This window comes from Dendrobates tinctorius, unplaced genomic scaffold, assembly GCF_039654945.1.
Source record: "Dendrobates tinctorius isolate UK_male_01 unplaced genomic scaffold, ASM3965494v1 ptg000396l, whole genome shotgun sequence".
NCBI lineage: Eukaryota > Metazoa > Chordata > Amphibia > Anura > Dendrobatidae > Dendrobates > Dendrobates tinctorius.
In genome coordinates, this window is record NW_027362062.1 from 4,156,608 (window position 1) to 4,284,049 (window position 127,442).

The following is a 127,442-nucleotide window of genomic DNA, read 5'->3' on the forward strand; positions in this document are numbered from 1 at the left end:
CACGCCCTTTTATAACCCCTGTGACGCCCACCAAAGCAAGCCAATCACTTGCATGCCCTTCTGAAAGATGGTGGTGACCCCTGCCTATGTCATCACGTTGCCCACAGTGTCCGTGGATCCTGATTGGCTGAAAAAGAGCGCTAAACAAACTTTTGAAACGCGACTTTGGCGCGTAAGTCGCCGACCTCATGGCCGACCTCATCCTAGGGTCGGGTTTCGTTTCATGAAACCCGACTTTGCCAAAAGTCGGCGACTTTTGAAATTGTTCGACCCGTTTCGCTCAACTCTACTGCTCACTATTAGGCCTCTTTCACACATCAGTATTTTTGATCAGTATTTCATCAGTATTTGTATGCCAAAACCAGGAGTGTCTCCAAAACAGAGAACAGACATCAGTCTTTCAATGATATTTTTTTCTTGGTAAGTTCCATTCCTGGCTTTGGCATACAAACACTGATGCAAAATACTGACCAAATACTGACGTGTGAATGAGCCTTTACATAGCACCAACAGGATATTATCTAGATTTTTCCAAAAAAACAACCAGGCCAATTAAATGGAATGTATTATTATTTGCCATACATCAATGAGATCATCATAACCAGACATGACTAGATCAGATCTGACATGAGCTTTATGTAAATGAGCTATTAGAAGAGTATTACTAATAAAATAATACATAATTCCTCAATGTAGATTTCCATGCTGCTCATTCAAATTAGAGGGGATGTCCACCTTTGAATTTATTTTTTTTGTATTGGTACTAATGGGTAAAAAAATTACAGGATATTCACTTATTCTTCCAGGTTGATGGGCACGTGACCACTGCAAGCAATCACTGGCTGCTCGGGGGACCTGGTGTGTTTAAGTCTTATTAGGGAATATATAAAGTTACTTATAGATCTGCTGGATAGCTATGAACGAAACACTTGCAATCTGGAAGAAATGCTCCAACTAGTATGGTAGACATGTATGGGCTGCGCCTGCAGCTAATGGATGGAAAGGAATAAAAATAGTTGTGTTTATTGTGATGTCACTTTTCCCGTCTGTAACATTTCTTGGCAGGCGTTGTTCTTGGGCTGGAAGTGGCAGAAGCGGCATTCTGTTCTACTCACTTGTGAGATCAGGATGCCGGGTGACCACTTACTTTTTCCAAGCCAAATAACAGAAATATCAGTCATGAACAAATGTGGTAAACGCTTCAAAAATTGAAGCGTTAAAGGGAACCTGCCATTAGATTTTGGGCAACTAAACCACATGCAAGTTGTTATGCCGCTGGGGATTAGTGACCCAAACATGCCCATATGATCAGTGGGTATTTAGCCCTTTAAAGGGGTAGTCTAAGACAATTTATTTTTTACTATGTGCTTAATAACTAACAGGCAGGTAGCTGCTAACAGAGACAACTAGCTGCCAGTTCTATGTGGTGGCGCTCCTGCCGGCGATTCAGCTGCTCCACGTCAATAGATAAGCTCTTCCTCTACCAGGCTGCTCTGTTGATGGGGCGTGACTACCGATGTCATGCTGATTGACAGCTGGCTCCCCGCAATTATGCTGCATGGAGCCGGCTGCCAATCAGCATGACGTCGACAGTGACTCCCCATCAACAGATCAGAAAGTCGCTGATCTGTTGACATGATGTCGGCAGAAGCTGCTGAATCACTGGCAGGAGCGGTGTGTGACCGCTCTGTGCCAGCAGAGATCGGCTCTGTGCACAACAGGCAGGTAGCAGGCAGTTAGCATCTGACTGTTAGTTCTTAGGCCCATAGTAAAAAAAAAAAAAATAGTCCCAGATAAATCCTTTAAGGAAGCAGACATTTTTATTTTTTGCGCTTTCATTTTTTCCTTCCCTTTTTCCAAAAGAGATCATTTTTTTTTGCCTGTTTAAGTAGGCACAAGGACTTTTTTTGCAGGTTATGTGCTTCTGAATGATGAAAAAAAAATTCAAAGTGGGGTTAAATTTTTTATTTTTTTTCAAAAAGAGAATAAGAGCCATAGGTATTGGGGTTTTGATTTTACCATATTCTGCGTGCAATAAACATGACCTGGTAACTTGATTCTGTTAGCCAGTCCAATTAAGGTGATACCAAACTTAAGGGTATGTGCAGACGATCAGTAAACGCTGCAGGTTGCATGCTGCGTACTTGTGCAGCGTTCAGATGTTACAGCACAGAGGATGGGAGTTCAAGAAGTCCCATGCCCACTATGCGCCCAGAGACGCCCGCGGCGACGCACATGCGGTGCGTCTTTCCAGACCGCAACATGTCTATTTCTCTTGCGGTGATGCAAGCCTCTGCAAGATAAGTTTCACCCGTACAATGTATTGGACGTGGTGATTCCGCACTGTTCAGTGATTACATGCGGAATCACCTGCATTCATTAACCGGCAGCGCTTTGGCCGCAGCGGACATGCACTACGTCCAAAGCGCTGCCAATTCCTGATCGTGTTCACATACCCAAACTGTTTTTTAATTATTATTTATTTTGCTATTTTTAAAAACTTTTTAAAACCCAGAAATGTTCCAGTTTTTCATCAATGGAGCTGTGTGAGGTCTTGTTTTTTGCGTTGTGAGCTGAAGTTTTTATTGATACCATTTCAAGGTATGTACAATGTTTTGATCGTTTTTTGTTGCATTTTAGGTGGGAAGAGCAGTGATAAAAAAAAATTGCAATTCTGGTGTTTTTTATTTATTAACAGCAGTTTCGGTATGGATTAATTAAATTTATATTATGACAGATCATATGGCTTTTTCGGATGCATCCACACTAGATGTGCTTCTTTATTTTGGATTTGGAAAAGGAAAGTGATTCAAACCTGTCATTAGATTCATGCTGCCTGGACCCCAGGCAGCTTGAATCGGAGGCTGGCTGCATGATTGCTATGTATACACATGGGAGAGACCTGTCAATCAACTGGAGCGGAGCGAAGAGAAGCTATGTTGACCTATCAGCACCCCACATTGGCATTGGGGGAAGGGGAGACACAATTAGCACCCAGAATCTTGTACTTTTTTCAAACCATTTAAATGCCGCTGTCACAGATGAACATTGGCATCTACATCGCTGCTATTAGAGGCAGGTGCTGGCTGTATTACACAGGTGGCATCTGCTGTGCATAGAGCATGCTCGGCTCCTGAGCCTGCTGATGGGTTGATGGGTTAATCATTAAGGAGTAATAGAGTTTATAAGTTACTAAAGGTGAGTCTCAGACTCATTCATTTATTTGCAAGTGACACTTTTCTAAAGATTCACAAACAATCTCAGCTTAGTACTTACAGTAAAACTCCCTAATAGGGTCTATAGACACATACATGGACAATCCCTTTAAGTATAAGAAACTAAGCTCCATATACTCAGGCCATGCATCCTGAGACAAGAGATTCTCAAAATGTGATTATAGATTAACCAGGATAGTTTCCTGTCTTTAATTCAGTGATGCCATAAAGGGGTTGACTGGAGCCGCACAGTGGGAGGCAAGGCGTGCCGATGACGCCGTGTCTCCACAACCCGGCAGGTATCACACAACGGTCGTATTCTAATGAAAGTCCTGCATGACGGGCGCAAAATCTGAATTGAGCCCATTCGATTCAACGGAGCCCTTCTGCTTCAGTTTTCCAGTTTTCATTCTACTATGGAACAGAGACGTACAACTGAAAATGCAGGTGTGAACAAAGCCTTAACTGCTGCTGGACAGTTCCCTCCCAAGAACAAAAGTATATGGGACAGTTTAGGTTCAAACACCTGATCTGTTTCTCCCATCTGTCGGTGGCAACAAACTGGCTGAAAAAATGCCGTCGCTAAAGCGTAATGCAATTTTGAAAAATTCAGCAATTTATATTTTATTTAGTTTACGATGACAGTTGACGGAAATACTAAACATAGAAAGTCGAAAAAAAGGGAGATGACTATGATCAGACACGTTGTAATATTCCTCCTGATCACAAGAGGGCAACAGACACATAAAATGAAGCCCAACATATGGTTAATAGTATACAGTTCTATATTCCAGATTGGGGGACACATTTTGACATCTGACAATTCCCAAGTTGAGAAATGACACTTGGCAAAGTTTTCCTAAGGCCTCTTTCACACATCAGGTTTTCGCCGTCAGGCGCGATCCGGCGCTTTTGACAGAAACCGGATCCGGCGAAATGCAATGCCGGATCCGGTTTCCCCCCCATTGACTTGCATTTGCGCCGGATCGCGCCGGATGGCCATGCGTTTCATCCGGTTTTCGCCGGATCCGGCAATGTGTCGCGATCCGGCGTCTGGAAAAAACGGCTACTGTAACGTTTTTTGTCTCCAGCGCGTCCGGCTTTTTCACACAATGAAAGCCTATGAGCGCCGCAATGCGCCGGATCCGGTTTTTTGGTCTGAGCATGCTCAGTAGCTCTGCCCACAGGAGATATATAAAAGCAAGACAATGGGACCCTCAGCCACACCCAACATGCCACCCAAGCCAAGAACCAGGAGCAGGAGAAGGCAGCAGACATCTGCAGCAGCAGCACCATCAGCACCACCCCAAATGGAGCAGCAAATGGAACATGCTGAGGAGGGGAGTCCAGCAGCAGATGAGAGACGGTAATTATCAAATCCCCCATTCCTCCAAACTAGGGCTATGGAATATCAAGATATTCATTGGCCCTTTGTTTCTCTTTATTCAACAGCCGCCAAAGAGATGCAGCAGCAGCAGCAGAAATGGCATCACTGGCAGCAGCAACAGCAGCAGCAATACCCACAGCCATGGAGTCTGGCCATCAACAGGACAGCACATCTTCTTCTGGGAGCCCTCCCTCGCATCGTCAGCGTTTGACGGTAAGTTTTTATTTCCAAAATCCATCATCTCTGTAATATATGTCTATTCATTGCCTTTTATTTCAAAACAGGAATCACAAGATGAAGAGGAGCTCCCAGAAGAAGAAGGAAGGGGTGGACAGACACCTGGAGTGGGCTCACAATTGGTAAGTTTTTTGCATCAAACGCAGAAACACAACATCACACTACACACAACACATAGAAAACAATGTTCTGCAGACCACACACAGCAAACAAATGCCTACATCCAAAGACATAACATTTTTTGTTTTCTTCTCTAGTCTTTCCAATCTGGTGCTCGGCCAAGAGGTCCTCGCAGTGCCTCCCAGGGTCGTCGGCGACAGCAACGCGGCGGTCACCAGCGTGTAAGTATAAATATTTTTGCTTTGTTTTTTTGCACTTTTTATTTCATTTCTTTTGTGGAGGCTAATGTTATTTTTGTCTTTTTCTTTAACAGCCTTCACAGCGTGCTCCCGACTCTGACGGTGAGGATGGAGGACTCGATGTGGACCACCTCATCGATCTCGTCAGACAAAGGGAGCCGCTCTGGAATATGGCTGACCGCCGCCATGCTGACCTTATCGTTACCCGACGACTCTGGGAGGAAATCTGTTCGCTCCTTGTGGGCCGCTCGGAGGACCTCGATGTTCGGGCCCAGATTAAAGAGCGTAAGTATATACAGTACCGGTTGCTTGATGTAAACCAGTGTTTCCCGAACTCCAGTCCTCGTGGTCCCCACGGATCATGTGTTCAGGATTTCTATTTACTATGGAAATCCTGAAAACATGACCCCTGGGGACCATGAGGACTGGAGTTTGTGAAACACTGATGTTGTATACTAACCACTCCTTTCTCGTTTCAGGGAACAGAATTGTGAATCGGTGGCGGTCTGTGAGGGATCGTTTCAAGAAGGAGTTCAATAAAGAGATGCGGGCCCCGAGTGGATCTGGAGGACGCAGGAGCAAGTACAAGTACGCACAAGCCCTGTCGTTCCTCCGGGAAACAATGCTCACCAGAAGGTAAATATTACACACCACATGTGAAAAAAAATGTTAGATGTAACTTTTTTTTTCAGCCAGGGCCATACCATGTCAGTATTTTAATTGTTTTTTTTTCTCTTTATTCCACAGCACGGTGAGCAGCACTCGGGAGCCTGCACGATTGGACCCTTCTGAGGCGATCCCTGAGGAGACCGGCACCGAGGGACACTTCGACCGCCCCGGTACATCTGCACCTTCCCAGCCTTCCCACACATTCGACCCATCTGTCCCATCCACCAGCACAGGAGCATCGTGGCCGCCTACATTACATGAAGCTGCTGGTGAGGAGATCGCTTTCCCTTTACCCCACCCTTCTGCCCCTGCCACCTCTAGTACACCTGCGGGTACTGGGCGGCAGCGGCAGGGGGTCAGGAAAAGAGTTATGCGCAAGAGTTCTTGCATCTGAATGCATCTTTCCAGAACTGTCTAAAAGTCTTGTCAGAGCAAATCTCCGCAGGCTTTCAGCAGATCAACTCCAGCATTCTGGAGGTGAAGACACTTCTGCAAACCATGCATTCAGAAGCAAGATCTTCGCCAAACCACACCTTTTTCAGGTCTGTTGTGGAGCGCATGGCAACACTATCTCCTACCCAGCAGATGCATGTAATGCATTCATGCCACGGCGCTCTACAGCAGGTTACCTCCCAACCTCCACCTCCCACCACTGTAGTTCCTCCACCTGCACCCCCTCCTGCCACTTTCCATCCTCCCCCTCCTATTACATCTGCACCCCCTCCAGCCACTTTCCATCCTCCCCCTCCTATTACATCTGCACCCCCTCCAGCCACTTTCCATCCTCCCCCTCCTATTACATCTGCACCCCCTCCAGCCACTTTCCATCCTCCCCCTCCTATTACATCTGCACCCCCTCCAGCCACTTTCCATCCTCCCCCTCCTATTACATACCAGCAACCTCACCAGTACCAGCAACCTCCCCAGTACCAGACATCTCCCCACTTCCAGCAACCTGCCCCATACCAAACTCCTTCCCCGTACCAAACTCCTTCCCCGTACCAAACTCCTTCCCCATACAACTTTCCATCAACATCATCTGCTCCTACAGTCCCTGCCCAACCCTCCACTCCACCGCCCACCACCTCTTCTGCCTCCATGTCCACCCATTCTGTAGCTTTTTCCACACCTTCACCTCTAACTGTTCCTTCCCCACCACGATCCCAGTCCTCTCTCCACGCACACAGTGTCGAAGTGTCCCGCAGCCCCTCCAGCAGTATTTCCACCCCACACTACACAGATTTGTAATGTGTGTTTTTTAATAAAAATGCCCATTGGGTTTAAAACCTTTATTAAAAAAGTTTTTTGCACTTTAAAAACATTTTACAAAAAAAAAAAAATTTTAAAGAAAAGTTAAATTATCGTTTCACAATGGTTGTCTGTCTTTTCTTTCTGCGGCGAACTATGTTTAAAAAAAAGGTTAAATACAGGGTATTTCAAAGGTAAAAAGGTATTCAAAACCAGGTATATAACTGTGGGTAAATTTTAGCTTTTTGCCACAGTTGTGTTCCTGGTTGTGTTTGAAGCAAAGTATTTCACCTAAAAAGTTGTGTTTATTGTTGGTGATTTCCTAACAATGTACACAACTTTTGTTAAAAGGTGAAATACTTTGCATAAAACACAACCAGGTACACACCTGTGGCCTAAAGCTAAAAATAGTAAGACCATGACAAGATAGCCAACTTTGGTTGGCAAAGGTATATACTGTTGGTCCAGAAGGTACACAAGTTTGGTTAGGGCACAAATCTTTCACACTCTGTCATCCTGCCAGTGTACTCTGCCTTGAGGGGCCACAAGGGTCAATTTTAAAAACCGGATCCGGTGTAATCCGTCGAAAAACGGATAGAAAAACGGATGAACCGGATGAGACGGATCCGGTTTTGTCTGTCAAGAACAAGACGGATCCGGCAGAAAACCGGATCCGGCACATCAGGTTTTACAAAACATTTGCCGGATCCGGCATTCCGGCACGACGCCGGATCGCGCCTGACGCCAAAAACCTGATGTGTGAAAGTAGCCTTAATTCCTGCTAAAACAGATGCTTTTGTAAAAGCACATGGCTCAGAACATTTGTGGCAACTTAGTGCCACCTTGTAGTGAGGACACCCCTTTGCAACAGATAACTTTTATTTTTGCCACTTTTCTTTTCCGTCTCCAAACATTTTTAGCTTTCAGTGTTTGTCATTAAATATCTGCAATTATATGAACATTGCACCGTGAAGCAAAATAAGTTGAATTTGCTATATAAAGGTGACTTATGGGTTATTCTCAAGTTCTTCGATGGATAAAATGTCAAAGTGCTTGTAAACATAAACATCGCAATTTATGTCTTATTAACAATACTCAAAAAAATGATTATTAATTCTATTATTTACTGCTCGTTGCCTAGGTCTCCAGATATCGCTGTAGTCAATTACAATATATAAACTGCATACATGATAAAACAGATGCCTTGGACCTGACGAGGCTGGTGTTCTTACCCAATTACCAACCACATAGCCTGGTTGACAGTTTCTCAGTGTGCCGCCTCCCTGCTGCTAAGATCTCACACTGCTCAGTACAATCTGTAGCTGTCAGGCTGGATGAGCAGAGACTAAATACTCTTGGACTCATGAGCTCTCTCTCTCGATATCAGGATTATATAGCCATTCTCATATGGATTTTCAAAGTCAATACACCAGTGTCATCAGGACTAAGATCTATTTCATAATGTATACAATTTGTATTATGAAATATGGTGACATTATTTGTAATTATGTATCTTCCTTTTTTCTATTGAGAAGACAAACAGCATTGCCAAGTGGAGGGGGACTATGGCTGGCACTGTATATGAAAGGACTTGAGGTGGACACTGTATATAGGGGAAATTTGGCTTTGACGTATTGTATATATCTACAGCTCAATATACTATACCAACATATCTGCAGCATTTATTATGAACGGTAAAACCATGATATAAGTACAATTGTCCACATCAGCTCCTCCAGATCATTCTTTTCTTACACTGCCGGAGTCCCCTATTTTTAGAGCCTATCTAGAAATGTATGGCATGGACTGTTTTTAACCTTGTGACTGTCCTAATGTAAGAACCTTTTCCTGACCACAGATCCCCCTTGAACAACAAATGACCTATCCTTAAAGGGGCTGTCCAGGCTTGGGGTACAAATCTGCAGTCACTCTGCAGCCTTGTGAATCCTCCTAGTGTGCACAGTGCGCGCTGTCAGGATTCTCCGGGAGCTGAAGGTCATGTGATGGCAAGTATCTAATGTGCATACTTCCAGCTACATCCCGACTAGATGTATTGAGTGAGGCTGAGCACGTCTAGTAGGCACATGACCGCATGTAGGCAAATCGCATGCATGCTTGCGGGCGCCGGAGAATCCTGACAGCGCGCAGTGTGCGGATTCACATCACATAGAGTGACTGCAGACTGGTATCCCAAGCCTGGACAACCCCTTTAAGCCTAAATAAAAGATTTATGAGTAATAGACAAAAAAATTGCATTAAACTTGTACAGGATGTCAGTGCTTCCAAATCCTAAACTAGATTCTGTCATGAGACTAGTGAACAACAATACCACGATTCATCCTCTCTTATGGTTACATAGTACGAGCGGAAAAGTTCAACTGAGGGATGGAAAAGGATAAAAAAGGAGGGTTATTACCACATCTGGAATGAATGACCCTATCTGCACTAAAAAAACACACAATCTAGATTCCCGATCAGAGAAACCAGAGAACCAGGAGAAAACCCATACAAACTCCTTGAAGATGTTGTCCTTGGTGGGATTGGAACTCAGGACTCCAGTGCTGCAAAGCAACGGTGCTAACCACTGAGCCACCATATAGTGCTAATCACTGAGCTTTGTATAGTGGCTGTATTATGTCCCCCGTCCATGGTTAACAATATCCTGCTGGCCTTACAAGTCTCTAATTCACGTTCAATGCTGTTCTACAAGAACACCCAGATCCTTCTCTACAAGTGACTTCTAGTTTTACTCCCCTGAGAACATGATGCCCCCATTTTATTAGTGTCCACCACCCTACATCTTCTCCCTTGTTTCAGTATACCACCCTACCCGCACCCTCCATTCTGCTGATGACCTGAGGTTAGCATCCTCAATAATCAGAACCTCCCACTCCCGTCTCCAAGACTATACACGTGCTGCGCCAATTCTTTGGAATGCACTTCCCAGGTCAATACGATTAGTCCCCAATCCCCACAATTTTAAGCGTGCCCTGAAAACGCATTTATTCAGACTGGTCTATCGCCTCAACACATTAACCTAATCTATCCCTATGTGGCACAGCCAAAAGTTTTTTTTACCATAACCAGGTTCCCCGCATCATGTTCCCACATGCTTTCTGCATCCATTAGCCCTCTGTGTCTGTACTGTTACACACTTAACATTATGCCTGGTCCATACAATCAGGGCAACTGTTACCACCCACCTTCGTGTCTACCGCTTTCCTCATAGACTGTAAGCTTGCGAGCAGGGCCCTCACTCCTCTTGGTATTTGTTATAATCTATGTGATTATTGTTATGCTGTAATGTCTATTGTCTGTACAAATCCCCTCTGAAATGTAAAGTGCTACGGAATATGTTGGCGCTATAGAAATAAAATGTATTATTATTATTAGTGTCCAGGTGCATAAAATTACGCTTATCAACATTGCCAAGATGATGCCCAAATAGTCATTATGTCCAAGTAAGCCTGTACTTTATAAACATCCTCTATGGATTGCACTAAAACATAGTTTATTGTCATCTGAAAGAACACAAACAGCACTATTAATCCCGTCTTCTAGATCATTAATAAATAAGTTGAAGAACAACGAACCCAGCCCTGAGCCTTGGGGTTCCCCACTTCTAACCGAAGACCATTCAGAGGAGCAGTCATTCACCCAACTCTCTGGGTGGGATTGTTCTTTGAGACAGTTTTTGACGGTATTACAAATCTATCTAAGACCACGTTCACACTCTCAGTATTTTACATGTGTTTGTAAGCCAAAACCAGAACTGGGCGATAAATACAGAAGTGATGCAAGCGTTTGTATCAAACTTTTCCTCTGATTGTTCCACTCCTGATTTTGGTTTACAAAGACCGATGTAAAATACTGAACGTGTGAATGTGGCCTAAGCCTGTAGACCTTAATTTACCCATTTACACGTTCTAGACTATAGTCTGCTCTCTGCAGCAGATCATGACACAGGAGACTCTAGTCTAGAACGTGTCATGTTTGGCTGGTTTCTAATTTAGAATGTGTAATGTTCAGCTGAACAGATTCTAATCTAGAACGTGTCAAGTTCAGATGCATAAAGAGGATTATTGTCTAGAACATGTCATCTTTGGCTGCGCAGAGCTGATTATAATCTAGAACGTGTAATGTATGGCTGACTGGAGCAGATCCTAGTCTAAAATGTGTCTTGTTCTGATCTAGAATGTGTCATGTTCAACTGAACAGGTCTGATCCTAGTCTAGAACATGCCATGTGTTATTGCTCAGTCTAGAATGTGTATTTTTTTCTATTGCATGCTGTACGGTTGCACAGAGCAGATCCTAGTCTAGAACATGTCACGTTCAGCTACACAGAATGGATCCCAGTCTAGAACATGTCGGCTGCACAGAACGGGTCCTAATCTAGAATGTTTTCTATGTGGCTGCGCAGAGCTGATTCAACTCTTTAACGTGTTGTGTGCGGCTGCATGGAGCAGAAGTCACCGTCTAGAACGTGATTTTCTGGGTGTCCATCTCCAGTAGGCGCACACTCCGGAAAATGATGCACGACAGAATTCATGGCACTATTATAGACTATGGCTCTGTCAGCACATACGCCCGAATCCTGTTTTGTGGGGGGCTCAGATGTAAGTCCCTCCGGACCAAACGGATGCTGGAACGCAGAGTGAAGCACCCTAAGGCCTCTTTCACACTTCAGTTGTTTGACATCAGTCAAAATCCACCTGGTTTATAAAAAAAAATGGATCCACCTTTTTCTTGGCGGATCCGTTTTTTTCCCATAGACTTGCATTAGCGGCAGATTATGACTGATGGTCGTCCGTTGCATCTGTTTTTTGACGAATCAGTTTGAATTTTAGCGTCCGCCGTCTGGAATAGACGGACAAGGGAACGTTTTTTCCAGCGGCGGACCGCTTTTTTAAACTGCGCATGCCCAGAACATTCTTCCTTTCATGCATTTTAACCCTAAGCGCCGTTCTGGTAGAGGCGAAAATTCTCTCTCTCTCGAGTTCTGTTCCTTTAAATTTCAGCCACTTCGCTTCTGCGGCGGATACGTCCAAAAAACGGATCCGGTGCATCTGTTTTTGGCAAAGCAGAAACGGATCCGCTTTTTCACACTTTGATGGTTTGCAACCGACGTCAAACAACTGAAGTGTGAAACAGGCCTAAGGCTGTGTGCACACGCTGCGGATTTTGCTGCGGTTCCGCAGCGGTTTTGGCTGCTGCGGACCCGCAGCAGTTTCTGCTGCGGTGTACAGTACCATGATTCCCTATGGGAATCAAAAACCGCAGTGCAGACGGTGCGGAATTTTCCGCGCGGATTATCTGCGGTTTTCAATCCGCAGAAAGAATTGACATGTCAATTCTTTCTGCGGATTCCGCTGCGGTTTGCCATCTCCTCCATTGAGGAGATGAAAAACCGCAGGACAAAACCGCAGAGCAATCCGCAGGTAAAACCGCAGGTCTTTTGACCTGCGGTTTCACCTGCGGATTTTACAAAATCCGGGCGGATGAATCCGCACCTAATCCGCAGCGTGCACACAGCCTAAGGGTGTGTGCACACGATGCAGATTCTGCTGTGGTGTACAGTACCATTATAACCTATGTATATCAAAAACCGCAGTGCCCACGGTGCGGATTGTTCCTCGCGGATTTGCTGCAGTTTTAAATCCGCAGCATGTCACTTCTTTGTGCAGATTCCGCAGCAGTTTGGCACCTGTTCAATGACAGGAGTCAAACCGCAGGCAAATCCGCAGATAAACCGCAGATTTGGACAAATCCCCATGGAAAAATCCGCAGCAGATTCCGCAACGTGTGCACACAGCCTTATAACGCGTCCTCTGTGACCAGACGGAGCGGATTCTGACCTAGAACGTGTGATAACGCATGTTACACGGCCGCACACAGCAGTCCAGGTGTGGACGGTGCCATCTCCTAGAACGCGTCCTCTGTGACTGCACGGAGCGGATTCTGATCTCCGCCGGTGCAGCAGCCGTCCAGGGCTGCGGGTGATGGAGGTGGGGATGACACGGGGGGGGAGTGGGCAGATGTCGCTCAGGAGAGGAGGGGGTGAGTCTGGACTGGGGGAGGGGAGGGATCGCGGAGGATTCTGGGCGCAGGAAGAAGAGCTGAGCAGCCGGAAGGACACGATGCTCCCCGCTCTCCGCCAGGCGAGCCCCCCGCGGGCAGCTCGAAATGCCCGGGACACGGACAGCTGAGACCCATCGCCGGTGAGTGCTGCTCTCGCGCCTGGGACCTAGTGTGAGGACCAATGGCGGCTGGCGCCGTCGCTCTCTGGGAGGAGGTTGTGCTATTCTCAGCTCCCCGGGGGGAGGTGGGGGATGGCTTCGATTACAGCTGCTGCTGGGCGACAACGGCTAGGCCGCAGGCTTTCCCGGGGGTCTCCTGCCCGCGGCGGCGGAGGAGGCCCGGAGCTGTGTGACTCGACACCTGCCCCGCCCAGACCGCGCGGCTATTTACTAATATGGATTACAACCGCGACGGATAAGGGAAGCTGCAGTTACCCATAGCAACCAATCAGACGGCCGCTTTCACTTTGCTTCTTTAAGAGCTGCGTTCTGATTGGTTGCTTTCACTTTGCATCAATAAGAGCTGCGTTCTGACTGGTTGCTACGTACAACTGCTCCTTTCTTTTGTTGTTTGCTGCTGTTATCTGATGGGCCCCGTGTGGGGCGGCCGGGCTCCCGCTGTGTGTGTGGGGGCCTCCTGCTGTGCGCGGTGCTGGGGACCGGCCCGGGAGCTCGCCAGGGTGTGCCCGTGCGAAGGCTGAGTAGTGGGGGGGCTGAACGTCACGTGACTGAGGAGTCTAACATCTTGCCACATTGTATCAGTGGTTGTTATGGTTACAACAGCCATTGTCATTTCACACTGATTTATTTGTTTTTTTGTTTTTTTTTTGTAATTTTTCTAATGTTTCATTCAGTAAAAGAAATAAATATATAAAATGACTTGACAGAACGTGTGTGTGACCGCTGCAGCCAATCACTGGTCATGTGATAAGTCAACAGCGATCATGTGGACGGACGTGACATCATTGTAACTGAAAAATACACCAAGGTGGTCAGAGGCCGCTGGGGAATCGCACACCGCTGTCATTACCGTGTCCCGCACAATGATCACCTCTGGGGACATTTGTTTTAGTTGAATGCCTGTATTTGTAGCTTTAAAAAGTAACTTACAATTGGGTTTCATTAAAAAAAAATTGTGTCGGTTTGTTTTGTTTTTTTTCTGTACATTCAACTTATAATCTGTGATCAATAAATCAGCTGAGAGGAGCTCAGAACCAGACGGATAAAGTCACAAGCGCTCCTCCCGTTATAGCTCACTGACAGATCCTCAGTTTACTCATTCTGCTGCCAGCAAACGAAAGTGCAACATTTTCAATGAAAGCAAATTGCAAAAAATGTCTTTGAGCCCAAAATACATGGATTAAAGTAAGAAAGGGGAAAAAAAAAAAAAAAGGGGAGAGGGGCCAACCTCATTAACATGCCAGACAAAACGGGCAGATTAGGGAGATCCTTTGTGTACGGTAGTCTGTGGTCTGCCAGTTATAGCATAATTTCCAAATGATCGACTGAAATGGTCAGAATTGTTAGTTTTTTTTTTATTACTTGTAGTTTAAAAAAAAAATAGTTGGCGGTCTCCGCTCATGTGATGAGATTTGCGCCCTCCGCCTGGCTTCGGTGGGTGAGGACCTTCACATTACCGTGGAACTCCGGCTGTGTCACTTGCTCCTTGTGACATCAGTTGCTTAGCAACAGACACCTTTTCTGGTCACTGCGCTGGTGGGAAGCGATTCACTAGAGGTTCTGAATGACTTCCTAACTAATAGCGTCAAGAGATCACATGTGTCTTGTACGGCTGCGCTCATGTGCGGCAGGTTCATTGATGATCTTGTCCGAATTTGAGTGGAAAAATCCACAGTAGCCGCAAGCGGATGAAAATTTCCTATATCTCATCCACATGCTACAGAAGCCAACACGCGCCGCAGATGTTAAATCCGCAATGTGTCCGTTTATGTTGTAGATTACTCACGGATCAGCAAAAAATATATCTATAGAATATAGTGTTAAAACAAATAAATGAAATTTAAAAATAAAAAAAAAAAATATATATATATATATATATACCGGTAAATCTACACTCAAATTGGCACAATTTGCTGTGGCTATTTCTCCAGTTTCAGATGAAATTGCAGCAGTTTCTCCCCTGATCAACATATCCTAGGGCAATGTTCACATGTACCCTTTTTTTTTTTTTTTGCCCCCCCCCCCACACACCAAAATTCACAGTTGCTGTCTGCTGTAATTATTGCCTGTTGTGATACATTTGCATTTTCTGTAGCACTATTTTGTAGATCTATTCTGATGCCTTTTCACCTTTTCTCATGCGTTTTTTGTTCGCCGCCTTAGGGTGAATGCGCATTTTTCACTCGGATTTGCGTGCCGATAATTTTCAGCGTTAATAAAAGTACCAGCTCCATTAATGAGATTGTAATAATCCCGTTTACATGTTGCCGAAATTTTCCTCCCGTAAATTTGTGGCTTGTAAATTCTTGGTGCAGAATTCACTGCAGTCTTCACCCTTGCAGCACGCAGGCTAAAATTCTCAAAATCCGCACGCAGCGTAAGGGTATGTTTCCACGTTACGTATTGACGGCGCTGTCAACGCAGCAGATCCCCCGCTCCGTTCAGATCGCTGCCGGCTTTTGTACGTGTGGTGATTCCACATGTGTTCATTGAATCACCGCTTCCTATACGTAGGACGGTGCTATTTATCTTGCAGAGTCGGAGGGTCTCCACAAGATAAGTAGACATGCTGCGGTCTATAAAGACGCGCCGCATGTGTGTAAATACAGGTCTGCCACCTGCCTGTTTGCACGCATAGTGGAGATGGGATTTCATAAAATCCCATTCACTATGCTGTAACATCTGGACGCTGCGGCTGTACACCGCATCCAATCTGCAGCAAATTCTGAACGTGGAAACATACCGTAAGAAGGCTTAGGGTACGTGCACACATTGCGGATTTGGCCCTGCGGATCCGCAGCAGTTTTCCATGCGGTGTACAGTATCATGTAAACCTATGGAAAACAAAAACCGCTGTACACATGCTGCAGAAAATTCAGCACAGAAACGCAGCGGTTTATTTTCCGCGGCATGTCAATTCTTTGTGCGGAATCCGCAACGTTTTTACACCCATTCCATTATAGGAATCCGCGAGGGTAAAAACGCAGGCAAAACCCACCGGTCATTTTACCTGCGGATTCTGCAGAACCCACGCGGAAAAATACGCAATGGAATCCGTAACGTGTGCACATGCCCTTACAATACGCCCGGGCATCTGTTTTGAGCATTTTGGCGTGACTTTACATTGGTTTCTTCATAATTGATTAGTTAATATAAAAAAAAAACAACACTCTAAGGGTGGTTTCACATTAGCGTTTCAGGCCGCAGTGTTGGCCTGCACACGGCCGCCACTAAGCCCCGCCCCTGCCGCGCCTCCGGTAGCTCCGCCTACGGGCGCATGACGCTGCATGCGTCCCCTATCTTTAGCACTGGGGACGCAGGCCGAGCACAGGTATGTGTTTGGCGGCGCATGCGTCCTTTTGACGGTGTGCCGACCGCACCAACTTGCAACAGGTTGCGTTTGGTGCTGGTCGGCGCAGCGTCAAAAGGACGCATGCGCCACCAAACGCATACCTGCGCTCGGCCTGCGTCCCCAGTGCTAAAGATAGGGGACGCATGCAGCGTCATGCGCCCATAGGCGGAGCTACCGGAGGAGGCGGGGCTTAGCGGTGGCCGTGCGCAGGCCGTCGCTGCGGCTTTAAACGCAAATGTGAAACTACCCTAAGTCACCCTAAGGCTGTGTTCCCACATAAGCGTTTTTTAACCGGTAAAACCGCTTCAAAAACGCATACAATAAGCATCCCATTCTTTTTACTGAATTCCGCAATTTTTGTGCACATGCTGCGGTTTTTTTTGCGCATCGCGGGAAAAAACGCAGCTTGTTCATTAATTTTGCGGAAAAATCTGCATTTCTAACTATATTCTATGAGCAGGAGGATGCTCCTGTAAAAAACACACAAAAAATCGTGCAAAAAAAAAAAAAGCATAAACCGTGCGTTTTTCTTGGGAAGGATTCCGTTTTTTTCTGCATACGTGGGTACATAGCCCAAGAGTATGTGCACACGTTGCAGATTTGGCTGCGGATTTTATTAGGCTGAATCCGCAGGTAAAATTACCTGCATTTTACCTGCGGATTTGGCCTGCGTTTTTACACCTGCGGATTCCAATAATGGAAGAGGTGTAAAAACGCTGCGGATTCCGCACAAAGAATTGACATGCTGCGGAAAATAAGCCGCAGGAAATCTGCACGGAATTTTCCGCATCATGTGCACAGTGGATTTGGTTTTCCATAGGTTTACATGGTACTGTACACTGCATGGAAACCTGCTGCGGATCCGCAGGGCCAAATCCGCAACATGTGCACATACCCTAAAACACTAGATAAAATGCCGAAAAAGCGTTCAGGAAACGACTAAAGAAACTCTAGAAAAGAAACTTTCAGGGGGAAAAAAATTGAGATGACAGAATTCTTTCTATTGTTCCTGTGATACTGGTGCACTGTAGTAACGGTTGGGGGATGGGGGTGCAGCTACACAGATCGCCGCTCTGGGTCTGTTTGCACTTTGGTTTCATAGGTAACAGAATTGCACAGCCGGCCATGTTGCTGAATGTTGACTCTTTGCTTTGGTTGGCGGATGTTTACCTGCCCCCACCCCGTGATCAGTAGGGTTGAGCAAAAAGATTTTCAGGACCATGAGTAGTGTGTGGCCACCATGCCAGAGCCCTGTGAACCTCCTCCTACCTGCCACCATCCCTGGCCCGTCTTTTGATTAGTGGACCCGATGCGGCGCCATCATTGGGGAGTGATGCCCACGTGACGTCGGATCAGGCTTACTAGTCACTCTCTGCAAAGGCCCAGGGTGCCTGTGTTTTTTAAGAAAACCCCATTCCCCTCCCTCCTAGAAATACTTTATTTGCTAAACCTCACTAAACGTTATCAACCTGCACAAGAGACAAACGTAAAAAGCGAAGCAAAAACCTGCTTTTCGTGAGCAGCTTAAATTTTGCATAAAAATAAAAGCTGCAAAAACGCAACGTGAACATAACCTAAACATCCTGGAAATAACCCATGAACATTAGCCTCAGTGCTTAGACCCTGACCCTATGTTTTGCATTGAAGCATCTAATTGGCGCGTGCAAAGGTCATTGTCACACAGACGCTGCTACATTATATGGTATAGAAGCATAAAATAAATAAATAAAATGGTGTCGAAGTGCGTGAGCTAGTATAGCAGATTGGAGGAAGTGGGTGCACAACTGCAGTGAGGAGGAGCGGTGGGGTGCTGTATTAACATCTATGGGATGGGATCCACAACAACATCCAGGCATCGGCCTCCTTGACAGTGAATGATGTGGCAGAGCGCACAGAACTATAAATTTGGTGCAATTTATTAGGCATATTGGAGAATTTTCAAATTTTTTTGTACCCCTCTCACGGCTTCCAGTATGACAATGTTTGGGCAGTGTGTGTGTATATATATATATATATATATATCGCCCTCCCACCTCCCTTTTCACAATTCAAGATAAAGAATTGACTAAAAATAAACAAACCGTATATACCCGTGTATAAGCCGACCCGTGTATAAGCCGACCCCCCTAATTTTGCCACAAAAAACTGGGAAAACTTATTGACTCACTTATAAGCCTAGGGAGGGAAATACAGCAGCTACTGGTAAATTTCAAAAATAAAAATAGATACCAATAAGGCTGTGTTCACACACAGCGTTTTTTTAGCGGTTTTTACCGCGGTTTTCACTATAAAACCGCTAAAAATAAGCTGCACAGTCATTTCTATGCATTTTGCACTTTTTGTGCACATTGATGCGTTTTTTACCGCGAAAAAAACGCATCGCAGTAAAAAACGCAGCATGCTCATTAATTTTGCGGATTTTTCCGCGGTTTTGGCTTCTCCCATGCGTTTAGAAACCGCTGTGGTAAAAAATGCATCAAAACCGCGCAAAAACCACCGCGGAAAAATAGGTGCGGTTTCTGGGAAGGGATTCAGGTTTTTGTGCAGAAATTTTCTGCAACGTGTGCACTTAGGCTGAAAGTAAAATTAATTGAGACATCAGTAGGTTAAATGTTTTTGAATATCCATATTGAATCAGGAGCCCCATATAATGCTCCATACAGTTCATGATGCTCCATACAAAATACACCTCATATTATGCTGCACAAAGTTAATAATGGCTCCATAAAATGCTCCATAGAATAATATGCCCCATATGCTGCTGCTGCAAATAAAAAAAAAAAAAAAATGACATACTAACCTCTCGTCGCTGGTGGCCAGGTGCTGGTATCCTAATCAGGCGGGGACACTGGCTCGCTATGGGGGCCAGGTGCTGGTGTCACGGCTGGCTCAGGACCCCGGCACCTGCGATATTCACCTATCCCCGGTCCATTGCTGTGTGCCGCTTCCGGTTCACTCTCAGTGACTGTTCAGGCAGAGGGCGCACACTGACTACGTCATCGCACCCTCTGACCTGAATATCACAGCCAGAGGACGCGGAGGACAGAGCGTCCGCAATGGTGGACCCCTCCCCCCCTCCTGGCGCAGTCTCTGCAGCCCCTGTGTTCACCGGCAGCTGTTCCTTCCTTCAGCGGTCACGTGGTACCGCTCATTAAAGTAATGAATATGTGCATATTCATGACTTTAATGAGCGGTACCACGTGACCGCTGAAGGAGGGTGCCTTAGACCATGGGAGAAGCGGGGGGGCTGCAGAGACCGCACCAGGGGGGGTCAGTATGATCTGACACCGCTGCTCCCCCTCCCCGCCGACCCCCGGTATATGACTCGCGTATAAGCCGAGAAAAGGGGGGGGGGGGAGACACACACACGGACTTTCAGCCCCCCAAAAATGGGCTGAAAATCTCGGCTTATATGTGAGTATATATGATAATTGGGTTTTGTTTTGTCCCAAAATGTCCAATCTATCAAAGAATTACATTTACCTGGTTTATTAATGGGGTTTTCTGGGACTATTACATTGATGGCCTATTCTTGGGGTTCGTGCATACAACCGTATTATCATTTTGAATGCGATCCTACAAATCATCAGATTGCACTCAGGCTGTGCACACATCTGATTTCTTTTTTTTCCCCTTGGATCAAGTCTGTCCAAGGAAAAAAAAAAAATGGCACCATGACCGATTTGCATCCTAAAATCAGATCGCATTTGACCAAGTCATTGAGTCTGTTGAAAACATCGGGCTGCACTCGGATGACATCGATATCAGATTGGTGGGTGTGTGATATCCTCACCGATCAGCTGTTCACGATGCCAGCGTTGGTCAGAACCGCTCAGTTGCTCTGCTGCAGCGCCATCAGCTATATAGTGGTTGCAGCCAGTACTGCACCTCCACCACCATTCGAGTGAACGAGTTTGATGTGCAGTACCCGACCGCAGCCACTAGACTGTTGGCGGAGCTGTGCTGTGCAGCAGCGCAACTGAGCCCTTTCGTCCGGCGCCGATAACAGCTGATCGGCGGAGGTGTTGCGCCCCCACCAATCTGATATTCATGCTGTATCCCATGAAAGACCAAAAAATGTGAAAGTCCCAGAGAAACCAAAAGAAAAATATTGAATCTTCGGAACGGCTTTTTATCCATAAAGCCGACATATAGCTAAATTGACCGAAAAAGATAAAACGTATGGGGCTTATATTCAGGATTTGCATAAAAGTGGCGCTGAGATCTGCACGTGCTCCCTGCCACAGTGATTGGCTCTCCCAGATTACGCCGGTGCCTTAGGTGGGATTCCCGTCTATCGGCCACATTCTTGGTGTGCAGTAAATGTCTGATCTGGGAACACCCCCTATAATCGTCAGAAAATAACCGAGCGGATCACCCGGGTTAGAAGAGAAAACGGCGAGTGTGAAATTTACCAAAAACGTAGATTTTTTTTTTTTTTTTCCTTATCTTGATACAGTAACGGAGCGCGGGTTGTCGTGGAAACGCCGCTTCATCTGTGGATTTTACACTGGCGTGCTGCGTGACTTGGGGGGAAATTCAGCTTCATGTCGTCCTCTGCCTGTTTTGTTGGTGATGATTTCCGTTCTGTGCTGAGTCATGACAGGTTGCTGTGATGATGGTAGTGACGTGCCTGCGACCTAACGGCCATTATGCCAGAAAACTTTGGAAAGGAAAGCAGCCTCTTCTTTTGGTGGGGATCGGGGGGATGAGGGTGTATCCCAGCTTGTGGTCGAGAGCGAGAAGTCATTTCTGGAGCCATCGGGTAAAGTTTTGGTGCATCCACAAATGCCAGGTTGGAGGGAAATAATAAAAAAATATATACCGTATTCATTCAGCATCACTTTACAATTCAGCAGGTGTAAGAAAAAAATACAATTATATAATATAGAAGGGACCAGGATCTGCTAAAATAATGTAGAAGAGGGGGAAAAAAGGTTAGATCAGTGGACATGAAACACTTGGCTAAAAAAAAGAGTTTTTAGGGCAAAATTAAAGCTATGTTGGAAATATATCTGTCTGGGGTAGAGCATTCCAGAGAACTGGTGCAGCACAAGAAAAGGCTCGGGAGTGGGAGGACGTTGTTGTAAAGTGGGCTGATCACTCTCACTCCTGATATCAGTCGGCAGCCTCTGTGTGGTCTGCCATCTCTTCACCCAACAGCTAATTATGCAAATTTTCTCTTCAGAGAGGAAGAGGACTAGAACTCTAGCGCCACCTATTAGAAGTAGCAATCCTAATGTCAACCCTTTAACGAGCCTTGTTACATGACTTAGGATAAAGCCAAGCAAGAATCTCAATTTGCAGACACTGTGTTTCGGGGTTTTGCTCCTCGTCAGTGCAAAGTGTGAGATCTGGTTTGGCTGTATGAAAGGTGTCTGACCGATATCCAAGAAGTATAATTTCTTCTTGCGGAGAATGACACGCTAAGCATGTCGAGATGAGGAGACTTAAAGCCGCAATGCTCCTTTGGGAAATATGCTAGTTATGCAAATTGTCTCTTCAGAGAGGAAGAGGACTAGAACTCTAGTGCCACCTATTGGAGGTAGCATTCCTAAAAGTCAATGTCGACCCTTTAACGAGCCTTGTTACATGACTTAGGATAAAAGCCCAGCAAGACGTAGGGGGGCATAAGGGTAGGGCAGTTTGAATTTTAATACCTGACCCCTTTTGTTATTTAGGGAATGAGTCGCTACCAGACGGCAGCAGCTTTCTCCTCTCTTCCTTTTTAAAAACACCAAGTTTTCATATGTATGGGGGATGGGGTAACTGTATAAGGGGGGGAGGCAGACGGAGGCCACAGCAATGATGGTGGAGAGCTATGTAGGTGAGAGCGATTGGGTTATAATGCGGCCTTGCCAGCCTGTTTGCAAATGATTTTTGTTAGGTAGGTTAGGATTTTGTTAGTTAAAACCTGAATAAAACATTTTTAATTTAATAAATGAATAGTACACATAAAGAAACATTGTAATATATCTTATCATAGAAATCTGTTTGTTTGTTTGCCAGGACTGATCATTAATTTTCAAAATTGTCATTTCATAGGTAAAATCTGTATTCAGTGAAGACAGATTTTCCCATATTTGAGCTAGGAGATGGCAATTGGTGCACATAAGAGTCTATGCCGAAGGCAGGAGCTCAGCCTCTAGTGCCCTCTCATCTATATAGAATCTTCCCAGATGACAGTTGGTACTGATACATTTCTAAGTAGAGAGGGGAGGAGCTAGATGCAGAGCTCCTCCTTTCTACATAGAATCTTATGAGCACCAACTGTCATCTATCTCCGTAATGGAAAAATCTTAACTTGAATGAATGATCAGTCTAGGAGGAGAAAGACGCAGATTTCTCTGATAAGATACATTACAAAAGTTTTTAATGTCATGTATAGTATTGAGGGGGGAGGGAAGCCTCTGCACTCTAAAGGCCCCGTTACACATAACGATGTCCCAGTGATCCCACCAACGATCCGACATGGATGGGATCGCTGGGACATCGTTAGGCTGATCGCTGGTGAGCTGTCACATAGACAACCCCTCCAGCGATCAGGACCAGCGAGCAAGCTGGTTTCCAATGTAAACAGCGGGTATCTAAGAGCCACGCGGCTCTTGGATACCCGATGTTTACCTTGGAAACCAGCGTTGCTGATCGCTGGTCTCTCGCTGCCACACGCAGCGATGCGCGCTGGCCAGCGGGAGACCAATGATCAAAAAATGGCCCAGGACGATCGAGCGCGATCAGCGATACCCGGCGGGGGGGGCCGGTCACTGATCCCCGTCACACACAGCGATCTCGCTGTGGTGTCACAAAATCAGCGAGATCGCTGTGTGTGACAGGGCCTTTAGTGCATACAAATGACAATTCATGATCGCCCAGTGGGTTAGCGCTCCTAGATAATGAATTTCCTTGGCCTAAATAGGAATTGCATGTCTTCAGGTGCATAGAGGGTCACTCCCAGGTCTCGAGCTGATGCCGATGACACTTTCACTGGCTTATCCAGAAATCTCTGCGCATGTCATTCCCTGCCATACTTGGCCATATGGAAAAAGGTTGTCAAGATGAGACCCAGCAAACCCCTTCAAGACTCCTCACTCTGGTTTTCCAGCACTTGTTTCAATATTTTTTCTACTTTTATTTTTTTTTTATCCATTCCGTACCCTATGTAAAAATAGCCAATGATTTTCAGTATTCTATGTCCAATTTTTTATTTTGTTTTTCGGACTTTTTTTTTTCTCCCCTTGAGGCTATGTGCCCACGTTGCAGTTTTGAAGCAGAATATTCCTGAGCAGAAACCCACACACTTTGCCGGAAAAACGCATGCGGTTTTTGATGCGGTTTTGTAAGCGATTTTGTTATGCGTTTTTGCAATACAAGTGTATGTATGCGGAATTGCACGCGATTCCGCAAAATTAATGAACGTGCTGCGTTTTTTTTACCGCGAAGCGATTCCGCACCGGCAAGAAACGCACCATTAGCACAACATGTGCGAAATCAATTAGGATTGCATGAAATGCTTTTTTTTAAGCGTTTCCGCGGCGAAATTGCGCATTTAAAATCGCCACGGAAACGCTAAAAAAAAAAAGCTATGTGTGCACACAGCCTAAACCTATTCTGCAACCTATAGGGGAAAAAAAAGTTTTACCTGGGTTTTTTTTTTCCCCCAATGTTTCTGCGATCCAGTAGTAGCCGCGCGATAATGCAATGTGTTCGGTGTACATTTGCTGCTTTTTTTTTTTTTTTTCTCCGCCTTTCTTGTCGCTGATGTTGTTATTTTAGGAAATAAATTAGTCACTTGAAGTCTAATTAGCGAATCTCCAGCGTACCATGGGAGAGGCAGGAGAATGAATGAGTAAAGGCAGGGTTTATATAGAGTACAGGAATAACCTGACCGGTCACCGATGGATCACGGCGGCCTCCCTGTGCGGCGGTTTATGGGCTGAGTGACGCTCGGATCACCTGTAGTCACCGGGGGGCGGCGTTCTCCCCAAATTTATATGGCATGGCTCACACTAAATGGCGCTAATGGTTATTCTGCCGCTGTAAAGCTCCGTCTTAAATAGGGTGATTTACACAAATTTTCATAGCCCAGTAGTGACTGCGACGAGTCACGCAAGGTCGTCACGTTATAGCCGCGCTCGTCATGTCGGCCGCTCCGCAGACATAAGCGTTCAGTCTAAACTATTCTTTTATGGCATTAAGGGCCCCGTCACACATAGCGACTCACCAGCGATCCCGACAACGATATCAACGTGTCAGGATCGCTGGTGAGCTGCCAAACAGACAGCTTCACCAGCGATCAGCACCAGCAACGCCGAGCGGGCGCGTCGCTGTGCACTGATACAGGGAGCTGGTAACTAAGGTACACATCAGGTTTCTAAGGGGCGTGCGTCTCTTAGAAACCCGATGTGTACCTTAGTTACCAGCTGATCGCTGGTCTCCCGCCTGTCACACGCAGCGATGCATGCTGGCCAGCGGGAGACCAGCGACCAAAAAAATGTCCAGGGCTTTCCTACAGCGATACCGGCAGGGGGGCGGTCGCTGATAGGTGTCACACACAGCGATCTCGCTGGTGAGATCCCTGTTATGTCACAAAACTTGATCGCTATGTGTGACGGGGCCCTAATAGGATTTGTCGAGGACTGGATACTTTCTGAATATTTTATGAATTCATTCATTCATTTATTTTACATGTTAGCAAACAAATGACCACAGCAGAAAGAAATAATAAAATTAAAAAATGTATAAAATTGCACCAATCTACATATAATCCACATATAATGAATAAATTAACTTGTGCAAATATTCATACAGCTCCAATCAACCAGCCTTCCTGATATGTCACAAAATTTGAATGGAGACCATTCAATTCTATGGTAAAACAAGCCACTATGTATGGACAATTCAATAAAACAATAGGACACAATATATCTAAAATTCTATATAATCTTTAATAAATCGGATTTAGGCAATTATAAACTTGTGCAAACAAGTGCCAAGGACATACAAAATATTGATCTAAAATCATAACATATATATATGAAACAATAATAATAATAAAAAAATAAAAAAGAGGCCTGTCAAAAGATTGTAGTAGATTAATGATCTATCACAGCATCACACACATATTGATATAACAAGTGTACATAACTGTAAACAGTGATATATTTAAACAAAAAATATATATATAACACAAAAGTGATTATACCCACAATTGGGTTATAAAACTAATATAATTCCACATCAATAATATGCCATTGTGGTAGACTCACATCCCAAAGTGATAACCCATAACATAACACTCAATAATGTGTGAGCCGATTAAAGATGTTACATACCCGTGATATAATGACAGCCTCTAAAGTAATGCCCGGCACTCCCCTACATAGTGGCTTGTTTTACCATTTATTTTACATGGTGGATTTTGGATGACGATTGCCCCTTTATGGCATCCTGTATGTTGGCTCTTTATGGCGGCCCATCGTTACGGCTGATGTCGCTTATCCCATAGGCCGTAGTGGCAGGCACAGAAGAAAGGTGGTGTAAGGTTGGCTAACTCGCCGCCGCCTACAGGGAAATGACTGGTCTGTCAGGGGCCATGGGGAGCAAACAGTGGGGCCAGTCTGGCACAAAATGAATGGGAAAGCTGGGTGGCTGGTACATTTTCTGCAAGTCTGTCACCCAGCTTTCCCAACTTCATCAGACTTCAATTCACCTTAGAAAGGTGGGCTATGATCCATGCTGGGCTCTGCATTTGGTTTTACCCAGCTTTCCCAAAGTCCTGAATGACAAATCTGCTCAGTTACATCCCGTCCTTTACTTCCCCTTCACCTGTATCTCAATATATAGGTAGCGCTATTCTCTTGTGTTGTCACCCAGCTTTTCCAGTAACAGATACATCTTGAATAGCAGTAGATTTTTATTCCCCCCCCCCCCCCCGGCACTGACTGCAATCCCCCCATCTCTACGATGGGAGTGAATTTCCATGAAGAATAGCATGGCCACTGATGGAGGATATCAAGGCCTATAGTATTCGTGCCATAGAGCTTGTAGTGATAGGGTACTCGCTCTGTCGTACAGGGGAGACTGTCAATAACAGAATAGCCCCGCCCACTGGACTCCTAAGCATAAAAAGCAGGCATTTAAGTGAATCCGTTTTGAGGGCCCAGAGATAATGATGAATCGCTGAAAAAACACTTCTCTGAAGCGCACTGCCCAGCTTCTTTGTTGGGATTATTAGGAAACAAACTTTATTTTATTTTTTTTAACTCTATTTCATGTAATTGGGGCTAAAAAAAAAAATCAATTTTGCAATTCGGTTTAATAAAAAAAAAAAATTTGCACCGTTTGGGCTTTTACGGGCTCATTTATTATTTTCTCTGCACATTCACCTCTGAGTTGGTCTGCGGCCATAAATTAGCTGATAGTAATGAAATCTAAAAAAAAAAATAAAAAATAATGAGTTAGAAACTTTCCTATTGGATCATAAGAATGTGCTCGCTGATGGGTTCTTAGAGAGCTCGTTCTGCAGCCTTCAATGGGCGGTGCAGCACAGAGGCTACAGAAGGCAAACGGTGCAAAATGTTTCATGGAACCCAATTAATAAATTTTTTTTTTTAGCCCAAACTACATACAAAAACAAATTATAATCACCTCCCCCCGTATATATACATTATTGCTGTGGACGTCTGATCTTCTTGATCCTATGAATAAGGGTATGTGCAGATTCTGCTGCGGATCCGCAGCAGTTTTTGCTGCGGTGTACAGTACCATAATATCCTATGGATATTAAAAACCGCTGTGCAGACGGTGCGGATTTTTCTGCGCGGTTTTCCTGCGGTTTCAAAACCGCAGAAGGAATTGACATGTCAATTCTTTCTGCGGATTCCGCTGCGGTTTGCCATCTCCTCCATTGTGAAGATGAAAAACCGCAGGGCAAAACCGCATGTAAAACTGCAGCGTGTGCACATACCCTTAAGGACTGCAGCGCTGACTCATCAGTCTCCTTTACTTTTTCGGGGGGTTTTGCGCCTGGGAACAGACCCTTTTTAAGTGAACGGGTCCGGCTGCCGTTTACCTGCACAGACAAGTGTCCGCGAGCTCCCCAGCACAGGGAAAAAATAATGCAAATCAGCCCCTTTAATGCTCCGGATTGGTGGCGGTACCAGAGATCACCCCCCCTCTTTTACAGGATGGCATTACCCTTTCATCCGTGGTCCTGGAGGCTTGGACGGCGCCTTTGCACGGCTTATGTCCCGCTCGCGTCCGGTTGCACGAGTCTCCTGCATTATGTATCTATCCATTGTGGTTTTCACAATGATGGCAGGACAAAAAAAAATAATAATAAGACCTAAATATGCAACAAGCGATGTCAAGGGGGCGGGAAAAAAAAACGGGAAGAGAAACTACGCCGCTGTGTATTGCCATAATTAATAGGAATGACATTTCCTGAATACACCGGTCCCCGTCCTACCGGTGCCCCCACGCCAACACCTCTCTTCTCCCAGTCCTGCCAGCCTGTGTGCCCATTTCTAGGTTTCACCTGAAAACTTTAATTTCCCTCTCCCACCCCCTCCTCTTTTTTTCAATGTAAATGAACCAGTATTTCTGCTCACCACTTCCTCTTTTCTTCTTGAAAAGAAGCGCTGCCCCTTTAAGGAGGGCGTTGCAATTAACTTGCAGGAATGAGGAAGCCAGGCTGAGCAGGCAGCAACTTTATTACACACTGAGGTGCTCTCAGCCCAAGAAAAGGGCCGGTCCGGACCCCTCCGGGGACTTGTGGCAGCTTGATGGAGGGCCGGATGGCTGGTGAGTGACGCTGCGCCCGGTGGCATTGGCTCCCGTGCACACTGTGGGCAGCTTGTTGCTATTGTGCAGCGCTGGGTGTGGGATATTGTGTAACCTCTGACAGGAAGAGCCGGGTTTTTTTCTTTTTTTTTGTTGTTGTTGCTGCATTGTATAAGGATTGAGCCCATTGCTGTAGCGACAGCACTTTGCCCCCATTTATTTGGCTGCCATCGTTGTGTGGTGCGTCTGCCCAGGCTGCCAGCATCGGGTCCGGAGCACAAGCCGAGCTCTGTCTTGGTTGCAGCTCCTGTGTTGTGTGCATGACAGCTTTCTACTCCTACATGCTTTATATGAATCGCTGCATTGTGAGCTCATATTGTGCTCCGTAAAGACTTCTCAGAATCGCTCTGCTGTATGGGGTCCTTGTCCCCAGTTCACACAGAGTTTGGAAATCGCCTGCATTTTTATATTAGATTTTAACAAGCGCCTGCAAGTATTGCATAGAAAGCGAGCGCTGGAAAATATTACATAAAAAGCGAGGGTGCGCAGTTGCCACCCGGAGAGCGAGGGTGCGCAGTTGCCACCCGGAGAGCGAGGGTGCGCAGTTGCCACCCGGAGAGCGAGGGTGCGCAGTTGCCACCCGGAGTGCGAGCGAGCGGCCGCAAATGCGACATAAAGACTGAGTGCTGGCAAATATTACACGAGAGCGAGTTGCCACCCGGAGAGCGAGCGGCCGCAGTTGCTACATGTGGGCGCAGAGAATTGTAATGTTTTCTTCCTGGCAGCTCTTCTGACTTTGGGAGATATTTATTCTGGATGGCCTTCCTTTTCTAATAGTCCTGATTGTTTTGTGTGATTTTCTGGGACCACCACCGCTGAAAACATTGACATGTTGACGAAATTGCTGCGTAAGGAGCGAGCGGGTGCCGTAGCTGCGCAAGGCCTGTTTCACACATCCGTTTTTACCCATCAGTCAAAATCCGCCGTTTTGCAAAAAAAGGATCCGTCATTTTTCTTGGCGGATCCGTTTTTTCCCCATTGACTTGTATTAACAGCGGATCTTGACGGATGGTCATCTGTTCGATCCGTTTTTTTATGGATCCGCCAGGATTTTGCCGTCCGCTGAGCGGACAGGACGGACAATGAAACTTCTTTTTCCCCGGCCGGATCCGCATTTTCTATTGCGCATGCGCGGGAGAAATTCTCTCCCTCTCCCACCGTTCCTTTAAAACTCTTCCTTCGCCGGATCCGTTAAAACAACTGTCCGGTGCCAAACGTTGTGGTCAGTACAGGAACGGATCCGTTGTCCGCCATTTTAGCGGATTTTAACTGACAAAAAAAAACTGATATGTGAAACAGGCCTAAGGAGCGAGAGGGCGTGGTTGCTACATGGAGGGTGCCTATAATTGTTTGCTTTTTCCTGGAGGCTCTGACATCTGACTTTGGGAGATATTTATCCTGGAGGGGCCTCCTTTTCTAATATGCAAAACACAAGCCGCGGAGACACCATCACATGTTTCTCGACGCAAGCAATGACCAGCCAGGTCTTTCCCCGGGAAGGAACAACCACGGGAAGGGCAGTCTCCAATGAAGGAAACCACCTATGCCAAAACATGGTATCCATCCACAGACAGCTGTTTCGGGGTATTGCCCCTCATCAGTGTGGAGTAGGAAACTAGCCAGTAGGAGCAATGCCTAGTAGAAGACTGTGAAAAATGAGGATGGGGGCATTGCTCTAGAATCACTGCGTTGGGAAACATGTGGTGGTGTCTCCACTGTGTTGGATGTTGATCTCCATGAGTTCATTCATCCTCATTTTTCACAGTCTTCTACTAGGCATTGCTCCTACTGGCCAGATTCCTACTCCACACTGATGAGGGGCAATACCCCAAAACAGCTGTCTGTGGATGGATACCATGTTTTGGCATAGGTGGTTTCCTTCATTGGAGACTGCCCTTCCCGTGGTTGTTCCTTCCCGGGGAAAGACCTGGCTAGTCATTGCTTGCGTTGAGAAACATGTGATGGTGTCTCCGCGGCTTGTGTTTTACATATTTTACATATTTCCCATAAGGGATGGGGGCATTGCCCTAGAATCACTGCGTTGAGAAATATGTGATGGTGTCTCCGCGGCTTGTGTTTTGCATGTTTTTGCATATTTCCCATAAGGGATGGGGGCATTGCTCTAGAGTCACTGCGTTGGGAAACGTGATGGTGTCTCCACAGTGTTGGATGTTGATCTCCATGAGTTCATTCATCCTCATTTTTCACAGTCCTTTTCTAATAGACCTTATTGTTTTTTCTGGGACCGCCGCTGAAAACATTGACATTTCATATTTGCAATTAGTTTCCCAATGAGTTACTAACTCCCCCGATTATTTGGGTCACTTGCCTTATGTACGCGTCTCGTGGCTCTTATTGGGCCGCTCATTGTTGTGTGTAAATGGGCCGGAACGGAAAATCTTTAAAATACAATGAGTACGGAAAGTATTCAGACCCCTTTAAATTTTTCACTCTGTTTCATTGCACTCGTTTGGTAAATTGAAACATGCTCATTTTTTTTTCTCATTAATGTACACTCTGCACCCCATCTTGACTGAAAAAAAAACAAATGTAGAAATTTTTGCAAATTTATTAAAAAGAAAAACTGAAATCTCACATGGTCATAAGTATTCAGACCCTTTGCTCAGTATTGAGTAGAAGCACCTTTTGAGCTAGTACAGCCGTGAGTCTTCTTGGGAATGATGCCACAAGGTTTTTTTACCCCTGGATTTGGGGATCCTCTGCCATTCTTCCTTGCAGATCCTCTCCAGTTCCGTCAGGTTGGATGGTGAACGTTGGTGGACAGCCGTTTTCAGGTCCCTCCAGAGATGCTCAGATGGGTTTAGGTCAGGGCTCTGGCTTGGCCAGTCAAGAATGGTCCCAGAGTTGTTCTGACGCCACTCCTTTGTTAGGCTGGTTTCACATTCGCGCTTTTTAAGCGCACGCACGGCCGGGGGTAGCTCCGCCCCCGAGCCGGCTCTCTGCCCGGCGTGCCCGCCCCTTGCTTGTAGCGCCGCCTCCTAGCGGACAGCGGCGCCTGCGATCGGCGCACCCTATCTTTAGCATAGGGTGCGCAGATCGTGCGCTAGTTGCGCTTTGACCTGCGCTGCGCACTTTTGACGGTGCGCCGTGCGCGCCAAAATCGAACTTTTCGGATTTTGGCGCGCACGGCGCACCGTCAAAAGTGCGCAGCGCAGGTCAAAGCGCAACTAGCGCACGGCCTGCGCACGATCTGCGCACCCTATGCTAAAGATAGGGTGCGCCGATCGCAGGCGCCGCTGTCCGCTAGGAGGCGGCGCTACAAGGAAGGGGCGGGCACGCCGGGCAGAGAGCCGGCTCGGGGGCGGAGCTACCCCCGGCCGTGCGTGCGCTTAAAAAGCGCGAATGTGAAACCAGCCTTATTTTAGCTGTGTGCTTATGATCATTGTCTGGTTGGAAGGTGAACCAAGTCTGAGATCCAGAGCACTCTGGAAGAGGTTTTCAACCAGGATATCTATGTGCTTGGCCGCATTCATGTTTCCTTCAATTGCAACCAGTCATCCTGTCCCTGCAGCTGAAAAACACCCCCATAGCATGATGCTGCCACCACCATGTTTCACTGTTGGGATTGTATTGGGCAGGTGATGAGCAGTGCCTGGTTTTCTCCACACATACCGCTTAGAATTATCACCAAAAAGTTCTGTGTTTGTCTTGTCAGACCAGAGAATCTTATTTCTCATAGTCTGGGACTATGCGGGCTTTCATATGTCTGGCACTGAGGAGAAGCTTCCGTCGGGCTACTCAGCCATAAAGGCCTGACTGGTGGAGGGCTGCAGTGATAGTTGACTTTGTGGAACTTTCTCCCATCTCCCTACTGCATCTGGAGCTCAGCCACAGTGATCTTGGGGTTCTTTATCTCTCACCAAGGCTCTTCTCACACGATTACTCAGTTTGGCTGGACATCCAGGTCTAGGAAGACTTCTGGTGGTCACAAACTTCTTCCATTTAAGGATTATGGAGGCCACTGTGCTCTTAGGAGCCTTGAGTCCTGCAGAAATTCTTTTGTATCCTTGGCCAGATGTGTGCCTTGCCACAATTCTGTCTCTGAGCTCCTTGGCCAGTTCCTTTGACCTCATGATTCTCATTTTGTCTGACATGCACTGTGAGGTCTTATATAGACAGGTGTGCGCCTTTACAGATCAAGTAATTACACACAGCTGGACTCCAATGAAGGAGTAGAACCATCTCAAGGAGGATCACAAGGAAATGGACAGCATGTGACTTAAATATAAGTGTCTGAGCAAAGGGTCTGAATACTTATGACCATGTGATATTTCAGTTTTTTTTAATAAATTTGCAAAAATTTCTACACTACTTTTTTTTTCAGTCAATTGGTGTGCAGTGTACATTAATGAGAAAAAAATGAACTTTTTTGAATTTACCAAATGGCTGCAATGAAACAAAGAGTGAAAAATATAAAGGGGTCTGAATGCTTTCCGTACCCACTGTTTATAACAATTAAAACAGGGAAGTTATTTGATGATTTCAAATTATTAAAGGTTATTTCCATAGATGCCTCCATTCAGAAAGGGTTAATCAGCTTGTACGGACCGTGGTGTCCAGACCGGCCACGCTTCTCAGCCTTGTATATGCCCCCTACCCATACATGGCGGTCCGTGCCCAGACCCTAGAAGATGATTTTCTCCACCCGTTGTGAAGCCACAGAGATGCCCAGTATAAGAGTATAATTGCGGGGGTTGAGGGCAGAATGTGTGCTTTAATAAGGCTACTGCTCAACAAAGTTTTATCAGAAAGCACAAACTCTTGTTCACACACGGTTTCTGCCAGCGGAAAAGACGCAGCATTTTACACTACCAGCAAAATGAATGAGATTTTTGCAACCTCATGGCACACACTGCTTTTTTGTTTCCTTGTAGATTTGAGCCAGCAAAGCGGTTTTGTCAATTCATGCAGCGTTTTTTTTTTTTTTTCTTTTTAATATAGAGTTTTTCACTTATTCAAATAAATGTGGGGGGGGGGAAACAAAAGTAGAAATGCATTTAAAACGTCCTAATTTCATGCATCGTTTTCCCTACCAACACTCTGCTTTTTGCTGCAGAAAAATCTGCTGAAAAATTCTCACTGCGTGCATATCCCCGAAGACTGTTCACACATTAATTTTTTTTTTTTGCTGCAGCTAAAACTTTCTCTGTTGGCAGTAAAAAAAAAAAAAAATGCTTACCAAAAAATATACTGCTTACAAAAATCAGGTTTTGCTGTTTTTTTTTGGTGCAGAGTACATGTGTCATATGTGTACAGTACATGTTTAATTTCAGTCCTGATTGCTTTTTTGCTGCGGTTTTACACTTTTTCATTGCTTTCTATGTTGGAAAAGACCTTGCAATAATGATGAAAGAAGTGACACACTGCAGTTTAAAATGTTTTTTTTTAAAAAGGCAGCAATTTTCCAATTCAGTCTAAAAAAACCCAAACAAACAATGGGATATTAGTAGTAATAATATCGGGGTAATGCTCGCCTTACCAACTCCTTTCCTCTCCCATTCTGGTTCTTGCTGAACCCCATGCTTGTCTCCTACTCCATCTGGGTAGGCATGTGACCGCTGCAGCCAATCAATAGCCACAGCATATGCAAATTCCCATTGGTCTCTGTACGTCCTGCTCCAGTGGACAGGAGCCAGTAATTGGCCATCGCGGCAGCATGTATAGAGACCGGTGGGAGACCCTGGGAATGGGAGGGATAGGGACGGTTCTCGTCTTATTACATTATCAGAACTTATTACATCACGCACGTTTGCACTAACTGCATGAGCCCCGAGCTTGTGATTCCTGCACCCTGCACTCCCAAGTGAATGGCGGTGACTTCCCCGGCTTCCAGAATCGCAGGCCATTCCCAAGAAGTGCCGCAGCTGCCTGCTGGCCACAGAAGGGGGGGGGGGGGCAGTCATTTATATGATCAGCACTGATTACGTGGGGAGCTCTGCTCTCCTCCTGGGTCGCTATAGATGACAGTTCATGGGTGTGGGCTGCGAATTCCACACTGGATTTGTACAAGTTGATGCATCATGTCCTCCGCATGTGACTCTCCGCCACTTGCCCACCTCAGGCTATTTCTCACATATCTTCCTTGTGTAGTCGTCCAAAAGTTTTAATAAAATAAACTATCTCCTGAAAATGTGATAAGCTCAGGCGCTGCACAATTAATTTAAAAGGGGTTGTCCACTACTTTTTATAACATGGTGGTCTTATTCATAACTTTCCTAACCCCCATCTACTGGTTCCCTTGTTCCCGGCCAGGTCTCTCTGCTTCCTTACTGGTGGTTAATGAGAGGTTACCTCTGTAGCCACCGATTAGCTGCAGCGGTCACATGCCATCTGAGCTGGAACTTACACAGCACTTGACCCAGTGGTGCAAAACTTCATTGATTGTCTACAGTGGTCACTTGACCACCAGAAGAGTAAGCAAGGAGTCCTTCAGAAGGCAATGACGGCAGTACTGAGGAACTGTGAGGGTCCGGTAGGGTTTTTGTTGTCTTAAAGACCACCATGGACAACCCCTTTAATCCTTGCTGCTCTAGCACTTGTGATACAGTGGTCTCCAGTAGTCTTTTATTTTTCTGGAATGACTATGTGCCACGCCAGCATATGAATGCTACTGCCATCCACTGTTTTCCGTGGTCACGTGCTGTACCGGCGCACGTCACGTGAATGACACATAATGTTTCTATAACTTACAGTAGAGAGGAGTTTATTGTATATTAGGACGCCGCCCCGGATAGACACGTTGCCCCCAGTTATATCCCCAAAATATGTTTGTTTGTTTTTTCATCCAGAACCAAATTGACTTCCTATTTCACCATGCTCCTTTTCGAGGGATTTTCAGGATTAAAAAAACATGGCCGCTTTTAGCCAGAAATAGATCTTTGCCTTTCCACGGATTGTGTCTGGGACCTTCGTCCACTGTCCAACACTGATGATTTTTGATCATAAGTCACACACAACTTTGCTTCCATAAACTTCAGTGTTGTTTGTATGAGACAGATTTTCCATGCAGCCAAATCTGTGATCTGTAGCCAAAAAAAAACAAATAGTCTTGGATTTTTTTTTTTTTTTTTAGACAGACATGTTGTGGTTGCGGGTCACAATGCAAAACCATGGACAGTCCGTAGAGGCAATAACGCAGTAACCTTCTTGTCGCACAATACTTGTCACCTGTCAATGACTTGGGTTTTGCAACAATTTTAGAATCGAAACTCCATTGACACTCGTCAGTTGTGAAGTGACATCGCAATTTTTTCATATCTTGCATGTTTTTGGATCTCAGCCTGAGCTGCAGTTCCAGATGCAACCTATTCACTGGTGTGGCACTTTTTTTTTTTAAAGTGTCCAGTTTTTCCTCATATTTTATTCCCGCGTTGTTCCCCTGAGCATTACGTTTTTTGTAATTTTTAAATCCACCATACGGTTCTAGAGATACGGGCCTTTTTATCCGGTGTTAATTTTTATGGTCTTTGCCAAGGGCGGCATGGCTCGCAGTGTAATTCTAAAAAAAAAAACAAAAAAAAAAACACGCCCCCGAGGATCCTGTGAGCCACGCCCCTTTAGTAAAGATTAGTAAAGATTTTAAGTTTATGCTTAGAACATACAACACTGCCCTTCACCTCTCCAAACAAGCCTATTTCAACACCCTCATCACCTCACTGTCCAATAACCCGAAACGTCTCTTTGACACTTTTCATTCTCTACTCAATCGTAGAGTACAGGCCCCAACCACGGAGCTCCGAGCTGACTATCTGGCCAATTACTTCAAAGAAAAAATTGACCAGATTCGACAGGAAATTATCTCCCAATCACCGCATACCATGCACTGTCCTCCCTCCCCCACTGCATCTAGCTCAGTCTCTGATTTTGAACCAGTCACAGAAGAAGTAAGCAGGCTCCTTGCATCTTCTCGCCCAACCACTTGCACCAGTGACCCATTTCCGTCACATCTCCTCCAGTCCCTTTCCCCTGCTGTGTCCCCTCACCTAACTAAAATATTTAACCTCTCTCTCTCTCTTCTGGTATCTTTCCCTCCTCATTTAAGCATGCCATCATACATCCACTACTTAAAAAACCATCCCTCGACCAAAACTGTGCCGCTAACTATAGACCTGTCTCTAATCTTCCCTTCATCTCTAAACTCCTGGAACGCCTGGTCCACTCCCGTCTTATCCGCTATCTCTCAGAAAACTCTGTTCTCGACCCTCTCCAATCCGGTTTCCGCTCTTTACACTCCACTGAAACTGCCCTCACTAAAGTCTCTAATGATCTGCTAACAGCTAAATCAAATGGTCATTACTCCATGCTAATTCTCTTGGATCTCTCTGCAGCATTCGACACTGTGGATCATCAGCTCCTCCTCACTATGCTCCGTTCCATTGGCCTCAAGGACACCGTTCTCTCATGGTTCTCCTCCTATCTCTCCGACCGCTCCTTTACTGTATCTTTTGCCGGTTCCTCCTCCTCTTACCTTCCCCTTACTGTTGAGGTCCCTCAAGGATCAGTCCTAGGCCCCCTCCTCTTCTCCTTGTACACTGCCCCTATTGGTCAAGCAATCAGTAGATTTGGTTTCCAGTACCATCTCTATGCTGATGACACCCAATTATACGCTTCTTCTGACATCACGCCAGCCTTTCTAGAAAGCACCGGCGATTGTCTAAACGCTGTGTCTAATATCATGTCCTCACTATATCTGAAACTGAACCTGTCAAAGACTGAACTCCTGGTGTTTCCTCCCTCTACTAATGTACCTATACCCGACATTGCTATTTCTGTGTGTGGTTCCACTATTACTCCCCAGCAACAGGCCCGCTGTCTTGGGGTCATACTTGATTCCGAGCTTTCCTTTGCCCCCCACATTCGATCACTGGCTCGCTCTTGTCATCTGCACCTCAAAAACATTTCTAGAATTCGACCTTTTCTTACATTTGACTCTGCAAAAACTCTTACTGTTTCTCTTATTCATTCTCGTCTCGACTATTGTAACTCTCTTCTAATCGGTCTCCCTCTTACCAAACTCTCCCCCCTCCAATCTGTCTTGAATGCTGCAGCCAGGATCATATTCCTCACCAATCGTTACACCGATGCCTCTACCTTGTGCCAGTCATTACACTGGCTACCCATCCACTCCAGAATTCAGTATAAACTTATTACCCTCACCCACAAAGCCCTCCATGGCTCAGCACCACCCTACATCTCCTCCCTTGTTTCAGTCTACCATCCTACCCGCGCCCTCCGTTCTGCTGATGACCTGAGGTTAGCATCCTCAGTAGTCAGAACCTCCCACTCCCGTCTCCAAGACTTTACACGTGCCGCGCCAATTCTTTGGAATGCACTTCCCAGGTCAATACGATTAGTCCCTAATCCCTACAATTTTAAGCGTGCCCTGAAAACGCATTTATTCAGACTGGCCTACCGCCTCAACACATTAACCTAACCTATCCCTGTGTGGCAGAGCCAAAAGTTTTACCATAACCAGGTTCCCCGCATCATGTTCCCACATGCTTTATGCATCCATTATCCCTCTGTGTCTGTACTGTTACACACTTAACATTATGGCTGGTCCAAACAATCAGGGCAACTGTTACCACCCACCTTTCGTGTCTACCTCTTTCCTCAGACTGTAAGCTTGCGAGCAGGGCCCTCACTCCTCTTGGTATTTGTTATAATCTATGTGATTATTGTTATGCTGTAATGTCTATTGTCTGTACAAATCTCCTCTGAAATGTAAAGTGCTGCGGAATATGTCGGCGCTATAGAAATAAAATGTATTATTATGTTATTATAAACATAAAGTGTCCCATTTCTCAGATTTAGAGAAAAAAAAGAATACTCAGGGGAGCGGTGGGAATAAAATCAGAGAAAAAACTGCCCACTCTTGACCTGGTGACAGGTCCTCTGGAAAGATGGCAATCGTGGCCACAGGAATTACATAGGATTCTGATTTGGTAAACTCCGTCTAGCATTCTTGTTAGCGGGCCGAACTTCTGGCCGGTTAATAGCTGGTGATATCTGGTTGGGTCGTGTGTTTAGTTCCTTCCTTCCGACTTCTATATTTGTCTCTCCCTCGTGTGCCCGGTGTCACAGGCACGCTATTCTTAACCGTTTGTAAGGCGACCTTTATCGCCCACGGGGGTCACAAGATAGAAGTGCCTTTTCTGTCTGGAGACCTATAAGCTTCCTTCTATGAGTCACTCTGATAACGTGACCCCTTTTCATTTTTGTTTGTAAAATTTTTTTTTTTTTTTTTTTCTGTCACATCTTCCTCCTTTTGATGATTCATATCACCTCCCGGTGTGAACCGCCAAGGATTGAGGGGTTAATGAGGCAGGGTGAGGCGTGCCGCCTCCTTTTAAAGTAGCATGAAACCAGAGCAATTGGACCTGTGCACTAAATGTGTGTAACTCCTGAGTCACCCGGCTGAGTGAGCTTGGCCGGTAGCCGCTCGCATGTCTCTGTGGTTATGGAGAAGGGGTTTCCTTTCATCTGTGGAGGAGACGTCATCTTGTAAGTTTTATTTGGCGTTATATGAATATGACTGGATTACCGTGACATAATGACTTGTGAGTCCTCATCCGTAATAGGACTCCACGCACTCGGGCTTCTGGATGACCTATAGTGGGTTAATACTTCTATCTGCCAAAATGGGGTTCATCTAAGCCTCTTTATAGGTTTCCTATAATCAGTATAATCACGAAGACGAGGATTTGCTGTGTGAACAGGAGCCAAAATGTCAATGTGCTCCATTTACTGTCGGGACAGACGGAGAAACCCAGCACTGCTATGTCTGTCGGTCCCGTAGACCAATTGGTGGTCCCGCCACTGCTCCATTGGCACAGGGGATTCGGGGACCTCCATTCTTGTGAATGGTTAATGAGTTTTGATGATGGGGGGGAAAAATCCTTTAATTTTCTACGTCGCAACCTATGGTGATACTGGAGAACGTTTCCTACCTTTTGTTGGCAGAACTATTTTGCATTGCCCTTAAGAGTCCATGCTAGCTGGATCGGCATTTTTGCTAGCTGTAACTGAAAATAAACTGAACAACCCCTTATTAATGGGCCCAGGATGCTCGATAAAAAAATAAAAATCCATTATTCCCTCCCAGAGCAACACTTGTGTCCCCCACCGATCTCCTGGCATAAAAGATGCTGCATGATTGGCTGTAGTCTTCCGTCCGGGTGGACATAATTGTGAATGCTGCAGCCAATCACTGGTGGCAAATCTATCACTTTTTCGTCAGACCAGTGGGGGGCACAGGGCTGAGAGCTGAGGAAGGGTGCCTGGCTTTATGGTGGTCTTTCAGATTATATCAGTGTCATGCATGTTGTCATAGCTGAAATTCCCCCTCCAAAACAGTAGAGGGCCATAATCCTCCCCCCCCCCCACCATACTGTGCACTACTACCATCAGAAACCTCCTGGGGAGGCGATCCCTGTCCATGTTAGAGGTGGGGTTGTTGGATAAGACGATGCTGGATTTTCACGTTACCCCTGAATCAATGGCCATGTATGTATAGTGTATGTATAGTGCTGCCCATGTCCACTGTATGTGGCAGCCACAGATTGAAGATGGCCCAATACTAAAGATGGCCCAATACTAACTATTCGTTGATATGGATGGCATCATGGGGTCACCCTTACGCCGTCAGATGTGGCCCATCGATGCATTACATGATTGGGAATTTATAGTCACTTTTAGGGAAATGAATGGCCAGATGTGATGAACCATGATGGCACCAAAGTAATATTTCATGGCGCTCACATTGTCCGGCGCCATGTTGCTCTACGTCGGTGTCCTTTCCATGATTTAATCTTTTTTTTTTTTTTCTTTTTCCTCCCCTCTAGGTCACATACTCCACTATGTGCTGACTGTCTGTATTTACAGAAGATATATAAGAAAGACAAACTTTATTTTGGAAAGGTTTTTTGATTCCAGTGGAATCTGTGCTTAGCTCCCTTACCCCCTTTTTTTGCTTTTGCAAGCTCCTATTTTAAAGTGGGACAACATGCCTGTACAAGCTCCACAATGGACCGACTTCCTGTCCTGCCCCATTTGCACGCAGACCTTCGACGAAACCATCCGGAAACCCATCAGCCTGGGCTGCGGGCACACAGTTTGCAAGATGTGCCTGAACAAGCTTCACCGCAAGGCTTGTCCGTTCGACCAGACCACCATAAACACAGACATTGAGTTGCTGCCCGTCAACTCTGCCTTGCTGCAGCTGGTAGGAGCTCAGGTGAGTGATGCCCTTGTGGCTTTTTGGTCTGACCACAGTGATGTCTTCCTCCTGTGTAGCTGCTTGCTCTCCGCAGGCCTTTCTTCATTGGTTTCTGATGGAATGCTCTTAAAGGGGTTTTCTCATCTCATTAAATGTATGAAATTGCAAAGTGCTTGAAAAAACCAACCACCTCTGCAGTCTATCGGTGATTGCCGGGTTCCTGGGTAAGGAACATGTTCTTGTAAGCTCCTTGCTTTAGATCTTGCAAGTGCTGCACCTAAATTGGCAGATCTGGCCAACTTCATTGTCATTGTCTTCCTTTGATGCTGCGTAGTAAAATCTGCCTCTGCTTGTGGAATAGGAGAGCTCACATTCTGCACCTGCAGTGCTACCATTCCGCCTGTCCAAACTGTTAAGCCCCCGTCACACATAGCGATCTCGGTAGCAAGATCGCTGCTGAGTCATAAGTTTTGTGACGCAACAGCGATCACACCAGTGAGATCGCTGTGTGTGATACTGACCAGCCACCGGCCCCCCTGCCGGTTATCGCTGATCGTCCTGGAATGGCCAGGACATTTTTTTGATCGCTGGTCTCCCGCTGGCCAGCACGCATCGCTGCGTGTGACAGGCGGGAGACCAGCGATCAGCGCGCTGGTAGCTAAGGTAAACGTCGGGTTTCTAAGCGGCGCGCAGCTGCTTAGAAACCCGATGTTTACCTTGGTTACCAACTTCCTGCACCAGCGCGCTGGTAACTAAGGTACACAGTGGGTAACTAAGGGACGTGCATCGCTTGTTACCCTCCTGGTTCTGATCGCTGGTGAAACTGCCTGTTTGGCAGCTCACCAGCAATCATGAAGCGACTCACCAGCAATCCTGACAAGGTCATATCGTTGTCGGGATCGCTGGTGCGTCGCTATGTGTGACGGGGCCCTTAGTCTTCAGGGACTCAATGCCCCCTGGCTAGCAGGAAGTCGGGAGGCAAGGGAGTGCTTTGCTCCTGAAGAAAGAAGGGGGAAAGAATGTATCTGGTGTATTCTTCACCACCTCCCCAAAAATAGTGATGCGTCTTATAGCCCGAATGTAGCTTGCCAAGGGGACCCCCAATTCCTCGCAGCCCAGGGCGCGCAACATTGCCCACTCCTGCTGCCGTCTTCAGTCCTCAGCCTATCCCTCTCCTCCAAGGTAAATTCGGGCTATAAGACGGATCAGATTTTTTTTCATTAAAAATAATTTATTTTTTTTTTTACTATATTCCACCTCTAAGTTTGGGGGGTGTCTTATAGTCTGAAAAATATGGTACATTTTGGGGATGGAGGAAGAGATCTGTGTTTTGGTGGCTACAGAGTAGACAGAACGTGCCATTGTCCACTTTTTCCTCTCTCGCCCCCTTCCCCGGAGTAGGATGAGGACTAGTGGTGAGCGAATAGCATTGATGCTCGGGTTTTCCTGAGCATGCTCGAGTGGTCTACGAGTATTTTGGCGTGCTCGGAGTCCGCCAACAAGGCAGATCACAGCTGATCACGTGTGTTAATAATAATCTTTATTTTTATATAGCGCTAACATATTCCGCAGCGCTTTACAGTTTTGCACACATTATCATCGCTGTCCCCGATGGGGCCCACAATCTAAATTCCCTATCAGTATGTCTTTGGAATGTGGGAGGAAACCGGAGAACCCGGAGGAAACCCACGCAAACACACGCAAACACGGGGAGAACATACAAACTCCTGGCAGATGTTGTCCTTGGTGGGATTCGAACCCAGGACTCCAGTGCTGCAAGGCTGCAGTGCTATCCACTGAGCCACCTTGCTGCCCGTGTTGCCAGGTGTCAGATTGATCTTACGTTGACGTCACTCCTCAATATTGAAATTGCGACACCAAGAAGGAAAAGTCATGGAATTATAGCAGTCACGGCATAGATAGACGGGTTACAGATCTGCAAATGATAAAAAAAAAAAAATCCATATAAAGTACGAGCGCCACGTGCAGAGATCCCCTGCACTTACACCCGTGTCTGCTATCATTGAGGTTATTAGTGGTCATCTGAGGAATGTTCTGCTGCACTAAATGCACTTGGGCCCATCAACAAGATCCGCTGCTGGCAGCTCTTTTTGCAGTCGCCGAAGAATGACGTTCCAGATGTGCTCGATGAGAGGCAATGGTTAGTCACAGTAATACAAGCAACTGTACTTTGTCACCCCTACACCATAATCCCAAGATTAGGACCTGTGCCCACGTTGTCTCCACATGGAGAAATGTAGGTCTATCCTCTTCAGCGATGAGTGCCACTTTTGTCTTGGATCCTATGATGGCTGGAGATCAGTCTGGAGATCATGAAGAGGCCTTCACGAGGGAACACCAGTCCTAGTCCCGCTGTTATTGTGTGAGGTTGCGTAACGTACAGTAGCTACATTCGATGAACGCTAAGGGTATGCGCACACATTGCGGATTCTTCTGCGGATTTTTCCACGTGGATTTTGCTAAATCTGCAGGTAAAATGACCTGCGTTTTACCTTTGGATTTAGTGCAGATTTTGTTCGGATTTCCCCTGCGTTTTTACACCTGCGGATTTCTATAATGTAGCAGGTGTAAAAACGCTGAGGATGCCGCACAAAGAATTGACATGCTGCGGATTCAAATCCGCAGCAAATCTGCGCTGAAAAATTCGCAGCATGTGCACAGGGTTTTTAGTTTTACATAGATTAGAATGGTATTGTAGACCGCAGGAGGATCTGCTGCGGAACCGCAGGGCCAAATCCGCAGCGTGTGCACATACCGTAAAAGCTCGCCATTAAAGGGAATCTGTCACCCCATTTTTGGCCTGTGATCTGCGGCCACCGTCATCAGGGGCTTATCTACAGTATTCTGTAATACTGTAGATAAACCCCCGATTTAACCTGTAAGATAAGAAAAACAAGTTAGATTATACTCACCGGGTCCGATGGGTGTCGCGGTCTGGCGCCTCCCATCTTCTAGCCTCCTCCTCCTCCTCCTTACTTCTGCCGTGGCTCCTATGCAGTCGTGCGTTCTCTGTCCTGTTGAGGACAGAGTAAAGTACTGCAGTGCGCAGGCGCCTGACCTCTCTGACCTTTCCCGGCACCTACACACTGCAGTACTTTACTCTGCCCTATGGTGTAATGACCACTGTGTCCACTAGGGGGCGCTGTGTGGATGTCCCAAGAGAGAGGATGAGTGGCAGAATACTGAGTGGCCGTTGTGTATCTCAAAGTGGGTGGCTTTGAGATGAAGGCTTGGTTATGTGCTGATCTGCAGAGCTGATCTTTCGTGCCTATGTGTTAGGGAGAAGCCTTCAGGCAGCTGGAGAGATGGGCGGGTTCTAGCTGCCTACAAATCCACCCAGGGGTGTGTCTGATAACACCTATAGTAAAAGGCTATGTGAGTATGTGAAGGACCTGTGATGAGGTCATAGCCATGTGACCCGGTGGGCGTGGCCACAGACCATATATGGTGGCCAGGGTAGGTCACATGGGTGAATGCTGGGACCTGACTGGTCCAGTTTGGAAGGTCCCGTGAGAAGGATCTCCTCACTAACAGCCTGTGGAGCGGCTGTGTGTGTAATGGCGGCCAGCGTCTGAGAGTCCCTGAGGAGTGAGTGGATTTCTGCAGCCTGGAGAAACAGCCATGTGGGAACCCTGACGTGGGTGAGATAAGGATGAGGCTGAATAGCCTGTATAATGGACGCTATGCTGTAATGCTGTTTATATTGCTGTGGTTTATGATGACAAATGAACCTCATGGACTATGTTTGGCTTATGAAAACCCGAGCTGGATCTGATTGTGTGGCTGCCAAGCGAGTGTCCCCCAACCTTGAATGACAGCGCTACCTCACAGCCCTCAACAGGGCAGATAAAGTACGCCTGCGCAGGAGCCGCGGCAGACGTAAGGAGGAGGACGTCATCGCTAGAAGATGGGAGGCACCGGACCGCGACACCCACCGCCCCCGCCCCCCGGTGAGTATAATATAACTCGTTTTTCTTATCGTTCAGGTTACATCGGGGGCTTATCCAACAGCATTACAGAATACTGTAGATAAGCCCCTGATGGCGGTGGCCGCAGCTTATAGGCCAAAAATGGGGGGACAGATTCCCTTTAAATTGATCATGGAACCAATGATGCGGTCACATTCCGGGAGCCATTTTTCAACATGACAACACCAATCCGCATGTTACTGGTGCAATTATGAGCTTCCTGTGTGACCTAAATGTGCCGCCATGGCCTGAAGCATCTCCTTACTGGTCTCTTATTGAGCATATGTGGGACAACTTTTGGTGACCGTTACAAAGGAGCTGCCAGCAGCGGATCTTGATGATTTGACAGTCCATTCAGCGCAGCAAAACGTTCCTAATACGACCATTAGTAACCTCATCGATGGCAGCCGAGGATGTAAGTAACGGGGATCTCCGCACGTGATGCTCATACTCCATACTGAATAAATCAAGATGTTTTGAATATTTTGTTTCCATTTTTCCTTCACTTTCAGGTCAGTAATGCATCTATCCATCCTGTGACTTCCGTAACTTCGTGACTTTTTCCTTCTTGGTGATGCAGCTTTAGTATTTAGAATTGTTGTTCATCAGTAAAAAAAAAAAAAAAAAGTGGACAGCCCCTTTAAGAAGTTGTTACTCTTCATGTATTAGAAGTTTGCAGAATTTTTTATTACACAGTGATCGTGCTTAATTTGGTAAAGTTGGAATATGCCTTAAAGTGAATTTTAATTCTGTTTTATTATCAGAGGTAAATCTTTTCCGCAGGACCGGAGTGCCCTCTGTGAAACGTGGCATTGTCACCGCTCTCGGTGGCTGTGTTCGGTGCCAGGCGTCTCAGATAATTTGTCTTGCGCTCCTCCCGGGAGTTTTCCTCTTGTCTTACTCAGCTGTGCTAAACCGTAGGCGCCGGGGACGATCCCCCGAAGTTGTTTCTGGTGTAATCGTCCTTGAAACTGCTTAATGAAATTGTATTTTGTCCCCTGCCGTCATCCGCAGCACAGGGATGAGGGCGTGTGAGGACGCCACAGTGTATCCCGGAGCGCGCCGCGGTGCAGGGATAACACCGCATTGAATCTGCTGCCACTTTGCTGCGTCCTGAGCAATGCCAAAGACCTGCACCGATCATAGGGCCGGTCTAGAAATGGGCAGTGGCCGCTAGCTTGTTATATTCAAGGTGGAGGGGACTAATAGTTGAGTTAAGCCCAAACTACACCCCGAAAGTCCAGTTCTTTTTGGGAAAAGTTGACATTAATATTTAAAGGGACAGTGTGTTTTTTTAATAGTAATTAAAGGGCTTGCTTCATGATACTGGTGTGGGGGGCACATCTTAATTGCCACCATGTAACAGTTAATTTCCCTACGTGCCTCCATCTTGTTGTGTCTTCTCTGGAGCACAATCACTACCCAGCTTACAGACGGCCTATATGCCTTAAAAGTCCCCTCTAAATTTTACCATGGCCCTCACGCACAAAAATAAATGGTTCCTTCTGGCACTGGGTGTTCTACTGACTTGTCACACTATACCGCGGTAATGCAGCAAGGAACGTCCATTCACAGCGCCTTTCTCCATGGAGAATGTGTGATGGGCCAATCAGACGCGCCAGGGGCGGGGAAAGCAGCCTGAGCCAATGAGGAGACGGAGGTGTGTCTCAGACTACCGCAACCTCCTGCAGACACTGTATATTAGGTGTAGTCACAGATATAGGGATGGTCTGTGATGAGAAAAAGGACGTACTCTCCTCCAGCTCTGCTTTTTTCTTCCTCTGTGGGTTGTATTTGCATTTCACAGCTTGGTTGTATTCATATGAACATGATGAGCTGCAATACCAAGCATGGCCTGTAGATAAATGTGGCAGTGTTTCTAGAATTTTTTTTTAATATAAATCCTATTTCGACTCCTGTAAACCCCTGCATCCGATGGCCAGCCTATCCCCACTCCTGTCCTTTACATGTGTGCTTGTCCCGCAGGTCCCTGAGCAGCAGCCGGTCACTCTGTTTAGTGGGGCAGAAGATACCAAGCACTATGATGAGGCCCGAAAGTGTGTGGAAGAGCTGGCTCTGTACCTGAAGCCCCTGAGCACGGCCAGAGGTAAGAGAAGAGGCCCAAAGTAATGTAGCCGTGCACCGCCGGGGACACGGAGATAGACGGCCACCTGTCCTAGAGGTGATAACTGCTGCCGTCTGACCGCTGGGACCCCCACTGACCACGAGAACAGGGGGTCCCAAAGTCCCCTGTGTGAATGAAACCGTAGTGACCACCGCTTCATTCATTGTCTATAAGAGCAGTAATATGTATGAGAGATCACCGCCCCAGTCACCCCTATGGGATTGTGGCAGTGAGAGTGGCTGACCACAGCGTCATTCACTGTACATGGATGCGGTGGTCACCGCTCCTATAGAAGTGAGTGGAGCGGGGGATCACACATGCTCACTACCAATCACATAGTCCTATAGAGGAGGGTGGAGCAGGATTCACACATGCTCCCTACCACTCACGTAGCCCTATAGAAGTGAGTGGATCTGGGGTCACACATGCTCACTACTAATCGCATAGCCCTATAGAGGTGAGTGAAGCGGAGGTCACTCATGCTCACTACCAATCACATAGCCCTATAGAGGTGAGTGAAGCGGAGGTCACGCATGCTCACTACCAATCACATAGCCCTATAGAGGTGAGTGAAGCGGAGGTCACGCATGCTCACTACCAATCACATAGCCCTATAGAAGTGAATAAAACTGGGGGGTCACATATTATCACTACTACTCACATACCCTGCAGAAGTGAATACAGCCGGGGGGGGGGGGGGTTACACATGTTCACTACCAATCACATAGCCTTTAGAGGTGAGTGGAGCATGGGGCCACACGTGCTCACTACCAATCACATAGCCCGATAGAGGTGAGTAGGTGAGTGGGGTGGGGGTCACACATGCTCATTACCAATCACATAGCCCGATAGAGGTGAGTGGAGCGGGGGATCACACATGCTCACTACCGATCACATAGTCCTATAGAAGTGAGTGGATCTGGGGTCACACATGCTTCCTACCACTCACGTAGCCCTATAGAAGTGAGTGGAGCGGGGGGTCACACATGCTCACTACCAATCACATAGTCCTATAGAGGAGGGTGGAGCAGGATTCACACATGCTCACTACCACTCAAGTAGCCCTATAGAAGTGAGTGGATCTGGGGTCACATGCTCACTACTAATCACATAGCCCTATAGAGGTGAGTGAAGCGGAGGTCACGCATGCTCACTACCAATCACTTAGCCCTGTAGAGGTGAGTGAAGCGGAGGTCACGCATGCTCACTACCAGTCACATAGCCCTATAGAAGTGAATAAAACTGGGGGGGTCACATATTATCACTACTACTCACATACCCTATAGAAGTGAATACAGCCGGGGGGGGTTACACATGCTCACTACCAATCACATAGCCTATAGAGGTGAGTGGAGCATGGGGCCACACATGCTCACTACTAGTCACATAGCACTATAGAGGCGAGTGTAGCGGGGGTCACACATGCTCACTACCAATCACATAGCCCGATAGAGGTGAGTGTAGCGGCGGTCACACATCTCACATGCTTACTACCAGTCACATAGCCCAATAGAGGTGAGTGGAGCGGAGGAGTCACACATGCTCACTACCAATCACATAGCCCGATAGAGTTGAGTGTAGTGGCAGTCACACATCGCACATGTTCACGATCACTCCATGCATGCTGGGACTTTGCTTCTCGGCAATCATACAGTTATAGGCACAAGTGAAAGGTCCGGATGTTTTTTGAGGTTCTTGAAAAGTTGATTAGTTTCACAGGATAACCTTGCAGTGTAGGAGCCGTGTGCGGGGGGGGCGTCACTCCCGGGGAGGCCCCTGATACTTTTCTCCGTCTCTTGTATTAGTAAATGTAGTGCTATACTGGTGTGAGCAATGCTCAGTCCTGACTGCGGAATGATGACGGGACAGGACGCGTCCGGACCCCGCTCTCTCTGTGCCGTGGTGCATTATGCAGAGCATGGGGTTGTGACCCTGTACACTACATGGAGGCACGTTGTAGGCAGCCGAGAGCTGCCCGGTAGCCACACTTTCACCAAATAGTTAATGTTGGTTGGCAGTGTGATATTTACTTGATTTCTGTGGTGGAAAAGGGGAAGAAATCAAGAAATCTTCACACTTCCCCATAATCTGCGGAGACGTGACAATTACATAACTATTGTACAGAAATAGAAAGCGGACTCGTTCTTGTGAGAACTTTCACATTTAGCTCAAAGGTTTTTTTTTTCCATCTCATATATTGATGATATTTCTTGAGGTCAAATTATCTCTTTATGATCAGTCAAGTCCCCAATAATCTGACCTATAATATAAATAGGATAATAGGATTAGTAGAGAGGCAAATCAGATCCCCCACTTGACTGCAAAAAAAATTCTGAAAGATTTAGCAGACTCTGGAGTTGTGGTATGTTGTTCTACTGTTCAATGACACCTGCACAATTATGGTCTTCATGGAAAGTCATCAGAAGAAAACCTCTCCTGCATCCTCACCATAAAATTCAGTATTAGAAGTTTGCAACAGAACATCTAAATAAGCCTGATGGATTTTGTGTACAAGTCCTGTAGACCAGTGAGTTTAAAATAGAACTCTGGCCACAATGATCAAAGGTATGTGTGGAGTAAAAAGGGCACAGAATTTCAGGAAAAGAACATCTCACCAACCATTAAGCATGGGAGTAGATCAATCATGCTTTGGGGTTGTGTTGCAACCAATGGCACAGGGGACATTTCACAGGTAGAGAGAAGAAAGGAATCAATGAAATTTCAACAAATTGTTGATAAAAATATAACACCATCTGCAAAAAGGTGAAGTTGATAAAAGGATGACTTCTACAAATGGATAATGATCCTAAACACACATCAAAATCCACAATAGATGACCTCAAAAGGCACAAGTTGAATGTTTTCTAATGGCCCTCACAGTCCCCTGTTCTGAACATCGTTGAAAATCTGTGGCTAGACCACAAAATAGCAGAGGAAGTAAGACGGCCCAGGAATCTCTCAGAACTGGAAGAATTTTCTAAGGAAGAATGGATGAAAATCCCTCAAACAAGAATTGAAAGACTCTCGTCTGGCTACAGAAAGAGTTTACAAGGTGTGATGATTTCAAAAGGGGATGCTACCAAGTACTAACCATGTAGGGTGCCAAACTTTTGCATCAACCCATTTTCCTTGTCATAATTTTTCAGAGGTGCCCAAACTTTTGCAGGCCATGGTATACTGTGCCAAAGAAAATGTAAAATAAAAAAAGAATACTCTGCCCTCTGGATACATGATGAAATATACACTTTGCCCCTTAGAATAAAACAGAAACCCACTCATAGGCCACTGTGCAGCCCAATATTCTGCCGCCGCCTGCCGGCGGCTCTGCTTTACTCCATTGTACCAACACTGGGCAGATGTGGAATAAATTGGCGGCACTACGCTCCCTCCTCCATTTCTAACCGCAGTGTGGCGGCATCTCCAGAGTGTTTCATTGAACAGGTACCCAGCACAGAAATATGGTGGCTGTTAAGATGAGAAATCCATCTTTGCGATATGGAGTATATCAGAATAGGAGAGAGACTGAAAGAAGTTGGTCCCAGATTCTTCGGTGTACAGATGCCTTAAGTCAATCCTCCCCCCCCCCCCCCCCCTTTAAAGTAATTTAATAAACATTAATTGTTGTAATTTTCCCCTCCCAGGTGTTGGTCTAAACAGCACCACACAAAGTGTGCTAAGCCGCCCCATGCAGCGAAAACTGGTGACGCTTGTTCATTGCCAACTGGTGGAAGAGGAAGGACGGATCCGAGCAATGAGAGCGGCGCGATCGCTGGGAGAGAGAACGGTGACCGAGTTGATCCTACAACACCAGAACCCGCAGCAGCTCTCCTCCAACCTGTGGGCAGCTGTCCGTGCCCGCGGCTGCCAGTTCCTGGGACCAGGTATCGTTTTTCTTTTACGCGGCGTATGATTTATTTCGTACCCTCGGCTGTAATGACAATGTGACCGTGTATAACTGGTACATCCTGACTGATCGGTTGTCATCTTCTCCATTTCAGCCATGCAGGAAGAAGCCTTGAAGCTTGTCCTCCTGGCTCTGGAAGATGGATCTGCGCTCTCACGGAAGGTCCTTGTTTTGTTTGTGGTGCAAAGACTGGAACCTCGCTTTCCTCAAGCCTCGAAAACTAGCATTGGGCATGTTGTCCAGCTGTTGTATAGAGCCTCTTGCTTTAAGGTAAAAAAAAAAAAAAAAGTGATTTTCTTACTTGTTGGGCCGTCCCTGTGTGATGCACAGTCTGTAATAGTAACCTCTGCGGAGAAATGGTGCATGTCTCATTACTCGCCTGTGGATATGAGAGTCGTCCATTTATAAACACCCTTTAGTTATCCAAACACGGCCCCCCTACTCTGTCATTACATGATGGAAATATATGGCTAGATGGGGCTTCCTTCCGCGACAAAAGCTGTTGGCTGTGGAGGTGACGAGCAGGAACCAAAACGTTGAAATGATCATAGCTCTGCCATTGTTGGATTCAAGGGACGGGCCTTTTATTGGGGCTGTTTTCTTAAAGGGAAATCTGTCAGTAGGATCATCCCTCCTAAACATTCTGTATGGGCATGTAGGTCATAGAAAGTCAAACAAAATGACACATTGAGATCTGCAATCTTAGGTTTTACTCCTGAGAAATCAACATTTTTCGTAATATGTAAATGAGCTGTTAAGATTTATTGACCGGATGTAGATCTCCCCAACAATATGCCTCCAGAGCTTATTTTATATGAATGGGGGCGTTACCAGTGTAGTCATGTAATGACTGATAGTCTGCTCTCCTATTCCACGTGTCTCAAACTGGTAAGGCTCCCTGCATATAAAATAATCTCTGGAGGCGGATTCTCGGGGAGATCTATGTCTGGCCCATAGATCTTATCAGCTCATTTACATATTAAGAAAAACCCGGATTTCTCTGGAATAAGACCTCAGATCATAGATATAAAGGTATCATTTTATTCAAGAAGTCTAAAAAGGAAACTGTGATAAATATTAAGGGGCTGATCCGCTCCGCTCGCTTCTGCACCAGGAGGTGAGGTGGGACCGGTGACGCCGTGGCTATGGATATTTTGTGGCTTGTGTGCATGAGCAGCAGGTATCAGGCACCTATCCCGTCAGAGAAGTAGGACAGATGGGTGATACCTGCCGATCACATACTCAACATGACAGATATGTGTATACGCGATGTCACCGCCCCCCGCACCATAGGAGATGTATACCCATTTAAATGCAAGGCTGTGATAATTGGCATGTACTTTTTTTTTTTCACCTGCACAATTAAAGACTTTAATTTCAGGTCACAAAGCGTGATGAGGATTCCTCCTTGATGCAGCTGAAGGAGGAGTTCCGCACTTACGAAGCGCTGCGCAGAGAGCACGATTCTCAAATTGTGCAGATAGCAATGGAGGCCGGCCTGCGCATCGCCCCCGATCAGTGGTCCTCTCTTCTGTATGGGGATCAGTCTCATAAATCCCATATGCAGTCCATTATTGACAAGGTAACCGCTTCATTTCTGCTCTTTTAAAATTAGCTTGTCCAAAATTTAGTTTTTGTTTTTTTTTTTAATTTTTAGTTTGTTGTCCCTTTTTTTGTCGACTTTCACATTTTGCCCTGAACCTTCTGGTCGGGTTCGATAACGCATGAATTCCTAACTTTTGTATTTTATGTTTTTAGATTAACTTAGATACCAGTTAATTTATTACAAGAAAGTTTTTGTTAAGTTGCAGACCCCGGCCTCGTTTGCTCAGAGTGTCCAGGAACTGACCATTGCTCTGCAGAGGACTGGAGACCCCGCTAATCTCAACAGATTACGACCTCACCTAGAGCTGCTGGCGAATATAGATCCAAGTCCCGGTGAGTTACCAGCATCTTATGTATTTAGTAACATTGGGGGGGTGGGGGATTGGCCGTAATGTCCCCTAGAATGCAGCCCACCGGTATTGCTTATTTGTGGAAACTGTGAGTGCAAAAAGACTTAACGGTGGCCGTAAACCTTAAGGGGAACTGGTCAGCAGGTTTTTAGACCCCAGAGTAACATCAAAACAGTGAAGTACCGGTAATGATACTTGCTTCCATACCTTTATATTACAAATCTGTGTCTCCTTCATCTGCGAATGAGCTTTAGACTTCAGCTCTCCGGCCTCTTTCTCCTCCCGATGCCGGCCTCCTGCCAGTGATTGACAGGTCTCTTTTCAGTGACCTCCTTCCATGGTCGACATCTTTTTGTGACCTGCTTCCCTGGCCGACATCCCTCACAGGTGCCATTGTTTTGGGGGATTCGCATGCACAGTGACGTCCTGATGATGTGGCAAGAGCCCAAATATCCACCTGTGCATGTACCGCCCCGCGGAATGATGGCGCCTGCCGTCAACTGCCTAACAGCCCCTTTTGAATGACCGCATTGTTCTTGGACCAGTGCCACTCCTAGCGCTCTGTACTCTGGCCATGTCGTGGCATTTTTTATGTGCAGTCCTGTCGGTGGCTGCTGATGGACTGCAGCCTTGACGGTGCTGCAGCCCATCACACGCCTTATACCTAATCCGTACCTGTAAATCTTCTTCATCCTAGATGCTCCACCTCCAACATGGGAGCAGCTGGAGAACGGTCTTGTGGCGGTGAAGACTGTTGTGCATGGGCTGGTTGATTACATCCAGAACCACAGCAAGAAGGGGACTGACCAGCAGCAGGTGAGCGAGGCTCGGAGCTACCACATGATCCAGGTACCACACCATAATCTACAAGTGTCTCCAAGAAACTTTTTTTTTTTGGGGGGGGGGGGAAGGGGGGGAACCAAGTATTACGTTGCAGCAGGATTGACGCTCATTTCTTTCAGGAGGAGTATTAATAATGACGATAAACACAATTCTCTCATTAATGTAGACAGCAGAAATTGAAAATTACAGCTGCAGTTTTCTATTCTCTTCGGAAACCTTTTTTGGTTTAATACAGCAGCAATAATGACTTTTGAGGAGGTTTCACAGGATCCTGGGCCGATCAGTGCTGACGTGCCCGGATGAATGATCGGAGGATCTCCAGGGTGGTCCTGGTGGACTTTACACTTGTAATGACTTTTGTAGTGCTTCTTCCGTATTAGGGAATTGCATTCTTATTCCCCCATGGGTGCTGTGGTTCTGTAGATGTTTGCCGCTCTCGCCGGACTGTATACTGTATAGAGCGCAGAGCTGATACCACATGGGAATGTAACGTACAATTACTGGTAATGCAGGTCTATAATGTAAGACGGCTCCCTTTAAACCGCAGGTCTACCGCGGGGTCAGGACTTCAATTTATAAGTTTGATTATTTCTCTTTTACTATGTGATTGACTTTTTTTTCCCTCCTTTTGAAGCTTATGACTGATATTTGGAGGGTGAAATAGTATGAAAATGTATTACCTATTAAATTTGCATTATGTAATTGGATTCTCCTCTACTTGACAACCATTTCTTAATTACTTAAAGCAGGGGTGGGGAATCTTTTTTTCTGCCAAGGGCCATTTGGATATTTATACCATCCTTCGGGGGCCGTACAAACTCCGCCCACAAAATACATCCTGACTCTGGCACTGGTGTCAGGACGTAATCTTTCATTGCATGCCCTTCAGTGTTCAGTAGTGGACACTGCATGTGTGTGCTCACTGAGGAAGAAGAAATTAATGAGCTGGTGGCAATCAAAATATAACTCCCTGCCAAAGTACTGTGGTCCCTGAGAATCTGCCCGGGGGCCGGATAAAAGGTCATCGAGGGCCGTAAATGGCCCTGGGGCCTGAGGTTCCCCACCTCTGACTTAAAGGGTTGTATGGACTTAGGGACTGCAGAGTTGTAACCTATGTGACTGCAGACATGTGAATCCTCATTCACACGGCACTGTGTGATGATTCTCTTGGATCGACATGCATATGACCGACCACATTCCGACTAGACATGTCCGGCTTTGCTCCATACACTTAGAATCATAGAATCTTATAGAATCATAGAGTTGGAAGGGACCTCCTGGGCCATCTGGTCCAATCCCCTGCTCAAAGCAGGATTCGCTAAATCATCCCAGACAGATGTCTGTCCAGCCTCTGTTTGAAGACTTCTATTGAAGGAGAACTCGCCACCTCTCGTGGCAGCCTGTTCCACTCATTGATCACTATGTCAAAAAGTTGCATTGAGCGAGACTGTGCACGTCTAGTCGGCATATGATCGCACCAGAGAATCCTTGCAGTGCATGCAAAGTGAGGATTCTGAAGTCTGCAGCCACCTAGAATGACTGTAGACTTGTAGCTTAAGGCTAGACAATTCCTTTAAGTGACCCACATAAAGTAAAATGTGTATGTTTGTATATACTTGCCTTCCAGACCGGAGATGTTGGCGCCGTGATTCCCACAATGTCATGTACTTTACCGCAGATCGTCTGCAGCCTTCACTATTCCTTCATATCAGACGTTGTGGGAATCACAGCTCTAATATTGCAGAAGCAACGCTGTTCCAGGAGGGTGATGTTTTTTTATTTTGGGCAGGCTAAATAAGTAGCCCACTCCTGGACAACCCCTCTAACATGAGCATCTATGGGCATTGTATGGCTTTGCAGTGGCATATCTCACAGGCTGCCTTTGGTAGTATACAGTGGGAAATCTTGAAGGTGCGAATATCCCCTTGCATCGCATCTGGTTTCTAATGATTGAAGTAGAGCGAGTAATTTATGGTCCGGAGCTGCAATCCTAGTTCTGCTGATTGTTACTGGGCACAGAAAACAGCTTAGCTGAATTCCTATAACATGGCGGGGCTGTTAGGGTGTGATCAGACCCACTGCGGATTTAACCTTTTTGCCTTTCTATCAGCTACGTGGTGAAATCTGTGGGAGTTGGAATGCAGAATATTAAAGTATATCTGTTATTTCACCATAAACTAAAGCATGGTCTTGCTGTAATCATAACTGACAAGTTAAAACAGCTTTTTTTTTTTTTTTTTTTGCATCTAATATATCCAGGAACAGTCCTGATTTTCCTGCTCGAATATTTGCCCGCGCTCTTTTAGATTGGCTGTTTCTTCAGCATTCTGCCAGCACTATGGGAGCTGGAACTTCTTACTTCCCAGCATGCATTACATTTGCCGTCGGCCAATGGCTTGTCTGCCCTAAGCTGAAAGCCTGCCCTCACTTCCCGTAACTGGTCTCCACTCCGTCCTGCCGGAGAAGGATTAAACCTGACAACAGGCAGTGGTCAGAGAGTCACTCTTGAAGGGAGACGCATTGTCGAGTTGTCAGCATTTTTTAGAGATTTGTAGCCTGGAAAATGGTGTCTATAAATCTTGTATAAATACTGTTCATCTTAGTCACTGTGTCATATACGAGGAACTCATGTATTTATTTTCCTTTGATGTCTTACAATTTTAGGACAGATTTCTGCAATGTTTTATAAAATTTCACAAAAGATAATGGTTGTTCAGAACAATAACCTTGTGCAATAAATCTCAGCATTGTGCCGTAAATCTGCTCCTGATGAGCGATTACTGGTATATGCCTTTTAATTACGGTAGATCTAGAGAAATGTGTGAACTTGACCATCACCACTGATGTTTTCTGCAGGGTGCAAAAAAACAAAGGTGTTAAAATTGTGCCATGGCTGCAGCAAGAAACTTTCAATCATATAGCGGATGGACTTTGTTGACCTTTTTTTGACTTGGAAGGATTTCCTGCGTCCACCTGTAATAACCTTCTCTGTCTTCTTTTTGGCACAGCCTCCGCAGCACAGCAAGTACAAGACTTACATGTGCAGGGACATGAAGCAGCGGGGAGGATGCCCCCGTGGGGCCAGCTGCACCTTCGCTCACTCTCAAGAAGAGTTGGAAAAGTAAGCTATTTTTTTTGTTTTTTTTTAATGGGTCAGTCATTGGTAAAACAGTGACTTTTAGGGTCAGGGCATCTGATCTGCCACAGATTCTAACTTTTGCTTGAAATATTTGAAAATAATAGTGTCCTTTACTCTGTCGCCTAATTGGGGGACACAGAACCTTGGGTGTTATGCTGCTGTCCACTAGGAGGCGACACTATGCATAATCTGAAAAAAGATTAACTTTGGCTCCTCCTCTGCAGTATACACCCCTGGACGGCGTCAGCCTTCTCCAGTTTTTGCTTAGTGTCGCAAGGAGGCACACCTTTTTTCTTCCGTTTTTTTCCTTTTTTCACGGAAATACAGATGAAGAAAAGTGGGTCTCCAGCGAGACTCCCGGCATGGCTCCCTCCTCGGTCCCCTATTAGGGGTACCCGGTTGAGGTGGTTTTTTTCCCCATGTCGCTCCCTCCCCAGTCCCTCGGGTCCTGGTTCGAGGTCGAGACCCCCCTCCTTCCCCAACACCCTTAAGGGGTCTGGGTTGAGGTCGAGGCGAGGATGAAGACCCCCTGACGGTGACAGACGCACCCTCCCTAATCCCCCGCAGGGGGTATTAGGTTGAGACGCCTCAGGTAGGGTCGGAGATCAGGCAGCATTCCGCAGCTTCCAGGGACCCCAGGCCGGCTGAGGGATCCTGTGGGGGCCGGGGGAGGGTGCGGACTGGATGGCACAGCAGAAACAGGGCTTTTACTGCGTCCCTGTCTCTGCAGCAGCAGCGGCTCCATAGCCCTTCAGGGGCCCCCCATACAAAAACCGCTACCCCTGCTACCCCCACCGCTATCCAGTCGACCGTTCTGGGGGGGTCTGGTACAAATCAGCCCCCCCCGGACTACCGCGCCGCTCTGGAGCCCTCCTGGGCATCAGGCTTCAAATTTAGACCGCGGCTTCGGCCTAGCTGAAGCCGCCGCCTTTTCCCCGCCCCCCCGGCCCGCCCCCCTGATGACCAAAATGACACACTGGAGTGTCATAGAAGGGGCGGATTGAGGCAGAAAGGGCGCGTTTTTACACAGCCCAGCGCGCCCTTTTCAGCTCTCCGCCCCCTCCTCCCTCTCCTCAGAGCCCCGGTGGCCATTTTTTCTGGATGAGATCCAGGAGAGAAGCATCACAGCGGTCTCCGGGGGGCACAGAACTTGGATCTGTCGGCGCTGGACCTAGGGGCACACCGGTGGGGTAAGCTCACAGCTGGGTTCTCATTACTCAGCTGTGAATCTATACTTCCTATAAGGCTTTCTGTGGGTTCCCTCTGCGTAGCCACCCCTGTACGATCCCTTATAGCCAGCCTCTGTGCACTATGCCGGGCTCAAGGAAGAGAACCAGGCAGGAATGTTTCTATGCATTCTGCACAGCCTGCAAAGCCACGCTCCCTAGTGGCAGCACGTATCCGCACTGCCGGGACTGCATCCAGAACTCTGGGTCAGAACCCCAGGGAGTCCCTACTGACGCTTCAGTGTCACAGGCCACGCCGGAATGGGCAACTCAGATGTCTCAGTCTATGTCACAGTCCATAGACAACCTAACTGCTACATTGCTGCAAGCTCTGCAGAGTCGGACCCCGGCTATGGACGGTACACAGCAAACGGACAGCTTGTCTCAGGAACATGCTGCTTCCGACTCTCACAGACGTAAGCGGACTCACAGGTCTCGATCACCTGAGTCGCACTATAGCACAAGGTCGTTCCCCTCTAGGGAGAGACAGCGTCATTCCAGGTCTCCTGGGCAGTCCCCTGCCACAGACAGACAGTGCAATTTACCACAGGGATCCCCCACCACAGAAGACCCCCGCCCCAGGTCGCCCTCCAGGGATCACCTTAGTGAGGCACAGGATTCGGAGGGCATCTGTGACTCCGACTCAGATAATGAAACGGTCAGGTCCGTGGTACCTTCTCCCCCTAGCAATACAGCGCTAGTTGAGGACATAATTTCTTCTATTCATCGGGTGCTAAAAATTCCAGAGTCGCCCCCGGAAGTCCCAAAACATAGGATTTGCTTCGAAAGTGTTCAAAAACCACCTAAGGTCTTCCCTAATCACGATGAGTTTGAGAAAATACTTACCAAACAGTTTGCGCAGCCTGACAAAAAATTCGCTAATCGCAAATATCTGGAAGCGAAGTACCCCTTCCCACAGGAAGACACCAAACAATGGGCAGATCCACCTGAAGTGGACCCTCCGGTTTCTAGGCTAGCAGCGCAGACTTTACTCTCTCTGCCGGATAGCTCAACCCTCAGGGACGCAGCAGACCGGCAAGTAGAACGAATGGCTCGTTCTATTTTCGAAGCGGCAGGCGCCTCTCTGGGCCCTGCGTTTGCTTCAGTTTGGGCAGCCAAGGCCATCCTAGCTTGGGCCAAAAGACTACAGGAGGGTCTTCAGGCTTCAAATCCTGAACTCTCGGACCAAGCGGTCCAGATGGCAGTGGTAGCAGACTACATGATTCATGCAGCCCTGGATTCCGCCAGAGGTGTAGCGGGAATAGCATCAAACGCCATCACGATCCGACGCATCCTCTGGCTGCGAGAATGGAAAGCGGATGCGGCCTCAAAGAAGTCCCTCACGCGACTTCCGTATTCTACTGGTAGACTTTTCGGCGAAAAGTTGGACACCATGATAGCCAATGCCACCGGGGGTAAGAGTACCTCTCTCCCTCAACAAAAACCGAAACGCACGTTCAAACGAAGAAACCAGACGCGATTCCGATCCTTTCGGAATTCCTCGGGCTGGTCCGTTTCGCGCCCAGTGCAAAACCGCAACCGTTCTCCACGCAGAGACAACCCACGGACGCAGCAGCGACCGGACAGGGCTTGGCAGTCGAAAGCAGGCCAAGCGAAACCCAAGGGAGGAAAACCTCAGAACTTCACTTCATCATGACTCGAGACCTCCGGAAGACACCCCACCAGTAGGCGGCCGACTTTTACTCTTTCAGCAAGTCTGGCTGCCTATTACAGAAGACAGGTGGGTCAGGGAAATAGTGTCTTCCGGATACAAGATAGAGTTCACTTCCGTTCCACCGAACCGGTTCTTCCTTTCTGTTCCTCCAACACCACCAGAAAAGGCTCGTGTCTTCCACCAAGCGGTTTCCTCTCTCCTTCAATCAGCAGTTGTGGTGCCGGTTCCCGCGAACGAGAGATTCCGAGGATTCTACTCAAATTTGTTCGTAGTCCCCAAGAAAGGAGGCGGCGTCCGACCCATACTGGACCTAAAACAGCTCAACAATTACGTACGGGTCCGTCATTTCCGCATGGAGTCCCTCCGGTCCATCGTTGCATCCATGGAGCAGGGAGAATTCCTCGCCTCCATAGACATACAGGATGCGTATCTCCACATACCAATTGCTCCCGCCCACCAAAGGTTTCTCAGGTTCGCGGTCAACCAAAACCACTACCAGTTTGTCGCCCTTCTGTTCGGACTCGCCACGGCTCCAAGAACGTTCACCAAAGTCATGGCGGCCACCATGGACGTCCTGCACTCAAGAGGCATTCTAGTCGTCCCGTACCTGGACGACCTCCTCGTCAAGTCTCCCACTTTCAAAGACTGCGAGGTCAGTGTCTCAATCACTCTAGACACTCTGAGTCGCCTGGGATGGCTAGTCAACCTACAGAAATCGTCGACCATCCCAACTCGGACTCTAACATTCCTGGGAATGGTATTCGACACCACCAGGGGCCTGGTGCTCCTTCCCAAGGACAAGACACTGGCCATCCGTCTGGGAGTTCGCACACTCCTTCGCAGTCCTCCTCGATCTCTCCGGTTTGCCATGAGAATCCTCGGCAGGATGGCAGCAGCAATAGAGGCAGTGCCATTTGCCCAGTTTCACCTCAGGGTCCTTCAACTAGCCATGCTCAGATCTTGGGACAGGAACCCCTTCTCCCTCGACAGGGAGTTCAGGTTGACGTCATCAACCAGGAGGTCCCTGCACTGGTGGCTCAAACCAACCTCGCTTACACGAGGGAAGCCATTCCTCTCAGGACAATGGAAGATCCTGACTACCGATGCAAGCCTGACAGGCTGGGGGGCGGTACACCTACATCACAGGGCAAGTGGTCACCGAGGGAAGTGACATTGCCCATCAATGTTCTGGAAATCAGGGCCATTCTCTTGGCACTGAGAGCCTTTCATCACTTGCTTGCAGCCTCGCACATACGGATACAGTCGGACAATGCCACGGCTGTGGCATACGTGAATCACCAAGGCGGGACCCGCAGCGCCCAGGCAATGAGAGAAGTGGCTCATATCCTCCGCTGGGCGGAAGACACAAGGTCGGTTCTTTCTGCGGTACACATTCCGGGTGTAGAAAACTGGGAAGCCGACTTCCTCAGCAGGCAAGGAATGGACTCGGGGGAGTGGTCTCTCCATCCCGAGATTTTTTACCAGATCTGTCAACGATGGGGAACCCCGGATGTGGACCTAATGGCATCCCATCTCAATGCCAAGGTTCCCAATTTCATGGCCAGGACACACGACCCGCGGTCGCTCGGAGCGGATGCCCTGGTCCAGGACTGGTCCCAGTTCCGACTCCTGTACATTTTTCCACCCCTCCCCCTAATAGCCAGGGTCGTGAGGAAGGTCAAGCAAGAGGGAGTTCCGACCATCCTCATCGCGCCAGACTGGCCCAGACGTACTTGGTACGCCGACATCGTCCAACTTACGGCAGACGCCCCCTGGCGTCTACCCGACCGCCACGACCTTCTGTCTCAAGGTCCGTTCTTCCACCAGAATTCAGGGGCCCTCAATTTGACGGCATGGCCCTTGAAACCTGGATTCTAACCCAGGCAGGTTTTTCACCGGCAGTCATTGCAACTATGATCAGGGCAAGGAAGCCTGCCTCTGCCAAGCTCTATTATCGTACCTGGAGAGCCTTCTTTTCTTGGTGCGAATCTCATGGACAAGTCCCACTCCCTTATTACCTCCCGAAGGTACTAGGTTTTCTTCAATCGGGCCTAGATGCCAAGCTATCCTTAAGTTCGCTTAAGAGTCAGGTGTCGGCGCTTTCAGTCCTTTTTCAAAAGCGCATTGCTATTAAACCGCAAGTAAGGACTTTCATCCAGGGAGTTTCCCGATTGGTTCCTCCCTACAAACGTCCGATGGATACGTGGGACCTCAATCTGGTCCTGACAGCATTGCAAGCTCCACCCTTCGAACCTCTTAGAGAAGTTCCACTCTCCATTCTGTCTCAGAAAGTGGTTTTTCTAGTGGCTATCACCTCGTTACGCAGAGTGTCGGAATTGTCAGCACTTTCCTGCAGACGACCTTTCCTAGCCTTTCACCAGGACAAGGTGGTTCTCCGCACGGTACCATCCTTCCTTCCGAAGGTTGTGTCCAACTTTCACCTTAACGAAGAGATTTCACTGCCTTCCCTTTGCCCGGTTCCGTTACATAGAGTGGAGAAGGCTCTGCATACGCTTGACCTAGTCAGGGCATTGCGGATTTACGTGTCCAGGACTGCACCTTTCCGGAAATCTGATTCCCTCTTCATTCTTCCGGAAGGTAGTCGCAAGGGGTTGCCGGCTTCCAAGGCTACCCTTGCCAGGTGGATCAGGTCCACCATACATGAGGCCTACCGACTTAACAGTTCCCCTCTTCCGGCCGGTATCACGGCACACTCTACACGGGCAGTAGGGGCCTCCTGGGCCATTCGGCATCAGGCTTCGGCACAACAAGTGTGCAAGGCGGCCACTTGGACTAGCCTACACACGTTTACGAAACACTACAGTGTTCATACCCAGTCCTCAGTGGATGCGAGCCTGGGTAGACTGGTTCTGCAGGCGGCAGTACCCCAAGTCTAGGGGACTGTCAGCACAATATTCGTCCACTGCTTCCCACCCAGGGACTGCTTTGGGACGTCCCAAGGTTCTGTGTCCCCCAATTAGGCGACAGAGTAAAGGAGATTTTTGTGTACTCACCGTAAAATCTCTTTCTCTTAGCCTTTAATTGGGGGACACAGCTCCCACCCTGTTGCCCTTACGGGCCGTTGTTTCCTGTTGAGTTCTCATATTGTTCTTGAGCTCGTACATAGTAGCCTTCTTACAGGCATGGTTATGTTATTTGGTTACGTTCCTCCTTATGCTTTGGCACAAAACTGGAGAAGGCTGACGCCGTCCAGGGGTGTATACTGCAGAGGAGGAGCCAAAGTTAATCTTTTTTCAGATTATGCATAGTGTCGCCTCCTAGTGGACAGCAGCATAACACCCAAGGTTCTGTGTCCCCCAATTAAAGGCTAAGAGAAAGAGATTTTACGGTGAGTACACAAAAATCTCCTTTTTACTTATGGGAAAAGCTAATAAGGGGGGGTGTCTTGTTAAACCAATAAAAATGCAAAATGCTTAAAAAAAAAATATTTTGCAACTTGCAAATCTTTTCAGTCCACAAGAACGGAGGAATTCTTTATTCTACAGCGCTTTACAGTTTGCACACATTGTCATCACTGTCCCCGATGGGGCCCACAATCTAGATTCCCTATCAGTATGTCTTTGGAATGTGGGAGGAACCCGGAGGAAACCCACGCAAACACGGGGAGAACATACAAACTCCTTGCAGATGTTGTCCTTGGTGGGATTCGATCCCGGGACCTCAGTTCTGCAAGGCTGCAGTGCTATGCACTGAGCCACCGTGCTGCCCCACCTCTGCGGTTTTGGCAGCAGTGGCCGGTTTCTTGCACAAGAAGCACACCTATGCAAGCTCTCTGCTCTATAGCTTGTAAGTGCCGCTCTGAAACTATCCGGATCGCTCCGTCTGGCTTGTGTCCATGCACCTGCGCTCTTCCAGTGCCTCATATTCACAGTTTGGGCCAGCGTGGCACTATGCCACTGGCTCGGACTGTAAGTTTTTAGGAGCATACTGTCCCCAAGAAGCCGGGAGGCAGGAGGAGCACATCGTCCCCAAGAAGCCGGGAGGTAGATTAGCAGTGCACTCCTGAAGATAAAAGATAAAACAAACCATTAAGGGACTGTGCACAGACTGACATGCTGCAGATTTTCGCATCAAAGTCAGCTGAGAAAATTGCACCAAATTGTGTGTTGCATTACTGATCTATATGATTCATCCCTATGAAATGTGGATCTTGACTAATGTAACTGTGCACTAAAATACTACATACAAAGCTACAAGTATAGTTACTCTGTCGCCTCATTGGGGGACACAGAACCATGGGTGTTATGTTGCTGTCCACTAGGAGGCGACACTATGCATAATCTGAAAAAGATTAACTATGGCTCCTCCTCTGCAGTATACACCCCTGGACGGCGTCAGCCTTCACCAGTTTTTGCTTAGTGTCGCAAGGAGGCACACCTAAAAAATTTTTTTCCTTTTTCATCCGGATTACAGATGAAGAAAAGAGGGTCTCCTGTGAGACTCCCGGCATGGCTCCTTCCTCGGTCCCCTATCATGGGGTGTCCGGTTGAAGTTGAGATGGCTGTTCCCCATGTCGCTCCTTCCCCTGTCCTGCGGGTGCTGGTTTGAAGTAGAGACCCCCTCCTTCCCCAATTCCTTTTGGTCTTGGGTTGAGGTCGAGGCGAGGATGAAGCCCCCTGATGGTGACAGCAGCACCCTCCCTAATCCCCCTCTGGGGGAGGTTGAGACGCCTCAGGTAGGGGTAGGGTTTGTACCACGGCACTCTGCAGCTTAGAGTAACCAGGGACCCCAGCCCAGCTGCGGGCTCCTGTCGGGGCCAGGGAGGGGAGTGCAGGCAGGCATGGAACAATGAAGACAGGGGACCCCTGTGCCTGCGGCAGCACCAGATCTATGGTGCCTCAGAGGGGCTTCTCACAGCCCCCCTCCCGATTATAGCCCCACCGCTATCCTGCCTTTTCAATCCGGGGGGGGGGGGGGGTCCGGTTCAGTTTCGACCCCCTCCCGGACTTCCGCACCGGCCTGGAGCCCTTTCTGGGCATCGGCATCTAATTCAGGCCGCGGCTTCGGCCTAGCTGAAGTCGCCGCCTCTTCTCCGCCCCCGGATGACAAATATGACCCTCTACAGTGTCTTAGAAAGGGCGGATCGAGACACAAAGGGCACGTTTTTATACAGCTCTGCGCACCCTTTTCAGCTCTCCGCCCCTTCTTCGTTTTTTTTCGGCGGCCATTTCTGCTACAGGCACTGCATTCAGCAGCATCACGCCAGCCAGTCTCCGGGGGGGCACAGGACTGTGGGTCTGCGGCGCTGGACCTAGGAGCACACTGGTGGGGTAAGATCACAGCTGGGTTTTTTACTCGGCTGTGATTCCATATGCCCTGTAAGGCTCTCCTATAGGTTTCCTCTATATAGCCACCCCTGTAGGGCCCTTTGCATAGCCAGCCCTTCTGCACTCTGTGCACTATGCCGGGCTCAAGGAAGAGAACCAGGCAGGACTGTTTTTATGCATTCTGCACAGCCTGCAAAACCACTCTCCCCAGTGGCATTACATACCCGTACTTCCGGGATTGTATCCAAAATACTGGGTCAGAACCCCAAGAGCCTCCTACCAATGTTTCAGCGTCTGCTACCACGCCGGAATGGGCTACCCAGATGTCGCAGTGTATGGCGCAGTCCATAGATAACCTAACCTCCACATTGCTACAGGCTCTGCAGGGTCATGTCTCGGCTATGAGCGTTACCCAGCAAAGGGACAGCTCCACTCAGGGACAGCTCCACTCAGGGACATGCCGTTTCCGGCACTCCCAGACGTAAGCGGACCCACAGGTCGCGTTCATCTGCGTCATCCCATAGCACACGGTCATCCCCCACTAGGGAGAGACACCGTAGTTCCAGGTCACCTAGACCGTCCCCTAACAGAGACAGGCAACGCAGATCTCCACAGCGATCCCCGACCACAGAAGACCTCCGCCCCAGTTCGCCCACCAGGGAACACCTTAGCGATACGCAGGATTCGGAAGGCATCTGTGACTCAGACAACGAAGCGGAGAGGTCTCCGGTCCCTGGTTCTCCTAGCAATATAGCGCTAGTTGAGGACGTAATCTCTTCCATCCATCGGGTGCTAGACATTTCTGATCCACCCCCGGAAGCCTCAGAACACAAGATTTGCTTTGAAAGTGTTCTGAAACCACCTAAGGTCTTCTCTAATCACCCAGAATTTCAGACGATCCTTACTAAGCAGTTTTCGCAGCCTGAGAAGAAATTCGCTAACCGCAAATATTTGGAGGCAAGGTACCCCTTCCCACAGAAGGACACCAAGGAGTGGACAGATCCACCCGAAGTGGACACCCCAGTCTCTAGACTAGCAGCACAAACCCTCCTTTCACTGCCAGATAGCTCAACCCTCAGGGACGCAGCAGACCGGCAGGTAGAACGCGTGGCTTGTTCAATTTTTTGAAGCGGCCTTTCTGGCTCCTGCGTTCGCTTCAGTCTGGGCGGACAAGGCCATTCTGGCTTGGGCCAGAAAATTGCAGACTGGCCTCCAAGCTTCAAATCCTGAGCTGTCGGACCAAGCGGTCCAAATAGCAGTGGTAGCAGATTACATGCTTCATGCAGCTCTAGATTCCGCAAGAGGTATAGCGAGGTTAGCATCAAACGCCATCACAATCCGGCCTGTCCTCTGGCTGCGGGATTGGAAAGCGGACGCTGCCTCAAAGAAGTCCCTCACGCATCTCCCGTACCTCAGTGGGCGGCTTTTCGGTGAAAAGTTGGACACAATGATTTCCAACGCCACTGGGGGGTAAGAGTACTTCTCTCCCTCAACTAAAGCCTAAACGCACGTTCAGAAGGCGTAACCAAACACGATTCCGATCCTTTCGGAATGCTTCAGGCTGGTCCGTCTCGCGTCCAGCACAAAATCGTAACCGCTCTCCACGTAGGTACAACCCATGGGCGGCGCAGAGGCCGGACAGGACCTGGCAGTCAAAAGCAGGCCAGGCAAAGCACAAAGGAGGAAAACCTCAAACTTTCTCCTCATCATGACTCACGAACTCCGGAAGACACCCCACCTGTAGGCGGACGACTTCTACTCTTTCAGCAAGTCTGGCTGCCTATTACAGAAGACAGATGGCTCAAGGAAATAGTGTCTTCCGGATAAAAGATAGAGTTCACTTCCAGCCCACCGAACCGGTTCTTCCTCTCTGTCCCCCCAAAACCGCCAGACAAGGCTCGTGCCTTCCACCAGGAGTCATAGTACCGGTTCCCGTGGCCGAGCGCTTTCGAGGGTTCTACTCCAATCTGTTCGTAGTCCCCAAGAAAGGAGGCAGCGTCCGGCCTGTACTGGACCTAAAACAACTCAAGTATGTACAGGTTCGTCATTTTCGCATGGAGTCCCTTCGGTCCATCATTGCGTCCATGGACCAGGGAGAATATCTCGCCTCCATAGACATACAAGACGCATACCTGCATATACCGATTGCTCCCGCCCATCAGAGATTTCTCAGGTTTGCATACAACCAGGACCACTACCAGTTCGTTGCTCTCCCATTCGGACTCGCCATGGCTCCCAGAACGTTTACCAAGATCCTGGCTGCCACCATGGACGTTCTGCACTCCAGAGGCATAGTAGTCGTTCCATACCTGGACGACCTTCTCATCAAGGCTTCCACCTTCAAGGACTGCGAGGTCAGCGTCTCAATCGTAATCGACACTCTGAGTCACCTGGGCTGTTTAGTCAACCTACAAAAGTCATCGACTGCCCCTAGTAAGTCTCTGACCTTCGTGGGGATGCTATTCGACACCTCCAGGGGTCTGGTGCTCCTTCCCAGGGACAAGGCACTGGCTCTCCGTCTAGGAGTTCGCCTAATCCTCCGCAATTCCCCCGATCTCTCCGGTTTGCCATTAGAGTCCTTGGCAGGATGGCAGCGGCAATGGAGGCGGTACTATTTGCCCAGTTTCACCTCAGGCCTCTTCAACTAGCCATCCTCAAGTCCTGGGACAGGAATCCTTTCTCCCTCGACAGGGAGTTCCGGCTAACATCGGCAACCAGGAGGTCCCTGCACTGGTGGCTCAAGCCAACCTCACTGGCAACGGGAAAATCCTTTCTCTCAGGTCAATGGAAGGTTCTGACCACCGACGCGAGCCTGACAGGTTGGGGTGCGGTGCACCTACATCACAGAGCACAGGGAAAGTGGTCACCAGTGGAAGCGAACATGCCCATCAACATCCTGGAAATTTGGGCCATCTTCCTGGCATTGAGAGCCTTTCGTCACTTACTGTCAGCCTCTCATATCAGAGTACAGTCGGACAATGCCACGGCGGTGGCATATGTGAACCACCAAGGCGGGACCCGCAGTACCCAGGCGATGAGAGAAGTGGCACATATCCTCCACTGGTCGGAAGACACGAGGTCGGTACTCTCTGCGGTCCACATTCCGGGTGTGGACAACTGGGAAGCCGACTTCCTCAGCAGACAAGGAATGGACTCAGGGGAGTGGTCTCTCCATCCCGAAATTTTCCGCCAGATCTGCCATCGCTGGGGGACCCCAGACGTGGACCTAATGGCATCCCATCTCAATACCAAGGTCTCCAATTTCATGGCCAGGACACGTGACCCGCGGTCGCTCGGAGCAGATGCACTGGTTCAGGACTGGACTCAGTTCCAGCTTCTGTACATTTTTCCACCTCTCCCCCTGATATCCAGAGTCGTGAGGAAGATCAAACAAGAGGGAGTTCCAACCATCCTAATCGCACCAGACTGGCCCAAACGTACATGGTACGCCGACATCGTACAATTTACAGCAGACGTCCCCTGGCGTCTCCCCGACCGTCCCGATCTTCTGTCACAAGGCCCATTCTACCACCAGAACTCAGGGGCTCTCAATTTGACGGCGTGGCCCTTGAGACCTGGGTTCTAACCCAGGCAGGGCTCTCATCGGACGTCATTACAACCATGATCAGGGCACGGAAGCCAGCCTTCGCCAAGATTTATTGCGGTACCTGGAAAGCTTTCTTTACCTGGTGCGAATATCGCGGCCAGATCCCGCTCCCTTATTCCCTCCCAAAAGTACTTGGCTTTCTCCAATAGGGTCTGGACGCTAGGCTATCCCTGGGCTCGCTTAAGAGCCAGATGTCAGCGCTCTCAGTACTTTTTCAGAGACTTATTGCTAACAAGCCGCAAGTAAGGACTTTTCTCCAGGCGGTTTCCCGATTGCTTCCTCCCTACAGACGTCCACTGGAAACGTGGGACCTCAACCTGGTCCTGACAGCATTGCAGGCACCACCTTTCGAACCTCTTAAGGAAGTCCCACTCCGCCTTCTATCACAGAAGGTGGTCTTTCTGGTGGCAATCACCTCACTACGCAGGGTGTCTGTCAGCACTCTCCTGCAGACGGCCCTTCCTGGCTTTTCACCAGGACAAAGTGGTTCTCCGTACAGTCCCATCCTTCCTTCCAAAGGTTGTGTCCAACTTCCACCTCAATGAGGAAATTTCACTGCCATCTCTTTGCCCGGTTCCGGTTCATAGAGTGGAGAAGGCTCTGCATACGCTTGGCCTCGTCAGGGCATTGCGTATATACGTGTCTAGGACTGCACCCTTCTGGAAGTCTGATTCCCTTTTCCTTCTTCCGGAAGGCATTCGCAAGGGTCTGCCAGCTTCCAAAGCTACCCTTGCCAGGTGGATCAAGTCCACCATACAGGAGGCTTACCGCCTTAACAATTCACCTCTTCCGGCCGGTATCACGGCACACTCTACGCGGGCGGTAGGGGCCTCCTGGGCTATTCGGCACCAGGCTTCGGCACAACAAGTGTGTAAGGCGGCCACTTGGACTAGCCTTCACACGTTTACAAAACACTACAGAGTCCATACCCAGTCCTCAGCGGACGCGAGTCTGGGCAGACGGGTTCTGCAGGCGGCAGTGCCCCAAGTTTAGGGACCTGTCGGCACAATATTCGTCCATTGCTTCCCACCCAGGGACTGCTTTGGGACGTCCCATGGTTCTGTGTCCCTCAATGAGGCAACAGAGTAAAGGAGATTTTTGCGTACTCGCCGTAAAATCTCTTTCTCTTAGCCTCTAATTGGGGGACACAGCTCCCACCCTGTTGCTCTTATGGGCTGTTGTTACGGTTGAGTTCTCATATTGTTCTTTGAGCTCGTACATAGTAGCCTTCTTACAGGCATGGTTTTGTTGTTTATGTTATGTTCCTCCTAATGCTTTTGCACAAAACTGGTGAAGGCTGACGCCGTCCAGGGGTGTATACTGCAGAGGAGGAGCCATAGTTAATCTTTTTCAGATTATACATAGTGTCGCCTCCTAGTGGACAGCAGCATAACACCCATGGTTCTGTGTCCCCCAATTAGAGGCTAAGAGAAAGAGATTTTACGGTGGGTACACAAAAATCTCCTTTTTTTTCTCCATTGTCTGAAGGCAACATTTTCTTTTCTAGGTTTAGAAAGATGAACAAACGTTTGGTTCCTAGGCGGCCATTGAGTGCCTCGCTCGGTCAACTGAACGAAGTAGGGTTACCCACTGGGGCAATACACCCAGACGACGGGCCCATGGTTAAACAAGGTGCCCTTCCCAATGGCATTGTGACGGGGAGCTCTATGACCCAACTGATTCCCCGGAGTACGGACTCTGGCTATGAGTCTGTCATGAAGCCCGTGAAGTTGGATCATCTGAGTAACAGTGCCCCAGGCTCTCCCCCGGAGTTGTACGTATACCTTATGTACATTTTGCAACACCTACATCTGTTTTAGGCAATTTGTGATTTTTTTTTTTTTTTTCATACTTAGGCTTGACTCCATCCCCAAGAACTCCATGCCTGCCTTACCAGTCAGTTCTCACCCTCCTCCTCAGCGCGTGTCCAGTGAACTCCCTCCTCTGCCGGTGTCTAAGCAGATACAGATGGTGCCACGGGGCTCCCAAATCTATTCTCCCCCTCAGACTGATATCTTTTACCCTGACCCTAGGGGAGGGGGCCCTCCATTCGAACCTGTATCCTATCCACCAAGTAAGTGGTTTAAATGTTTGCGTTACATCCTCGCATGTCTTTGAGTCTTTGATTCATGGTATGTTTGCTTTATCCTTTCTAGGTGTTTATTACCAACAGCCTCGCTTCGTCAGACCTCAGCCATCGGCCCCCGAGTCGTCCCCTACCTACCTCGATCACTATCCTTCCTATTTACAAGACAGGATGGTTGGCACACAGTACACAACCCCCACTCAGCAGTACTCACCCATCAGCCAACCTATGTACCCCCCACACTACGATGGCCGACGTGTATACCCTTCTGCTCCACAATCCTACCAGAGGGAAGAGCTACTGGACATGGCACCTGCCGCCGGGTCACCCTACGTGCCGGAAGCTCGAGAGAGGTACCAACAAGTAGAAGGCTATTACCCAGTGGCTGCCCACCCGGGGCAGATAAGACCACCGTATAACAGGGTAGGTTTCTCCTTGAAAAACCTAAACTTCCATTCCGATTCTGTTTGTGACCGCTGCACATTATGGTTATGTGTGTTTTTAACTTGTAATGTTTTGCTTTAATTATTAAATGGGGTATTTCCAAAATCGTGCCATGTACAGTCACTTAAAGGGGTTTCTCCGGCAGCGCTCCATTCTGCATTGGAAGGTGAGCAGCTCTGATGACGTGCGCCGACGAGGAGCCATGCTGGTATTGTGCATGCATCCTATAGGACAGGACTACGATACATGCTGGTATTGCTCGAGTCTCCTAATGCAACTGTATCGGCACTGCTCACCTCCTGATGCAGAAGTAGGGTCCTAACCTGTGGGACCCCCAATAATCCGTAATAACAAAGGTGCAGCAACACTGCTTTTGCACCAGTTTTCCTTCTGGACGCTCGGCTGTGCAGGGTTCTGCTGCTGGTCCGTCAGGGTGAGGGGTGTCTGTGCAAAGGAAAAACTGAGAAGGGGATGTAGTTGTGCAGCCCCTCCATTCTTGGGTTCAGTGCCAATCGGTCAGATCGTTACGTGATCGTATATCCCATCACTTACTACGCTGGGAAGCCTTTTTTTAATAGCAACGCCGGTGAACCTCCATTTTTATCAGGTTCACTTGTATTTTAATACATTCAATCCTCATCATTTATATAGGAGTCTTACAGCCGCCTGCCACCTCAGCATCCATCACAACCCCATCCCAGCCTGGATGATCTTCACCGTCGACGTAAAGAGATCATGGCCCAGCTAGAGGAGAGGAAAGTGATCTCGCCGCCTCCTTTCGCTCCTTCACCGACTCTGACTCAAACCTTCCATCCAGAAGAGGTAACGCGGTCGGCTCTAGTGCACGTCTGATTGCAATCGCGGTGTGTCACCCCGGTTGGGGTGTCACTAAATAATTGTCTCCTTCTGTTCTTGTAGTATCTTGATGAGGAACTGAAAGTATCTGGGAAGTACAAAGGGAATGACTACAGCCAGTACTCCCCCTGGTCCTGTGACACTATCGGTTCCTATATTGGAACCAAAGACGCCAAACCCAAAGACGTTTCTGCCGGTGGCTGCGTGGAAGTAGCAGTAAGTAGAAATTCTTTTTCTTTTATGCAACTTTTAACAGATCTGAGGAGCCCGGGGATTGACTGCAGATTTGCATCGCTTACCTGCAACCAGTTGCACCGTGGTACATGGGGTGGTCTTTTGGAAATGCCATCGGAAGCAGAAAAATTCAAATGATGCAGACATGGACATATTTGTCCACTCTTAAAGAAAACCTGTCATCAGGATTTAGCACTGTAAACTAAAGGTGTGGCCATAAAGGCGCAATTACACTGATCAAATCGATACCTTTGGTGAAGGAATCTGGTCAGTGGTTCTTGTTTAATTATGGTTTTAAGTTTTCTTCTGTCATTTTGGAGGGGGGAGGGGTGCGTCTTCTATTCTGACCCCTCCTCCTATGTTCTTGCAGGTCACTGATTCTTTAGTGACCCGCCTTCGTTAGGAAAATTTCGTATCAGCGTGGTCGGTGCATGAGCATTGTGATTCCGCATATAGTCTTCTGGTCTTCAATAAAATGGCGCTGGAGATTTAGTAGTCAGTTAGATCTCATTACTGGAATAATAACACAAGGCCACTGTGATTTAATGCATATTATGTTTTGCTTTATTTGTATTCAACTGGTATTTACATTTTGCTCTACATTTTAATGTAGTGTGAAATATATGTGTATTTTATATTATGCTTAACATTATATACCAGTATGTATGCAGTACACTTGTTTATGGTTCAATAAACAAATTAAAAAAAAAAAATGGCGCTGGAGGCAGCGCATGCACAAATGAGAGGTGTCAGCTCATTGACTACGTCATTGAGCTGAGATCTCGATCTGCGCTTGCGCCGCTTCCGGTGCCATTTTATTAAAGACCAGAAAACCGTCCATGAAATCGAATTGCGCTCACGCCAATAACCGCGGAAGCAGGTCACTGAAGAATCAGTGACCTGTAGGAACATAGGAGGCAGAGGGGCTGGAGCAGAAGAAGACTCAACCCCACCAGGCCCACCTTGATGCACGAAAGACGTCAGCAGAAGAAAACTTAAAGCCATGATTAAACAAGAACCACTGATCAGATTCCTTCACCAAAGGTATCGATTTGATCAGTGTAGTAGCGCCGTTATGGCCATACCTTTAGTTTACAGTGCTAAATGCTGATGCCAGGTTCTCTTTTAATATTTTTTTATGTCTGTCCCCAGTGGAATTGCACAAAACAAGCCAGCAAATAGTAGTTAGAGCCGTAGGCTGAAAACTACAGATCCCATGATGTCTTGCGCTGCATGCAAATTGTGCGGTCCGATGCTTTAAATCCGGATAGTTCTCAGCTCTGCCTACGTTACTTAAAATGTCACCTCTTCTAACTTAAAAGAAGTGGATGACAGGTTCCCTTTAAAGAAGTAAATTTGCATAGAGAAGCCCCCCGTGATGAGTGTACGCGACGTCACCATCACCGCAGTAAGGGAGTGCGTTTTTGATCATACAAGTGCAAATCTAAGGAGGGCAAAGTAAATTGAACCAAATGTCTTTATTGGGCATCAGAATTAAATGGTTAAAAAAATTAACAAAATTTTTCATCTTCTTTTTTTTTTTTTTTTCTGTTCTTCCATTGCAGAATGTTGACAGCAAGACCCTAAGGGATCAGCGCCTTGAACTTCAGCGGAGAGCCCCAGAGGCGGGAGAGGATGATCTCATCCCGTTTGGCGACCGGCCCACAGTTTCCCGTTTTGGTGCCATCTCCCGCACCTCCAAGAACTTGTACCAGCCATCTGGTCTTATGCAGCCGGCAATGGGAGGCCAAGGTGCGCCAACCAAACCAAGCGTTACTGGTGCGTTCAAGCTGCAGCTTGTGTCGCGATAATATATTTGCTTTTTTTTTTTTTTTTTTTTTTTATATTGCTGACTATCTTATTTAAAAAAAAAAAAGTCATTCAAATACTTGATTACATTAGTTGCACAAAATTAAAAATAGTAGATGCTTGCGTGATTTATATGCAAGGTAATCAAATGGGATTTAAAGAGAATCTATGTTTTTGCTATTTAAACTGAGAGCAGCATAATGTAGGGGCAGATGACCTGATTCCAGGTTTGTGTCACTTCCTCAGCAGCTTGCTGTAGTTACAAAACCGTCAATGTTTTATCAGCAGGATATTATTACTAGAGGCAGTCCAGGTAATCTGTAACCCCGCCCCCACCACTGATTGGCAACTTGCTGACACTGTACACAGTAAACTGCCCATCGAGGGAGGGGGGTATACAGGGCTCAGCATTTTTAACACTGCTACAGAGAAAACAGTGATTTTATCAAAACAGCAGCAAGCAGCTCAGTAAGTGACACATCGCTGGAATTGCGGTCTCTGCCCCTGCAATATGCTGTGCTCATATTCCATAGCAAAAATCTGCTGACCTATTCCCTTTAATGGTTGCTGATGGACTTTAATTTGATGGCTAAGCATCCACTTCTTTGTCATACCATTAAAAGAGTTGTTCCTGTACACAATCACTTTTACTCTGTCGCCTAATTGGGGGACACAGAACCTTGGGTGTTATGCTGCTGTCCACTAGGAGGCGACACTATGCATAATCTGAAAAAGATTAACTTTGGCTCCTCCTCTGCAGTATACACCCCTGGATGGCGTCAGCCTTCTCCAGTTTTTGCTTAGTGTCGCAAGGAGGCACACCTTTTTTCTTCCGTTTTTTTCCTTTTTTTCACAGAAATACAGATGAAGAAAAGTGGGTCTCCAGCGAGACTCCCGGCATGGCTCCCTCCTCGGTCCCCTATTAGGGGTACCCGGTTGAGGTCGAGGTGGTTTTTTCCCCATGTCGCTCCCTCCCCAGTCCCTCGGGTCCTGGTTCGAGGTCGAGACCCCCCTCCTTCCCCAACCCCTTTAAGGGGTCTGGGTTGAGGTTGAGGCGAGGATGAAGACCCCCTGACGGTGACAGACGCACCCTCCCTAATCCCCCGCAGGGGGTATTAGGTTGAGACGCCTCAGGTAGGGTCGGAGATCAGGCGGCATTTCGCAGCTTCCAGGGACCCCAGGCTGGCTGAGGGATCCTGTTGGGGCCGGGGGAGGGTGCGGACTGGATGGCACAGCAGAGACGGTTTTTCTGCGTCCCTGTCTCTGCAACAGCAGCGGCTCCATAGCGCTTCAGGGGCACCCCATACAAAAACCGCTACCCCCACTGCTATCCAGTCGACCATTCTGGGGGGGTCTGGTACAAATCCGCCCCCCCCCCCCCCCGGACTACCGCGCCGCTCTGGAGCCCTCCTGGGCATCAGGCTTCTAATTTAGGCCGCGGCTTCGGCCTAGCCGAAGCCGCCGCCTTTTCCCCGGCCCGCCCCCCGGATGACCAAAATGACACGCTGGAGTGTCATAGAAGGGGTGGATTGAGGCAGAAAGGGCGCGTTTTTACACAGCCCAGCACGCCCTTTTCAGCTCTCCGCCCCCTCCTCCCTCTCCTCAGAGCCCCGGTGGCCATTTTTTCTGGATGAGATCCAGGAGAGGAGCATCACAGCGGTCTCCGGGGGGCACAGAACTGGGATCTGTCGGCGCTGGACCTAGGGGCACACCGGTGGGGTAAGCTCACAGCTGGGTTCTCATTACTCAGCTGTGAATCCATACTTCCTATAAGGCTTTCTGTGGGTTCCCTCTGCGTAGCCACCCCTGTACGATCCCTTATAGCCAGCCTCTGTGCACTATGCCGGGCTCAAGGAAGAGAACCAGGCAGGAATGTTTCTATGCATTCTGCACAGCCTGCAAAGCCACGCTCCCAAGTGGCAGCACGTATCCGCACTGCCGGGACTGCATCCAGAACTCTGGGTCAGAACCCCAGGGAGTCCATACTGACGCTTCAGTGTCACAGGCCACGCCGGAATGGGCAACTCAGATGTCTGTCTATGTCACAGTCCATAGACAACCTAACTGCTACATTACTGCAAGCTCTGCAGAGTCGGGCCCCGGCTATGGACGGTACACAGCAAACGGACAGCTTGTCTCAGGAACATGCTGCTTCCGACTCTCACAGACGTAAGCGGACCCACAGGTCTCGATCACCTAAGTCGCACTATAGCACAAGGTCGTCCCCCTCTAGGGAGAGACAGCGTCATTCCAGGTCTCCTGGGCAGTCCCCTGCCACAGACAGACAGTGCAATTTACCACAGGGATCCCCCATCACAGAAGACCCCCGCCCCAGGTCGCCCTCCAGGGATCACCTTAGCGAGGCACAGGATTCGGAGGGCATTTGTGACTCCGACTCAGATAATGAAACGGTCAGGTCCGTGGTACCTTCTCCCCCTAGCAATACAGCGCTAGTTGAGGACATAATTTCTGCCATTCATCGGGTGCTAAAAATTCCAGAGTCGCCCCCGGAAGTCCCAGAACATAGGATTTGCTTCGAAAGTGTTCAAAAACCACCTAAGGTCTTCCCTAATCACGATGAGTTTGAGAAAATACTTACCAAACAGTTTGCGCAGCCTGACAAAAAATTCGCTAATCGCAAATATTTGGAAGCGAAGTACCCCTTCCCACAGAAAGACACCAAACAATGGACAGATCCACCTGAAGTGGACCCTCCGGTTTCTAGGCTAGCAGCGCAGACTTTACTCTCTCTGCCGGATAGCTCAACCCTCAGGGACGCAGCAGACCGGCAAGTAGAACGCATGGCTCGTTCTATTTTCGAAGCGGCAGGCGCCTCTCTGGGCCCTGCATTTGCTTCAGTTTGGGCATCCAAGGCCATCCTGGCTTGGGCCAAAAAACTACAGGAGGGTCTTCAGGCTTCAAATCCTGAACTCTCGGACCAAGCGGTCCAGATGGCAGTGGTAGCAGACTACATGATTCATGCAGCCCTGGATTCCGCCAGAGGTGTAGCGGGAATAGCATCAAACGCCATCACGATCCGACGCATCCTCTGGCTGCGAGAATGGAAAGCGGATGCGGCCTCAAAGAAGTCCCTCACGCGACTTCCGTATTTTACTGGAAGACTTTTCGGCGAAAAGTTGGACACCATGATAGCCAATGCCACTGGGGGTAAGAGTACCTCTCTCCCTCAACTAAAACCAAAACGCACGTTTAAACGAAGAAACCAGACGCGATTCCGATCCTTTCGGAATTCCTCAGGCTGGTCCGTTTCGCGCCCAGTGCAAAACCGCAACCGTTCTCCACGCAGAGACAACCCACGGACTCAGCAGCGACCGGACAGGGCTTGGCAGTCGAAAGCAGGCCAAGCGAAACCCAAGGGAGGAAAACCTCAGAACTTCACTTCATCATGACTCGAGACCTCCGGAAGACACCCCACCAGTAGGCGGCCGACTTTTACTCTTTCAGCAAGTCTGGCTGCCTATTACAGAAGACAGGTGGGTCAGGGAAATAGTGTCTTCCGGATACAAGATAGAGTTCACTTCCGTTCCACCGAACCGGTTCTTCCTTTCTGTTCCTCCAACACCACCAGAAAAGGCTCGTGTTTTCCACCAAGCGGTTTCCTCTCTCCTTCAATCAGGAGTTGTGGTGCCGGTTCCCGCGAACGAGAGATTCCGAGGATTCTACTCAAATTTGTTCGTAGTCCCCAAGAAAGGAGGCGGCGTCCGACCCATACTGGACCTAAAACAGCTCAACAATTACGTACGGGTCCGTCATTTCCGCATGGAGTCCCTCCGGTCCATCATTGCATCCATGGAGCAGGGAGAATACCTCGCCTCCATAGACATACAGGATGCGTATCTCCACATACCAATTGCTCCCGCCCACCAAAGGTTTCTCAGGTTCGCGGTCAACCAAAACCACTACCAGTTTGTCGCCCTTCCGTTCGGACTCGCCACGGCTCCAAGAACGTTCACCAAAGTCATGGCGGCCACCATGGACGTCCTGCACTCAAGAGGCATTCTAGTCGTCCCGTACCTGGACGACCTCCTCGTCAAGTCTCCCACTTTCAAAGACTGCGAGGTCAGTGTCTCAATCACTCTAGACACTCTGAGTCGCCTGGGATGGCTAGTCAACCTACAGAAATCGTCGACCATCCCAACTCGGACTCTAACATTCCTGGGAATGGTATTCGACACCGCCAGGGGCCTGGTGCTCCTTCCCAAGGACAAGACACTGGCCATCCGTCTGGGAGTTCGCTCACTCCTTCGCAGTCCTCCTCGATCTCTCCGGTTTGCCATGAGAGTCCTCGGCCGGATGGCAGCAGCAATAGAGGCAGTGCCATTTGCCCAGTTTCACCTCAGGGTCCTTCAACTAGCCATGCTCAGATCTTGGGACAGGAACCCCTTCTCCCTCGACAGGGAGTTCAGGTTGACGTCATCAACCAGGAGGTCCCTGCATTGGTGGCTCAAACCAACCTCGCTTACACGAGGGAAGCCATTCCTCTCAGGACAATGGAAGATCCTGACTACCGATGCAAGCCTGACAGGCTGGGGGGCGGTGCACCTACATCACAGGGCACAGGGCAAGTGGTCACCGAGGGAAGTGACATTGCCCATCAATGTTCTGGAAATCAGGGCCATTCTCTTGGCACTGAGAGCCTTTCATCACTTGCTTGCAGCCTCGCACATACGGATACAGTCGGACAATGCCACGGCTGTGGCATACGTGAACCACCAAGGCGGGACCCGCAGCGCCCAAGCGATGAGAGAAGTGGCTCATATCCTCCGCTGGGCGGAAGACACAAGGTCGGTACTTTCTGCGGTACACATTCCGGGTGTAGAAAACTGGGAAGCCGACTTCCTCAGCAGGCAAGGAATGGACTCGGGGGAGTGGTCTCTCCATCCCGAGATTTTTTACCAGATCTGTCAACGCTGGGGAACCTCGGATGTGGACCTAATGGCATCCCATCTCAATACCAAGGTTCCCAATTTCATGGCCAGGACACACGACCCGCGGTCGCTCGGAGCGGATGCCCTGGTACAGGACTGGTCCCAGTTCCGACTCCTGTACATTTTTCCACTCCTCCCCCTAATCGCCAGGGTCGTGAGGAAGATCAAGCAAGAGGGAGTTCCAACCATCCTCATCGTGCCAGACTGGCCCAGACGTACTTGGTACGCCGACATCGTCCAACTTACGGCAGACGCCCCCTGGCGTCTACCCGACCGTCACGACCTTCTGACTCAAGGTCCTTTCTTCCACCAGAATTCAGGGGCTCTCAATTTGACGGCATGGCCCTTGAAACCTGGATTCTAACCCAGGCAGGTTTTTCACCGGCAGTCATTACAACTATGATCAGAGCAAGGAAGCCTGCCTCCGCCAAGCTCTATTATCGTACCTGGAGAGCTTTCTTTTCTTGGTGCGAATCTCATGGACAAGTCCCACTCCCTTATTCCCTCCCGAAGGTACTAGGTTTTCTTCAATCGGGCCTAGATGCCAAGCTATCCTTAAGTTCGCTTAAGAGTCAGGTGTCGGCGCTTTCAGTCCTTTTTCAAAAGCGCATTGCTATTAAACCGCAAGTAAGGACTTTCATCCAGGGAGTTTCCCGATTGGTTCCTCCCTACAAACGTCCGCTGGATACGTGGGACCTCAATCTGGTCCTGACAGCATTGCAAGCTCCACCCTTCGAACCTCTTAGAGGAGTTCCACTCTCCATTCTGTCTCAGAAAGTGGTTTTTCTAGTGGCGATCACCTCGTTACGCAGAGTGTCGGAATTGTCAGCACTTTCCTGCAGACGGCCTTTCCTAGCCTTTCACCAGGACAAGGTGGTTCTCCGCACGGTACCATCCTTCCTTCCGAAGGTTGTGTCCAACTTTCACCTTAATGAAGAGATTTCACTGCCTTCCCTTTGCCCGGTTCCGGCTCATAGAGTGGAGAAGGCTCTGCATACGCTTGACCTCGTCAGAGCATTGCGAATTTACGTGTCCAGGACTGCACCTTTCCGGAAATCTGATTCCCTCTTCATTCTTCCGGAAGGTAGTCGCAAGGGGTTGCCAGCTTCCAAGGCTACCCTTGCCAGGTGGATCAGGTCCACCATACATGAGGCCTACCGACTTAACAGTTCCCCTCTTCCGGCCGGTATCACGGCACACTCTACACGGGCAGTAGGGGCCTCCTGGGCCATTCGGCATCAGGCTTCGGCACAACAAGTGTGCAAGGCGGCCACTTGGACTAGCCTACACACGTTTACGAAACACTACAGTGTTCATACCCAGTCCTCAGTGGATGCGAGCCTGGGTAGACTGGTTCTGCAGGCGGCAGTACCCCAAGTCTAGGGGACTGTCAGCACAATATTCGTCCACTGCTTCCCACCCAGGGACTGCTTTGGGACGTCCCAAGGTTCTGTGTCCCCCAATTAGGCGACAGAGTAAAGGAGATTTTTGTGTACTCACCGTAAAATCTCTTTCTCTTAGCCTTTAATTGGGGGACACAGCTCCCACCCTGTTGCCCTTACGGGCTGTTGTTTCCTGTTGAGTTCTCATATTGTTCTTTGAGCTCGTACATACCGTAGTAGCCTTCTTACAGGCATGGTTATGTTATTTGGTTACGTTCCTCCTTATGCTTTGGCACAAAACTGGAGAAGGCTGACGCCATCCAGGGGTGTATACTGCAGAGGAGGAGCCAAAGTTAATCTTTTTCAGATTATGCATAGTGTCGCCTCCTAGAGGACAGCAGCATAACACCCAAGGTTCTGTGTCCCCCAATTAAAGGCTAAGAGAAAGAGATTTTACGGTGAGTACACAAAAATCTCCTTTTTATAAGAAAGATCCCTTAACAATAAGTTGATCACAAGATTATTTCGGTGGGTACTACACAGTACGCTCCCCAAAAGCAGGACGCTTACTGTGTAGTACCCACCGAAATCATTTGGTTTCCCATGTAATGCACATACGTGTTCCTCCAGAGAGGGCGCTCTGCTTCAACTTACTTTTTTTTTTACTGTTTATTGATTTCTATTATTTAATTTTTCTACAAATTTTTCTATTTTCTTATATTAGCAGATTACAGCCTGTACAGTAGTCACGGTGGCCTAGTAGCGCCTCCATATTCTCCCCATCAGAACCTTCCTTCTCAGGGACATTTGAGTGACAGGTAATAATCACTAACTGTTCTTTATATTCGCTCCTATTTACTACAGACAGCCCAAAGGTCATTGACTACTTTTGGTCGGAAGTGCGCTCACTTTTATTAATTGTTGCCTTGTTTCATTAAGATTTTTTTTCTGGTAAAATTGCCAGTTCAACAAGATAAACATAGGCTTAGGGCTCCTACTCACTTGCGAGAGACTCGCACAATTCTCGTGTGAGTCTCTCGCATGAAAACCTGGCCCTGGGACCGGAGCGTGCGGCTGCATAGAAATGCATGTAGCACACACTCAGATCCGAGTGCCGCCAGGTTTTCATGCGAGAGACTCACACGAGAATTGTACTAGTCTCTCGCAAGTGAGTATGAGCCCTAAGCGGCCTGAAGATTTGTCACAGTGAAGTATTGGACCCTTTTGTTAAACTCTCCACTGCCTGTTCATTGGCCTAATTTGCCCACATTGGCCCTATTCAGACTATTCCTCCTTCTACACAAAGCACAACCCTTTTGTCTACACAAGTCAGGAAAAGTGTGTAAAATTCATAATAAATGTGGCACACAATATTCAATAGTTTTGTTTTTTTTTCTGCCTTTAGTTTTGTAAAACTTCCCACTTGTTCTATTCTACACTTATCCTATACACCAGAGTCACATTTTATCTCTGTATCCTCCTCTCATCCCAGTGACTCTATACTGAGCAGCGCCTTTATCCTATACTGTTAATATTAGCAATGGAAAACTGATCTATGCCAAGCACACCTTTATAGGACCTTCCCCTTCCTGTTAAAGGGGTTGTCCATTAAAAACAAGTTATGTTGTTAATCGGTGGGACCGACACAATGGAGTGGAGCGCACCGAAGTCACTCGGTTAGCACCCAAGCATGCTCAGATAACACCTTATCCCAGCACAATCGCTCATCACTTGTCTTTTATGTTGCGTCCTCCAGAGATCGTATGCCCAAGCCTTTACCTACATCGGAGAGAGAGCAGCTTAGGATGGAGTTACACCAGCTAAACCAGCAAATCAGTCAGCAGACACAGGTAACGTGGCGTGGAGGTGATATGGTGGGTTTCTGCTGTAAATTTGCATTTTCCTCCATTGGTAGTCCCTCTCCCTTCTAAGCCGTAGGCACTGGGGTAGATTTTTTTTTTTTTTATAAGGGAATCATCCAGACCTTGATTTCTGTTTACTGAAAAATGGCAAGAATTGGTTGACTAGTTTATTCCTGTATCCTACAGGTTGCAAGTAACCGTCTCCTCGTGCAGAGAGAATCCTCCACTTTAGGAAGTCAGCAGCAGCCGCCTCCTCCGCCACCGGCCAAATGGTCAACCATGTTGTCTAACGAACAGCTGAGCCTTGAGTTGCATCAAGTGGAGCGGGAAATCGGGAAAAGAACTCGCGAGCTTAGTATGGTGAGTACCAGGACAATATTCCCATGTATCGTTTCCCACCGATGTCCTAAAGGCTAGGAGGGCTGGTTAATGGCGAATATGTCTTACTTGATGAATACATCACACTGCTCTTTAGACGGATATCTTCTTTCTTTGCTCAGTTTTAATGAAGAATCTTATTGCCTCCTAGGAGAGTCATCCCATGGGTGTTAAAAGCAAATCGGATGTCATGAAGGTGGAGAATGGACAGCTGGAGCCACAGACCAAGGTGCTGACACATGAGCTCCCCTTGAACTTCAGGTAAGGTAATATGTCTATGATGTAGTCTGTAAAGTTATAAAGCCAGGAATGCTAACAAGCAAGGTGAAATGAGTAAAAGAGCCACATTGCTGGGGTATTCCAGTGTATTCCCACCATTGTGGCCACACGGATTTGTCAGTACAGGGGATTTGTGGTCCCCACTGGATGCAAGATTGCAGCATGGATGAGTTGTATGGATCCACTGTATACACATGCACCCTTCAACTGCATTCTTGGTGTACTGCACCGCCATCTTCATCAGTCCACCAAAGACTTAAGATGGAGCTTCGGGGTGCTTGCGAGTTCAGAAGTTCTATTTGACTCCTCCTGGCTTCAATCTTGCGTCCATTGGGGGCCACAAGTCAAATGATCTGATCATTGGTGGGATCCACAGTTTTCACCTGTCCAGTGGATTGGTGATTATTTACGTAGACCAGAATATCCTTTTAACCATAGCTGGGTCCCTTCATTTGCGTTTGGACCTTTTGTCCAAAATTTTGTCATTATTAGTGATGGGGGGGGGGAGTGTGCTCAGATAAGGTGTTATCTGAGCATGCTCGTGTGCTGACAGAGTATCTTCTGCAAGCTCGAAAATTATGTCTGCAGCTGCATAAGTGAGTAAGTGTGGAGGAGCGAAGGCGTTCTTGAGAGGACTGGAGATTACGTGAGGGAAGATATCGGGAGATTAGTTCAGAGACATATGGAGGAGACAGGTTATAGATGGACTTGTAGGTCAGTATTAGTAATTTGAACTGGATACGCTGAGGGAATGGAAGCCAGTGAAGAGATTTGCAGAGGGGAGAAGCGGAGGAGTAGCGAGGAGAGAGATGAATTAGTCGGGCAGCAGAGTTAAGGATGGACTGGAGAGGTGCGAGGGTGTTAGCAGGGAGGCCACAGAAAAGGATGTTGCAGTAGTCGAGGCGGGAGATGATGAGGGCATGTAAAAGCATTTTAGCTGGTTGAGGAAAGGACGGATTCTGGAAATATTTTTGAGCTGGAGGCGACAAGAGGTGGAAAGAGCTTGGATGTGCGATTTGAAGTCATTATATCTCGAGGCGTCTAGGATGCCAGCCGATAGGTTCTCCACAACAGTCAGAACTCAAGTGGACCCTGGATCAGGGTTGTGCAAATCTTTTTTGCTGATTTCTAACCCCTTCCTGTAGATCACCAAGTATGATCCCTACAGCGTGTAGATGGCGGCTTGCTTTTTAATACAGTAAAAAAATAATCATTTATATGCATTTTACCTATCTTTCAGCAACGAGGTGCCAAATGGATCTAGCTTGGCCCAGGACATCACTATGCTATCTGGCAAGACAACGTCTTTAAACCTTTCAGAGGATGCCCAAACTGGTGGGGATAAAAATGAGCCCCTGAGAACTGGAGTCAATTCCACTGCTGCTCCATAGGCAATGAGGGCTGTTTTACCCACACAATTAACCCTTTTAAGTTTTTGTTTAGTGGGCGGTTAAAAAAAAAAAAAAAAAACATTTACAATTTTGTTTTTGTTTTTTTTTTTTGTGTTTTTTTTTGTGTTTGGAGGGAGAGTTCAGAGCATTTTTGGGGTTATCAGAAAAAATTATTATTATTTAAGAATCGCCTACATATCCCCCGTTTTTGGGGGTCATTTATGGGAAGAACCTGTGACCCTGCTCTCTTGTTCCCTGTCCTCCAAAGCATGACAGACTACATATAAAATGTGCATTGAACACCACTAGTAACAACAACCTCTGCACATATTTTCACGTTAACACATTTTTTAATAAAAAAAAAATATACAGAATACAAAATATATATTAAAAAAAAAAAATGACACAGATGAAAATTAGCAGTATCTGCAAGCAATTCAAGATTAGTTGTTTTTGTTCTGTGAATGAACTTAATTTTAATACCTTTCAATGCCTTGGATGCAAGGCTTTAAAGACAAAAAAAGGAAGATATTATATATATATATACTCTGTTTGATTAATTGTACGATCTTATTGCTGTAGATTTACATTTATTTTTTCTTGTTTTATTAGGATGGTATTACATACCCAGGCCTTCTGTAAGTGCCGTTGCTCCCTCAATGGCAAAGTTGGCTTTCCCTGTTTTGATTTTTGTATCATTAGGGTTAGGGTTGCCCTGCAACATTACAAGATGCCTATTTGCTTAAAAAAGAAAAAATGGAACTATTACCATCATTCTATCTGTGTGTTCTTTTCAGGATCTGGTTTCCTTGGCAGGACCATTCATTTCCTTTTCCCTCTTGGATTGAAAAATGTTTTAAAGGGGAGTAAAATCCCATTTGCAACCTTTTATTCCTTTGCTCCAATGCATCCAAACTGAAAATCAACGATGCAAATAATCCTAATTATCATTATCCTTTTTGTGTCCTTTGCTCTATATGGTAACAGACTGTAAAAAGTCCTACATTTTTTTTCCATCTGTACTCTTTTTTTTAAATATTTTTATTGAAGTTTTTTCCATCTGTACTCTTAAGCCTGGTGTCCGACATCCAAAATCCAGTGTCTGAGCACGGACTGCAATATGCCGACCTGGCCGCTTGCCTCTCGACACAAACTCAACCGTTTCATAGGCACATATGTAGCTGTTGAGTTTGGATCAGGAGATCGATGCCAGCTCCGCACTTTGCAGTCCATACTCGGGACCATGAATTCCGGGTGCTTGAAGCCGGACTATTTCTCACCAACTTTAAATTAGTAGGACTACGAAATCCGACTACATTGATCTTCTGTTTGTTGTCTGTTACCGTGGAGAAGAGTATAAGCACTAGTAATGCGATAGGAGAATTACTATTTTTCTATTGTTTTTCTTTAGATGGCGTTGAGCAAAGAAACTTTTGCAAAGTGGAACTTCCCTTTTTAAATTTTTCACTCCTATATTGGACCAGTACCAGGTCACATCAAAGGGGAACCAATATAATTTTGCCTTCCAAGTAAGGTGCGAACACGCAGAAGACTTTCAGGGTGATAATGCAGAGACGTAAAACTTATTAAATTATTCTTTTATTTTTATGTTGCCCACAAATTGGAAATATATATGTGTGTATATATATATATATATATATATATATATATATATATATATATATATATAATTATGATTTGGCGGGTACATGAAGAATCCCTTTTTTTTCCCAAGGAAAGTAAGGTGGATGGGCAGACAACTGGTTATGTAATACCTTCCCACATCGTTTTTTTGGTGGGGTAAAAAGCGAGAATTAATTACTTTTTTTGTTGTTTGTATTTTCTTAGTGCTTTTCCTTTCTTTTCCTCTTCTCCCTTCCCCTCTCCTTTCTCCGGTATCTCTCCTAAATCTTTAACTCCTGCTGGGTCATTGTCCGCCTCAGCGTTACGTTCCAGGAATCCTATTTCGAAAGAATCGTAAAAGATAATTTGTACAATATGTGTACTTTTTTTTTTTTTCTTCTTTTTTCTCTTTCTTTATTAAGAAGTAGAGATGGGTTTTTACGGTCCCCCTCGCCTGCCTACCAGTTGAGGTTTCCATACTTGAAGGTGCTTGGAAAAAGAGCGCCTGTTTGATTTATCCTTATTGCCAGGAGGAGGCACCGCGTTTAATATACTGTTTCACATTGAATTAAATTGAACATTTCGGACCTGCTGGTCACACATTTGATATTTACATGTATCGGCTTGGAGTTCAAGCTAACTTTTTTTTTTTTTAATTTAAATAAAATACCATAGTGTTATGTGTGTTTGTGTATGTCTGCAATTTTATGCAAGCACATATAATCTGTTTTAAGGGTTTATTTTTTTTCTTTTTTTTTTGGATGAGTGCAACTTCTAGGCGGCATGGAGATCTGCCAAATAGTATGATAGTGATGGAACTTGGCCTTTTTGCAGTATATTTAGCTTTATATTCAATGACGGCTAGCCTACAAAAAAAAAAAGAAAAAATGGGTTAAAAAGTAAATGATAAAAGTCTTTGACTTGGTGCTATGTCCCTTATTGCTTATCCAGAAGTGCTCCTTTTACTATTTTGCAGGGACGGCCCTAATGCAAACTTTCTGGCTTGAGGTTATGAGGCTGCCTTAGTAGACAGGAATTCAAGAAAAGACTCTCCCAAGTCCTCTTTATTGCCTGCTTGGTAAATCCCTCTTAAGCGCTGGTACGAACCATCCCCTAAGGTTACGTTCAGCAGTTATGTGCCTTATGGGGATCATCACACCTTGTCGTGTACTGTTTGACGCTACCCTATGTAGCCTGGTTTACATATACGTCGGTCTCCTATGGATATAAGTAACTAGCATGTTGCACTTCTGTCTTAGGCTGGGGCCACACTCGCGAGTGCAATGCGAGAAACTCGCACCTCAATACCCGGCACTGCCGCCAGCACTCGAGATCGGAGCATTCAGCTGCATAGAAAGACATGCAGCCGCACACTCCGGTCCCAAGTGCCAGCGGCAGTGCCGGGTATTGAGGAGAGAGACTCGCGCGAGTTTCTCTCATTGCACTCGCAAGTGTGACCCCGGCCTTACAAGCAGTATCTTATCACATACCTATTAGGGTGCACTCAGATGGCTTTATAAATCAGGCCGCAACGCACGGAATGGTCCGGAGACTCTCCTGACCCAAGCGTGACAACTTCATGTATTTCTATCCAGCTGTCACTCTCGGGTCAAGAGAGCCGTGACCAGTCCAAGCATTGTGGTCCAATTTTATAAGGGTGTCTTTACCGATTTGCCTCGGTTCTCTTGAAGCTGTTGAGTTTGGGACATGGGAGCCGCGACAAGTCCACCCACTGCGGTCCATCTGACTTCGCCCCTTAGGCCGGTTTCACTGTTCCAGTTCCAACTGGCCTTGGTTCTCTTGAAGCTGTTGAGTTTGGGTCAGGAGACCCTTCGAACAGTCCGTACAACGCCATTAAACCGGCCTAATCTGAACAGGGAGGAATAATTAGCCAATAGGGGAAATCAAATCCCCCCTGTGGCCTCACTCCCATGTGTTAACAGTATACAGACCAGTGGATGGAGCTGTCATGTTGTGCTGAAGGACCCATCACTCTCTGATGTCTACATAAAGGACTTCTATATTGGTTTGATGTATCAAAAAAAGTCTTAATTAAGAATCTTATCCATTTTGGGTCTACAGCATCCATGCAGACTTGTGCATCTCCATGGTAACAGAATACACAAAGTGTTTGATAAAAGAATGTTACCTGACTGCAGAATCAGACTACACAGTTTGGAGACACGTTGTGTATAGTAGATTTTTACACGTAAACGGCGGTCTTGTTCCTTTTGCTTTGTTATAGCCGAGGGATTTCATGCTTAGTTGCAGCTTTTTTTTTGTGGATTTCACATTCTTCATTGGATTAAGTTTAATTACCACCTGAAGAATACCGAACTGTGAGGTCTCTGTATGACGCGCCAAAAACGCACCCTAAATCTTTGCATCCACAAGCATCTCCTTGACTTGCGTGATCTGTCTTCTATCCTCCTAGAAGCTGCCTCATCAATACTATGAAGAGAAGAAAAAAAAAAAGAAAATGAAAATGCATTCAGACGAATTTATTTAGCACATAACTTCTGTGAAGTTGCTGTTTTTCTAATGGTGTTATAACTCAATAACGTAGAAACGTGGGGAAACCCTCAACTGGTAGGCACCGTGCACACTAGCTGGGATCTCTGTATGATAAAGATGCGCACATAGCCGTATTTTCACCTTTCAGATGTTTTCAGTCTTGTGATGAACTTTTTCAATACCGCTTAGAGGGTACCTACAAGGGCACTGCGATGGCCCCTCAACTGTCAACGTACGGCTCTAAGGGGGGGTTAGTGAAGCCGTGTTTTATAGGTCTCTCAGCTGGAGTTCAGCTATTTGCAGGGATGTTTGTACGGGGTTCAAAATGTCTGAAACTCTTATATGGCCATCATTTTTTACTATTGCCCATTTTTCTGCATGGGTAGCAATGCAGGTTTTACAGCGGCTAAACTGCTTTACTACATACTGTAAAGTATACAATATAGATAAAGAACTGAGGGTGATCTGTGCAGCGGTGAATACAGGATGGATATACTCCTTCCTTTTCCCAATGAATTTAATTGGGACATTTTGGCATTTACTTGGGGCACCATAAAAAAAATCAGATTTTTGGGCTTCATTCAGTTGAATGTAATAAGGGCCCATTTTTTAATTAAATCCAGTAGTCCCAGCCTGATTTTAAGTCTACCCACCCAAATAAATGCATCTCTAATACTGTGAGGTCAGGTAAAAAGAAGAAAAAAACCCTAGTCGGATTGGCAGCCATAATACAGACTTTAAAATGTGTCGGCGTCACGGGCGACAGAATGAGACCTTACTGGCCAATTAGGCCATATCTTATTGACTTCCTTGGTACAATCCTTGCTTTCAGACAAGGGGATAATCTAGTGGAGCTCTATAGGCCCGAAGGCACATCCCTCTACTTTTTATATTGGGAGGGGCTACACACTTAGTCCAATGGTATCAGTCAGGAGACTGGTGCAGTAAGAAGGGTTTCTGCTCATTACATTAAAGGGAATCTGTCAGCAACTATTTGCTATATAATCCGAGAGCAGCATGATGTAGGGACTGACACCCTGATTCCAGCGAAGTCACTTGCTGGTCTATTTTCTGTCATTTTGATACGATCGCAGTTTTCTCTGCTGCAAAGCTCAGAATTCTGAGCCCTGTATAACCCCACCCACATCACTGATTGACAGCTTTCTGTGTATACTGTATATTAACTGACAGCTGCTAATCACTTTGGGGGGTGAGGTTACGCAGCAGGAAGACTAGCAGGCACAAGACACCTAATCATGTAGTGATGATCTCCTACCGATTTTATTAACACAGCCTAATAAGTGACATATCACTGGAATCTGGATCCTAGCCCCTTCATCATTGCTGCTCTCACAAAGTGCAGCCAAAATCCAGATGAGAAAATGCAAACTCTACAAGAGTCAATGTAGTGTGTGATTTCTTCACGTCACGGTTATGTTTAGTGGAGGATTGATGGGGATGGGTTCAATATTCTAGTCTAAAGCTACATCTAGTGCTGAGAAGTTGTGTAAATGATTTGCTTCACTTATCAGACTTAGCAGATATGTCTTCTAAGGATGGATGGTAAAAGATAACTGGCTATGGAAGAGCTGCCGAGGACAGGGGGGGGATTGTGAGCGCGAGGACATATTTAGTTTGGTACTTTGATGTAAAGGTTTTTGGGGTTTTTTATGCTGCCAGAACTCAAAGAAAAAGCCTGTGAGTCCTACTTTTTCCAAGCACACAGTGATTGACAGCCTTTCATGTATGAGTCTGTATGCTAACAGCGTGGTCAATAACTGTGTGAGGCAGGAGAAATTCAGATATACAGGTTTTCATTGTGTATGGGCGGAAAAATTGGCCCCACAGGCTGAGTGGGCACGAGAATGAGTCTGAGAGTCCTGCTTCACCTGCCCACACATAGAGAAAGCCTGCGAGTCCTTTGTGATCAGGACTTCTCAGTGTGAGCGTTGAAAGCAGGACTCTCAGACTTTCTCAATGGGTGGAGGGAGCAAGACATGTAGGTTTTCTTTTTGTGAACCATGGGGAGGGTCCGGGGAGCAGGACTCACAGGCTTTCTCTGTGAGCAGGGGGGAAGCAGGACTCCCGTCTTTTTCCATGTGGGTGGGGGAAGCGAGACTTAAAGGATTTCGCTGTGTGAATGGTGGAGGCAGGACTTATAGGCTTGCTCATTGTGGGTGGGGAAAATAGGACTTGCAGGCTTTCTCTGTGTGGGTGGGGAAAGCAGGACTGGCTTTTTCTGTGTGGGTGGAGGAAGGAAGACTTGTAGTCTTGCTCTATGTGAATGAGGGAAGGAGGACTTATAGGCTTGTTCCATGTGGGTGGGGGAAGCAGGACTCGCGGGCTTTCTCTGTGTGGGTGGGGGCTTTTACTATGTGGGTGGGGAAGGAGGACTTGTAGGCTTGCTCATTGTGGGCGGGGGAAGCAGGACTTGTAGGCTTGCTCCATGTGGGTGGGGGAAGCAGGACTCACAGGCTTTCTCTCTTTACGCTGGGGGAAGCAGGACTTGCAGGCTTGCTCCATGTGGGCAGGGTAAGCAGGACTCGCAGGCTTTCTCTGTGATTCCTGGCAGCATATAAACTTTTTACATGAAAATACGGAATAAAATCATAGAAAAAAAATATGTTCCTGAGCTCTGACGTTTACTGTATCATATGACTATCTCCACTGGGATACCTGGCAGAGATATTTAGAACCCTGAGATGAAAGTTTGGGTCGCAGCTATGAATCTGAATGGCAAAAAAGTGAAAAAAAAAATACTTGCATGACATGAAAATTGCAAAGTAAAGAATTTGCTAAATAATTGTTTACCTTGCAAAATAGCTAATAATTATATCCTCAAACTATAACTCCCAACATGCTAATCTTTGTCTTTTTACCACAGCTGGGCAGTTCATAGTTACTGGCTACCTGTTGTTGCAGTAGATAAAATGGTTTCCTCTAAAAAAAAAAAAAACTGATGAGAGCATTGAAAGGCTTGAAATGCGTTAATTTTATACAAATGATCATCTGCTAAATTAATGCAGAAACCAGTATGATACTTTGTAGCAAAGTTTGTTTAAACATCACAAGACTGACTTCTATCTGTTGGCCTAATCGGCTTGTGAAGAAAAGACCCATCACGCGCCTGTGATTTGTAGAGTGCTTCAGGTTGGAGACTTTCTCTTGGGAGCGTAATCTTTTGTATGAATCCCTGCAAGGCAGTTAGTACAATAATTCCATTTGGTACAGATTGGAAAAAAAAGTCTTCCCAAAATAAAAAAAAAACAGTAAAAGTTGGAGCTTATTTATTTACAATATATTTTGCTATGTTTAGTTATGTAGATGATCACAGCCTTTCTTTAGTGATACAATGAGTGATGATGACTCACTGCAGATCTAGGCAGGTTTGCCATTAAGGAGTCTAGGAGAGATAATAACTATAATGGCGGTTATGTTAGTTGTCACCCAGCTGTTTCCAAAATCTAAGGAGTAACTAAGCGTTATTAATAGTTGTTTTCCAAGTTTTGAATGTTTGTATTTGCTTCTTTCTCTCTGAAAACACTGTGTTGCGTAGTTTGTTCTTTTAGTAGGTGCTTTGAACTGCTGCTCTAGAGAGAATCTGTACTCGGACACTATTTATAAACACTCTTCCTTGCCTGGATGATGGTGGGGAGCAGATGTAAGCCCACACAGCAGGTGAGAGTGTTTGTAAATAGAGCTCTGCCAAAACAGCAGTTCAAAGCAGCTTCTAAAAGAGCATGAAGTAGGTAGTTAAAACAGTACTTGCAGCTTGGTGTTTGAGAAAGAAGGAAATAAAATAAGGTAATGGAGTATATAAGAGATTTGTGACTTTGCAAAGGCTGATTAATTAAAACAAAAAGTTTTAGTTATTCTTTAATTCATTAGAAAGGTCCACCTTCAGGAATAGCACAACACTTGGCCACTGTTATTTTTCATGTTTATCTCATTTTAAATAGCAATTTTAACAACTTTGTGAAAGAAAAATAAACTCCTTTTACTGGTGATTGGTAAACTATCTTTTTTTCCCCCCAGAAAAATTATAGTCTTATAGTCTATATATTTAACAGTATTAAATATAATTTATATCAAGACTGCAAATTATAAACTTACCATTAAAACTATAAAAATTTCACATTTGCCAATACATAAGCCAACATAGTCTCAGATTTATATAGTTTGCCTATGTGGTATTTTTTTTTTTTTTTTACCCACTTTTCTGTGCCAATAGGTAATTGAGGTTACACAGAATCTCTAAATGTGTATCCTCCAAGTAGATCTGCCTTGTTATTACATATCCCCGACTAAGGACCCCCCAAAACACCCCACAATTCACAGGCCGCTGTCTGCACCTGGTAACAACCTGCATTATATTCTTTCAGGCTGGATTCAGTTTAAGATTATTATTATTAATAATTTCCTTGTTCTTTGGCTCATACCAGTCTCTCAGAGACATTCTGCAGCTATTAATCACCTTTTTGGGTGGAGTTAAATTTGTTTTTTTCTTTTGTTTTATTTTTTATTTTTGTTCGTTTTTTTTTTTTTTAACATTTTAACTTTTTGATGCATTTTGCTTGAAAAAGAGCTTGTGATATTCACCAATCTTATTGATTGTTCTGTGACTGTGCCCTGCAGAGGTTTAATAAAATGAAATATATAAAAAAAAAGTGGCTTTGTCTGTTTTTTATGTATTTTTCTAATATTTAGGCCAGGTTAACACTACATTTTACAAACCTTATACGGACCGCCATGCCTGACCATAATAACTTAGACTGACGCTTGAGGCTTTAAATTCGGGCAGGAGTCCTGTGGTCAGTCCCCGGCATTGCGGTCCATATTTGGTCCCTGATATCCACTCGTGTGAACTCTGCCTAATGTATTCATGTATATGCACACTATATACTATATACTCTTCTAATACTGTATGGTATTTCAGCATTAGAGAGGCATACACTTTGTGTAAAGTTCTGCTATACTTGGGATTCTTTTCGCTAGAGTATAGAAATGGTGGCCTATCTTCTTAAAACAACAAACACTGCAACAGTGCTAACGAGCACCCTCAAGTCCATTTGGTAAGCCTGTACAGCAGATTTAAGGTACGGTATATGTTTTAATGCAAAATGAAGATACTTCGGCTCCCCAAACTGTGATTCTTTATTGACATAAGCAATTTAGAGGACATACACAGTCGGCGATACAAATTCACATTACCTGCATCAACCCGACTCAGTTGTCTGTACACAAGACTTAGAAAGGAAAGGTTAAAAAAAAAGGAAAGAAGAAAAAAAAATATTATTTTTTTTATTCAGCATTTCGAGCTCTAAGTGCAATCGTTTTAAGATCCAATTTGCAGCCAAGATTCACCGTGGACACAATATTCTGCAACTGTGGTACGATCCCAGAACTCTCCGATGCTGGAGTGATAGGCGTCATGGGTGTCGTAGAGGAAGGATATAGAGGCGTATTGCCTGAAAGAGTTGCTGTGGTTAGTCTGTGAGTGGAACAATTGTGGGGTTCGACCAGACCCCCGAGTGCCTTGCTGGGATGTGGAATGCTGAGCTTGCTGCTGTTGCTGACTCGGCTGTTCTTCAAGAATTGACAAACTTATTTGTACAGGTTGTGGGATCAAACCAGTGCCGTAGGGCATCATAGGACTGAAGATGGGGATTACAGGTGTCGTTGCTCCCAATCTCTGAAAAGGGGGCAAACTATTCTGATCCATCTTCAGGTTTAGTTCAATGAATTTGATCCTTGGAGAACAGGTTTTATTTTCACGTTTCCAGGCTGTCAAGTTTTGTTGAATCATCTTAAATTCTCCCCCAATCTTGGGAAACGTGAACTGTGTACACTAAAGGGTCTCCGAGCTTTGTCACTCCATTCTGACGGTGCCAGTTGTACAGAAACTGGGATTCTCGGAAAAGTTTATAGATGTTTAAAATCCAGAATATGGTGGGAAGCTGCGATGTCAAGTTCCCGATCAGATTAGAGGGCTTGGTGCGCTCACACATCAACAGTTTAGCAGCTATGAACCAGTTATTTCCAGGTCTTTTTTTATGCATTATGTCTATACAGGGACATATACTAATTGCACTCTACAATCACAATTTCTTTGTTGAAAACCTCATAAAAAGTTACACATCCAATACCTCTCTAACTCAGATTAATATTCGTTATTTTAGTTTGTGATCAGCGGCATGAAACTAGATATCCTTTATAGGCTTCTGTGGTGATCGCTCCTATTCAGTGCTGCAGACTCAATTTTATCATCATCAATAATTTTGTGTCTATAGTACCAACGTATTCTGCAGCACTTTACATTTTAGAGGGGATTTGTACAGACAATAAGACATTACAGAATAACAATAGTCACATAAATCAACAGATACCAAGAGGAATGAGGACCCAGGATGCTCTCTCATCACTACTAATGAGCTTTGAACTTGCAGCTTCACAAGTCAGATTCCAGAACTGAGGTGCCAAAGCAGAAAGCAACCAACAGTGTTGCAACTTCCCTCTTTTATTGGGTGCACAGCCACAGACAGTTGTGTGTTTGAAGGTTTAATTAAACACAGCTGGACTCCAATGAACGCATAGAACCATCTCAAGGAGGATCACAAGGAAATGGGCAGCATGTGACTTAAATATGAGTGTCTGTGCAAAGGGTCTGAATACTTATGACCATGTGATATTTCAGTTTTGTTTTTTAATAAATTTGCAAAAATGTCTACATTTCTGTTTTTTTCAGTCAAGATGGGGTGCAGAGTGTAGATTATTGAGGAAAAAAAGTGAACTTTTTTGAATTTACCAAATGGCTGTAATGAAACATAGAGTGAAAAATTTAAAAGGGTCTGAATACTTTCCGTACCCACTGTATGAGGGCTTGTATTGTGCTGGTCGAGTTGTGGTTTTGCAAGGCAGCATTCTTTTTACCATATAATGTACTGAAATGTAAAAAAAAAATGTGATGCAATGACGGAAAAAAAAGTAAATTCTGCCTTTTTTTTTTTTAGGGGGGGTGTTTTTATGGTGTTTATTGTGCAGTAAAAATGACCTGGAAACGTTGTCCATGTCCGTAAGATTACGGCGATACCAAACATGCAACTTTTTTCTACATAAGTGCTGAATAAATATGACTATTGCAAAAAAAAATAGTTTTCGCTTTGCGTCGCCGTGTTCGAAGACATTTTTTTTTTTTTTCTGTTAACGGGGCTGATTTAGGCTAGGTTCATATTGGCGGTTGAGTCTGCAGCGTATTGTCCGCAACAACAATCGCATGCTAACACAGCGGTTTTTATCCTCATCAGCTTACGCATCACATCAAAACAAGCTTCGTTTGCATCCGTTTTTGCATGCGTCTGCATTTTTTATGCGTTCCATAGGGGTAAAAAAATTCCATTATTTCCTTGATACAACCCATGCCCAATGGGCGTGTCTCATGGGATTTCTGTATACAGGCCCTTGTACAGATGAAATCCTCAGATTTTGCTCCTGTATCCTGAGTCAAGATAGAAACTATCCATGCGACGATCCATCGAAATCTGGATTTGGATATCAACTTGTTTCTTGCCTTTGCTTGTGAGCAAGAACAGAAAAGACAAAGACGGAGAAGACTGCGTCGGCGCTTTGTTGAACTCCGGATAGCCGTGGTGCCTACCGCTGCTTATTCAATGAGCTCCGTGAAAACCCGGATAAATATTTTGAGTACACAAGGATGTCTCGAGAGATTACGGGATTTGCTGGTTCGTGTACAAGGAGCCATCAGCAGGCAGGACACCCAGCTCCGTACAGCGATTCCTGCTGAGGAATGTATGCTGGTGACACTAAGGTACGTAAAATTTAAAAATAAACGCCTGTCATAATTATTGTTCTGCAATGTACTCAATTTTTTTTCCCTTTTTTGTTTTTCAAAACCCGTCATAAATATTATTGTTCTGAATATTTTTTTTTTTTTCTCGCCGCACACCCCAAAACGACGCATGCAAACGCATGTACCTGCGTCCACAATGTAAAATATAGGAAAACACGATGCATGCGGATGTAAGCGTCAGAAACGCTGCGGACACGACCGCAAAAATGAAACCGGCCTAAGAGCTTGTTTTTTATGTGGTGAGCTGACGTTTTTATTGACACCACTTTTGTGTACATACAATGCTTTTTGATTGCTTACTTTATTGCATTGTTTTTAGTTAAGGGTCCAAAACAACGCAATTCTGGCTTTTTGGATTAATTTCAATTTTTGGCGTTTATTGATTGGTTTAATTAATTTCATATCTTAATAGATCAGACTTTTACGAATGCGGCCATACCAAATCTTTTTTTTTTTTCCTTTAATATTAACTGGGGAAAAATGGGAGTGCCTTAAAATGTTTGTTTTTTTTTTTTTTTTTTTTTTTAGAAAAATATATTTTTCTATCTACTGGCTAACACGGTACAAAGATATACATCTTTCCTGTATCACATTTTTTTTATGTCTTTAAAACCTTTTTTTTTTTTTTTTTATACATTTTTTACCGCCTTGTGCACACCCCTTCAGATTGCCTCTGTTATTGAGTAACCAGGCCGAGCTATGGCGTTATTTACACGGTCACTGGCCGATGGGGTGTGGAAATCACAGTTGAGTAAACTTGTCATGTCACTGGTCGCATCATTATAAGGGCACGTTCACATCCGGCTTTCTACTGCACGGCAAGAATCGGGTCCTAAATGCATTTTGTGTTCTGGTTTATCTGTAGTTGTGTGTTAGGTTTTTTTCTCATATTATTAGGCCTGGGGTGTGGAAACATGGAGGAATTCTCTCACATCAAAATCCGCTTGTTGGCAAACTTGTGTGCAACAGTAGAAGAAATGCCACATTTGTTTTTTCCTTTTTTATTTCATATAAAAAAAAAAAAAGTTTTATAAACCTCTGAACTAAATAATAGGCATATGGAGTTATTACGGTGCTGAAGCTGAGAACGCTGGGGGGCGGAGATTCATCAAAATAGGTGCAAAGGATAAGCGGACCGAGCGACCAATCGGATTCAGCGGTTCATGTCTCAGAAGCCCCTTTTCAAATGAAAGCTGCAAACTGACTTGTTGCCATGGGCAACTGCCTTCCACTGCCTCTTAAACAATCAATGCAGGGTGTATATGTATGTGTGTGTATGTATGTATGTGTATGTGTATATATACACTCACTGGCCACTTTATTAGGTACACCATGCTAGTAACGGGTTGGACCCCCTTTTGCCTTCAGAACTGCCTCAATTCTTCGTGGCAGAGATTCAACAAGGTGCTGGAAGCATTCCTCAGAGATTTTGGACCATATTGACATGATGGCATCACACAGTTGGCGCAGATTTGTCGGCTGCACATCCCTGATGCGAATCTCCCGTTCCACCACATCCCAAAGATGCTCTATTGGATTGAGATCTGGTGACTGAGGAGGCCATTTGAGTACAGTGAACTCATTGTCATGTTCAAGAAACCAATCTGAGATGATTCGAGCTTTATGACATGGCGCATTATCCTGCTGAAAGTAGCCATCAGATGCCTGTTCTTAGCTGAGAGGAGTGGTACCCAGTGTGGTCTTCTGCTGCTGTAGCCCATCTGCCTCAAAGTTCGACGCACTGTGCGTTCAGAGAGGCTCTTCTGCCTACCTTGGTTGTAACGGGTGGCAATTTGAGTCACTGTTGCCTTTCTATCAGCTCGAACCAGTCTGCCCATTCTCCTCTGACCTCTGGCATCAACAAGGCATTTCCGGCCACAGAACTGCCGCTCACTGGATTTTTTTTCTTTTTCGGACCATTCTCTGTAAACCCTAGAGATGGTTGTGCGTGAAAATCCCAGTAGATCAGCAGTTTCTGAAATACTCAGACCAGCCCTTCTGGCACCAACAATCATGCCACGTTCAAAGGCACTCAAATCACCTTTCTTCCCCATACTGATGCTCGGTTTGAACTGCAGGAGATTGTCTTGACCATGTCTACATGCCTAAATGCACTGAGTTGCCGCCATGTGATTGGCTGATTAGAAATTAAGTCTTAACACACAGTTGGACAGGTGTACCTAATAAAGTGGCCAGTGAGTGTGTGTGTATATATAATATATATATATATATATATATATATATCTCCATGTATGCTGCCCATGTATGTGTAAATCCCTCGCTCTGGGAGGCATGTTTTCTAATGAAGATCTATTTATATTTTTAAAGAAATTTTTGAATAAAATTAAAGTAATATCTAGTATTTTTAATTCTCACGATGAGACAGTGTGTGTGTGTGTGTGTGTGTGTGTGTGTGTGTATATACAGTATATATATATATATATATATATACACGTGTGTTTGTAGGTATTAATGTAATTTTTTATTTTTTTACTATATTAATATAATATATAGTATTCTATTATAGTGTGCTATATATAATACAAATATTATCATTACTTTCCTGTGTATTTTAGAGATTGACGCACAATATATTATTGTTTGTGGGGCGATTTTCCTGTTGATTTTCAAGATTATATAGCTAGATTGTGTGGCAACAAAAGAGTTAAAAATAATTCCCACCCAAAGTAAAGAGCAAAGCACAGATTAAGGTTTCAACTGGTTGGTCATGCACCTTTTCACCCTGTGTCCCTGACCCCGGGGGAGTGGGACATTCAGTACCTGGACTGCTGGGACATTGGGTATTCTGCCTTCCACAACATAAAGACAATCGCTGAAGAGCAGAAGAAAAAAACAGGTAAAAATTATTTTTTAAGGTGTGTGTGTGTGTGTGTGTGGGTGTGTGTGTATATATATGTCTAGGTTGGGGTGTCGTGACAATGTATTATTTAAAGGGTTAATGCTCTATAACCCTCTAAGGGGAATGTGATTAATCGGAGCTCCTCATTCTCAGGACCCTCATGATGAGTATTGGGTGCGATTTTTTTTTTTTTTTTTTTTTTTTTTTTTTTTTTTTTTCCCCCCCACTGTGTGTGTATGTATGTATGTGTATATATATATATATATATATATATATATATATATTTTTTTTTTTTTTTTTACTGCTGCATTATTATTTTTTTTGTTTCTTGTTTTAAACCACAGCATGCAAATTTGTCTTTCTGTAAATATCCGTTTTATTTGCTGAATTTCTACATGTGGTCATTTCCTGATGAACAAGTAACTCTGTACTTTGAAACGCGTTGCGTAAACCACCATCTTTTATTTCATCATACCTGGATTTACATCTCCGTTCTATTCAGCAGCGCAGATAACATCTACAGGTTTCCCTTTTATTCTGGTAATTGAATTAGTTGGTTCAGGCATGCTGCGATATCAAAAATGCACCAAATACTCATCACACCCCTTCCGCGCCAGACAGACATGTCCGTAATGTAGAAATTCCAACACTATGGGGGAAAATCTATCGGTAGTAGAGGGTAACATAGTTGCCCGACATGGCTCAAATTGTGCACAGGGCTTTGAAATTTGTGCCGCTCTATGGCTGTTGTCGCCATTTACACCAATTTATTGAGCCTAAAAATGGATATTGGCACCTCGAGCCTTGCCAGCCACCAAAGTCATGGCTGCTCTATACATCACATAGGGTTTTAAAAAAACACAAAACCCGGACTTACATTATTGACCCAAACATAGGTCATAGAATCACACAGTGATTGAAGTTTAGTTTTGGTAGGAATAGAAGTCAGATTTTAACGTCTATCCTATATCTGCCCAAGGACGCAGTCAGATGGCCGTATAAAGCGGACCTAGATCGAAATGTAATACACGGACTGGCCGGCGGCTCTCCAGACCCATGCGTGGCAGCTGCATAGAATAACATAAAGCTGTCACCCTCGGGTGAGGAGAGCTGCCGGTCAGTCCGATCTGGTTTGATTTATACGGCAGTCTCACTGCGCCCTTAGTCATATGATTGCTGCCACTTTGGCTGCATAATGCAAATATCATGGCACTTTTTTTTTAAAGACCATCAAGAGGGAGTTCATATCGGCACTTGAGCTGTCACTAACCACTGAAGCACTCACACAGGGTCCTATGTCATAGCATGGTGATTTTTTTTTCTTTAATTGTCGGGAGACTCCTAAACACATAGAGGAAATCCAGATAGAGATGGCAAGATAAAAAATGTATTACATGGGCTTGTACATATCACGAATGTCATTCGGTATAGTTATGTCCGACATCTTCAGTATATGGCCAGTATAGAAAAATAAGGAAATTTACAAGACCAATCTCTAAATCTAGGAACATTGGGACTTTCCTTCACCCAAAGAATAGAACGGTGTCTTGCAACGCGAAGTTGCACAAAAACAAACTTGTGCTTTTTGACCCTTTTCTTGACAGTTTCTCCCAGAGCTGTCCTAAAGACTTCTATGTGCACATAGCCACTGAGCGGAAACGCCAAGTTGGTCTGCAAAGAAAGAAGGAAATGTGAAAAAAGCACACTCATTGTAATGGGTCTGTGGTCTATCCATAAAAATAAAGGATAACACTCGAAAAACTTAAAATATGAAATTGTCATCGGTGTGAGATGTGGCCAAAGGATGTCCACTTCTCTGCTTTTCTGTAACTCTTCCAGTCTCTCTGTATCTCTGGTGCAACTTGCTGATGACTCACTCTGTGACTCTCTAAGCTCAGTGACCACTTCCATCTGAGAACATCCTGCTTGAAGTCTCGTAATGGCGAGGTACTGTTGGGTGTCATCTTGGTCTCATGATGTCAAAATGTGAACAGCACGATGTGGAGAACTGTTTAATACCAATAATAACTGAACCCCAATGTTTATTGGCTGATTCATGAATCAAGCACCTGTTGTGGATTTTGATATTAAAACTTTATAGAATGCTGTATATCGGGTCTGAAAGGTGGTGGCCATATCTCATATTGGTTAAAACTGATGACAAGTTCCTTTTTAAGCTCCTTGCTGGAGAACAGCAAGTTGTGCTGAAAGTACTGAAACAATGAACAGTTGGACATGTGCATCCAAAAGTTTAGAGATGATCGCATTAAGTTCACCTGTAAAGGTTAGAGCGTATTTTAGGTTCATCCTGAAATTTTGCCCGAAGCCCAATTATCCCTAACTTTTTGGGACTAGTGTATATATTTTTGCCTATGTGTCCAGACTTTAGGGACAACCTCTGTAGTGGATATTATGGTGTAGAAAGTGCTGGAAGAAAGAGAATTGTCCAGTTGGATATAAAACTAATTGTCCAAGTACTGAAAATCTGGGGGTTTACTAATTACCTGCTAATGACCATGGATATTTGGTGCAGCAAGAGCTATCATTTCAGATAAAATCTTGAGGGATTCATCGCTTCTTCACTCATCAGATATCACATTTTAAAAACAATGGAAGCTTATTCAATGTGGGATGAGGCGAGAACAAAAACTGGTGACTTGGATCACCCTCTTATGGTATCTGTATAAGGAAGCACAGTTATCAGAGGGCATCCAATAAGTAGAAAAGGAAAAGAAAACGTGGATATGCCAACAACACGGAGGGCCCTAAGGAGAGGATAGGATTGGGTTACATGGATAGGTGCTGTAGTAGGTGCCAGGGAGGAAAGAACATGTATTTGTTGGCAAGACAGGACAGAATGATGGAAATAGGTGGTCTAGCATATCTGGGAAGGCAGATCTTTATTACGCTGGTCTAGCATATCTGGGAAGGCAGGTCTTTATTACGCTATGTTGACACGTTGAATTTTTGCTGCTTTTTTTATGCCAAGTTTAAGCTGCTTACAAAAAGCAGGCTTTGCTTAGCTATTGTTCCGTTTTTTTTTTGTTTGGTTTTTTTGTTTAGGTTTTGCTGGGTTTTTGGTGCGGCTTTTTTACTGCGTTTTTGTCAGGGTACATTTGACTCTTGTGGATGTTGATAGTTTAGTGCTTTAAAAAAAAAATCTAATTCAACTTCATTAGGGCTTGGCACCAAAAGCGCAGCAAAACCTTATGCCTGCATTTTTGCACCGTTTTTGCATTCAGCGGGTGAAAAACGCTGCAAAAACTCTAAAAGAAATGACATGCTGCATTTTGCAAAAACCAAGCCCTTTGAAAAAATAGGGGGAAAAAAAAAAGCTTTGTGCATGAGATTTCTGAAATCTTAGACTTTGCTGGTACTGTGTAACGCAGCTGAAAATTTGCATAAAAAAATAAACTGCAGAAATGCAACGTGTGAACATAGCCTTAGGGATGCACCTGTAATCTTTTTGCTAAGAAGCAGGAAGTGCATCATGTATTGCATGTCTCCTGAGGTGTGTCAGTCTGCTGGATGGAAGCAGAGTCAAGTATGCTACTGGTGAGTGACCAGTCAAAATGTGAGCGGCAGCTGAAAGAGACATATCTGGGTCTCTCTCTGAATGTAGGCTGCGCTAAGCAGTATGTTTTATGAGAACTGCAGAGAACCGTGTGGAAGCTGCAGTCTATTCGCTGGGAGAAAGCAGTGTAGTGAACTGCAAGCATCAGTGGTTGCTATAGACAATAGCTATTTGGTCTGACCTAGCTGGGGCTAGCTGAGCCATGTATGAGTAGCCAGGGTCTGATCTGTTTAGTTAGCACTTGGACAAGGCTAGGGATTTATGTTTATGATTTTGTTGTTTTGGTGCTGTGCAATCTGTGTAAAACAATAAAATCTGCACGTGTTTGGACCAAAACTGCATTGCCTGTGTGCACACTGCCTAATGCCTACCAGAGAAAGTGAATCTTTACAATTGGTGGCTGAAATGTGGGTGTGAAGAGAGAACAGGCGATTGCAGTATGATGATTCGATGTCCTGTATAAAGGTGGCTACAGCATTGCAGACACGGTCTGAAAGCATGGAGGAGCTCTCTGGCTGGGATGGACCTTGCCTTGGTGTTATGACGCTACTGGTGCAGCTCAATGGAGTGCTGGGAGCATTATACTGCCATGGGGGTGCATTGTACTACTATGAATGGGCATTACACTACGATGGCGTGCATTATACTTCTATGAAGAGGCATTATACTACTATGGGGTGCTTTATACCACTGTGGGGGTGCATTATACTACTATGGGGTTGCATTACACTGCTATGGGGGTGCATTATACCACTCTGGGGCTGCGCTATACAACTATGGGGGTGCATTACATTGCTATGGGGGTGCATTGTATTACTATGGGTTTGCATTATACTACTATAGGTCTGCATTATACCGCTATGGGGGTGCATTATACCACTGTGGTGGGGTGCATTACATTGCTATGAGGGTGCATTATACTACTGTGAAGGGGCATTACACTGAAATGGGGGTGCATTATACTACTATGGGGGTGCATTATACTGCTATGTGGGTGCATTATACTACTAAGAAGGGGCATTATACTATTGGGGTGCATTATACTATTATGGTGGTGCATTATACTGCTATGAGGGTGCATTATACTACTGTGGGGGTGCGTTACATTGCTATGGGGGGTGCAAAATACTACTTTCGGGGTGCATTATACTACTGTGGAGGTGCATTAAACTACTATGGGTCTGCATTATACTGCTATGAAGGGGCATTATACTACTATGGGGTGCATTATACCACTGTGGGGGTGCATTATACTACTATGAAGGGGCATTATACTACTGTACTATGTGGTGCATTATAATACTATGGGGTTGCATTATACTTCTATGAGGGTGCATTGTACTACTATTGGGGTGCAATATACTACTATGGGGGTGTATTTTACTATGGATGACTATTGGGAGCATTATCTTGCTATATATATGGGGTGCATTATACTACTATGGGGGTGCATTACATTGCTATGGGGTGCATTACAGTGCTATGGGGTGCATTATACTACTATGGGGGTGCATTATACTACTGTTGGGGGTGCATTATATTACTATGGGGTGCATTATACTACTATTGGGTGCATTATACCACTATGGGGGTGCGTTACATTGCTATGGGGGTGCAATATACTACTTTCAGGGTGCATTATACTACTGTGGGGGTGCATTAATCTACTATGGGTCTGCAATATACTGCTATGGGGGTGCATTATACCACTATGAAGGGGCATTATACTACTATGGGGTGCATTATACTGCTATGGGGGTACATTAAATTGCTATGTGGTGCATTATACTACTAATGGGGGTGCCTTATACTACTATGAAGGGGCATTATACTACTATGTGGTTCATTATAATCTAGGATTGCATTATACTACTATGGGGGTGCATTATACTACTGTGTAGGGGCATTATACTACTATGTGGTGCATAATACCGCTATGGGGGTGCATTATACCACTGTGGGGGTGCATTACATTGCTATGGGGGTGCCTTATACTACTATGTGGTTCATTATAATACTAGGGTTGCATTATACTACTATGGTCGTGCATATACTACTATGGGTCTGCATTATACTGCTTTGGGGGTGCATTATCCTGCTATGGGGTGCATTATACTACTGAGAGGGTGCATTATACTACTATTGAGGTACAATATACTACTATGGGGTGCATTATACTAGTATGGGTGTGCATTTTACTATTATGGATGACTATTGAGTGCATTATATTGCTATATATATGGGGGTGCATTACATTGCTATGGGGTGCATTATACTATTATGGTGGTGCATTATAATATTATGGGGTTGCATTATACTACTGTGAGGGTGCATTATACTACTATTTAGTGCATTATACCACTATGGATGATTATGAGGGCAAAATGGAGGGACATGAGGGCAGTATGGAGAGACATGAGGCAAAATGGCATGACACATGGGGTCCAGAATGTGGGATATTATTACTGTAGGGGCTAATTAAAGGATATTATTTTCGAGGATACGGTTTTCATTGTGGGGGAGGGGAGGTCCTGTTACTATTTTTCATCACCTGGCGTAGTGTACAGGTTGGGGAAAATTGGGGATTGTGCTCTAGATAACTGTTATTTTCTGCAGAGATGAGTCCTGGTTGGAAGAAGTGATGGCAGTGTGCGCTGGATGAAGATGAAGGACTTCAACTAGAGACGTCACCGGTGAGTCAGTGTGTTACCTGTACACTGACACTATACACTATATATAGATCTCGTTTATATAATGTCACTCGTGTACACTGACACTATATACAGAGCTTCTGTGAGTAATGTCACTGGTGATCCCTGTATTACCTGTACATTAACACTATATACAGAGCTCCTGTGTATGTCACTGGTGATCATTGTATTATGTGTACACTGACACTATACACTGTGAAGTATATACAAAGCTCCTGTGCATAATGGCTCTTATGATACAATTAGTATTGTGGGTTTTTTTAATTAGTGATCAGTATTGTAGTATTCGGTCACTATGTAGTTGTAATATGTGGTCTAGTCATGGTGTGGCGGTATTTGTCTTTGTATGTCGTATTATTGTTCACTATGGGGTAGCAATATGTGGTCTGACCATAGTGTGGTGGTATTTGTCCCTTATATGTGGTATTATTGGTCACTATGTGGTGATATGTGGACTGGTCACAGTGTGGCCGTATTTGTCCCTTGTGTGTGGTATTATTCGGTCACTATGTCGTGGTAATATGTGGTCTGGCTATGGTGCGGTGCTATTTGTCCCTTGTATGTGGTATTATTCGGTCACTATGTGGTGGTAATATGTGGTCCAGTCATGGTGTGGTGGTGGTTGTCCCTTGTATGTGGTATTATTCGGTCACTATGTGTGGTAATATTTGGTCTGGCCATGATGTGACAGTATTTGTCCCTTGTATCTGGTATTATTGTTTATTTAAAAAAATGTATGTGACACATTTCCTTAAAGAAACATAAAGATATACCTAAAAAGAGTATTGGATATTTTAACAAATATTTAATAGGTTAGAGTAGAGTAGGGCCCAGCCAAAGAGTCTACCTTGTCATGGTGGCAGCTTACAAAAAATCTTTTAGCCAAAACAAAAGCTGCTGGCTATGTATGTGATCTGGTGTTAGATGGGAACTGATAATGTGTGATTGGTGAGGACGTAGTGCAGATATGGAGTTTTTCTATGCGTGGGCGGTGGGACTGTGGAAGGTTCAAGTGTTGGAGGTGGAGCCTGAACAGAGACTCAAGGGGGCCCTAAAATTTTGTCAGTATAGTGCCCCGAAATTCCTGGTGGCAGTCCTGGCCAGTGGACTGCAGCATTGGCCAACACAAGCCTTACTTTGCCTACCCTGTCTGCAGTGCTGTTCTACATCCTGCCATGGGCCTCAGGCATGCCAGGTGACTGTGGAACGGTGTAAAAGTTATGGGACTTCTGTACTCAGGAAGTTTGGAAAGGGACACACTTCTGCATATGCTAATCCCTGGGGTGGGGGTAAGGTGTATTAATGATGCGACACCAAGAACTTTCCTTTGCCCAAGTAAACCTATGTACACACACTGGCTTTGCATCCCACCAAGTGCGGAGTTGCACGCTATGGGATTTGTGGGCTGAAGTGGTAGCGTCCAGTAGTCTGCTATGTCACCAGCAGTCGGCTGTAGTGACAAGGCCACATGATGTGAATGGTGACTTTTCTCTCGCTGTACTGGATAGAGAGGAGGATGTAGTGTACTGAACTCGGACCAGCGTCAGTGCATGTGTGCAGTGGATAGTACTGTGTACAGTGTGTAGGACTGTGTGCAGTGAGTTTGCAGCATTATGATGTGTCGGCATTGGTAGTGCAGTGTGCACTGTGTGAGGTTGTGTCTTCAGAGCAGTTTGGTACTTGTTCAAGTGTTGAGGTTGCTTTTAGTACCAGACTGACTGCATGTAAGTAGAAGAACATTTTGTGTAGCGTGTAGGTAGCAGAGCATTGCGTGAAGTGTGTAGGTAGCAGAGCTCTGTGCTGTAGATAGCAGAGCCCTGTGTGAAATGAGTGAATGGTGTTCCCCAGAAGCTGGGAGGCTATATTTAGTTTTAATAGCGACCAGCACTCTGTTTGGGCAAAGGGGGTGTTATATGTAGCATAGCTGGGAAGGACAAGTTTAGATTTCAGCTCTGCAGGTCTTGATGCACCTGTAGTGTTTTTTGATAAGAATCAGGAAGTGGATTCTGTGTATGGTAGTCTCCTGAGATGCGTCAGTCTGCTGGATGAAGCAGAGTCTAGTGTGCTACTGGTGAGTGATCAGTCAAAATGTGATCTGTAGCTGAGCGAGACATGCCATTGTCTCTCAATTAATGGAGACTGCGCTAAGTAGTCGGTTTGTGAGAATGGCAGAGAACCGTGTGGAAGCTGCAACCTGTTTAGTGTGACCTGTGCTCGGAGTTGAACACCTGTTTGGCTCTGGTAGCTGCTGAAGGGAATTCTGCAACTGGTGGGATGGTGCCTCTTCTGAATATGAAGTCTGCTTCGGGAGAGAGGACTGTAATGTTTGGGTGATCCCGCACTGACATATATGATCATGATTAAATGCACAAGCTGTGTGCAGAGAAGTGCAAGGATCAGTGGGTGCTATGAACAATGACTGTTTTGTTTGACTGAGCCGTGTATGAGTACCAGGGTCTCTTCTGTTAACATCTGGACAAGGCTACGGATTTATGTTTATAATTGTTTTGGTGCCGTGCAACCTAAGGAAAGCAAAAAATACAGCACATTTTGACCAAAACTGCATTGCCTGTGTGAACGCTACCTAATGCCTAACCCCTACCAGAGAGAATGAACCCCTACAGTGGCTCTTGTATTTGGTTAGGCTGGTTATAAGGTGATTTTAGGTGTGGTGAAGAAACTCATTCTCAGATAGAAGCAAATCTAACCTTTTGGTTCTCATGACTTTTTTGTAGTTGGTCAAGAACACAGAACTGAAAGTTGGTCAGAGATGACCAATGATTTCTTGAGCGGAGCAGGGAAGGTGTGGAGGGCACTACTGGCTCCTTGTTTGGTCCCTAATGTCAAAGAATGGGTTATGAATGTTTTAGATTCGTTGCCATAATATCCAAGTCCAAAACTGTTGTTGAAGGAAAAAAAGCTGAAAAAAATGCTGATGTCATGAATTGGGGACTGTGGTGGCGCGGCAACGGCCAACTCCCGCCACCAAATAAAGCGGACATTGGGGGGCTCCAGCTCCAAGAAGGATTCTCGAAAGTGTGCAACCAAGTATTATAATGAGTGACGGACACCTAAAAAAGGGCCCCTGTGTAAGAACAGTATATGGGCCCTTTGCAGGCCACTAGTTTATGACCGAAGTTGTTTGCTGCTTTGGAGATGGATATGGGCCCCCTTACCTCTTGGGCCGCTGTGCAGATGTACAGGTTGTACCATTGATATGTCTACCCCTGTATTGAAAATGTCAGGTCTCTAGTTTGGCCATGGCATTGTGCTATAATGTACAGTGTATCAGCATATAAAAGTTTTTACAATTCTCACTCCAACTTAGGAGAAAGTTTGAAGCCATCGGTCAGATAAGAACAATTTATCCTAAATTTCCTGCTTGGAAGTAACTGAAAATCTGGGAAATCTAAGGCATAAAAGTTCCATAAAAGACCTTTTTCCTATAACACTGCAGTTAGTAAATGATGTTTCATGGCCTGTCTTCTCACATTTATTGTAGGCATGCATCTCCTTCCAGCACTGCTCTTAAGTCTTTTGGGCTTGGTTTCTTCCCACGCCCAATATCCTGATATTTGCATTGCTAAACCCAAAGATATTCCTCTGAACCCTCTGTGCATCTATCGTAAAGAAGTGGTAGAAGTGGAGGAACAAGAAGTGAAGGAGGCCTATCCTCCAGAGAAGATCCCTGAGAATACTAACCCTAGGGTCTGGGAACTCTCCATGGCAAATTCCAGGTTCGCAATGGACCTCTTCAAAATTGTAGCCGACTCCAAAACCAATGCCGAAAATCTCTTTATGTCGCCATTAAGCATCTCTCAGGTCTTCACCATGGCAAAGCTTGGGGCTTGTGATAACACTTTAAAGCAGCTTATGGAGGTGAGTGCAAAATACTGCCACAATAATACATGCTTCCCTTTTAAGTGTCTTTTGCATTTCACGTTTCTTTTATAGGAAATGTTTGTTTGATGATCTTTTTTTCTATTTTTTTATTCCATAAGGTGGCCATATTGAAGGCAGAAGCATGCTTCCTTTAGAGATATAGACAGCAAAGCAGCACCTTAGTGGCTGCAATTATTGGAAGTTTATGGTCAGAAAATTCTCTCTGAAAAGAGCTAGAAATGGCAGGGAATTGAATAGGCGGTGAGCTGCAGGCCTTGGAAATACCCACTAAATAGTGTATGGTGATGGGATGTCCTGCTCCTTACATTGCTTACATTCGGACACTGATCTATGGGGTTCAGTGTGTCGTACCCCCATATAACTGATATTTATGATCTATCCTCAATATCAAAGTAGTGGACCACCCCATTAATGATGTAATTTTTCAAGGAAACTAACTATACAGTTGTCTTGCCTCAACAGTTGGAATATATGTTACATTATATGGGTTGTCCTACAGATACAACTTATTATCTAACAGAATTACTGGTGGTCCCACCGATAGTGAGAACAGCGCTCGGCTGTCTCCGTCACGCCAATTATCTTTAAACGGAATGACACCCCTCATACTGCCCTATTCACACAGTTGACATCAGACCCACATTCTTGTGATTGATGAGGGTCCCGGTGGTGGGATCCTCAGAGATCAGACACTTATGAAGTATTTTATTGATGCGCAATAAGTAGTGATTGTAGGTCAGACCCTTTAAGCACATGACTAAAGTTAATCTACCATATATATAATGAAGAAAAACAGAAAACTGAGCCAGAGTATGACTTAAAAACATTCATGATGTAAAGGCATGTTCACACTGGCCATAGAAACAAGCAAAACCAAAGAAAAGACTGTGTGCATATACACTAATGAAAATAAGTAAAAAAGCAAGTGTATTAAATAATTAACATAGGGTACTTAGTAAACACTGTTTTTGAAAAAAAAAAAAAAATGAAAATATAATATAGGCAAAGGATTCTTAAACTTTTCCCATTGACCACAAGGCTTTATCAGTGCTAAACTTCATGCCAAATTACACCACATCCAAGCTGTGTTGAATTTGGCTTCCATTAAATTTCTAGAGGAAATTATTATGAGGGACCATCCTCCATTTTTACAGAAAATTATAAGCACACGGGACATATTGTCAATCAGATTAATTGTGTATTTCTGGATCAAAGACTTAAAGGGAATCTGTCATCCCTTTTTTCGAATATGAGCTGCCGGTACAGACATCAGGGGCTTATCTACAGCATTCTGAAATGCTGTAGATAAGCCCCCGATGTAACCTGAAAGATAAGAAAAAAGAGTTAGATTATGCTCACCCCGGCGTCCGTTTCGGTCCGATGGGTGTTGCGGTCCAGTCCGGCGCCTCCCATCTTGCAGCGATGACTGGCTCTTCATTCCTGCCCGTCATGGATCCGGCGCAGGCGCACTGCTCTGCCCTGTTAAGGGCAGAGCAGAGTCCTACAATACGCAGGCGCCGGGAGAGGTCCGGCGCCTGCGCACTGCAGTATTCTGCTCTGCCCTCAACAGGGCAGGAAGAAAAGAAGAGGATGGCATCGTATGAAGATGGAAGGCGCCGGACCGGACCACAACACCCATCGGACCAAAACGGACGCTGGGGTGAGTATAATCTAACTTTTCTTTCTTATCTTTCAGGTTACATCGGGGGCTTATCTACAGCATTACAGAATGCTGTAGCTAAGCCCCTGATGTCGGTACCGGCAGCTCATATTTGAAAAAAGGGGTGACAGATTCCCTTTAAAACTTAGTGGCAAATTTCTGACTCCAAAGGCATCTCCACATGGGGTTGTCTTCTGCTTGACCTTTGGACTTATTATTCTCTCAGAAACTTAGCACATTGGCCAAATTGGCCGAAATTGATGGGTTTGGCCAACAATCTAATGAGTATGGAGGCGCCAGACAACTGCTTATCCGGGAAGAGGTTGGATTGGGCATGTCCAATATTGGACTGCCAGTTGTATTGTTACCCTATAGGTAAGCCACCGGCTGAACTGTCAGCTGGTGGCTCTCTCATGGAGAACATGGGAGCGCTCTGCCAAGCGAACATGTATGGGAGAATCATGGGGACGGTTGGTGCCGAATTATCAGCCAAAGCATGATTCGGCCAACAGCATCTCATTTGTATAGCGGCTTTGAGCTCGTTGGAGGATCCTTGGGTGTTCTTGTTGGCCAGTCAAATCCTTGCCTCCAGGGAACTACCTATGTAGCAGAGAAGTGGTAAAATGCTGACCACAATCCTCAAAATCTTGTATAATCCAATATTTACTTTTAGCTAAGCCTCAACTATTTTTATATCCTATAAATAATTAATTTACTTGTTCTAATAGGTTTTCCACTTTGACCAAGTTTCAGAAAAGGCCTCCGATCAAATCCATTTCTTCTTTGCAAAATTGAACTGTAGACTATACCGAAAAGCCAACAAGTCATCAGAACTGGTATCTACCAATCGTCTCTTTGGGGAAAAGTCTTTGACCTTTAACGAGACGTATCAAGAAATCAGTGAGGCTGTTTATGGAGCTAAATTATGGCCTCTGAACTTCAAGGTATGGGTAGTTACTATGCAAAAGTAAAATGTATTTCTCATAGGTCTAGCATCATTGTCTCACTGAATAAGTGAATTCATCATATGACTGCAGCTCTGGAGTTTAACGTGAATTTGATGAATATAATAATATTCAATAATTATGTTTTTGTGTACTAGGAGAAAGCTGAAGCGTCTCGTGAAACCATCAATAATTGGGTGTCCAATAAGACTGAGAAGAAAATCACTGATGTGATCCCAGAAGGTGCCATCACAGAAGATACCATCCTTGTCTTGGTGAACGTCATCTACTTCAAGGTGCGAAGTCACACAAAATGTTCACACTGCTGAACCTGGAGAAACCTAATTCTTCAGGTCAATTCAATTAAGGAGATGCCTAACCTGGGGGCTTGTTTTATTTTTGCCTGGCGAACTGGTGCTTTTATATTAAGATAATTTTGGGTACATACTTTGCTTTGATTGCTTCTTATTGCATTTTTTGCGGCGTTCAAAAAGCTTCAATCATGGCTAATTTTTTTTCTCTTTTCCTATGGCTTTTACCAATCAGGTTAATTAATTTTATTGTTTGATAGATCAAACTTTTCTGGACACTAGAATCCGTTTTTTTTTTTCTTTCATTGTTGTTAAAAGGGGAAAACGTGGGTGATTCAAAATTTTCTTTATATATAGTTTTAAAAACTGTATTTTTCTCCATTTTTTTAAATTTTACTTTATTCGTTAGTCCCTTTAGGGGACTTGAACCCACGATTGTTTACTACTATATACAGCAATGACACAGTAGTTCTGTATATAGTCCAAATCAGAGGCTTCTATGACGCCTATCCGCCACAGGCTGGAGAAGCGATCACATGAAAGGCACGAGGGCGTTCAGCTGGTCACCAGCAATCATAATCGCTCATCGGCTCCCTGCGATTGTCTTGCAGGGGAGTTGATGGGAGCCTGAACTAATGTCATAAAATAGTTACAAACTCCCAGGCAGAAAGAGCTCACTGACAGATTCAGAAGGAAAACAATACAAAAGTTTTAAAGAAACCCAATTGCAAATACGATGTCTATCCCGAAATACATGCATTTAATTAAAAAAAAAAATGTCCCAAAAGATCTCCCTTATCCTTTAATCCTTATCATCTTTAGGGCTTGTGGAAGTCAAAGTTTGACGCTTTGAATACGGAAAAAGCAGAATTCCACGTTCCTGGGAGAACAGAATCTTGTGAAGTCCCAACCATGTATCAGGAGAGCAAGTTCCGCTATGGCTCCTACAAGGATGATGCCGTTCAGGTTCTTGAATTACCTTACAAGGGTGATGATATATCAATGGTGTTGGTTCTGCCATTTGAAGATACCCCGCTTGAAACAGTGGAGCAGATAGTGACCCTGGATAAGTTCTCAGATTGGCTAAACAATCTTCAAGAAATGCAGTTATCTGTGCATCTCCCCCGCTTCAAGATTGAAGACGAATTCAGCGTTAAAGAAAAATTAGAAAAGTTGGGTCTTGTGGACCTGTTTGACCCACAAACTGCACGGCTGCCAGGTAATGATTGCGCTGGCGCAAATTTGATCCTTGGTTTAAACTTTAAGATATCAATACTAGTGATGAGTGAACATGCTCAAATAAGGTGCCATCCTAGTGTAATTGGCGTGCTCGAAAAATATGTTCGAGTCCCCGCGACTGCATGTCTTGCGGCTGTTCGACAGATACAACATATGCGGGGATTACCTGTTTATTAGGCAATCCCTGCATGTATTGCGCCTGTTGAACAAGACATGCAGGCGTGGGGACGCAAACATATTAGCGCACAAAGAAGACTTAGGACCCGAGAATGCTCAGATAACACCTTTTCTGACCACTTTCGCTCATCACTAATCAATACATAAGTGAAATTGGACTTGAATGTGATAAATTTATGTGACACAGTTCATGTTTCTCCTACTGAATGAATTAACCTCAATTTTTCCATTAGTAAAAAAAAAACAAAAACCTTTTTTTGATCAGTATGCTTGGTCCGAATTTGATCTGCAAATTGGACAAAAAAAAATTCTTTTTTTATTTTGCGGATAATCGGACATGTTAATATCATTGTAAACTATAAGGGTTACATGTTCTAAACGTAAAAAACACAGATCGAACTTGTACATGAAAAACAGACACGTGAATGTGGCCATAGGAAAGCAGGACTGCTTTTCTATAACGTTATCTACGTACAAATATTACCCTCATTCACAATTTGCCTAAGCTTCATTATAATATTAGGTAATTTGTTAAATGAATGATTAGATGCTGTCCTTGTTTGCACATGGTGCAGTGTACTGTGCCAAAAACACTGCTCACGTAGTAAGGTAAGGACCTGCTGCAGGACAGCGGCCTACCTGGGAATTCACCGACTCAACGGTGGCCAGTCCAAGCATGGTACCTTGGGAAGCGATATATTTCCTTGCAAACTCTGCATCCAATCTTCCTTCTATATAAGATATTAGCTGCTGTGTTTTACGTTTTTAAACTTTTGCTTTTTTCTTTCTAAAATTTAATCTTTTTGTAGGTATTGTTTCCGGTGGAAGATCAGACTTGTATGTGTCAGATGCATTTCACAAAGCATTCTTAGAGGTAAGATAATACTGGTGAAGGATGGACAATACTTGCGGAACCTTAGACCCTTTGTTAAAATCTGACATGTCACTTTGTTAATACCTCTGGAATACTTTAATATATCCCAGTGATTCTGAGATTTTGTTTTTGTGACGCATTGTATTTTATGTTAGTGGAAAATAAAAATATCGAAATATATAAAAATATTTGATGAAAAATTCCACAAAATTGGAATTTTGAAACTTTGAGTGCACCCTTCAAAATATTTAAAACTATTGGGCAGCAAGTTTTTAAACCTTTCTAGTGCTTTATAAAAATGAATACAAAGGGGAATGAAAAATTAAATATTTTTCCACTAAAATGTTGCTTTTGCCTCAAATTTTTAATTTTCACAAGGGGTAAAAATACAAAATGGACCCCACAGTTGTCTTTTTTTTTTTTTTTTGCAATTTCTCCTGCGTGCACTGATGCTACCAGACTAGACTTTTGGACACACGCAGAGATGAGAAGCGCAAGGAGCACTTACGTTTTGGAGCTCAAATTTAGCTGGAATAGATTGTGGACGCCATGTTGCATTTGCAGAGCCCCGGGGTGCCAAAATGGCAGAAACTCGCCCCAAAAATGTACCCATTTTGGAAATTAAACCCGTAGAAGAATTTATCTAGCGGTGTGGTGAGCATTTAGAATCCACAGGTGTCTCACAGAACTTTGTAGCACTGGGCCGTGAAATAGAAAAATTACGTTTTTCTCCCACTTTTTTCTCCTCATTTTAGTGCCAAAGTTTTACTTTTCACAATGTGTCCCCAGAACCCTAAAATCGACCCCATCATTTATTAGTCAATTTCTCACTAACATAGTGATATTTTGGCCCCCGACATAATTTACTGGGATAGATTTAGGAGGCCCCCATTATATCAGATGGTCCGCTGGTTGGGTGGGCTTTTATTTAACGTGTATGGGGACCTTTATTCTTCAGGAAATGATGAAGTAGCGTCCCCTCAGTCCCAGATCAAGGGCTGATGAAGATTTGCATTAAGAGTCTTGTCTCTATTTATTTGATTTCTTAGTTTATATAGACCACCGGCAGCACCATAGATATGACTTTCCATGCAAAGAGAAAAGGTCGCACTCATCGAGACCGAAGTTTCACTGATTTATTGACATATCATGAACATGTCAAGTCGGGGGAGTGACATAAGGAGTGCAAGGGAGGCTTGTCACTCCCCCGACTTGACATGTTCATGATATGTCAATAAATCAGTGAAACTTCGGTCTCGATGAGTGCGACCTTTTCTCTTTGCATGGATTCCCAGGATTGACTGTTTCCAGGTCTGGCACCCGAGATTCCCAGCTGATGGGCTTCTGTATGCCGCACATCATTTGAAGTCACACAGTAACAGCGGTGCCGTCCGCTTTTTATCTTGAGTTTTGTGATAGATATGACTTTAATGTAACCATCCAGATTGAGAAAATGACTCTGCTTATTTTGTTCCAATCAATACAGTAAAGCTGGCAAGTGAGCCTTTTTCTTTCTGCTCACATGACAAGTGAAAAATTAAAAATATGATGATATGCTCCTTTTTTTGTGACTTGAAGTTAAGGATCTGCTTGAATAATGAGTCAAATGTGTTTTTGCTTTTTTTTCTCTCTGATTGTGGGAACTCAAAGGAAACCAATTAAATCTTTTTCTTTTTTAGGTCAATGAAGAGGGCAGCGAAGCGACAGCAACAACTACTATTTTGATATCCGGACGCTCATTCGGCCCAAGGAGGGTCACATTTAGAGCCAACAGACCCTTCCTGGTCTTCATTCGAGAAGTTGGAATCAATGCTATTATTTTCATGGGCAGAGTTTCCAATCCTGGATGTAATTAATAATTATATTATGCCCTTGCTTCAATCCACTTCCACATGTCTGCCTTCCAGCCTTCTTAAAGGCACATTATCGTTTTTTGTTTTCACTTGTTTACGTAATGGATATATTAATATTTGATGGTATAATAAAACTTGATGCTGAATAAAAATCATGTTATAAGTCTTTTTTTTTTTCTGTGCGTTTGGAGAATAAGGCTAAGGGACGCTCAGGACCCCTTTTGTAAGCCATAATGGAAATTTGATCTCTAACTGGTGTGGTAGTTCAACTCACTTAGCAGTGCACGGAGGAAGAAAACATGAACACTGTCTCTTCAAATCTTTGGTTGGTTTATTATATGGCAGCATAAACCAACAAGAAAGGGACAGTAAATGCAGCCTTTCAGGCAAAAACAGGAAAACAACAAAGAAAAATGCTGTAACAGACTCCATATGTTTGCATGTAGCAGCCCGCTCTGCAGCAACACGGGATTCAGTCTTTCCTCCTTTGGACACAAACCACTGGAGATCCTCCCTCCAGTCCTGCTGAATAAAGACTGCCTCTGGAGCCCAGATATTTAAGCCCCAGACCATATGACTCTTCTGTCATGTGACTAAACACATGACTGTGACATCACACAGGTCCTGTCAGCACACGGTGGTGCCGGCTCTGCAGGTGGAGCTAAGGTAGACATCCTCCCACCTTGTCTATGGACGTCCACATAAAAACCAGCCCATTCATGCAACTTGGCTTAATCCTCACAACACTTAATGTGCTGGAGGAAAATACTCACATCACTGACGCCATTAAGCGTAGTGGCACAGATCTCCCGTCCAGTACTATACCAGTGATGTTGTTACACCGGGTATTTTCAGTTGCCTGCATGTTATGCTATTATTTCTCCATGCAACAGTCAAATTTAACCCCTTACCTACAATTTACGTAATATTCCGTCCATGTGACCCTGGACCTAATTACCATGGACGGAATATTACGTCACCGCGATCAGCGGCGCCCACGTGGTGAGCGCCGCTGATCGCGGCCGAGTGTCAGCTAATTATCATAGCTGACACCCGGCACAATGTGTCAGGGGCGGTCACGGACCGCCCCCGACACGTTAACCCCTTGCACACCGCGATCAAACACGATCGCGGTGTACCGGGGGTTAAGGGGAAGCATCGGCAGGGAGGGGGCTCCCTCCTTGCTTCCCTGAGCCCCCCACGGCAGCGCAATGTGCAGCGCTGCTGCGGGGGACTCCTTTCCTGCAGGTCCCCGGATCCAATATGGCAACGGGGACCTCCGGGGGCCTGCAGGAAGCTGGCTTCCTCAGTGCCTGCAAAGCGCAGGCATGAGGAAGCCTGTGCAGTGCCTGACAGATCGCTGATCTGTCACAGCGATCTGTGATGTGACAGATCAGCGATCTGTCACAGGACAGTTATGTCCCCCCTGGGACATTGTAATAAAGTAAAAAAAAAAAAAAAAAAAGTGTAAAAATAATTTTAAAAAAATCGCTAAATAAATTAAAAAAAAAAAAAAAAATTCCCCAATAAAGTCATTTTTTGGAAATAAAAAAAAAACAATAAAAGTACACATATTTGGTATCGCCGCGTCCGTAACGACCCGCCCTATAAAACTGTCCCAATAGTTAACCCCTTAAGCGAACCCCTTAAAAAATAAATATAAAAAACGAAGCAAAAAATGATTTATCATACCGCCGAACAAAAAGTGCAATAACGCGCGATCAAAAAGACTCATATAAATATCCATGGTACCGCTGAAAACGTCATCTTGTCCCGCAAAAAACGAGCCGCCATACAGCATCATCAGCGAAAAAATTAAAAAGTTATAGCTCGCAGAATAAAGCGATGCAAAAATAATTATTTTTTATATAAAATTGTTTTCATTGCATAAAAGCGCCAAAACATAAAAAAAGACCTAAATGAGGTATCGCTGTAACCGTACTGACCCAAAGAATAAAACCGCCTTATCAATTTTACCGCACCTGGAACGGCGTAAACGCACCACCCAAAAGAAATTCATGAAACGCTGGTTTTTGTAAATTCTGCGTCCCAAAAAACGAAATAAAAAGCGATCAAAAAATGTCACATGCCCGAACATGATACCAATGAAAGCGTCAACTCATCCCGCAAAAAATAAGACCTGACATGACTCGGTGGGTCAAAATCTGGAAAAATTATAGCTCTCAATATGTGGTGATGCAAAAACTATTTTTACAATAAAAAGCGTCTTTTAGCGTGCGACAGCCGCCAAACATAAAAACCGCCATAAATAGTAAATCAAACCCCCCGTTATCACCCCCTTAGTTAGGGAAAAATAATAAAATTAAAAAAATGTATTTATTTCCATTTTCCCATTAGGGTTAGGGCTAGGGTTAGGGTTAGAATTGGGGGTTTCCACTATTTGCGCACATCAGGTGCTCTCCAAACGCAACATGGCATCTGATCTCAATTCCAGCCAATTCTGCGTTGAAAAAGTCAAATGGTGCTCCTTCCCTTCCAAGCTCTGCCATGCACCCAAACAGTGTTTTACCCCCTCATGTGGGGTATCAGCCTACTCAGGACAATTTGCAAAACAACTTTTGGGGTCCTATTTCTCCTGTTGCCCTTAGGAAAATAAAAATTTGGGGGCAAAAATATCATTTTTGTGGAAAAAAAATATTTTTTTATTTTCACGCCTGGGCGTTATAAACTTCTGTGAAGTACTTGGGGGTTCAAAGTTCTCACCACACATCTAGATAAGTTCCTTGGGGGGTCTAGTTTCCAAAATGGTGTCATTTGTGGGGGGTTTCCACTGTTTTGGTACATCAGGGGTTTTCCAATCGCGACATGATGTCCGATCTCAATTCCAGCCAAAAACGTCAAATGGCGCTGCTTCCCTTCCGAGCTCTGCCATGCGCCCAAATAGTGGTTTACCCCCACATGTGGGGTATCAGCGTACTCAGGACAAATTGCACAATAACTTTTAGGGTCCTGTTACCCTTGGGAAAATAAAAATTGGGGTGAACAGATCCTTTTTGTGGAAAAAATATGATTTTTTAATTGTACCGCTGTACGTTATAAACTTCTGTAAAGCCCTTGTGGGTTCAAAGTTCTCACCACATATCTAGATAAGTTCCTTGGGGGGTCTAGTTTCAAAAATGGGGTCACTTGTAGGGGGTTTCCACTGTTTAGGTACATCAGGGACTCTCCAAACGTGACATGGCGTCCGATCTGAATTCCAGCCAATTTTGCATTGAAAAAGTCAAACGGCGCTCCTTCCATTCTGAGCTCTGCCATGCGCCGAAACAGTCGTTCCCCCCCACATATCAGGTATCAGCGTACTCAGGACAAATTGCACAATAACTTTTGCTGTCCAATTTTTCCTGTTACCCTTGGTAACATAAAAAAAATTGAACCTGAAGTATTTTTTTTGTGAAAAAAAGTTAGATCATTTTTTTTTTAAATATTCAAAAAAATTCCTGTGACGCACCTAAAGGGTTAATAAACTTCTTGAATGTGGTTTTGAGCACCTTGAGGGGTGCAGTTTTTAGAATGGTGTCACTTTTGGGTATTTTCTATCATATAGACCCCTCAAAGTGGCTTCAAATGTGATGTGGTCCTAAAAATAAAAGTGTTGTAAAAATGAGAAATCGCTGGTCAACTTTTAACCCTTATAACTTCCTAACAAAAAAAAATTTGGTTCCAAAATTGTGCTGATGTAAAGTAAACATGTGGGAAATGTTAGTTATCAAGTTTTTTGTGTGCCGTATCTCTGTGATTTAAGGGCATAAAAATTCAAAGTTGGAAAATTGCGAAATTTTCAAATTTTTCGCCAAATTTCCGTTTTTCTCACAAATAAACGCAAGTTATTTGAATGAAATTTTACCACTAACATGAAGTACAATATGTCACGAGAAAACAATGTTAGAATCACCGGGATCCATGGAAGCGTTTCAGAGTTATTACCTCATAAAGGGACAGTGGTCAGAATTGTAAAAATTGGCCCGGGAGTTAACGTGCAAACCACCGTTGGTAGTGAAGGGGTTAAAGAGGACCTCTCACCAGTACAAAAGTGTCCAATTTTTACTCTGTTAATTTCCACTGCTCCCCTGAATGTTTTTATTTTTTTTTTAATCCACCATACGGTTCCAGAGATACAGGCTTTATTTTAATTGCTCTTAAGTTCTATGGCTTTTAAAAGGGGGCGTGGCTAATCGGTTAATAATGCAGTGCAGCCTAAAGACACGCCCCCGAGGATCCTGTAAGCCACAATCACTTGCAAAGACCAAGCATGAAATAAAAGGGCCAATATTTCTAAAACCATATAGCCAAAAAAAAAATACTTGGGAGCAGTGGGAACAAATTAGGAGGAAAAACGGGGCACTTTTGACTTAATGACCGATCCTTTTTAAAGGATCAGATGTGTTGGATTCAATATGCCCAATCATTTATTGTCCCGGAAGAGAAATCACTGGCAATAATTCTTACCATTTATATTAAAATGCATACTCCAAGGCCACGATTCATCAAGACTAGCAATTTTCATGCCCGTTTTCATAAAGGCTCATTCTGGAATAAAACACTCCTGAGTCATTAAAATGCACACATGCGCATTTGAGAAGAGGTTTCGTCTGTCTCTGTCACCTAATAAATGACACATCCCCGGAATCAGGCTGTCTTGCTCTATAATATGCTCTTCTCCTGCTGACCAATTTCCTAAAAGGGGTTGTCCACTTAAAAGCATAATTTGCCTTGTCAGGGAGTGTTATAAAATAACAAATGAACCAATACTCAACTATTAAATCCTGTCACTCCAAAAGTTTGGCCGGGATCAGAAGTTATGATCCATTCTTCTTTATTGCTGAGGCAAGTTATTGGCTGCAAAAAATTGGCTATTTTTTTTTTTACCCTTTTAAACTGTTCCACCTGCATCTTTATGTGGATAAGTAAAGCATATGAGCCTCTTTAAAAGAAATCTGTCAGTAAGTTTTTGCGACGTAATCTGAAAACAACATGCTGTAGGGGCAGACACCCTGATTCCAGCAATGTGTCACTTACTGGGCTGTGTTTTGCTGTTTCTATACAATCAGTGTTTTATCAGCAGGTGATTGACATGACTTATTAGTCCTGTAATGATAGACTAACTTAATTTCCATCTATGACAGAATCACTGACTGGGTGGATAAGGGAAATGCTGTAGATATAGTATATCTTGACTTCAGCAAAGCATTTGACAAAGTATCTCACACCATCCTTATTGACAAAAAATTACTAAGTATGGAATGAACAAGGCAACTATTAGGCGGATTCATAACTGGCTTAGTGATCGGACCCAATGAGTGGTCGAAAATGGCTGCACATCCAGTTGGAAGAATGTCTCAAGTGGGGTACCACAGGGCTCTGTCCTGGGCGTTCTATTTTTCAATATCTTTATCAATGATTTAGATGAAGGAATTGAGGGTAAACTGAATAAATTTGCTGATGACACAAAGCTAGGAGGGATAGCTAATACTAGAGAAGAGAGAGAGGATTCAAAAAGATATAAATAAACTGAAGCAGTGGGCAGCAGCTAACAGAATGGTTTTTATCAGGGGAAAAATGCAAAGTACTACATCTGGGCAATAAAAATGAAAAAATAGGGATTTTTGTGTACTCACCGTAAAATCTTTTTCTCCGAGCCATTCATTGGGGGACACAGACAGTGGGTGTTATGCTGCTTGCCACTATGAGGACACTTAGTAAACCAGAAAAAAGTTAACTCCTCCCCTGCAGTATACACCCTCTCGCTGGATGATATATCTTCAGTCCGGTGAAAAAAGCAGTAGGAGCTTAAACAGTCAACAATAACCATAACTATGTCAAAACCTAAGATTGCTACAAATGAGCCAGTAGGCTAAACAGGGTTGGTGCTGTGTCCCCCAATGAATGGCTTGGAGAAAAGGATCTTACGGTGAGTACACAAAAATCCCTATTTCTCCTACGCCTCATTGGGGGACACAGACAGTGGGACGTCCTAAAGCAGTCCCTGGGTGGAGAGCATACATCTGCTAATACCCCATGTACCACTGAGTCAACACCGAGGTACTGCCGATTGCAGGATGCGTCTGTTCGAGAGCTGCATCCGCAGAGGCCTGAGAATTAATTAGGTAATGTTTTGCAAAAGTATGCAGACTGGACCAAGTCGCAGCCTTGCAGACCTGTTCTGCCGAGGCCTGGTGCCGAATGGCCCAAGAGGCGCCCACTGACCGGGTAGAGTGCGCCTTAATCCCCGCTGGGACAGGCGCGTTCCTGACACACGGTAGGATTCCTGAATCGCTAAGCGAATCCACCTGGCTAGTGTTGCTTTTGAAGCACTAGACCCTTCTTCCTATGCCCCTCTGGAAGTATGAACAGGGCATCTGACTTACGGAAGGGAGCCATCCGCGAGATGTACCGTTTCAACGCCCTAACCACATCCAGGGTGTGTAGGGCCTTCTCAATGCGATGGACTAGCGCCGGACAAAAGGAAGGCAAAACAATTTCCTCGTTGAGATGGAAAGAGGAGACGACCTTGGGCAGGAAGGACGGGGACGTCCTGAGAACTACCTTGTCCTGATAAATTCAGGAACGGAGAACGGCAGGACAGGGCTGCCAATTCCGAAACTCGTCTGATTGACGTAATTGCCACTAGAAAGACCACTTTCCAAGAGAGGATGGTCAATGACGTCCTGCAGCGGTTCGAAAGGAACCTTCTGTAAGGCCCCGAGAACCAGGTTAAGGTCCCATGATTCCAAAGGCTTTCTATAGGGAGGCGCCACATGGGAAACTCCTTGAATTAATGTCTTGACCTGAGGTTTGGTGGCAATTTTGTGTTGGAAAAGCACTGACAAGGCTGAAATTTGGCCCTTGAGCGAGCTAAGCGCGAGGCCTGATTTTAAGCTGGATTAAAGGAACTCCAATATGGCCGGAATGGAGAACACCAGTGGGGATCGACCATGATCCTTGCACCATGAAAAGAAGGTTTTCCAGGTACGGTGATAGATGTGCATGGACACAGGCTTCCTAGCACTAATCATGGTGGAAATCACGTCGTGAGAGAACCCAGCTGTGGCGTTGTCGGATTGAATCCTGATGGGGTGACCTGCGAGGAGATGGTGGAAACTCCGTAGAGCTAATCTGATCGCTCGCATCTCCAAAATGTTGATGGGAAGACGTGACTCTCGGGTCGACCCAACGACCCTGTGCCGTGTGGTGACGAAAGACCGCACTCCAGCCGAGGAGACTTGCGTTGGTGGTTACTACCAACCATCTTACTGGGAGAAAGGACCTCCCTTGATTCAGGGAGGACCTCAGTGTCCACCACCTGAGGGCTTGCCTGACCCGCAGGGACAGAAGGATCCGACAGTCCAGGGAGAACGGGTTCTTGTCCCAAGCTATGTAAGGGACGGAAATGGAACTGTGCAAATGGAACTGCTTCCATCGCAGCCACCATCTTTCCGAGAACTCTCATGCTGAAACGAATGGAGTGAGAAACTGGTCGGGAGTCTGCGCTGCCTGTTGTAAGGCTTGGGTCTTTTCTGGAGGAAGAATGACCAACTCGCGGGAAGTGTCCAAGATCATTCCTAAAAAGGAAATCCGCTGAGACTGTTTCAGGGAAGACTTTTCGAAGTATATCTTCCACCCCAGGCGCGAGGGTGTATTTACTTTTATATCCATGGATTCCTCGCAGGCTGGAAGGGACGGACCCTTGATGAGCAGGTCGTCCGGATACGGTAACACCACCACTCCCCGAGAGTGGAGAATGGCCATGACAGCTGCCATGACCTTGGTAAAGACCCTAGGGGCGGTGGCGAGTCCGAAGGGCAAGGCAACAAACTGGAAGTGTTCCTCGTGAATTGCAAAACGCAGGAACTGCTGGTGGGACGGGCAGATCGGAATGGGAAGGTAAGCGTCCTTGATGTCGATGGATGCTAGGAACTCTCCTTTTTCCATGGAGGCGTCAACTGATCGGAGAGTTTCCATTCAGAACCGCTGTACCCTGACAAACTGATTTAACAGTTTGAGATCCAGAATGGGTCGCATCGTCCCGTCCTTCTTTGGAACCACAAAAAGGTTTGAATAAAATCCTCTGAACCGTTCATGATGAGAGACCTGAATGATGACCCCGTCCCTTAAGAGAGCCTGAACAGCCCGAACGAAGGCTCTTGTCTCTTTCTTGGGGGGAGAAGAGGGGAAAAAACGAGTTCGAGGGGGGAGAAGAAAATTCTATCTTGTATCCGGAGGACACCAGTTCCCTGACCCACTTGTGGCGACCGCGAGCCTGGTGTGGCTGAAGGAAAGTAGGCGACCGCCTACTCTGTCGGTGTCCGCCGGATACCGCAACAAGTCATTGGGTAGATCTATGAGATCTGGCTCCCCTAGATCCAGAAGCCCTAGGCCTGGGTCTCCAAGAGCAACCGGTTAGGTCTGTATGAGACCTGGGAGCTTCTGTCTCCGCGCGGGGACAGACCTGATCCGGAAGAGAAGGTAGAGGAGGACCAACCGGAATTGTTGCGAAAAGATCGAAAACGCGTCGGCTATTGGTTGCGAAACGGCCGAACAGCCTTCTGTTGAGGAAGGAATTTACTTTTTCCCCCGGTAGCATCAGAAATGAGCTGATCCAGTTTCTCTCCAAAAAGACGACCCGTTTGAAAGGGGAGAGAAGTCAACGACCTTTTAGATGTGGCATCTGCCCGCCAGTCGCGGAGCCATAGGGCTCTTCTAATGGAGATTGCATTAGCGGCAGTTTGAGCAGCGCAATTGGCGGCATCAAAAGAGGCATCCACTACAAAGTCCGCTGCGTGAATTATCTGCCTGGCGACAGTGGTTGCCTCCGGAGTAAGATTGGTGCCCTGGAAGGAAGTAATCAAGACTTCTGCAAAAGTGGCCATTGCCTTAGTGACCCAAATTGCCGAGAAAGATGGAAAAAGCGCTGCTCCTGAAGCTTCAAAAACTGAACGGGCAAGGTAGTCAATCTGACGATCGGAGGGGTTTCTGATTGAGGAACCCTCAGAAACGGATAGGCGCGTTTTTGAAGCAAGACGCGATACAGGAGGGTCCACCGGAGGGACTGTAACCAATCCTTCATTAGGTCTGGATCAAAAGGGTATTTAGCCTGAATAGACTTTTGCCCTGTGAACCGCTTATGCAGACGATCCCTATGTTTCTGGACAATTTCCTTAAAGTCCGGATGGCTGGTAAATAACCTGCGCACATGCTTGGTTTTCTTAAGAGAGATAGGATGTGCTGGAGCGGGAATGTTTTCCTCATCAAACTTCAGAATCCTGTTGACTGATTCTATAAGAGAATCAAGCGACTCTTGATCAGTTGGGGGATTCTGAGGGGCTGACGTGTCAGATTCGAATTCAGAGTCGTGCTCGCTGAGAACCTCAGGAGAGGGAGAGCGAGAGACAGGAGTCGCAGATGCTGAGACGCGACCGAGACTAGGGGACGCGTCATGAGTCCGCTTTCTAGAGACCTGACCATCCCTTGAACGAGTACGGCCCCTGCTGGTGGACGGTTCCCGGCCGACGCCAGAGCCCTCCTCGGGAGGTAAGGACACTTTCTGGCTTAAAGAGTCCTCCCGGAGGGAGAATATAGCCTGGGTCAGAGACTCCACTGACCGTGACAGGGACGCAGCCCACTCAGGGGTACTAAATGCAGGAGGCTCGTCAGCAGTGGCGGCGAGGGGCGATTGAGCGCAGGTCGGGGCGCAAGCCGGGTCGCAGTCCGTGCATAACGGATTAGTCTGTGCAATGGGTAAGGCAGACTTGCAAGTGGTACACACAGTAAAAAACGCAGCGTGCTTCTTAGCAGCCCGTTTAGCCTCCTTAGATTGAGACATAGTGCTCCTGAAAGGGTTAACGGCAGAGTCTGTCTGCAGCTGCAGGGAATGTGTTGGGAAAGGGTTAAGCTTTAATCTGAGGGCAGATGCAGCTTACCCACGGTCCTGTGCTGTGTCCCCCAGGAGGAATAGCGGTGGCTCTGTGGTGACACCCGGTCCGGTATCTGGCAGCTATCCTGAGCAGGCTGAGGTGAAAGAGATGGCCCCCGAGATTAGGATTGCACGTCCCGTAATGAGGCGCCAAGAGGAGGGGGGGGCGACGTTAGCGCGGGCGGCGCTATTTAAATTGCGGCCTAGTAGGTCGGAAAAGCCGGTGGCTAAATTTTCGGCCTACCCGCGGTAGGCGCTGGGGGCGGCACTAGTGGGCGGTGACATTCAAATTGCGGCCTAGTAGGCCGGGGACTAAGTTTTCGGCCTACCCGAGCGCCGGGGGTGTGTGTGCGATGGGGGGGCCGGTGCACCACCGCTGACGCTAAGTCAGCGCTTCTCCCGGGGGCCAGGACCCGACCCCATACCTCCACTCCAGTGCTCGGCAGGCCGTGCTGTCCGGGGCCATCCATGCAGGTCTTCTCATCCTCCTGGCCGATGAAGCAGAGCTGGAGGAGTTCTTAAAGGGGTATGCTCAATCGATCCTCCCTATGGCAGGGGGATGGAGAGTTATGGGGATGGAGAGTTATGGGGATGATTCAGGGCATTCGGAAGCGCTGTTCCAGTCTTCTCCATTGCACTCCATGCGCCTGCCCTCGTATCCGTGGAATACCTGGACCGTAAAGATCATCGTCAGAGGAATCAGCCCTGTACGTCGCAGGAAAGTGTGCGGGGAGGTATACTCCGCGTGCTTGCCTGTTGGTTCGGGGGAGAGCGGGCCGTAGAAAGGAATCGTCGCCCCTTCACTCCGTTAATTAAAAAATAAAAATTTACAGAAAATTCAAAAATAAAATAAAAACGGTGGGGTCTGAAACCAGACCCAAGTGCCTCCTACAGACACTAAGCAAAGAACTGGAGATGTCTCATCCAGCGAGAGGGTGTATACTGCAGGGGAGGAGTTAACTTTTTTTCTGGTTTACTTAGTGTCCTCCTAGTGGCAAGCAGCATAACACCCACTGTCTCTGTGTCCCCCAATGAGGCGTAGGAGAAAAGCATGTACAGAATGAGAGGAATAGGGCTAAGCAACAGCACATGTTAAAAAGACTTGGGTATACTAATAGATCATAAACTAAACATGAGTCAATAGCAGCAGCAAAAAAGGCAAATACAATTCTAGGA

At 45.9% G+C, this 127,442-nt stretch overlaps 2 protein-coding genes across 10 annotated transcripts; both read left to right on the top strand.

The window, feature by feature from the left end:
* Positions 1–13,185: 13,185 nt before the first annotated feature.
* On the top strand, positions 13,186–93,029 carry RC3H1 (ring finger and CCCH-type domains 1). 8 transcript variants are annotated; one of them, XM_073563590.1, is made up of 20 exons: positions 13,186–13,335; positions 40,432–40,823; positions 46,781–46,901; positions 50,561–50,800; positions 50,918–51,093; positions 52,205–52,405; positions 52,629–52,761; positions 53,476–53,627; positions 56,630–56,742; positions 70,064–70,330; positions 70,413–70,630; positions 70,713–71,065; positions 71,738–71,908; positions 72,005–72,157; positions 73,741–73,954; positions 81,040–81,133; positions 82,072–82,165; positions 82,364–82,537; positions 82,707–82,816; positions 84,075–93,029. In XM_073563590.1, exons 2-20 carry the CDS (start codon positions 40,593–40,595, stop codon positions 84,223–84,225), a joined length of 3,366 nt encoding a protein of 1,121 aa, XP_073419691.1. In that variant the 5' UTR covers positions 13,186–13,335; positions 40,432–40,592; the 3' UTR covers positions 84,226–93,029. The 8 variants fall into 8 exon arrangements, with proteins under 8 accessions (XP_073419691.1, XP_073419693.1, XP_073419695.1 ...); XM_073563592.1 differs by having other exon boundaries at positions 81,043–81,133; XM_073563594.1 differs by having other exon boundaries at positions 73,741–73,927.
* A 5,905-nt stretch (positions 93,030–98,934) lies between these two features.
* Positions 98,935–116,487, top strand: SERPINC1 (serpin family C member 1). Of its 2 annotated transcripts, XM_073563607.1 has the most exons (7): positions 98,935–99,086; positions 108,877–109,253; positions 111,666–111,881; positions 112,040–112,177; positions 113,015–113,411; positions 114,418–114,482; positions 116,162–116,487. In XM_073563607.1, exons 2-7 carry the CDS (start codon positions 108,879–108,881, stop codon positions 116,336–116,338), a joined length of 1,368 nt encoding a protein of 455 aa, XP_073419708.1. In that variant the 5' UTR covers positions 98,935–99,086; positions 108,877–108,878; the 3' UTR covers positions 116,339–116,487. The 2 variants fall into 2 exon arrangements, with proteins under 2 accessions (XP_073419708.1, XP_073419707.1); XM_073563606.1 differs by lacking the exon at positions 98,935–99,086 and having other exon boundaries at positions 108,849–109,253.
* The last annotated feature ends 10,955 nt before the right edge of the window (positions 116,488–127,442 follow it).

Excerpts from the sequence above, each read along its gene's own strand:
- SERPINC1 (XM_073563606.1), top strand. The coding sequence starts at position 108,849 with ATGGCCTGTCTTCTCACATTTATTGTAGGCATGCATCTCCTTCCAGCA. Across the intron at positions 109,254-111,665 it reads CTTTAAAGCAGCTTATGGAG|GTTTTCCACTTTGACCAAGT; the intron begins GTGAGTGCAAAA and ends TTGTTCTAATAG. Across the intron at positions 112,178-113,014 it reads TGAACGTCATCTACTTCAAG|GGCTTGTGGAAGTCAAAGTT; the intron begins GTGCGAAGTCAC and ends TATCATCTTTAG.
- RC3H1 (XM_073563590.1), top strand. The coding sequence starts at position 40,593 with ATGCCTGTACAAGCTCCACAATGGACCGACTTCCTGTCCTGCCCCATT. Across the intron at positions 52,762-53,475 it reads GAATATAGATCCAAGTCCCG|ATGCTCCACCTCCAACATGG; the intron begins GTGAGTTACCAG and ends TCTTCATCCTAG. Across the intron at positions 70,331-70,412 it reads CCAGGCTCTCCCCCGGAGTT|GCTTGACTCCATCCCCAAGA; the intron begins GTACGTATACCT and ends TTTCATACTTAG.